General features: G+C 51.8%; 1 protein-coding gene across 2 annotated transcripts; it reads left to right on the forward strand.

The window, feature by feature from the left end:
* The first annotated feature begins 541 nt into the window (after positions 1-541).
* LOC116952044 (cadherin-7-like) lies at positions 542-105918 on the forward strand. 2 transcript variants are annotated; one of them, XM_032971049.2, is made up of 13 exons: positions 542-1769; positions 34562-34978; positions 35383-35541; positions 36766-36901; positions 39585-39704; positions 41400-41567; positions 63352-63539; positions 74381-74652; positions 82330-82466; positions 84259-84380; positions 86045-86159; positions 87960-88235; positions 99858-105918. In XM_032971049.2, the coding sequence occupies exons 2-13, from the start codon at positions 34730-34732 to the stop codon at positions 100925-100927; spliced, it is 3012 nt and encodes a 1003-aa protein (XP_032826940.2). In that variant the 5' UTR covers positions 542-1769; positions 34562-34729; the 3' UTR covers positions 100928-105918. The 2 variants fall into 2 exon arrangements, with proteins under 2 accessions (XP_032826940.2, XP_032826939.2); XM_032971048.2 differs by having other exon boundaries at positions 542-1761.
* The last annotated feature ends 38261 nt before the right edge of the window (positions 105919-144179 follow it).

Genomic DNA, 144179 nt, shown 5'->3' on the forward strand with positions numbered 1-144179 from the left:
TCCCTCGCTGTCTCCCTCCGTGCCTCGATCCCGTGTACTCTCTCCCTTCCTCCCCAACCCTTCTGATCTGGCTCACTCTCTCTCTCTCTCTGGCCATCCTTACCTCCCTCAATCCATTCCTTCCTCCATTTCTGCCTCCATCCCTTCTGCATCTCCCCCCCCCCTCTATCGCTACGACCTCATCCTCCTGCTCCCTTCCTCCCCATCCCTTCTGCTCTCGCTTCCTCTCTCTTTCCATCCCTCCCTCCCTCAATCCATCCACCCTTCCATCTTTCCAACTCTCCCATCCTCAATTTTTCTCTCCATCCCTTCTGCTCCCCCTTCCCTCCCCATCCCTTCTGCTCTCGCTCCCTTCCCATCCCTCCCTACATCCCCCCCCTCCCGTTTAACTCCCCCATTCTCCATCCATCTCTCCCTCCATCCCTTTCTGCACCCCCCTTACTCTCTACCCCCCCTCCCTCCCTCCCACCGCTACCCCCCACGATGGCGCATGCCGTCCCCCATTGGCCAGGTGCGTGCCGGGCGCGAGCTCCGATTGGCCGGCAGGGTCTGTGCGGCGCTAAGTTATCAGGGGCCGATGTGGAGCGAAGCGCAGAGTGACTGTGTTTGTGTGACCGCGCGCAACTCGGCCGCCTTTGTCTCTCCCTCCTCGGTCTTGTCCTCGTAGCAGCGGCTCCATCTGTCTCTCACTCTGTCTGTCTCGCTGGCTGGCTGGGCTGGGCTGTCTCCGTCTAAGCTCCGTCGAGGCTTCTAATCAGCGGGCTGTAAGTGGTGCGTGTGAGTCTCTGTGCGCGCGCGCGCGCGTGTGTGTGTGTGTGCGCGCGCAACGGTGCGAGGTGCGACTCAGCTTGACGCATCACACGTGCGCGCCGAGTTGGTGGACTCTCCCGAGTCTTTGGCGTGCGGTGTCCACCCGTGTGAGTGTCTGCCTCCGAGCGTGCCGCTCTTGTGTGCATGCGCGCGTACGCGTGTGTTCGACTGCCTTGGCGCGTGCGTAGTGTGTGCATGTGTGTGTGAGCCCGTCTGAGTGTGTGTGTGTGTGTGCGTGCGTGAGTGAGCGTTCCATCCGTGTGGCTCTGTAAATACATAGATGTGTGTCTGTCTGTCTGTCTGCATGTGCGTACAGCGATTTGTCTGCGTGTCCGTGTGTCTGTCTGTCATAATCGGGTTTGCGGATTAACTTCCAGGTATGAGTGTGTGTGCTAAAATTGTTTAAATCCTACTCCCAAAGCCCCATTCTCCTTACTCTCTCTCTCTCTCCCCTTCTCTCTCTATCCATACATCCATCCAGTCTCTCCCTTCGCTCTATCCTTCTCAGCTCTCTCTCTCTCTTCTCTCTCCGTCTCTCAGCCTCACGCTTCGTCCTTCCTTTCGCCTGGGCGCCTCTCTCCGTTGCAATTACGATATCGCTGGCGTGCATATTCTGTATATGTAACGTATAATTAAATATACATGTAGGATTGTTTTAATATATGCACACACCTGTGTGTTTTACACAAACGCAGATTATAATTACAGCAACGGATATACCTTTCGTAGTATTATTCATTGGTAGTACTACTTGTTTAACCAATAATCGTGAGCGGAGATGAGTCCGTCGATTAGTTAAGATTAGAATGGTTGAGATATTATTCTAGAGAGAGAGAGAGAGACACACACACACAAGACCTCACCACGGATTCGCCACGGCTGGTGGAGGGAGGTGAAGAAAACAGATTAGTGGGAAGATTCGAAGACACGGACGCATCAGGCTTGGAGGAGGTGAGCGTGTAAGTGGGGTTGTGAGCGTGTGTGAGTGTGTAGGTGAGAGGGTGGTTTGCTGATCGGGTGAGTGTGTGGGTGAGCGGGCGGGTTGGTGAGTGTGTGGGTGACCGTGTGGGTGAGGTTGTGAGCGTGTGTGAGTGTGTAGGTGAGCAGGCGGGTTGGTGAGCGTGTGGGTGAGCGGGTTGGTGAGGTTGTGAGCGTGTGAATGAGGTTGTGAGCGTGTGTAGGCGAGCAGGCGGGTTGGTGAGCGTGTGGGTGAGGTTGTGAGCGTGTGGGTGAGCGGGTTGGTGAGGTTGTGAGCGTGTGAATGAGGTTGTGAGCGTGTGTAGGCGAGCAGGCGGGTTGGTGAGCGTGTGGGTGACCGTGTGGGTGAGGTTGTGAGCGTGTGGGTGAGCGGATGGGTGAGGTTGTGAGCGTGTGATTGGGGTTGTGAGCGTGTGTGAGTGTGTAGGTGAGCGGGCGGGTTGGTGAGTGTGTGGGTGAGCGTGTGGGTGAGGTTGTGAGCGTGTGTGAGTGTGTAGGTGAGCGCGTGTTGAGGCTATACGGGGGTGATTTTGTCTTCGGATGAGCCGGTGGGTTGGTGAGCGGGTGAGTGAACGAGCGAGCGAGCTGGTCGGTGATTGAGTGGGGGTGCAGATATGTGAGTGAGATTGATCGGGTGAGTGAGTGAGTGAGAGGATGAGCGAGTGAGAGGGTGGATGAGTGAGTGAGAGGATGAGGGGGTGTGTTTGAGTGAGTGAGCGAGTGAGCGAGTAAGTGAGCGGGTGAGTGTGTAAGCAAACCGGCTGATGGATGGGTGAGTGAGCGAGCGAGTAGGAGGGCCGGGTAGGTGAGTGAGAGGGTGAGTGGAACAGCGCGAGGTACGTGAGTGAGGAATTGGGTGAGCAGGTAGGTGTGAGTGAGTGAGTGGGACCTCGCGACGCAATTGCGTATCGCTTAGCAGGTATGGAAATCGCTGATGTCTCGTCTCTGTGTGTGTATGTCGCGTGTGTGTCTGTGGGGAGCAGTAGCGTAACGGTTCCATTATTTCCACCAGTCCTGGGCATCCGCTAGGTCGACTCAGCCTTAAAAAAACTAGTAGCTGGTGCAGTGTGTAAACATCGCCACATGGGAGACAAAGGCGGCCGTGCGTTGTTCTGGCCAACCGCCCGCTCGTGCAGTGTGCGGGCTTCAATCGGTGCTCGCTAACGGCACTTGCCACAATAGGCTGCTGAAGGCTATAGGGCAATCTGCGTATTGTTGGATGTCTGTATACAGTATATGCATACGTGCGTGGGTGAGCGGTGGCGCAGTGGTTAGCGCACCGTGCAACGAACTCCCGCGAATCCCCCTCACTGCCAAGATCAGCGACAGCGAATATCCGAACCGGTACCTCGGCTTCTCCTAGGTCGGCTCAGCCTTAAATGAGATGTGTATCTGGTGCCGTTTGTATAAATCATCAGCACCGGGGAGACAAATGCGGCCTGGCGCGGTGCTAGCAGCACCGGCTCCATCGCATGTCATTTGCCAGCCTTAATAGGTGCTCGCTAACTGCACTTGCCCCAAGATGCCTCGTAAACGCTGCCACGCGGGCATCTCTGTCTTTGGCTGTGAACTATTTTTCTGGCGGGACCGCTCGCTCGTGAATCGCACCTCATCAAGGCGGTAATTCATCCTCACGTGCTCATCGTATGTATCTACAGTGTGTGTATGCATGTTGAACTTCTTTCGCACCGTGCGTAGCCAACCGCGATGACTTCAATGAGGGGGTGGGGGGAGGGGATACATGCTGCTGATGATGATGTTGATGCCACTAAGCGCGCGCAAGCTGCTGATGACGATGTTGATGGTACTGCCTTGTCCGATAATGATGCTACTGCTGTTACTACTGCTGATGCTGCTGCTGATGGAGATGCTGCAGCTGATGATGATGCTGCTGTTGATGATGCTTCTTCTGATGCTGCTGCTGATGATTCTATTGCATTATCCGATAATGATGCAACTACTGTTACTACTGCTGATGCTACCTCTGCTGCTGCTGCTGATGATGATGATGGAGATGCAGCAACTGATGATGATGCTGCTGTTGATTATGCTTCTTCTAATGCTGATGATGATGTACATGCTGCTATTGGAGGAACTGCTGATAATGGTCCCACTTTATCGGCGCTGCTGATGACGACGATTGATGATGCTACTGTTGATGCTGCTGATGATGATGATGCCACCAATGCATTTGCTGCTGCTGCTGATGATGATGCTGTTTTGTTCACGATAATGATAATTGCTGCTGCTGAAGATGATCTTTATTACCAATCGCTCTCACCTTTCTAGCGACCAAATTATTTACTTGAGTGACGAGAGAGCGCTGGGTTAGGGCCGAGTCGAGGGGTGGTTTCAATTGGCTCGTAACACGCTTCACGCGCCCGATGATGATTAACCACGTACGATACTCCCTTAAGGACAGCGCGGCTCCAACACGAGACCTTACCCAATTGAAACAGACTCAACACCTCCACCAATCACCACTTAGAAACATACATATTTAATCGGCGACGTTTCAGGCAATGCCCCTTCTTCACAACACATAAAGCGACCAGAGAGGAATAGTTATAGAGAGGAGAGCGAAAACATTAGTTTGCCAGGATGCGATGTTCACCTCGGTCAAACGTTGTGACCCTAGCTACAACCGGCGCGCAAATGGCACCGCTCTTGCGAATGACCCCACAGGATCTTTAACGGCCAAGGTGAGCAAAGCGGGCATTCGCGCGGTCGCGTTGTCTCGGTGATACAACACGCGCAGTAATGCACCAGGGCGACCGCTTCGGTCCCAACCGCGAATCTCTGCAATGGTGGCTATGAGATGTTAACTACCTCGCCTTTGCTATGCAGGAGGTCGTGGGTTAGATCCCGACCCCGACGATGCCTGCTGCTCTATATTTGGAGTCTGCATCTCTCTCCTCGTGGCGAGATGTGAACTACTTCGCCTGGCTATGCAGAAGGTCGTGGCTTTGATCCCGACCCCGACGCTGATGCCTGCTGCTGTATATTTGGAGTTTGCGTGTCTCTCTCTCTCGCACCTCGTGGTCGCGTAAATTTTTCTCCAGCCCCTCCGGTTTGTCTCAACCACATTTACAATGAGCATCGCAACGTTCAGAGCGTTCGGCCGCCGTACATTTCCGCCGCGGTGATGAAGCCCCACTTGGGTGAACGATCATTTGTGACGGCCAGGTGGCTTCCGAAAAAGAAAAGCAACAAGAAGAGCCACGTAGCTCGATGGGGAAATAAAAATACAAATTGTAAAATAAATAAATGATTCGAAGCAAGATGATAACGGTCGGCTCAATTTAGTCACTGGATGCCAGATCCATGTCACCACCCAAATAAGGGCCATTGACCCCAAAACGTCGGTCGCATTTTATTTGTATGGAAGCATGCGTTTGGTAGACGCGCGGCGAAGGGGGTTAGATCGTTGTGTCGTTGAACCCCTCCGCCACCACCCGACACAGCCAATTAGTAAGGGGTTTGTCAACGAAACAAAACGTGCCAGTTAGTCACGCAATCTAAGCCCCCCAAAATACAAACTTCATTGTGGATAACATTGGTCGCAAAAAAACTCCGTGATAAAACGCGGGGAAGTTTCCCGGGGTCATGGGGGGGGATGGAAGGTGACGGGTCGGGTGGGAGGGGGGGGGGGGCTGTCACGGGTCGGGGGGGGGTCATGGGTGGGGTCATGAGGACGACAGGATGAGAGCGCCCTCCCCTGGTTTGTCGCTTGCAATGGAACTCGATTCCGCGCGACAGTTCCCGCAGCTGGCGGTGGGTGGCGTCGTCACGGCGACGATCTGATCGCTGTTGTCTGTCACCGGTCGGGTGGGTGGGAGGGAGAAGCGGTAGCGTAGCGGTTAGCGCGCTGCGCTACCAACCCGGCCATCGATTCCCGCTCGCGGCCACCGCGTAGTGACGATTATCTGCACCGGCACCTGTGTGGGTGGGTGGGAGGGAGGGCGTGGGCGTCCCCTGAGCCTCTAACCCTGGCTATCGCCTGACGAGGTTGGTTGTAATCACCGGCGAAACGTCGTGTCGTGGATTTACCCTCCAGCGCGCCGGTGTTGCTGTGCCAGTAACGAGCTGGCGAAATTCGTTACGTGACAAACCTTACTAATTGAATGTTCCGGGTGGCGGAGGATTTTTACGACGAATCGAAATATTTATTTATTTATTTTAAAACCCTCTATTACGGATCAAATATAGGACGTACCCGGTGCATTGTGTAAAGATCGCCACTGGGGAGACAAAGGCGGCCGGGCGCGATGCCGACCATCCCACCCTCTTGTTGTGCCGTGCCGGCCTTAATAGCTGCTATTCGCTATCCGCACTTGACCTCAACGTCTGTTAAGGCCCTACTGGGGGATCCTTGATTTGTCTGCGTGGCTGTGTGTCTTCTTGTTTGCGTGTGTCTATATGCGCGTAGCTATGTTTGTCCGCGCGTGTAGCTGCCGGTCGGTTTTCGCTGTGGCTATGGTCAGCAGTGCCACTTGTGGTGGGATGAAGCGTGGGTACCCCAAACTCTCGCGAGACGCCTGCGCGACGTGGATGAGTAGAAGTAACCCCCTCGAGATTGTCTCTGTGGCGCAGCCTCGAGTGGAGGCCCTTTAACCAGCAGTGAGATGCAGCTGGGGGAGAGAGATGGGATGACAGTGATGACGTCACTTTTACTCGCCTCAATTTAAAGGCCGAAACAGGGAGACTTACTCACAATTGTGGCCATCGCCTGACGAAGCCGCTTGCGACCACCAGCGAAACGTCGTACTCGGATTTGTAAATGTTGGCGGTGTACTTTCCGACACAAACCGGTTTTGCCGAATCAGGAACTACATTTTTTTTGCACGGTCTGTTTACGCGACAAACCATCCTAATTGGCTGTGTCGGCTTGGTGGCGGGTTTAACGACACATTTAACAACCCTTTATTATGAGAGGTAGGAGAGATAGGAGACAGAGTGGATGAGGAATGAGCGCAGAGAGAGATAGACTTTTGACTTTTAAGCAACTTTTATTGCCGCCAGCAGCAACAGCACTGGAGGCGATTCCGATATGAAATACACAAAGTCACCAGTAACACAAATGAAAACAAACGCTATAAATCCACGCGCTGTGGCGCTAAAAGCACCGCGCACAACACGAAAGAAAAGTCACGTGGTGGTGGTTGTGGTGGTCATCGCGCGCGGCATGGTGACGAGCGAGCGCTTCAGAAGGTGAACACGAGGAGGGTGCCGTCCACGCTGGTACAGAAGGCTCGTCTGGCTCCCCAGCGTTGGAAGAAGACGCGCTGCACATCACCGACATGTGTGTGATATGCGTGGTCCAGCCGGAGCCGCGCCTTAAGCAGGCCCCTGAACACTGGAAGCACAGAGCAGCCGTCAGTGTCACCTTCCAGCATCTTTTTTCTCGTTCTGTACACCGCCATCTTCGCCTGAGCACAGGCGAAGTTGGCGAGGTCATGGCGCTTGTTAGCCAGGTAAGGCACCACCCCATATACGAAGCTGCTGTTGTAGAAGGGCACCCCCAGTTTCCTGAAGATCTCCCCCAAAAGGCGGAACATTGGTTTGAGCCGCTGGCAGCGTAAGTACTGGTGGGGCAGATCCTCCCTGGCACCACAGGAAATGCACGAGTCTGTTACCCCTGGCGAGATTCGGCTGAGCCACACGGCCGATGGCAACGTGCAGTGTGCCAATCTCCACTGGAGGTCACCGCAGCGTTTGGCTACGGGAGACTTTGTACATTTGTTTCCACTGAGGGGCGGCCGCAATGAGGGGAGAGAAATGGTCTCTCCATTTTGTGTCCGGTAGGTCGACCAGGTCCCGGGAGAGAGGGAGGAGAGAGCGAGAGAGAGAGAGAGGGAGGGAGAGGCGTTGTGTGAAGTCTTTCGCGTGCGCCGCGATGCTTCACACGAAATGTCCCCCGCCCCTACCACCCCCCTGGGTGCTTCCATCCCTCCGTGGCCCTCGCGACTTCACCAACTGGGCCGTGGTCGCCTCCCCCCCCCCCCGTCTCGGCCCGCGCCGTGTCTCGTCACACGGAGCCACGGGAGGAGCCACGGAGGAGCCACGGAGGAGCCACGGAGGAGCCACGGGGACTCTTCTCCCGCTCCGCCCACCTCCTCCTCGTTCATCAGCGGCCACGTTCGTTCAGTCACGTGGTGTCTCGCGAGCCACGCGAAGTCCCCCCTGTCACAGTCGCGGGGGTCACTCATTGGCAACTGAACCGATTTGTTTTTATTGTTGTTGTTGTTGTGTTGGGTGGGGGAACTTAGCGCGCCAGCTAATTGCATTTAATGTTTTATTCACGTAGCGCCTTTGTCCAAGGCACTATACGAGGGTTATGCGTGGTACAATGAGGTCAGCTAAAGGTGATACGGTAGATAGGGATGGGTATGGGGAGGGAGGTTTAGAGGGAACGGGAATTACGGTGGGTACCTTGGGATGAAGGGAAGGATGGGGCCAGGGAGAAAAAGGTGGTGGTGGGGGTGGGTCTTGAGGAAGGAGCGGAATCTCAACAGGGAGCGTGCTCGCTTCACGTGGAGGGGAAGTTCGTATGCCGAACTTCTTTCGCACCGTACGTAGCCAACCGTGCACATCGGATGGCGCGCGGGAGACGTGAAAACAAACTGAACGCAGCAACAAGAAGTCAAAAATAAATTCACGAGTTGTCGATCTTCATTTGAAAGTGCCATAGCTACCAGGGGCTTCCTAATAATCGATTGCAGGTAACGAGGGTAGCTAGATCTGTGGGACCTTCTTTTGTGTCGGTTACCGAATCAAAACAATTATGAAAAAAGAATAATAGGCGTTTACCCCTTTCTGGCAATGTAGCCTGCTCATCCTGGAGCTACTGATGCTTCGATACTTTGCATTAATTGCGTTTGTGACCGTTCGCCTTGTTTCTTTTTGTTGCGTCGTCCGCTGGTCTAAGAGCGGTGGCGAGACACAGTCGCAAAGAAGATGTCTGTCTCTGGGGGAGGTCAACCGATGCCAAAGACGACGGGTGTAGCGTCTCACCAGAGCACGTTTGTCTGCATGCGTTGCCTCGCACATAGGCGCGTGTGTCTTTGTGTGTCTGTGTGTGCGCGTGTCTATGTGGGGAGCGGTAGTGTAGCGGGTAGCACGCCGCTCTACGAACCCGGCAGTGACGATTATCTGAACCGGTCCTGGGCCTCCCTTACGTAGACTCAGCCTCAAATGAGTACCTGGTGCGGTGTGTAAACATCGTCACTGGGGAGACAAAGGCGGCCGGGCGTGGTGTTGGCCTTGCGTGCCGTGCCGGCTATGGTAGGTGCTCGCTAACAGCACTTGTCCCGACAGACTGTTAAGGCTATACGGGGGATCTTTGTCTTTGCCTATAGGGTGACAGTGTGGCTCGCTTCGCGTACCTTACAGTGTCGCGGTTCGAATCCCAGCGGCCGCCCTGGTCGAAATTGTTGCGTGGCGTTTGCCATACCCGGCGCTGCACCGCCCCCCCCTGCCCCCCCATAACGCGAAAGATTGATCACATTCGGAGACATCAAGTCAAGTTTAGATTTCTCTTGGGGGGGGGGGGGTGACACACGCAACGCGAGACTGAATATTTTTTATATATGAATGCTCGTATTGACGTGGGACGATGATTGGACCGGCAAAGAGGCCCCCGGGGGAAGAGAGCGAGTTGAGTTCCCCCCCCCCCCCGCCGCGAGTGATGAGAGCGACGGGGGATTGCGACTGCGAGGAGCTTCTGATGCCTAGTTGCTGAGTGGAGATCGTGGGGAGGGCTGAGCGGAGAACAGGCCACGTCTCTGATAACGGCACGGCTCAGAGAGAGAGAAATACACAAATATTGCCTTTATACTAACATTGTCCATAGACTAACATTGCCCATAGACTAACATTGCTCATAGACTCACATTGCCCATAGACTAACATTGCCTATAGACTAACACTGCCCATCGACTAACATTGCCCATAGACTAACATTGCCTATAGACTAACATTACCCATACACTAACACTGCCCATCCACTAACATTGCCTCTAGACTAACATTGCCCATAGACTAACACTGCCCATCGACTAACATTGCCCATAGACTAACATTGCCTATAGACTAACATTGCCTATAGACTAACACTGCCCATCGACTAACATTGCCTCTAGACTAACATTGCCCATACACTAACATTGCCCGTACACTAACATTGCCCAAAGACTAACATTGCCTATAGACTAACATTACCCATACACTAACACTGCCCATACACTAACATTGCCCAAAGATTAACATTACCTCTAGAGTTACAAGTTGTTGAGTAAGTATCGTGGAGAGAGCTCAGTGGAGGTAAGAGCACGATCGCCCCCGCGTCTTTGAGAAAGGATTTCACGGACTGTCGGGGCGAGTGGTGCACCTATGAAGGCCGGCACGGCACAAGAATTGGTTGGTAGCCAGCACCACGCCCGGCCACCTTTGTCTCCCCAGTGGCGATGTTTTACACACCGCGCGAGGTACTCAATCTGAGTCGACCTAGGGGAGGAGGCCCGAGACCAGTTCAGATAATCGTCACCCGGTGTCGGTCGTGGCCGTGAGCGGGAATCGAACTCGGGTGGCCGGTTTCGTAGCGCGGTGTGCTAACCACTGCACCACCGCTCCCGACAACACGCTCCGTCACGCGCACTCTTTCTTTCTCATACACACGCGCGCGCTCTCTCTGCCTCTCACACATCTTCTTCTTACACTCGTGGTTTGCGCTCTCTCTCTCTGTGTCTTCTGTGACCCTCTGGGCTCTAGCGAGAGGGCACGCGCGCGCCCCAGGCCTCGTGACGGACACGCGGCCCCACAGCTCACAGAGCGACGATTATATTCGTATGCGCACCGCAGTGTTCGTGTGTGTGTGTGAGATACAGAGTGTGTGTGTGTGTGACGGAGGGTGTGTGTGTGCGAGAGGGAGGGTGTGTGTGTGTCAGAGAAAGCGTGTGTGTGGGAGATAGAGAGAGATTGAGTGTGTGAGAGAGAGGGTGTGTATGGGAAGCCTTCATAGGTGCTCGCTAACAGCGATCACCTACTTGGTGCGGTGTGTAAGTAGGTGGCTTCGTGTCGTGTTGAGATAGTATCTGGGTGAGCAGATCATTAAGTCGCTGGATTAGTGAGAGATTGGGTGAGTGGACTGCTGAGTTTCTGGTATGTTACTTCGTGTATGACTGGGTGAGTGAGCGAACCGGTTAACTGGGTGAGTGAGTGGTTTTGGGTGGGTGGGTGGGTGAGTGAGTGAGTGACTGCGTGTACGGGTGGTTACGTGGTTGAGTGAGTGAGTGTCCTGATGAGTGAGTGACTGGGTTAAAATGCGGCCGAGTGGCTCTGCAGGGGTGAGAGTGAATGGGTGCGATCTGTGTTGGTGTGATTGAGTGATGGATTGAGTCACCGTGTAAGTGCGTTAGCGAGCGCGCGAGCCAACGAGTGAGCCAGCGAGCCAGCGAGCGAGTGAGCGAGCCAGCGAGTGAGCCGGCGAGCTAGTGACTCTACCGCTCGAGCGGTCGGTGAGGAATCGCGTATGGCTGATCTGGTGAGCATCGCAAGGTGAGTGCGAGCATAGGAGGAGCAGAGGGCATTCCAGGTGCTGGAGCTGATAAGAGTCTTCATCCCCCGCATCCCCCTCCGCCCCCTCCGCCGCCCCCCCCCCTCTTCGCCCCTACCCAAATCCGTCATTCCCATCACACTGAGTGGTTTGTGGTTCTATACATAGGCCAGTTAAGGCTGCTTACGAACCTTGTTACGTGGGGCTGAGCACGCTGCTGCACGCGGTGATTAGTGGCGTTGCGCAATCGCGCCGCTCACGTCCAATGGCGACTCGCAGCGAATTGGTGAACCGATTCCGCGGGGGGGGGGGGGGGGGGGGGATGCGGGGGGGGGGGGTGCTCACTTTACTACGTGCGGGGCCCACTCAAGATGGGATGAGTCTCATTCGCAAGAGTGACCTTGGCGTGTGCGTGCTTGTATGTGAGTATGTGGGGGAGCGGTAGTGTAGTGGTTAGCGCACTGCGCTATGGAAACCCAGGAGATCCGAGTTTGAATTCCCGCTCGCGGGCCGAGAACGGTGGCGAATATCCGGACCGGTCCTGGGACTCCTTTAGATTGCCTCGGCCTCAAACGAATACCCGGTGCGCTGTGTAAAACATCAGCACTTGGGAGGCTAGGTGCGGCCGGAGGTGTGGTGCTGGCCACAGTACCCGGTCTCGCGTGCGCCCGTGCCTTGCCTCCAATAGGCGCTCGCTAACCGCGCTTGTGCGTGGCAGGGAGGCTGCGGTCAGGTGGTCATCTTCCTGAGCGTGGAGTTGCGCTAACCGCTGCGCCACCGCTCCGGCCCATTAATTGTTTCATCGCTATAAATAACCGCACGGCGAGAGCCGGGACTACTGTTTGAACGCGGTTGAGGCTCCGTGGTTTCAAGCAGACAGGGGGGAGGGAGAGGAGGGAGTTGGGGGGGGGGTAAAGGGAGATGAGAGAGGGAAAAGAGTCCCAAGGTGGGGTGGGAGAGAGATGAATGGGGTAGTGTGTGGGGAGAGCGGTGAGAGATACGTAGAGATGCCCTATACACGTGCGCCCATAATACAATCATACATTTTCAGCGTGAATCGTCGCCAGAACCGGTCCTGGACCGCCTCCTAGGTCGACTCAGCCTCAAATGGAGTACCTGGCGTGGTGTGTATTGAACATCGCCTCTAGGGAGACACAAAGCGGACGGACGTGGTGCCGGCCAGCCACTCCCCCTAGTGTGCTGTCGCTGGCCGTCACAGGTGCTGTTCGTCTACATCACTTGCCCGAGTAAAAAGCCCGCTCAGGCTATACGGGGGATCTTTGCCTTACCTTTGTGTGTGCGTGTTTGTCCACGTGATGCACAGTGCACGGATTCAAATTAAGATAAATGCTTTCTTTGCGTAGTTCGTGTGTGTTGTGTGTGTGTATCCCACGTGGCGTAAGGAACGTTGATATTAAGATGGATCTTGTGTATGTGCGGGTGTGTACGTAGGTCGACTCATCCTAAAGCGAGTGCCTGGTGCGATGTGTAAACATCGCCACGAGGGAGACAAAGGCGGCCGGGTGTGGTGCTGGCCACCCACCCTGTCGTGTGCCGTGCCGGCCTTCATAGGTGCTACTCGCTAACGGCATTTGCCCCAAACAACTTGTTAAAGGCTATACGGGGGATCTTTGTCTCTTTTTTACTTTGTATATGCGTATCCGTGAGCGTTGGTGTGTATGTATGTGTATGTGTGGGGGAGTGGTAGTGTAGTGGTTTGCGCACATCACTACGAACCTGGTCTCATTGTGTGTAAGGATCTGCATGGGAATCTATGAGTCTTCACATCTGTCAATGTCGACTGGCCAGAGACCATCAACTCACCATGCGTGATAACCACTGTTTAATCACAACCAAGCCTATGCAAGCCTGTGGGTCTCTATGTGACTCCATAGGCGTTTATGTGAGTCTACGTTTCCCTCTGATCGGGCTGAGACCATGAAATCGCCACGCGTGAGAACCAACTGATTAATCACAGCTGGCTTGACTGACACCTGGATTCGAACCCAGGTTCGCAGCAGTGCCGGCTCAGCGCTGTGAGCCTCTGAGTGACCGGTGGAGTCTCCATATCTAAAGCCGCTCCGATTTGTTCAAAGGTGACCGGCTGTGTACATTGATATGTGTCTAATATACGATGCAATCGTGAGATTGATGCAATTTATTTTTGCATGTCAAGAGTCCCCCTAGACTCGTAGAGTCATTTGAGCCAAGTACTCCCTTTCTCTCACCTTCTCGCTGGGGTCTCACCCTCTCCAGCCAGCAACCCACCCACCCTCACTCCCCCTCTTCCCCAGGGTCACCACCAACCCCGCCCCTCGCCTCCACTCTTCCCACCCCTCACTGTACCCTGAGCTTAAATAGGTGTAGGGGGATATAGAGATACACATGCAAAGACAAATACCCCCCGTGTAGCCTTTTAAGAGGTTTGGGGAAAATTCTGTTCGTAGTTGCATATAAAGGCCGGCACGGCACGTGAGTGAGTGGGTGACCGGAACCACGCCCGGCCGCCTTTGTCTCCCCAGCGACGATATTTACGCATCGCACCAGGTACTCTACTCATTTGAGGCTGAATCGAACTAGGGGAGGCCCAGGACCTGGTTAAGATAATTGTCGCCGGTGTTGGTCGTGAGCGGGAATCGAACTCGGGTCGGTTGGGGCAAGTGCCGTTCGCGAGCAGCACCTATGAAGGCCGGAACGGTACACGAGGGGGTGGGTGGCCAGCACCACGCCCGACCGCCTTTGTCTCCCTAATGGCAATGTTTACACACCGCACCAGGTACTCATTTGAGGCTGAGTCGACCTAGGGGAGGCCCGGGACCGGTTCAGATAATCGTCACTGGTGTTGGCCGTGAGCGGGAATCGAACCCGGGTCGCCAGGTTCATAGCGCAGCGCGCTAACCGCTACACTATCGCTCCCCACTACACACACATTCTCACACACACACACACACACACTCTCTGTCAGCACACACACACCCACTCTCGCGCACTGTCACACACACACAAAAAGTAATCTCTTATCTCAGACCGACCTCGTCACCTACACGCGCGCACATCCCCCACGATATTGACCTCCGCCCATTGACTCGGCCATCCCCGCCGTGACTACTCCCCCCCGCGTCCGCCCGCGGATGCTGCCCGCAACACGCATCCAAAAATTAATACCGCCCGCGATAAACCGCGATCGATGACAATTGGAACACACACACGCACACGGACACGCGCGCGCGAAATAACCTGGCGATTTACCTCTTTCCCATATCCGTCTCTCCACGTAAAATATATATAGATAGTGTACGCAAAAATGTTTTACGCATTCCATCAGCCGCACCGCCTTCTGAGAGGGCGTTATTTCAGCAGCAGTGGCTTTACAACGCGATCGAAACTCTGCACCGGTTCCGACATTGAGTGTCTCAGGGGGGTGTGGGGGGGGGTGAGTGGTCAGCACCACGCGAAGTCGCCTTTGTCTCCCCAGTGGCGATGCAACCACATCGCTGGGTACAAAGACCCCCCGTATAGCTTGAACTACGAGCAAGCAGCGATGAAGGCCGACACGGCACACGAAGGGGTGGGTGGCCAGCACCACCCCCGGCCGCCTTTGTCTCCCTAGTGGTGATATTTACGCATCGCACCAAATACTCATTTGAAGCTGAGTCGATCTCGGGGATGCCCAGGACCGGTTAAGATAATCGTCACTGGTGTAGGCCGTGAGCTGGAATCGAACTCGACCGCCGGGATCTGTAGCGCAGTGTAGCGCTAACCGCTACGCTACCGCTCCTCACACGCACGTCCGGACACGCGCACGTGAGTGCATACGCAGGCCACTCTTACAAACGGTAGGTAGCGCTGTCCATGGTGCTGATCGCACGCGGCGTGAATACAGCAGACGCGGGACACACGCGCACAACACGTGCGCATTCGTAACACTTCGAGCACATGCATACGCGCCGCATGCGCATTAACAGCCTGCTGGGATGAGTGCTGTCAAAGCGAGTAGCACCCGAGTTAAGGCCGGCACCGCGCACGAGGGGGTGGGTTGCCAGCACCACGCCCGGCCGCCTCTGTCTCCCTAGTGGCGATGTTTACTACACATCGCACCAGGTACTCATTTGCTGCTGAGTCGACTTGGGGGAGGCCTAGGACCGGTTCAAATAATCCTCACTGATGTTGGCAGTGAGCGGGAATCGAACTCGGGTCGCCGGGTTCATAGCGCAGCACGCTAACCGCTACACTACCGTTCCCCACACACACACAGACATACACACACAGACACACACAGACACACACACAGACACGCACACAGACACACACACACAGACACACACAGACCATAACCCTCTCCTCTCGAAATCTCCACGAGCCGTGGTCACGTCGCCTGGTCACCATTGACTCGTCACGCGGCCACAAGATCACGCGGCAGAGAGGGGAGCGTGACCATCCCTCCCAACGACTACCCCTAGTCTCCACCACACCCCCTACGCCTCACCACTACCCCTCACCACTCATACTCCTCACCATACCCCCACCCCTATCACACCTCTACCCCTCACTACTAGGCATCCCAAGCCTTCACCACACCTCTACCCTTCACCACACCTCTACCCTTCACCACACCTCTACCCTTCACCACACCTCTACCCTTCACCACACCTCTACCCTTCACCACACCTCTACCCTTCACCACACCTCTACCCTTCACCACACCTCTACCCTTCACCACACCTCTACCCTTCACCACACCTCTACCCTTCACCACACCTCTACCCTTCACCACACCTCTACCCTCACCCCTCGCCCCACCACTCTTCAATCTCTCCCTCCATCTCTCCTGAACTCCCTCAATCCCCCTCTGCACCCCCCCTTCATCGCTCATTACACCCCCTCACCGTCCTCCCTCTCTACTCATCCCCTCACCTCCCTCCGTCATCCTCATCGTGCACTCTCTCAACACCCTCTCGCATACTCCCTCCACCTCCCCCCCCCCCATCATTCTCCCTTCAATCCCCCTTCACCCTCCCCCCTCCCCCTCTCTCCGTGAGGTCTCCCACCTCCCCTGCACGCATCTCCATGGACTTAATCAATCACCTGCTTCCAACGAGGGGATGGAGCGGGAGATGGGGGTGGGGGAGGTGAAGGGGGTGCGAGGGGCGGGGATGTGGGGGATAAAAGTCGGTTTTGAGGTCACCTGTCACTCGCTGAAGTAGCCCCGCCCTTCCTTACAGACACGTGTGCAAACAGACACACACAAAAATACAAAGGCAAAGATCCCCCCGTATAGCCTTAACAGACTGTTGGGGCAAGTGCTGTTAGCAAGCACCTATGAAGGCCGGCACGGCACGCGCAAAGGTGGGTGGCCAGCACCACGCCCGGCCGCCTTTGTCTCCCTTGGGGCGATGATTACACGTCGCACTAGGTACTCACTTGAGGCTGAGTCAACCTAGGGGAGGCCCAGGACCTGTACAGATAATCATCACTGGTGTTAATGGTTGGTGAGCGGGAATCGAATCTGGCACTATGCTACCACACCCACAACACCACCCATACATACACACACACCCGGGTAAGGTCACACACGCACACTCGCACAATTGCACACACACACACACAATGAGACATTCACAACAGCACACACACGCATATATCACCACACACACACACATCAAACGCGGGCACACACGGGCACCACCGCCCTTCAGTAATTCATCATTGTGTTTCTCTGCACCGATATCCAACACAACCGCGTGCCAGTGCGTGAGTGTGTGTGCGTGCGATATCGCGTCCCTAGTGGCCGGTAAAAAAGAAAAAAAGGATTAAGCGAGCTGCACTCACCCTCGTACAAATCGGTGAGCTACAGAGACCTCGACTCACCCTCACAGAGATCTGTGAGCTACAGAGACCTCCACTCACTCTCATAGAGACCTGTGAGCTACAGAGACCTCCACTCACTCTCATAGAGACCTGTGAGATACAGCAACCTCCACTCACTCTCATAGAGATCTGTGAGCTACAGAGACCTCCACTCACTCTCATAGAGACCTGTGAGCTACAGAGACCTCTACTCACCCTCATAGAGACCTGTGAGCTACAGAGATCTCCACTCACTCTCTAGAGACCTGTGAGCTACAGAGACCTCCACTCACTCTCATAGAGATCTGTGAGCTACAGAGACCGCCACTCACTCTCATAGAGACCTGTGAGCTACAGAGATCTCCACTCACTCTCATAGAGACCTGTGAGCTACAGAGACCTCCACTCACTCTCATAGAGATCTGTGAGCTACAGAGACTTCCACTCACTCTCATAGAAATCTGTGAGCTACAGAGACCTCCACTCACTCTCATAGAGATATGTGAGCTACAGAGACCTCCACTCACTCTCATAGAGACTTGTAAGCTACACAGACCTCCACTCACTCTCATAGAGATCTGTGATCTACAGAGACCTCCACTCACTCTCATAGAGACCTGTGAGCTACAGAGACCTCCACTCACTCTCATAGAGATCTGTGATCTACAGAGACCTCCACTCACTCTCATAGAGACCTGTGAGCTACAGAGACCTCCACTCACTCATAGAGATCTGTGAGCTACAGAGACCTCCACTCACTCTCATGGAGATCTGTGAGCTACAGAGACCTCCACTCACTCTCATAGAGACCTGTGAGCTACAGAGACCTCCACTCACCCTCAGAGACCTGTGAGCTACAGAGACCTCCACTCACTCTAATAGAGACATGTGAGCTAGAGACCTCCACTCACACTCATAGAGATCTGTGAGCTACAGAGACCTCCACTCACTCTCATAGAGATCTGTGATCTACAGAGACCTCCACTCACTCTCATAGAGACCTGTGAGCTACAGAGACCTCCACTCACTCTCATAGAGATCTGTGATCTACAGAAACCTCCACTCACTCTCATAGAGACCTTTGAGCTACAGAGACCTCCACTCACTCATAGAGATCTGTGAGCTACAGAGATCTCCACTCACTCTCATGGAGATCTGTGAGCTACAGAGACCTCCACTCACCCTCAGAGACCTGTGAGCTACAGAGACCTCCACTCACTCTAATAGAGACATGTGAGCTAGAGACCTCCACTCACACTCATAGAGATCTGTGAGCTACAGAGACCTCCACTCACTCTCATAGAGATCTGTGATCTACAGAGACCTCCACTCACTCTCATAGAGACCTGTGAGCTACAGAGACCTCCACTCACTCTCATAGAGATCTGTGATCTACAGAGACCTCCACTCACTCTCATAGAGACCTTTGAGCTACAGAGACCTCCACTCACTCATAGAGATCTGTGAGCTACAGAGATCTCCACTCACTCTCATGGAGATCTGTGAGCTACAGAGACCTCCACTCACTCTCATAGAGACATGTGAGCTAGAGACCTCCACTCACACTCATAGAGATCTGTGAGCTACAGAGACCTCCACTCACTCTCATAGAGATCTGTGATCTACAGAGACCTCCACTCACTCTCATAGAGACCTGTGAGCTACAGAGACCTCCACTCACTCATAGAGATCTGTGAGCTACAGAGACCTCCACTCACTCTCATGGAGATCTGTGAGCTACAGAGACCTCCACTCACTCTCATAGAGACCTGTGAGCTACAGAGACCTCCACTCACCCTCAGAGACCTGTGAGCTACAGAGACCTCCACTCACTCTCATAGAGACATGTGAGCTAGAGACCTCCACTCACACTCATAGAGATCTGTGAGCTACAGAGGCATCCACTCACTCTCATAGAGACATGTGAACTAGAGACCTCCACTCACTCTCATAGATACCTTGAGCTACAGAGACCTCCACTCACTCTCATAGAGACCTGTGAGCTACAGAGACCTCCACTCACTCTCATAGAGACCTGTGAGCTACAGAGACCTTCACTCACTCTCATAGAGATCTGTGAGCTAGAAACCTCCACTCACTCTCATAGAGACCTTGAGATACAGAGACCTTCACTCACTCTCATAGAGATCTGTGAGCTACAGAGACCTTCACTCACTCTCATAGAGATCTGTGAGCTAGAGACCTCGACTCACTCTCATAGAGACCTTGAGATACAGAGACCTTCACTCACTCTCATAGAGATCTGTGAGCTACAGAGACCTTCACTCACTCTCATAGAGACCTGTGAGCTAGAGGCCTCCACTCACTCTCATAGAGATCTGTGAGCTACAGCCACCTCCATTCGCCACTTATCGCAGACGTTCACGGTTCGAATTCACCGGCCGCCCTGGTTGTCACTGCAGTGGGCATTCACCATCAAACGTCAACAATTGAAAAATTCTACCGCAAAATACCCAGCGCACCCTCCTCAAAAAGAGCCGTGAGACTTGAGTGATGCTAAAAAAGTGCAATGATGATAACAAAAAAAGGTGATCACTTAACGCCACTTGCCCCCCAAAAAAGTCAGTCAATGAGGGGGTCTTTGTCTGGGGTGGCGCAGTGGGGATCTGCGGAGCAGTGGTTCGCCCACTGCGCTATGCAGCCGGCGACCAGAGTTCCAAGTCCCGCTCACGACTACGAACAGTGGCGCAATTCTGAACCTGTTGTTAGCCTCCTCCAGGTCGACTCAGCCTTAAATAATAGGCAGCTGGTGCGGTGCGTAAAAATCATGACTCGAGGTGTCAAAGGCGAACCGGGTGTGGTGCTGCTGGCCACCCACCCGCTATGTCGGCCTTAATAGGTGCTCGCTAACAGCACTTGCCCCGACAGTCAGTTAGAGGCTTCACAGGTGGGGGGGGGGGGGGGGGCGGGGGGGGGAGTGGTAGCGGGAGACCTGTGTCTTCGTACGTGTCCGCTATAATGAGTCAATGATTCATGCGGCTTAGTGAATCTCTCCCGGGTGCAACACGCGCACAGGAGTAGACACGTGTTTTGTGTTGTATGTGTACGCCCGTGTGGTTTTGTAGTTTGTAACTGTTGTGGCATTACTGCTGCTGTTGTTGTTCGGAGACAGATAGGAGAGCAAGGAGAGAGAGAGAGAGAGCTGATGCGCCAGTGTTCTCCCCGCAGCTTCTGTTGTTGTGATTTGCACTCATTTTCCTATCGCAGACAGACAATTGGAGTTGGCGTTTTTTTTCTCTCGTTTCGTTCGCAATGGCTTCTGTTTCGACTAATGTCATTGCGCATCTGTGTACCGCCCGACATCCTTATGTTCATACCGTTGTTGTTGTTGTTGATGTTGTTGTGGAATTGTGCCGTGTGTTGTGACAACGCCCCGAGACTTGCGGTAGTCCTGTGAGTGTTGCGTGATTTTGTTGGGTGGCTGAGTGAGTGCCTCGCATGGCCCACGGAGAGATGAGAGAGGCGAGACCTGTTGTGTCTGTGGGGTGGACTGATACGTGGGGTGGACTGATACGTGGGGTGGACTGATATCTGGGGTGGACTGATACGTGGGGTGGACTGATACGTGGGGTTGGCTGATACGTGGGGTGGACTGATACGTGGGGTGGACTGATACGTGGGGTTGGCTGATACGTGGGGTGGACTGATACGTGGGGTGGACTGATACGTGGGGTTGGCTGATGTGTGGAGTGGACTGATACGAGGGGTGGACTGATACGTGGGGTGGACTGATACGTGGGGTTGGCTGATGTGTGGGGTGGACTAATTTACGACGTGGACTAATAAATGAGCTGGCATAATGTATCGGGAGTCGAACTCGGGTAGCCAGGTTCGTAGTGCGTTGCGCGAACTACTGCACTACCACACACACACAGACTGTACACAAAGGGAAAACAAAATTTACGTTCGTTTTAATTTAAGTCTCTGACAACGCTCAGGGCTGGTGATGAACGTGTAATATTGTAGAAGGGTTGACGTGTGTGTGTGCGTGAGCGTGGGGAGCGGTGGCGCAGTGGTTAGCGCACCACGGCGCTCTCGGCCAATAACAACTCAGTCTCAAAATGAGTGCCTGGCGCGGTGTGAAGTTAACATCATCACTGGGGAGACAAAGGTGGTCGGCTGTGGTTCTAGCCACCCACTCCTTCGTGTGCCGTTCCCGCCTCCATAGGGGCTCAATGAGAGCACTTGCCCCCAACATTCTGTTATGCCTATTCAGTATTGCGGTGGGTTACGACGTCACTTAAGGCTGAGTCGACCTGGGGGAGGCCCAGAACGAGTATGAGACATCACTCGCACCGGGTATCCTCATCGGATCGCCGGAGTTCGTAGCGTTACACGCTAACCGCTGCGCCACCGCTCCCCTCACTCACACACGCGCTCGCACGTAGACACCACATCACAAGACGCAGCATGGCTAGAGAATGCCTGGTTGCTGCTTCATGACCTTTTAGTGAGGTTGTGGGGGTACGCAGGGAGAATGGGAGGAGGCGCAGATGCCGGGGGGGTGGGGGGGAGCGGGGGTGAAGAGGGAGTTCGTTCTAATGAACTCCATCTTCAGCGGCGTTATTGTTGTTATCGTTGTCGAGACAATGGGCCCGGTTAATGGGCAACAGATGAGGCGGTAAGAGGAGGAGGATGATGTTAAATGTGGTGGTCGTCTGGTGGTGGAGTGGTGGTGGTGGTGTAGCGGGCAGCGCCCTCCGCTACGAACCCGGCGATCCGAGTTCGATTCCCGCTCACGGCCAGCACCGGTGACGATTGTCTGAACCGGTCCTAGGCCTCCTCCCCTAGGTCGACTCGGCCTCAAATGAGTACCCGGTGCGACGTGTAATCATCGCCACTGGGGAAACAAAGGCGGCCGGGCGTGCTGCTGGCCACCCACCCCCTCGTGTGCTGTGCCGGCCTAAATAGGTGCTCGCTAACAGCACTTGCCCCAACAATCTGTTTAGGATACACGGGGGGTCGTTGTCTTTGTCTTTGGTTGTGGTGGTTGTGGTGGTGGTGGTGGTGTTGTTCGTGAGTGATGGTGGTGGCTGGAGCGGTGGCGCAATGGTTAGCGCAACGCGCGACGAACCCTGCGGCTTCCAGAGTTGTATTTCCAGTCATCGAGTGTGTTGATTTTCTGATGATGATGATGATGGATATCATGCTAATGATGATAATTGTATGATGATAACGCGTGGCGAGCAGGTCATCCATGTTTATCATCATCGGTGCGATGATGATGGTTGTGATTCTGACTATTCGGCGATGATGCTGCTGCTGACGATGGTGATGACGATGATGCTTGTGATGATTTTGGTGCTATTGCTGCTGCTGTTGATGATGCTGATGATGATGCTGGTGATGCTGCTGCTGATGCTGCTGATGATGCTGATGCTGCTGGTGATGTTGATGCTGATGCTGCTGATGATGCTGATGATGATGCTATTGCTGCTGCTGTTGATGATGCTGGTGATGCTAGTGATGCTGCTGCTGATGATGATGCTGATGATGATGCTACTGATGATGATGCTGCTGGTGATGTTGATGCTGATGCTGCTGCTGATGATGTTATTGCTGCTGCTGTTTATGATGCTGATGATGATAATAGTGTTGCTGCTGCTGATGATGCTGGTGATGCTGCTGCTGATGATGCTGATGATGATGCTGCTGATGGTGATGCTGCTGCTGCTGATGCTGATGATGATGCTGATGCTGCTGCTGCTGATTATGCTGGTGATGCTGCTGCTGATGCTGCTGCTGCTGCTGATGATGATGCTGCTAGTGATACTGCTGCTGATGCTGCTGATGATGCTGATGATGTTGCTGCTGATGATGATGCTGCTGCTGCTGATGATGCTGATGATGATGCTAGTGTTGCTGCTGCTGATGATGCTGGTGATGCTGCTGCTGATGATGGTGGTAATCCTGCTGCTGATGCTGCTGATGCTGCTGCTGCTGATGCTGCTGGTGACGACGATGATGCTGCTGGTGATGCTGCTGCTGATGATGATGCTAGTGTTGCTGCTGCTGATGATGCTGGTGATGCTGCTGCTGATGCTGCTGCTTATGATGCTGATGCTGCTAGTGATGCTGCTGCTGATGCTGCTGATGATGCTGGTGATGATGTTGCTGCTGATGATGATGATGCTGCAGCTGATGATGATGATGATGCTGATGATGATGCTGCTGGTGATGCTGCTGCTGATGCTGCTGATGCTGATGATGATGCTGATGATGTTGCTGTTGATGATGATGCTGCTGCTGATTATGATGATGCTAGTGATGCTGATGATAATGCTAGTGTTGCTGCTGCTGATGCTGCTGATGCTGCTGCTGCTGCTGATGCTGCTGGTGACGACGATGATGCTGCTGGTGATGTTGCTGCTGTTGATGATGCTAGTGTTGCTGCTGCTGCTGATGCTGGTGATGCTGCTGCTGATGATGCTGGTGATGCTGCTGCTGATGCTGCTGCTGATGATGCTGATGATGATGCTGCTAGTGATGCTGCTGCTGATGCTGCTGATGATGCTGGTGATGATGATGTTGCTGCTGCTGATGATGATGCTGCTGATGATGATGCTGATGATGATGATGCTGCTGCTGATGCTGATGCTGATGATGATGCTAATGATGTTGCTGCTGCTGATGGTGCTGCTGCTGCTGCTGATGATGCTGGTGATGCTGCTGCTGATGCTGCTGGTGATGACGATGATGCTGCTGGTGATGCTGCTGCTGCTGATGATGATGCTGATGATGATGCTGCTGCTGCTGATGATGATGCTAGTGATGCTGCTGATGATGCTAGTGTTGCTGCTGCTGATGATGCTGGTGATGCTGCTGATGATGCTGGTGATGCTGCTGCTGATGATGCTGGTGATGCTGCTGCTGATGATGCTGGTGATGCTGCTGCTGATACTGCTGCTGATGCTGCTGATGATGCTGCTGGTGATGACGATGATGATGCTGGTGATGCTGCTGATGATGCTGCTGATGATGCTGAGGATGATGCTGCTGCTGTTGATGATGATGATGCTGATGATGATGCTGCTGCTGATGATGATGATGCTAGTGATGCTGATGATGACGAGTAGTGGCAGCCACCGTTTATCTGTTCGCGTCTCGGTCGCCTCGAGGCGCAACAACAAATGCCGCGCGGAGGAAAGCGGCGCATGCGCTCGTCGCTCGTAACACGAGGCGCACAGACAAAGGTGGCCCGTGTAGCCTCGGACATGCTGTCGGGCGGGGGGGGAGTGCTGCTAACAAACGACGAATTAGATCGCGTTAGTGTGGCGTTGTTACGTACGCGGGGTCTGTTCTGCTGTGTGGACGCTGAAGGGTCTCTGTGCGAGTCTATGGATTTATGTGGGTCTCTCTAGCTGAGACTTTGTAAATACCCTGGGTCTTTGTGTCAGTCTCTGGGTCTCTCTATGCGAGTCTATGGGTTTATGTGGGTCTCTCTAGCTGAGTCTTTGTAAATACCCTGGGTCTTTGTGTCAGTATCTGGAACTCTATGGATATCTCTGGATCTCTCTATGCGAGTGTATGGGTCCTTGTGGAAGCTGGACAATTACAGAGGCCCTACAGAACAGACTAGAGGCAACGTAAATGTGGACTTTTAGAAGGAGGATGCTATACATTTCACGGACACGGGCACAAGATGAGTGACGTAATTATGTCATGGATAGCAGCAGTGCAACAAAGCCAGCAACACGAACGAGCAAATGATGAGACGAAATCAGTGTTGGATTCCTTCGACGTGCACAGTGATGAGAACACGAGAGACGGAATGTGGATGTTGTATTGACGTGCCACGATTATAGGAGCGGCAAAGAGGCCCCGGGGGAAGAGAGCGAGTTGAGTTCCCCCCCCCCCCTCCGCCGCGAGCGATGAGAGCGACGGGGGATTGCGACTGCGAGGAGCTTCTGATGCCGAGTTGCTGAGTGGAGATCGTGGGGAGGGCTGAGCGGAGAGAAGGCTACGTCTCTGATAACGGCACGGCTCAGAGAGAGAGAGAAATACACTAACATTGCCTATAGACTAACATTGCCTATAGACTAACATTGCCTATACACTAACATTGCCAATACACTAACATTGCCCATAGACTCACATTGCCCATAGACTAAAATTGCCTATACACTAACATTGCCCATAGACTAACATTGCCCATAGACTAAAATTGCCCATAGACTAACATTGCCCATAGACTAACATTGCCTATAGACTAGCATTGCCCATAGACTAACATTGCCCATAGACTAACATTGCCCATAGACTAACATTGCCCATAGACTAACATTGCCCATAGACTAACATTGCCCATAGACTAACATTGCCCATAGACTAACATTGTCCATAGACTAACATTGCCCATAGACTAACATTGCCCATAGACTAACATTGCCCATAGACTAACATTGCCCATAGACTAACATTGCCCATAGACTAACATTGCTCTTAGAGTAACATTGCCCATAGACTAACATTGCCCATAGACTTACATTGCCCATAGACTAGCATTGCTCATAGAGTAACATTGCCCATAGACTAACATTGTCCATAGACTAACATTGCCCATAGACTAACATTGCCCATAGACTTACATTGCCCATAGACTAACATTGCCCATAGACTAACATTGCCCATAGACTTACATTGCCCATAGACTAACATTGCCCATAGACTAACATTGCCCATAGACTTACATTGCCCATAGACTAACATTGCCTATACACTAACATTGCTAATAGACTAACATTGCCCATAGACTAACATTGCCCATAGACTAACATTGCCCATTGACTAACATTGCCCATAGACTAACATTGCCCATAGACTAACATTGTCCATAGACTTACATTGCCCATAGACTAACATTGCCCATAGACTAACATTGCCCATAGACTAACATTGCCCATAGACTAACATTGTCCATAGACTAACATTGCCCATAGACTAACATTGCCCATAGACTAACATTGCCCATAGACTAACATTGCCCATAGACTAACATTGCTCATAGAGTAACATTGCCCATAGACTAACATTGCCCATAGACTTACATTGCCCATAGACTAGCATTGCTCATAGAGTAACATTGCCCATAGACTAACATTGTCCATAGACTAACATTGCCCATAGACTAACATTGCCCATAGACTTACATTGCCCATAGACTAACATTGCCCATAGACTAACATTGCCCATAGACTTACATTGCCCATAGACTAACATTGCCCATAGACTAACATTGCCCATAGACTAACATTGTCCATAGACTAACATTGCCCATAGACTAACATTGCCCATAGACTAACATTGTCCATAGACTAACATTGCCCATAGACTAACATTGCCCATAGACTAACACTGCCCATAGACTAACATTGCTCATAGAGTAACATTGCCCATAGACTAACATTGCACATAGACTAACATTGTCCATAGACTAACATTGCCCATAGACTAACATTGCCCATAGACTAACATTGCCCATAGACTAACATTGCCCATAGACTAACATTGCCCATAGACTAACATTGCCCATAGACTTACATTGCCCATAGACTAACATTGCCCATAGACTAACATTGCCCATAGACTAACATTGTCCATAGACTAACATTGCCCATAGACTAACATTGCCCATAGACTAACATTGTCCATAGACTAACATTGCCCATAGACTAACATTGCCCATAGACTAACACTGCCCATAGACTAACATTGCTCATAGAGTAACATTGCCCATAGACTAACATTGCACATAGACTAACATTGTCCATAGACTAACATTGCCCATAGACTAACATTGCCCATAGACTAACATTGCCCATAGACTAACATTGCCCATAGACTAACATTGCCCATAGACTAACATTGTCCATAGACTAACATTGCCCATAGACTAACATTGCCCATAGACTTACATTGCCCATAGACTAACATTGCCCATAGACTAACATTGTCCATAGACTAACATTGCCCATAGACTAACATTGCCCATAGACTAACATTGCCCATAGACTAACATTGCCCATAGACTAACATTGCCCATAGACTGACATTGCCCATAGACTAACATTGCCCATAGACTAACATTGCCCATAGACTAACATTGCCCATAGACTGACATTGCCCATAGACTAAAATTGCCCATAGACTAACATTGCCCATAGACTAACACTGCCCATAGACTAACATTGCCCATAGACTAACATTGTCCATAGACTAACATTGCCCATAGACTAACATTGCCCATAGACTAACATTGCCCATAGACTAACATTGCCCATAGACTAGCATTGCCCATAGACTGACATTGCCCATAGACTAACATTGCCCATAGACTAACATTGCCCATAGACTAACATTGCCCATAGACTGACATTGCCCATAGACTAAAATTGCCCATAGACTAACATTGCCCATAGACTAACACTGCCCATAGACTAACATTGCCCATAGACTAACATTGCCCATAGACTAACATTGCCCATAGACTAACATTGCCCATAGACTAACATTGCCCATAGACTAACATTGCCCATAGACTAACATTGCCCATAGACTAACATTGCCCATAGACTGACATTGCCCATAGACTAACATTGCCCATAGACTAACATTGCCCATAGACTAACATTGCCCATAGACTGACATTGCCCATAGACTAAAATTGCCCATAGACTAACATTGCCCATAGACTAACACTGCCCATAGACTAACATTGCCCATAGACTAACATTGCCCATAGACTAACATTGCCCATAGACTAACATTGCCCATAGACTAACAATACCCATAGACTCACACAGGGTGCTCTCATTTCCACCGTGCACCCTCTCTGTGCTGTTATAATAGTAATGTTATAAGAGTAATATTATAATAATGTTCGTGTTATTTTCTCGGCGCAGAGGGAGGTTTTGGAAGCCGCGTCTGTGGGAACGATTGTTCGCCTCAGCTCGGCACGTCTGAGACCTCCACAGGCGCTCTGATCTACGATGGCAATCACGCGCATTCTGAGCGTCCTGGGTCGTGTCTGAGCGTGTCTCCGCCTGTCCCTCCGCGTGTGTCTCCGCGTGTGTGTGTCCGCATTTCTCCGTGTGTCTCCGCGTGTGTCTCCACGTGTGTCTCCGCGTGTGTGACCGCGTGTCTCCACGTGTGTGACCGCGTGTCTCCACGTGTGTCTCCACGTGTCTCCGCGTGTGTGACAGCGTGTTTCCGTGTGTCTACACGTGTGTCTTCACGCGTTTCTCCGACGCGTGTCTCCACGTGTGTCTCCGCGTGTGTGACCGCCTGTCCGCGTGTGTCTCCACGTGTGTCTCCGCGTGTGTCTCCGCGTGTGTGACCGCGTGTCTCCACGTGTCTCCGTGTGTCTCCACGTGTGTCTCCGCGTGTCTCCGTGTGTCTCCACGTGTGTCTCCGCGTGTGTGACCGCGTGTCTCCGCGTGTCTCCGTGTGTGTCTCCGTGTGTCCCCGCGCGTGTCTCCGTGTGTGTGTGACCGCGTGTCTCCGCGCGTGTCTCCACGTGTGTCTCCACGTGTGTCTCCACGTGTGTCTCCGTGTGTCTCCGTGTGTCTCCGCGTGTGTCTCCGCGTGTGTCTCCACGTGTGTCTCCGTGTGTCTCCACATGTGTCTCTACGTGTGTCTCCGCGTGTGTGTGACCGCGTGTCTCCGTGTGTCTCCACGTGTGTCTCTACGCGTGTCTCCGCGCGTGTCTCCATGTGTGTCTCCACATCTGTCTCTACGTGTGTCTCCGTGCGTCTCCACGCGTTTCTCCGACGCGTGTCTCCACGTGTGTCTCCACGTGTGTCTCCACGTGTGTCTCCGTGTGTCTCCGCGCGTGTCTCCGCGTGGCTACGTGGCCAGTGGCTTTACCGCCCAGTTGTGGTTGGGTGAGTGTACTCTGTGCCGCAGTCTCATAAGGGATAGGGAGCCGAGTTAGACTCCTGGCCAAGGTCAGGGCGCCACGGTGGCTAGGAGATGTTAACTCCCTCGCTTGGTATACAGGAGGTCGTGGGTTCGATCCCCGACCATGACGCCTGCTGCATATTTGGAATTTAAATGCATCTCTCTCTCTCTCCACGTGGTCGCGTGTATCTCTCAACATTTAAACTCAACATCACACGCGTTTAGAGTATGTTTTGCTGCTATAAATGGCCACATGGTTCAGCTAGCATTCGTGACAGTCTCAGGTCGCTACTGAAAATGAGACATGTGTAGCTCAATGGGCCGTATCTGCTAATTATGTTTTTTTAAGTTAAATAGTGAGATATTCATCACAGATGTCTATGGTTTATGACAGCGACTGCCGACCTAAATAAAAACAATGTTTGCTCATCACCGAATAAGGGAAAAGACTGGTAACGAAATGGGGGCCAACAGCCCAAGCGCCACGGCGTGCAGGCGGGCAGGCACGTCCCTGTGCGGAGATGGAGCGATGAAAATGAATTGATGGATTGATGATGGGTCGTTGGCAATCGGTGAGACTTTGCAAGATAAACCGGGCCTCGTGACCATCACATAGATAGACCATGCCTCACTGTGTTAATGATGATGATGATAACGACGCCGGTGATTAGGTAATTCACGGCTCCTCTATCTGGGGAATAAATGCAACCCACCAATTAAGAGACATGTTGGTCCATTCTTCATTCATATCTGTTAATAATACTACATAAAAATATATAATCCATTTATTACTACTACTACTATGACGGCGAGTCTTGTGTTATTTTCGGAACTCGAGGATGCGGCTGCATTATTAACGCGGCTGCATTATTGATGCGAACACAGTCGAGATCATTGCAAAGTTTAGACGTCAGCCTCGCGGCGCTGCTGACTCGCGGGTTGTCTGTCTGTCTGCCGGCCTCGCTCGCTCGCTCGTACACGGACCGCCACACACAAAGACAAAGATCCCCCAGGTAGCGTTTAACAGACCGTAGGAGGCACGCGCCGTTCGTGAGTAGCGCCTGTGAAGGTTGGCACGGTACACGAGACGGGTGGGTGGCCAGCACCACGCCCGGTCATCTTTCTCTCCCCAGTGGCGATAGGTTTACACATCGTGGCACGTGCCCCTTTTAAGGCTGAGTCGACCGAGGGGGGACTCCCAGGACTGATTCGGATAATAATAATAGTAATAATAATTATTACTGGTGGTGCTGGCCGTTTGTATTGATCGAACTCGGATCGTCGGGTTTCGTAGCGCAGAGCGCTAGGCACTGCACTACTACCACTCCGGCCACAAAAGACAACAATCCCCCATATAGCCTTAACAGACTGTTGGGGAAAGTGCTGTTAGCGAGCACCCGATTGCCTTTGTCTCCCTAGTGGCGATGTTTACACACCGCACCAGGTACTAATCTGAGGCTGAATCGAATTAGGGGAGGCCCAGGACCTGTTCGAATAATCATCACTGGTGGTGTCGGCAGTGGGCGCGAATCGAACTCGGGTGGCCGGGTTTGGTAGCGCGGCGCGCTAACCGCTACACTACTACCGCCCCCCAACCACACACACACACACCACGGACCCCACGCATTGCTTTGAGTGAGATCAGATCCATGGACAGCGCCTAGACGTGCGTGGCAGTACGGACGTTGCAATGCTGTATCCAACCAGCTTACACAATTCGCTGTCCACGGTGCTGAGTTCACTTCAATGAAATACGCCAAAGACAAAGATTCCCCGTGTAGAAATATCACGGGCTGTATGGACACGCGCTGTCATAGCGAGTAAGCACCCGAATAAGGCCGGCACAGCGCACGAGGGGTTGGGTGGCCAGCTCCACCTTTGTCTCCCGAGTGCTGATGTTTACATTCTGCTTCAGCTACTCATTTGAGGCTGAGCCGACCTACGAGAGGCCCAAAGAATGATCGTTATTGGTCGTGGAGAGGGAATAACTCTCGGGTCCCCCTGATCGCAGCGCATTGCACAAAACCACTGCGCCACAGCTCCCCACTTAATCCACACACCGGCACACACACACAGGCATACATGAACGAACAAACACACACACACACGCGCGCGCGCGCGGCGTTAATATTTAAATTCTGCGGCATTTCAAACTCGGGGCGGTGTGTTTATGGGGTGGGAGTAAGTTTGGAGACCCGGACCATGAATACGCCCCACCCCTAACCTCTCTACCCCGAGCCCCCCCCCCCTTTCCATGTCCCCCACCCTCGCCCTCCTCTCCCGCACCCCCAACACGTTCACCCCCTGCGGTGATTGCCCGAAGACTTGACGAGCCACGTAATCATTTTACCCTGGCCGCAGCAATCAGCTGCGCTCACGTGACCTCTCCTTGCAGCCACTAGAGGCGCTACGATTCACCGACGGGATTTATTTTCTTCTTCATAAAGCGAGCGTTCTGCACGCAATCGTGGCCGTGTCCCTCCCTCCCCTCCCTCCCCTCCCTCCCCTCCCTCCCCTCCCTCCCTCCAGCAATCCAGCCAGCCAGAAAGCCAAACTCGTTTTTTGTAATATAGTTATGAGACGTAATGTCGTGACAATGCTGCATTGGCAGTGGTTCACAATGCAACATCACCACGAAACTTACTCGAACAACGATCGTCGATCCCAACACCGTGTGGCGCGCGTGTGCGTGTGTGTGTGTCCTTAAACGTGCAATACAATAAAACAGATGACCTTTCGAACGATGGCACCTTTCTTCAGAGCACGCGTCGAAGAGTCCACAATCGGGTGCGGAATTTACGTTGGCGCCTATCAAATCGGTCCTCGAAATTTTATTTGAGACTCCGAATCGCGACGTTTTTTTATTTTGTTTTTACCATCGAGTCGAAATCGGTGGAGGAAACGGGGGGGTGAGAAGGGGGTTGCGTGCTGTTTGTCGTCCCGACCTTCATGCCTGTGTTCAGCAAAGTTGTATTCACCGTTTAAAAAAGAATAAAATTGTTAACAATCTTTACATTTTAATTTAAACCGGTTATTGGGTGAGACTGCAGTGGTGGCAGTGGTGACCAAGCAATGTGCTACGGAGAAGGCCCATTGCCCGAAACGTTGCCTATTATATGTTTTTATATATATATTATATAATCGTTATACGTATATATGAATATATATACATACATAATCACCTTTCAGGTAACATTTCATATTTTTTGTTGTTATGATTTGTTATCGATATATTTATTTACGTGATAAACACACGGCGCTTTGAGTATTTTGAAGGCGCTTTATAAATGCCGCGTATTATTATTATTATAGCAATAATTTTTATGAAATTACAAAAATATGTAAAGCCTCAACTTCGCCGTCTCTCTCGTTCGCACTGCTCCTCGCCCCGTTGTCCGTTGCCAGGAGCAGTTGAGATGTCGCATGCCGCGTAATAATTTGCATGCAATTTGCGTTCATTGTAAATAATTAATTCTTAAGCACATGCTTAAATGCGCGCATCAATTTAGTGCTCAATGAGGCGGCGGAGACTACATTTGGTGGCTGGTGATGGTGGTTGTGATTACCACCGCATGCCCAAGCGGCTTCTGTTCGGACGGATAGAGAGAGGGGGGGGGGCGTGGAGGGCTAATCGTGCGCGGCACTGGGCCGGAAAGGATAATTAGCTGATGCGGTACAGGAGAATGTGAAGCTGAGTGGATGAACCGATGGCTGGTACCGGTGGTGTCGAGATCTACCTCTGTGGAGACGGAGGCTCGCGAGGAACGCTACTGGGCAGTTGGAGGCAGTCGCCCTCCAGCAACAGCGGAGGGTGGAGGAGCTACGCTGCTCACAACAACGAGCGGTCGCGTCCGGGGGGGTTAAATCGCAGCGAGTTGGCACAGCGGGGAGCACAGGTGGTGCGTATGCCAGTGGTCATCTCAGTCAGTCAACCCACGGCACCTGGGTCTGACCCGTGACCAGCAGCGAGCACAGTGCCTGGCACAGACGCTGTGACGACGTCACCGCCACTTAGTGGCGAACGGCGGTCGTTGCTGTTGTGATTGTGGTGGTGGTGTGATGTTGATGTCCGTTATGGACAGCTCTGAGGTGGTCAGGAGATGGCAGTGCAAGAAGTAGGATCGTGAATCTGTCTGTGCGGAGTTGTCTCGGATTCATAAACCTCGCGCGCGTGTGTCTGCTGGGGATTTGCTCCGGGATTCTCCGATTTTTCCTTCACCACACGAAGCTAAACTCTCATCACTCAGGGAATTCATGGCCCACACTATCCCACCGTAGCAGCACCCTCTTGGGCAATGAATCATAATGTGCATTAATGCTGAAGGAATCAGATGAGCTATGAAGCTCTTTTTTCACAGATGTCCAGTAGGCGCGGGTAATAACGTTACAACACTAAACAATAAAATATATATACACGATAGTAGTGCAAAGTACAGGAAAGATAAACAAATCCCCCAAAACACATACGAATAAAACTAAACCATCCCCATCCTACCAGGCAAAGCCCACTGAGGTCTTCAATACATTTTCAGAAGCGACCTGGCCACAAATGATAGTTCCTGAGACTCCGTGAGGCTATGCTGGGGAAGTAAATAGACACATTCTTAGCTCTTTCAGGTGTGATGACGACCGTTTGTGTTATGGTCGAAACGTCGTGAGAATTTTTATTGTTTTATATATATATTATTATTTTATTGTTTCCCTTCAACGTGACTTTACCGAAAGAGCTAAGAATATGAATTACTGCAGTCACGAAAGCTTTAAATCAAAATTTAGTAAATAGACACGTTTATAATATAGTATTATGTTACACTCCGTCACGTGGGCATACGTATACCAATACAGCATTGGGGGTTAGTGGATCACACAGGGATGGGAGTACAGTATCTCAGGTTCTAGGTTCAAGGGTTCTTATGACAAAGGTGGTGATGATCCTGTTGCTGCTGCTGATGGTGATGATGTTGCTGATGGCGATGCTGCTGCTGCTACTGATGATGATGGCGAACAGCTGCTGTTGCTGTTGATTGTGGCCTCACTATATGTATGTTAAACTTCGTTCGCACCGCACGTAGCCAACTGCGTTAATCGGAGGTGCGTTAATGATATTGCTGCTGCTGCTGATGATGATATTGCTGCTGCTGATGATGATATTGCTGCTGTCGATGATGATATTGCTGCTGCTGATGATGATGATATTGCTGCTGATGATGATATTGCTGCTGTTGATGATGATATTGCTGCTGATGATGATATTGCTGCTGCTGCTGATGATGATGATGATATTGCTGCTGTTGATGATATTGCTGCTGCTGCTGATGATGATATTGAACCACTGCCATCCCTGTTGTTGCTGCCTGCTGCTTCTGCTGCTGCTAGTGCTACCGCTGTTGCTGCTGGTGATTCTGATGTTGACGCTGATCATTATCCCCGCTCTCGCTCCCCCCTAACCGCCAGTGATTTCCACAACCGTCAAATTCAAAGCTTCCCACAAGTCCGCCTGCTCGTCAGCAGCCCCGGGTCCTCGTTCTCCTCTACCACCACTAGGATCATCATCATCATCACCACCGCCACCTTCTCACCAGTCGCCCGTATTTGAGGACGTTATATCTGGCTACAAGAGAGATGCGTTCGGCCGGCTTCGACCTCCCGCTTCTCGGGGGAGCTGTCCTTCTCCTCCTGCTCCTCGTCGTCGCCCTAGCCCCTCTCCAGCCAGCGACCGCAGCCTGGCAGGCGATCCAGCCAGGTCAAGGCCAGGCTCAGGGTCAAGGTCAAGACTTGGGGCTGGCTCGGAGGAGCAAGCGGAGCTGGGTGTGGAATCAGTTCTTCGTGGTGGAAGAATTTAAAATGCCCGAGCCTTTCAAGATCGGCAAGGTGAGTCGTTGTGAGTGCGAGATGTTCACTACCTCGCCCGGTATGCAGGAGAGCGTGGGGTCTATTCCGACCCTGACGCCTGCTGTATATTTGCAGTTTGCATGTCAATCTCTCTCCCCATGGCCGTGTGGATTTTTCTCCGGGCCCTCTGTTTTTTTTCCCTTCCTTTCCTCCACATTTAGAATCAAAGTGTTTTTGACTCTGGGTGGGGTTGGTAACTGGCTGGGCGTGTCTAGTGGGCAGGGCTGAACGCACGTGTCCTGGTTGAGCCTCCAATAAAATAAAGTCCTAAGCTTTGCCCCTTCACGACTCCTACTTGTCGAATGTCAAGACACGTGATTGACACAAGCTGTCTCTCGCTCTCTCGCTCCACCCCCTCACCCCACACCGGCCCCTCCCCTCAGCTCCACTCTGACCAGGATCCTGGGGACGGATCAGTTCTCTACCTGCTCACGGGGGAGGGAGCAGGATCTCTCTTCACCATCGACGAGCACACGGGGGACATCCGAGTGTCCCAGGCTCTGGACAGGGAACAACAGTCGCTCTACACCTTGCTCGCGCAGGTAGAGGAGGGGGAGGGGTGGGTGGGTGGGGGGGAGGTGGGGGGAAGGTGGGGAGGGAGGTGCGAGGCAAAGGGGTGGAGGGTTAAGAAAGAGAGGGAATGAACAGGGAGAGTGAGGGAGGGAGGAAGCAATGGGTGAAGTGAAGGAGGGAGGGGAGGGAGGGAATCAGTGGAGGGAGGGAGTCAAGGTGAGGGAAGGAGGAGGGGGGAGAGGGGTGTGGGGGAGTAGGAAACGGGGGATGGAGGGGAGGGTTGGTGGGTGGTAGTCCCGGGTGACAATCCCTAACCAATCATTCCCTTCCTTAGCAGCCCCAAGGGCAGCACTTCCCCGCGTACCCTGCTGCTACAGAGAGGAGCGTTCGTCGCATGACAGCCAAAACCGATATTTTTAAATCCTCACGTCTGGAATTTAGCCAAAAACGAAGTGCAGTGCCTTCATTTAATATGACAGGGGTTGTTTTCGCATGCCTGTGTGCAGTGATTGTGATACGATTCTAAATCGTCCTCTCTGTGTGAGTCTATTTGTATCTACTTAAATGTGTGTGAGTCTGCAGGTTTCTGTTTGGGTCTACGGTTCTCTATGTTGTCTATGGGTCTCGATGTAATCTATGGATCTCTATGTGAGTCTATGGTTATCTAAGTGCGTCTATGGGTCTCTGAGTCTCTGCTTGAATCTATGGGTATATTTGTGAGTTTACGGGTCTCTGTGTCAGTCTATGGGTCTCTCTGTGAGTCTATGGGTCGTTGTATGAGTCTAAGAGTCTCTGTGTGAGTCTATGGATCTCTCTGTGAGTCTATGGGTCTCTGTGTGAGTCTGCGACTCTCTGTTTGAGTCTATGGGTCTCTATGTGAGTCTATGGGCCTATGTGTGAGTCTATGGGTCCCTATGATAGTCACTGGTGACCGGGCTTAGGCCATCAACTCGCTACACTAAGAGACCCCTGCGCAAACGCTGCGATTGTGGCTGAGACCTGGATTGGAACCAAGGCTTTGCAGCGGTGCCGGATTCTTGTCCCTTACCTCCGGGCTGCCACGCTCCCCCCCCCCCCACCTCCTCCTGTGACAGACGGATATCCTCCGATATATTTATGCCGTCCCTGTGGTGGTTGGCGTGGTTGTCTCTGATTTGCGATGTGGCAGGCTCATAAGTGATGCGGTTGACACACGAGCGATGCGGTTGACTCTAGAGTGACGTGGCTGTGACGTGGCTGTGACGTGGTGCAAGGTGGTGGACGCGGTGACCAGACAGCCCCTGGAGCCGCCCACGCAGTTCGTGGTCAAAGTTCAGGACATCAACGACAACGAACCGCGCTTCCCCGACGAGCCATACCACGCCAGCGTGCCAGAGATGTCTCCCATCGGTGAGCCGCCGCTCACATCCGCTCACCATCCACCACCATTCGTTGTCCTTCCCCGCCCCCCCCCCACCTCCGATTAGCGCGGTTGGCTACGTGTGGTGTGAAAGAAGTTCAACATGCAATCATGCACACCACGCACCACACTCTCGCTTGCGCTACATCATCCCATGAACGTTGGCCCAACGTTGGTCCAAGGTCGGACCAACATTCGTTTGAATTTCGTCCAACGTTGGACGAACGTCGGGCCAACGTTGCGCCCACCACATACCCAACGTTGCCCCCGCGTCGGCCTTTTCACCCGGTTTATCCGCGCGCAGGATATTGAAGCAGCGTCTCTGCGGCTCTGTGGCGCAGTTCAGATCAGGGTGGAATAAACGGAGTGAGAAACGTCCGCGCGGCCTCGCGTTTTTTTTTTTTAGGGAGGTAAATAAAGAAAGAAAGGGACATTTTTTTTTTGTTTTTAATTCGGCAGAGTGAAATATTTGGGCGGAATAAATTTTGGCCGAGAGCTGTTGGGTGATGAATGCCCGGGACCGTCCTGGTGGCTGCATTGCTGGATTCAGAGCGAGCGGGAATATCGGAGAGATTATGCGTGATTGAGATGAGCTCAAGTGGGGAGTGTCAGTGGAGGTGATAGAGTGAGTGAGGGTTGAGACACTTGGCGGAGGATGCGGCGGTGGTGGCGGTGGTGGTGGTGGTGGTGGTGTCGGGGAGTGGTGGCGGCAGCGGTTTGCACGCTGCGCTACGAACCCGGCGAGCCGAGTTCGACTCCCGCTCGCGGCCAACGCCGGTGGCGATTATCTGAACCGGTCCTGGGCTTCTCCCCCTAGGTCGACTCAGCCTCGAATGAGTACCTGGTGAGGTGTGTGAACATCGCCACTAGGGAGACAAAGGTGGCCGGCGGTGGTGTTGGCCACCCACCCCCATTGTGTGCCGTGCCGGCCTTCATAGGTGCTCAGTCTGTTAAAAGCTATACGGGGGGATCTTTGTCTTGAACAGGCTGTTGGGACAAGTTCTGTTAGCAAGCACCTATGAAGGCACAGGAGGGGAAGGGTGGACAGCGACACGCCCGGCCGCCTTTGTCTCCCTAGTGGGTAATGTTTACTACACATCGGACCAACTGTTCATTTTTGATGCCGAGTCGACTTAGGGGAGGCTCGGGATGGTTCAGATAATCGCCACGAATGTTGACCCTTAGCTGGAATCGAACTCCAGTCGCCGGGTTCGTAGCGGAGCATGCTAACCGCTCCCCTCTTTTGCAAACACCACCACCACCACATTTAAGGCTGATTCGACCAGTGGGAGCCTGAGGACTGTTTCAGACATCCTCCACTCGACGTCGGAGACCGTGAGCGGGAATCAAACTCAGGTGGCCAGGTTTCGTAGCGCGGTGCGCCACTGCCCCCCCCCCCCTCTCTCCACCGCCCCCCTCCCCCAGCCTCACCCATCCCCCAGACAATTCACAAATCCATACCCTGCTCTGTTTATTTATTTACCGTTGCGTCAATTAATAAAATTTGTGTCGTTACGGGCCCGGAGATGATTGAGCAGAGACACTCGCAGGTCCCCACTCTGGGTGTGGGCGGCGATGCTAAATTGTATAACTAAACATTGGTACAACGTTCGTCAAACGTTGGAACAACATTCGTCCAACGTTGGTCCAACGTTCGGCCAACGTTTGCCCAACGTTGGTACAACGTTCACCCAACGTTGTTACAACGTTCGCCCAACGTTGGTACACTGGAAAGACAAAGGCGGCCGGGTGTGGTTCTGGCCACCCACCCGCCAATGTCGGGTGCCGAGCCGGCCTTCGTAGGTGCTCGCTAACAGCGCTTGCCCCAACGGTCTGTTGAAGGCTACACGAGGGATCTTTGTCTTTGTAACAATAGCAATGATGGTAGCGACTGATTGTACTTATTCGGGAAACCCTCGCTGAGTCTCAAGACGATCGTTTCAGGAGGGTCCCGCCACATCGTCAATTCTACCAATCAGTGTTTGGCTCCACGATCGTCTCTCTAAAGCAGCTCAAGCCTCCTGTAAATCACGTGGTTTGTGTGCCCCCCCCTCTCCCCGCCCACAGTGAGAACAGACGCCGCTCCACGCAGCAGACTCTTACTCCTCCCTCTCCTCATCCCTCCCGACCCCTTTCGCTCTCCCGTGTCTCCGTTCACTTTCCACCCTCTCCGTCTGATTCATCATCTTTCTCCCGTCTCCTCGATGTATGTTGAACTTCTTTCGCACATTCACCTTGGCCAACCGTGCCAATCCTTCTTCCCTTCCCCCGGTCCTCTCTATCTCCCCATGAACGACCGCATCCTTGACTCGACTCCCCTTCACGTCGTGTAGTCAAAGGGTGCAACAGTGTTCATCATCGCTAATGTGCGGTCATCAATTCTTGAGCACCATTATTGATTCTGGCCAGCGCCACAGCCTGCTGATTTTGTCTCTCCACTGCTGATGTTTACACTTCACACCAGGTACTCATTTGAGGCTGAGCCGACAGAAGGGGAGGCCCAGGACAGAATATGTCTTTGTGTGTGTCTCTGTATCCCCGTGTCTCCTCGTCCCGATGTCCCGGTGTCCCCATTTATCCGTATCCCCGCGTACCCGTGTCTCACACTTCCCCGTGTCCCCATATCTCTGTGTCCCCGTGTCCCCGTGTCTCACACGTCTCTGTGTACCCCAGGAACGTCCGTCACTCGAGTCACGGCTACGGACGCGGACGACTCTTCGTATGGGAACAGTGCGAGGGTCGTCTATCGACTGCTAGAAGGACAGCCATACTTCTCCATCGATGCCAACACCGGTTAGACAAGCCTCCTGCTCCCCCCTCCCACCCCACGTGTCTCCCCACGTGTCCCCACATCTCCATTGTCTCCCATGTCCCTCGCCCTGTCTACATAATTTGGATAATTTTGCTGCTGTGAATGTCCACGCGATAAGCCACTTTGTTGAGCAATCATTTGTGACCAGGTCGCTTCTGAAAAATAAGTTCATAATAGCTCAGTGGGCCTTACCTGGTAAAAAAATAAAAGTGTTTTTTTATTTGTATATTTTTTTAAGTGATGTGTTTGCCTTTCCTATACTTTGCACTCGGATTTTTTTTATTGTTTGTTGTTGTAACGTTCTGACCTGCCCTCGACTGGATAACTGTGATAAAGAGCTGTACAGCTCATCGGACTCCTCCAGTATAAATATTATTATTACGAATCTCTGCCTGCTGCATCCCAATGTCCCACGTTACATTCCTCCCCCTGTCTCTCCCCGTCTCTCTCCCTATCTCTCTGTGCGTCTTCCTGTCTCCATACGTCTCTCAATGTCGCTCCAATCTCCTCGTGTGTCTCACTCGATCTCACTCTCTGTCTCTCTTCTTTCTCCCGATGTCTCTTCATCTCAGCACGTCTCCATATCTCTACCCATTCCCTCCCTCCACTCCGTCCCCTCTCTCCTTTCTGTCCCACCCTTACATCCCTCCCTCTCTCCTGCACCATTTCCTCTCGTAACCCTCCTCCTCCTTAACTCCCTCCCGACTCTCCCTCCCTCTCCCCCTCTCCTTCCGCCTCATTAATCAATTACAGCTCCTCACTTAATTAACGCGTGTTTCGTCACCTCCATGGGTGGCTGATGCTAAATTATCAAACGCATCCGCACGGTATGGATCCTGGATAGGAAACGGGCTGTTACCGATCCCGCTGCTGCTTGATTGATAGCAATCATAAACACGAGGACTCCTCGCGAACGGTGGCAGACAAAGGGCGGAGCCTCGGCCGGACTCGCGCGATCAGAACTCACAATGGGGGCAGTCGCTGAGACACTCACTGAGTCGGCTCCCCAGAGAATGGTGGAGGGAGGTGGGGTGGGGTGGGGTATGCCCCCCCCCCACCCCACGTCCCCCCACCGTCTCGCTCATGCCCCCCTAGCCAATACCTCACCCCCCACTATCCCCCCACCTCCCTCTCCCGGTTCACCTTTCCCTCCTCCCGTACTCCCACATACACCACTTGCCCGCCCCCACTTCCACCCCCCTCCCACCATGCTCACCTCCATGCTGATGATGATGATGCTGAAGATAATGATGACAATGAGAGTGTAACGCTGGTGACGATGACACTGCGGCTGCTGATGATGATGATGACACTGCTGATCACGATGCTGACGATAATGCTGATGATGCTGATCATGATGCCGAGGATGATAATGATGATGCCGATGATGAAAATGATGATGCAGGTGATGTTGATGATGACAATGAGAGTGTAACAATGGTGACGATGACACTGCGGCTGCTGATGATGATGATGACATTGCTGCTGATGATGACATTGCTGCTGATGATGATGATGACACTGCTGTTCATGATGCCGCCGATAATGCTGATGATGATGATGCCGAGGATGATGATGACGCAGGCGATGCTGATGCTGACAATGAGAGAGTAACGGTGGTGACGATGGCACTGCTGCTCACGATGCTGACGATGGTTCCGCCGCCGCTGCCGCAGGAGAGATCCGCACGGCGCACTCCAACCTGGACCGGGAGGCACGGAGCTTATTCCGCGTGGTGATCGAGGGCAAGGACATGGCGGGTCAGAAGGGTGGCCTCACGGGGACCGCCACCGTCACCATCACCCTGGAGGACGTCAACGACAACGCGCCTCTCTTCCCGCAGGGTGAGGAGAGGCAGGGGGGGGGGCTGGGGGGGGGGATGCGGGGGGGATGCGAGGGAAAAACGGATGGGGGGTATGGGGGGGGGATATTGGGGGGATATGGGGGAGATATGGGGGAGATACGGAGGAGATATGGGCAACCGGGTGGGGGGGGGGAGACGCGGGAGAGGCATGGGGGAGATACGGCGGAGGCACGGGGGGGGGGGGAGGGATACGTGGTGGGAAATATGATTGGCTGAACACCCCAGACGATTCCTAATAAATAAATATACAATTGTAATATTTGTTTCCTCCCTTGATCGCCATTCCCACGTGTGCTCTCTTATTTGCCGGTATCAAAGGGCAGACTTTTAAAATACAAGAATCATTGACCACAGCCACTGTGCGGCGATGATGGGCGTTTCTGCCAATATTTGGAATCTGAATTCTCGCGCTATTGACCCGAATCCTGGGCTGGCAGTGACACAGGCAGCAGCTCAAATAACGCACCAGAGGAGTGGGTGGGGGGCCGAGGTGGGGTGGTGGAGGGAGGAGGGGGGAGAGAGGTTGGGTACGTGTGTCTGTGGAGGAAGAGCACTTCATAGGTGCTCGCTGACAGCACTAGCCCCGACAATCCGTGAAGGCTGTGCGTGGGATCTTTGTCTTTGTGGAGGGAGTGAAGGATGCATGACGGGACGGATGCAAAGAGGGAGGGTGGTGGATGGAGAGAGCGGTGCAGAGAGGGGAGATATGGATGTAAGGATGGAGGGCAGGGAGAGTGTGTGTTCGTGTGTCTGTGGAGCAAGATAGGGAGGGAGGAATGGATGCAGGGAGGGAGATGTGTATGCAATGTAGAAGGGCAGAGATTGTGTTTGTGAATGAAGGGAGGGAGGGAGGGCGGAATCATTTAAAAGAGGGAGGAATGGAGTGAGGGTTTAAAGGGCAGGCAGGGATGGATGACGACGGGGAGAGGAGGGAGGGAGGGAGTAGGGAGGGGGGAGGGATTGGTGAAGTGTGCGATGGGAGACCGGGAGCAAGGAAGGCGGGGAGTGAGGGAGGCAGGGAGACGGAGGAGAGAAGTGAGTGAGAGGCGAGGGAGATCGGAGAGAGAGAGGCGAAGGAAAGAGAGAGAGAGAGAGGAGATGGAGGAGTCAGAGACGAGGGAGTTGGAGGAGAACGAGAGAGCGAGAGGGGGAGGTGGCGGGGAGACGAGGGAGCTCGAGATAGACGGAGCAGGGAGAGGGGGTAGGGAGTTGGAGGGGAGGGGTCGATGCTGGAGGGAGATTTCGTAGTGGTGGGGAGTGGAGGGACACGCGTTCCCGTTTCGCGAGCGGCATCCTTGATATTTTACTCGCAGCGTTTACCAATTACTCTTCGGAGGAGGGAGAGGTGACGTGTGGCGAGGCGGCGGGGGGGGAGGAGGATGGGATGGAGAGGAGGAGGAGGACGAGCGAGGTTATGGTGGCAGTGACGTTGATGATGATGGTGCTGTCGGTAGCGTGAGACGTACGTTCGCAGAGCCCTCCCCTTAAGGGTGCGGTGAGTCGGGGCGACCGCCCGGGGCCCCGCGCTTTGATGGGCGGGGGTGGGGGGGGGGTGTTGCAGGGGGGTAAACACTTCACCGTCACGGTGTCATCAGATGTAATACTTTCCCTGTTTAGTCTGAAGGCGCTGGAGGGAGGTGGGGGGGTGGGGGTGGGGGTGGTGGCCACACTGTGGGAGTTCCCCCAAGGCACCCCCCACACCGCCCACTCGTCTATGGATGCCTCTGGCTATGGGATGATCAACGTTGATGATGCGAGGGGACTCCACGTGGGCGGGAGCCGTTTGAGCTCTCGAGCGGCAGATCCACACGGAACCCCCCCCCCCTCCACCCACCACGCAGCTTCCTTAGGCGGCGTCACTCCACTGCTGGATGAAGTCGCCCCGCTGGTGTTGGGGGGGGGGGCGAGGGGAGGGGTTTTCGTTCATGTCCATACTTCACCGCGATGGTCGGCATGGAAGGGGGGGGGGGTGTGGGTGGGTGGGTTTTGCGTACCGGCTTTGGAGCGCCGCGCTAACGGTCAAGGACGGGCGCTGTTTAATTTCTCCGTGGTGTGCGGACATTTACCACGAGCCCGCAACCCACACGGTTTACCCCGGATTCTAGTACAAGGGACATTTAGTTTTCAGGTCCATACGGCGTGCAGCCGTTTCAATACCAGCAAACGCATTTGATGTCTATTCGTTTGTGTTTCCCCCTTTGTGATGGGACTTTGTAGGATGAACGTTGAGATGTATAATGGGCACGGGGTGACCAATACGGTTTGGTTTGGTCTGTAATAAGGTAGGGCACTAATAATAGCTTGACAGGTGTGCTTTTACTCAGCCTCATCGCTGTTTTCAAGAGGGTCCTGTATCGGGATATTGGGTCAAAATGATTCGTTTCAAACTGTACCTCTTACAGCGATGCCAAAACCCGAACCCATAGCCGTAACCCAAGACTCATCACTCACTGTGCTCACATTCTCTTGTCCGTGTGGCCTGTCTGTGTGTGAGTTGGTGTATATGGGTTGTGTGTGTGTGAGTTGTGTGTGGGTTGGTGTGTGGGTTGGCGTGTGGGTTGGTGTGTGGGTTGTGTGTGTGGGTTGTGTGTGGGTGGGTTGTGTGTGTGGGTTGTGTGTGGGTTGTGTGTGTGTGGGTTCTGTGTGTGTGGGTTGTGTGTGTGCGTTGCTACATTTATTCAATCTCAGAGCCGCTCCGCACTCCGTGGGCTAACACTCATGCGCTAGGCCTGATATCTCGCTCACCACCATCACCACCTTCACAATCACCACCATCACCGCCTCAACCATCACCTCACCCATCACCACCTCTGCCATCGCCGCCACAATCACTATCACAACTGCCACCAATCACCATAGCCATCGGCATCATTATCGAATATCACCCACCACCTCCCCTATCCCGCACACCACCATCACCACTGCCATTACCACCACCACCACTCTTTCTACCATCATCGTCTCCACTACTCATCACCTCCGCCATATCCCCCACACCACCACCACCGCCACCGCCATCTCCGCTATTCAACATAACCACCACCACATACACCAGGATCGCAACCCCCTCTCATCCACGCACCACCACCATCACCTCCCCTATCATCCCCACCACCACCACCACCGAATTCCAAAAAAAAACACGCGGACGGGTGATTCAATGCGCCGGTCCGGTCTCTAGGCAACACGAGCGAAGAGGAGGAGGAGGAGACGGCAGCGAGTGAGCGGGAGGGAGGGAGGTGATGAAAAAAAGAGATTTATTTGTGCGACTTGTGATGAGGTGTGCGCGTGTGTGCGGCATCAGTAATGGGGGGGGGGGAGGGAATTTCTATCGGGAGGGAGGCTCCTGACTATTGTGATGAAGATGGTGGTGGTGGTAATGATGATGACGTTGCTCCGACATCGAATCGGCTTGTTGGGTGCGTGTGCGTGCGTGACGCAGTGGGGAGCGGTAAACGGTTAGCGCGTCGCACGACAGAACCCGCGTCCCGAGTTCGATTCCCGCTCAAGGACAAACGTCGGTGGCGGATATCTGATACCGGTCCTGGGCCTCCCCTAGGACGACTCAGCCTCCGATGAGTACCTGGTGCGGTGTGTACTGTAAACATCGCCACTTGGGGGTAAACAAAGGCGGTCGGGCGTGGTGCTGGCCCAACAACCCCCTCGTGTGCCATAGGTGCTACTCGCTAACAGCACTTGCCCCAACAGTCTGTCAAGGCTAGACGGGGGGGGGGGGGGGGGGGGTGGATCTTTTCCTTGTGTGTGCGTGTGAGTTTGTGTTGCGTGCGTGAGCGTGCGATGGAGTGCGAGCGGTGATGCGAGCCGACTCGAGATGCCGGCGATGAGTCTCATTCGCAAGAGTGGCCTGGGTCTGTGTTGTGTGCGTGCTTGTGTGTGAGTATGTGGGAAGCGGGAGTGTAGTGGTTAGCGCACTGCTTACCGCGAACCCGGCCAAAAGAGTTCGATGGCCCGCACACGGCCACCAACACACGTGACGCATTGCTGAACCGGTGTTGGGCATCCCCCTTGATCGGCTCGGCCTTAGGCAAGTACCCGGTGCAACAATATGAACATCGTCACTTACGGCGAAAGACAAAGGCGGCCCGGCGCGTTTCTGGCCACCGACCTCCCCCCCCCTCCCCACCTCGCGCACCGTTCGGGCCTTCATCAGCGCTGCTCGCTGCCAGCACTTGCCCCCTGACAGTCTGTTCAAAGGCTACTCGGGGGATCTTTGTCTTTGCACGTCGGTGTTTTCGCCGCGTGCGTCCGGGTGCACGCATGCATCACCGGGGTCGGCCATTACCACCCACCCTGCCCTAATTGCTCGCTAATTACCGGGTAATTAGAAGCAGGGAGGGGACAGGGGGTGGGGGGAGGGGACAGGGGGTAGAGGGGGGGGTGTGTAACACATTTTGCGGGTCGCAGAGATGCTCATGTGCTTTAAGGGGTGGGGGTCATCTAGAATAGTGAAGCTTCTCACGGATGTAGATGACTCCCACCGCCCTCCAATCCCCTCTAGCGTTCTCCTCACCAGAGACAGCCACATCAGTCGTAGCATCAGCAGCAGCCCACGCCGTTGTACGCTGTGGATAGACCCACGGGGTGGAAATGCTTGTAGGCGACTATTGGTTGAATCACAGACGCAGCACGGTGGCAAAGTATTTGCCATTGGTAACGAGTGCTCACAGATCTCTATGAGAGTGAGTGGAGGTCTCTGTAGCTCACAGGTCTTTATGAGAGTGAGTGGAGATCTCTGTAGCTCACAGGTCTCTATGAGAGTGAGTGGAGGTCTCTGTAGCTCACAGGTCTCTATGAGAGTGAGTGGAGGTCTCTGTAGCTCACAGGTCTCTATGAGAGTGAGTGGGGGACTCTGTAGCTCACAGGTCTCTATGAGAGTGAGTGGAGGTCTCTGTGGCTCACATATCTCAATGAGAGTGAGTGGAGGCCTCTGTAGCTCACAGGTCTCCAGGAGAGTGAGTGGAGGTCTCTGTAGCTTACAGGTCTATATGAGAGTGAGTGGAGGTCTCTAGCTCACAGGTCTCTATGAGAGTGAGTGGAGGTCTCTAGCTCACAGATCTCCATGAGAGTGAGTGGTGGTCTCTAGCTCACAGATCTCCATGAGAGTGAGTGGTGGTCTCTGTAGCTCACAGATCTCTAGGAGAGTGAGTGGTGGTCTCTAGCTTACAGGTCTCTGTGAGAGTGAGTGGAGGTTTCTGTAGCTCACATGTCTCTATGAGAGTGAGTGGAGGTCTCTAGCTCACAGGTCTCTATGAGAGTGAGTGGAGGTTTCTGCAGCTCACAGGTCTCTATGAGAGTGAGTGGAGGTCTCTGTAGCTCACAGGTCTCTATGAGAGTGAGTGGAGGCCTCTGTAGCTCACAGATCTCTATGAGAGTGAGTGGAGGTCTCTGTAGCTTACAGATCTCTATGAGAGTGAGTGGAGGTCTCTGTAACTCACAGATCTCTATGAGGGTGAGTGGAGGTCTCTGTAGCTCACAGGTCTCTATGAGAGTGAGTGGAGTTCTCTGTAGCTCACAGATCTCTATGAGAGTGAGCGTAGGTCTCTGTAGCTCACAGGTCTTTATGAGAGTGAGTGGAGGTCTCTAGCTCACAGGTCTCTATGAGAGTGAGTGGAGGCCTCTGTAGCTCACAGATCTCTATGAGAGTGAATGGAGGTCTCTGTAGCTCACAGATCTCTTTTAGAGTGAGTGGAAGTCTCTGCAGCTCACAAATCTCTATGAGGGTGAGTGGAGGTCTCTGTAGCTTACAGATCTCTATGAGAGTGAGTGGAGGTCTCTGTAGATCACAGGTCTCTGTGAGGATGAGTGGAGGTCTCTGTGGCTCACAGGTCTCTATGAGAGTGAGTGGAGGTCTCTGTAGCTCACAGATCTCTATGAGGGTGAGTGGAGGTCTCTGTAGCTCACAGGTCTCTATGAGAGTGAGTGGAGTTCTCTGTAGCTCACAGATCTCTATGAGAATGAGTGGAGGTCTCTGTAGCTCACAGGTCTCTATGATAGTGAGTGGAGGTCTCTGTATCTCACAGGTCTCTATGAGAGTGAGTGTTGGTCTCTAGCTCACAGGTCACTATAAGAATGAGTGGAGGCCTCTGTAGCTCACATCTCTCTGAGAGTGAGTGGAGGTCTCTGTAGCTCACAGATCTCTATGAGGATGAGTGGAGGTCTCTGTAGCTCACAGATCTCTATGAGAGTGAGTGGAGGTCTCTGCAGCTCACAGGTCTCTGTGAGGGTGAGTGGAGGTCTCTGTAGCTCACAGGTCTCTATGAGAGTGAGTGGAAGTCTCTGTAGCTAACAGATCTCTAAGAGAGTGAGTGGAGGTCTCTGTAGCTCACAGATCTCTATGAGAGTGAGTGGAGGTCTCTGTAGCTCACAGGTCTCTATGAGAGTGAGTGGAGGTCGCTGTAGCTTACAGATCTCTATGAGAGTGAGTGGAGGTCTCTATAGCTTACAGATCTCTATGAGATTGAGTGGAGGTCTCTGTAGCGCACAGATCTCTATGAGGGTGAGTGGAGGTCTCTGTAGCTCACAGGTCTCTATGAGAGTGAGTGGAGGTCTCTCTAGCTCACAGATCTCTTTGAGAGTGAGTGGAGGTCTCTGTAGCTCATAGGTCTCTATGAGAGTGAGTGGAGGTCTCTGTAGCTCACAGGTCTCTATGAGAGTGAGTGGAGGACTCTGTAGCTCACAGGTCTCTATGAGAGTGAGTGCAGGTCTCTGTAGTTCACAGGTCTCAATGTGAGTGAGTGGAGGTCTCTGTAGCTCACAGATCTCTATGACAGTGAGTGGAGGTCTCTGTAGCTCACAGATCTATATGAGAGTGAGTGGAGGTCTCTGTAGCTCACAGGTCTCTATGAGAGTGAGTGGAGGTCTCTAGCTCACAGGTCTCTATGAGAGTGAGTGGAGGTTTCTAGTTCACAGGTCTCTATGAGAGTGAGTGGAGGTCTCTGTAGCTCACAGGTCTCTATGAGAGTGAGTGGAGGTCTCTGTACCTCACAGGTCTCTATGAGAGTGAGTGGAGGTCTCTTTAGCTCACAGATCTCTATGAGAGTGAGTGGAGGTCTCTGTAGCTCAAAGGTATCTATGAGAGTGATTGGAGGTCTATGTAGCTCACAGGTCTCTATGAGGGTGAGTGGAGGTCTCTGTAGCTCACAGGTCTCTATGAGAGTGAGTGGAGTTCTCTGTAGCTCACAGATCTATATGAGAATGAGTGGAGGTCTCTGTAGCTCACAGTTCTCTATGATAGTGAGTGGATGTCTCTGTATCTCGCAGGTCTCTATGAGAGTGAGTGTTGGTCTCTAGCTCACAGGTCACTATGAGAATGAGTGGAGGCCTCTGTAGCTCACATCTCTCTGAGAGTGAGTGGAGGTCTCTGTAGCTCACATATCTCTATGAGGATGAGTGGAGGTCTCTGTAGCTCACAGATCTCTATGAGCGTGTGTGGAGGTCTCTGTAGCTCACAGGTCTCTGTGAGGGTGAGTGGAGGTCTCTGTAGCTCACAGGTCCCTATGAGAGTGAGTGGAGGTCTCTGTAGCTAACAGATCTCTAAGAGAGTGAGTGGAGATCTCTGTAGCTCACAGATCTCTATGAGAGTGAGTGGAGGTCTCTGTAGCTCCCAGGTCTCTATGAGAGTGAGTGGAGGTCGCTGTAGCTTACAGATTTCTATGAGAGTGAGTGGAGGTCTCTATAGCTTACAGATCTCTATGAGATTGAGTGGAGGTCTCTGTAGCTCACAGATCTCTATGAGGGTGAGTGGAGGTCTCTCTAGCTCACAGATCTCTTTGAGAGTGAGTGGAGGTCTCTGTAGCTCATAGGTCTCTATGAGAGTGAGTGGAGGTCTCTGTAGCTCACAGGTCTCTATGAGAGTGAGTGGAGGTCTCTGTAGCTCACAGGTCTCTATGAGAGTGAGTGCAGGTCTCTGTAGTTCACAGGTCTCAATGTGAGTGAGTGGAGGTCTCTGTAGCTCACAGATCTCTATGAGAGTGAGTGGAGGTCTCTGTAGCTCACAGATCTATATGAGAGTGAGTGGAGGTCTCTGTAGCTCACAGGTCTCTATGAGAGTGAGTGGAGGTCTCTAGCTCACAGGTCTCTATGAGAGTGAGTGGAGGTTTCTAGTTCACAGGTCTCTATGAGAGTGAGTGGAGGTCTCTGTAGCTCACAGGTCTCTATGAGAGTGAGTGGAGGTATCTGTACCTCACAGGTCTCTATGAGAGTGAGTGGAGGTCCCTTTAGCTCACATATCTCTATGAGAGTGAGTGGAGGTCTCTGTAGCTCAAAGGTATCTATGAGAGTGATTGGAGGTCTCTGTATCTCACAGGTCTTTATGAGGGTGAGTGGAGGTCTCTGTAGCTCACAGATCTCTATGAGAGTGAGTGGAGGATTCTGTAGCTTACAGGTCTCTATGAGAGTGAGTGGAGGTCTCTAGCTCACAGGTCTCTATGAGAGTGAGTGGAGGTCTCTAGCTCACAGGTCTCTATGAGAGTGAGTGGAGGTCTCTGTAGCTCACAGGTCTCTATGAGAGTGAGTGGACGTCGCTGTAGCTTCCAGATCTCTATGAGAGTTAGTGGAGGTCTCTGTAGCTCACAGGTCTCTATGAGAGTGAGTGGAGGTCGCTGTAGCTTACAGATCTCTATGAGAGTGAGTGGAGGTCTCTATAGCTTACACATCTCTATGATAGTGAGTGGAGGTCTCTGTAGCTCACTGATCTCTATGAGGGTGAGTGGAGGTCTCTACAGCTCACAGGTCTCTATGAGAGTGCGTGGTGGTCTCTCTATCTCACAGATCTCTATGAGAGTGAGTGGAGGTCTCTGTAGCTCACAGGTCTCTATGAGAGTGAGTGGAGGTCTCTGTATCTCACAGGTCTTTATGAGAGTGAGCGGAGGTCTCTGTAGCTCACAGGTCTCTATGAGAGTGAGTGGAGGTCTCTGTAGTTCACAGGTCTCAACGTGAGTGAGTGGAGGTCTCTGTAGCTCACAGATCTCGATGAGAGTGAGTGGAGGTTTCTGTAGCTCACAGGTCTCTATGAGAGTGAGTGGAGATCTCTGTACCTCACAGGTCTCTATAAGAGTGAGTGGAGGTCTCTAGCTCACAGGTCTCTATGAGAGTGAGTGGTGGTCTCTAGCTCACAGGTCTCTATGAGAGTGAGTGGAGGTCTCTGTAGCTCACAGGTCTCTATGAGAGTGAGTGGAGGTCTCTAGCTCACAGGTCTCTATGAGAGTGAGTGGAGGTCTCTGTAGCTCACAGGTCTCTATGAGAGTGAGTGGACGTCGCTGTAGCTTCCAGATCTCTATGAGAGTTAGTGGAGGTCTCTGTAGCTCACAGGTCTCTATGAGAGTGAGTGGAGGTCGCTGTATCTTACAGATCTCTATGAGAGTGAGTGGAGGTCTCTGTAGCTCACTGATCTCTATGAGGGTGAGTGGAGGTCTCTACAGCTCACAGGTCTCTATGAGAGTGCGTGGAGGTCTCTCTATCTCACAGATCTCTATGAGAGTGAGTTGAGGTCTCTGTAGCTCACAGGTCTCTATGAGAGTGAGTGGAGGTCTCTGTATCTCACAGGTCTTTATGAGAGTGAGCGGAGGTCTCTGTAGCTCACAGGTCTCTATGAGAGTGAGTGGAGGTCTGTGTAGTTCACAGGTCTCAACGTGAGTGAGTGGAGGTCTCTGTAGCTCACAGATCTCGATGAGAGTGAGTGGAGGTCTCTGTAGCTCACAGATCTATATGAGAGTGAGTGGAGGTCTCTGTAGCTCAAAGGTCTCTATGAGAGTGAGTGGAGTTCTCTGTAGCTCACAGATCTCTATGAGAGTGAGTGGAGGGCTCTGTAGCTCACAGGTCTCTATGATAGTGAGTGGAGGTCTCTATAGCTCACAGGTCTCTATGAGAGTGAGTGGAGGTCTCTAGCTCACAGGTCACTATGAGAATGTGTGGAGGCCTCTTGTAGCTCACAGATCTCTATGAGAGTGAGTGGAGGTCTCTTAGCTCACAGGTCTCATTTGAGGGTGAGTGGAGGTCTCTGTAGCTCACAGGTCTCTATGAGAGTGAGTGGAGGTCTCTGTAGCTAACAGATCTCTAAGAGAGTGAGTGGAGGTCTATGTAGCTCACAGATCTCTATGAGAGTGAGTGGAGGTCTCTGTAGCTCACAGGTCTCTATGAGAGTGAGTGGAGGTGGCTGTAGCTTACAGATCTCTATGAGAGTGAGTGGAGGTCTCTATAGCTTACAGATCTCTATGAGAGTGAGTGGAAGTCTCTGTAGCTCACAGCTCTCTATGAGGGTGAGTGGAGGTCTCTGTAGCTCACAGGTCTCTATGAGAGTGAGTGGAGGTCTCTCTAGCTCACCGATCTCTATGAGAGTGAGTGGAGGTCTCTGTAGCTCACAGGTCTCTATGAGAGTGAGTGGACGTCTCTGTAGCTCACAGGTCTCTATGAGAGTGAGTGGAGGTCTCTGTAGCTCACAGGTCTCTATGAGAGTGAGTGGAGGTCTCTGTATTTCACAGGTCTCAACGTGAGTGAGTGTAGGTCTCTGTAGCTCACAGATCTCGATGAGAGTGAGTGGAGGTATCTGTAGCTCACAGGTCTCTATGAGAGTGAGTGGAGGTCTCTGTATTTCACAGGTCTCAACGTGAGTGAGTGTAGGTCTCTGTAGCTCACAGATCTCGATGAGAGTGAGTGGAGGTTTCTGTAGCTCACAGGTCTCTATGAGAGTGAGTGGAGATCTCTGTACCTCACAGGTCTCTATAAGAGTGAGTGGAGGTCTCTAGCTCACAGGTCTCTATGAGAGTGAGTGGTGGTCTCTAGCTCACAGGTCTCTATGAGAGTGAGTGGAGGTCTCTGTAGCTCACAGGTCTCTATGAGAGTGAGTGGAGGTCTCTAGCTCACAGGTCTCTATGAGAGTGAGTGGAGGTCTCTGTAGCTCACAGGTCTCTATGAGAGTGAGTGGACGTCGCTGTAGCTTCCAGATCTCTATGAGAGTTAGTGGAGGTCTCTGTAGCTCACAGGTCTCTATGAGAGTGAGTGGAGGTCGCTGTATCTTACAGATCTCTATGAGAGTGAGTGGAGGTCTCTGTAGCTCACTGATCTCTATGAGGGTGAGTGGAGGTCTCTACAGCTCACAGGTCTCTATGAGAGTGCGTGGAGGTCTCTCTATCTCACAGATCTCTATGAGAGTGAGTTGAGGTCTCTGTAGCTCACAGGTCTCTATGAGAGTGAGTGGAGGTCTCTGTATCTCACAGGTCTTTATGAGAGTGAGCGGAGGTCTCTGTAGCTCACAGGTCTCTATGAGAGTGAGTGGAGGTCTGTGTAGTTCACAGGTCTCAACGTGAGTGAGTGGAGGTCTCTGTAGCTCACAGATCTCGATGAGAGTGAGTGGAGGTCTCTGTAGCTCACAGATCTATATGAGAGTGAGTGGAGGTCTCTGTAGCTCAAAGGTCTCTATGAGAGTGAGTGGAGTTCTCTGTAGCTCACAGATCTCTATGAGAGTGAGTGGAGGGCTCTGTAGCTCACAGGTCTCTATGATAGTGAGTGGAGGTCTCTATAGCTCACAGGTCTCTATGAGAGTGAGTGGAGGTCTCTAGCTCACAGGTCACTATGAGAATGTGTGGAGGCCTCTTGTAGCTCACAGATCTCTATGAGAGTGAGTGGAGGTCTCTTAGCTCACAGGTCTCATTTGAGGGTGAGTGGAGGTCTCTGTAGCTCACAGGTCTCTATGAGAGTGAGTGGAGGTCTCTGTAGCTAACAGATCTCTAAGAGAGTGAGTGGAGGTCTATGTAGCTCACAGATCTCTATGAGAGTGAGTGGAGGTCTCTGTAGCTCACAGGTCTCTATGAGAGTGAGTGGAGGTGGCTGTAGCTTACAGATCTCTATGAGAGTGAGTGGAGGTCTCTATAGCTTACAGATCTCTATGAGAGTGAGTGGAAGTCTCTGTAGCTCACAGCTCTCTATGAGGGTGAGTGGAGGTCTCTGTAGCTCACAGGTCTCTATGAGAGTGAGTGGAGGTCTCTCTAGCTCACCGATCTCTATGAGAGTGAGTGGAGGTCTCTGTAGCTCACAGGTCTCTATGAGAGTGAGTGGACGTCTCTGTAGCTCACAGGTCTCTATGAGAGTGAGTGGAGGTCTCTGTAGCTCACAGGTCTCTATGAGAGTGAGTGGAGGTCTCTGTATTTCACAGGTCTCAACGTGAGTGAGTGTAGGTCTCTGTAGCTCACAGATCTCGATGAGAGTGAGTGGAGGTATCTGTAGCTCAAAGGTCTCTATGAGAGTGAGTGGAGGTCTCTGTAGCTCACATATCTCTATGAGAGTGAGTGGAGGTCTCTGTAGCTCACAGATCTATATGAGAGTGAGTGGAGGTCTCTGTAGCTCACAGGTCTCTATGAGAGTGAGTGGAGGTCTCTAGTTCACAGGTCTCTATGAGAGTGCGTGGAGATTTCTAGCTCACAGGTCTCTATGAGAGTGAGTGGAGGTCTCTGTAGCTCACAGGTCTCTATGAGAGTGAGTGGAGGTCTCTGTACCTCACAGGTCTCTATGAGAGTGAGTGGAGGTCTCTTTAGTTCACATATCTCTATGCGAGTGAGTGGAGGTCTCTGTAGCTCAAATGTATCTATGAGAGTGAGTGGAGGTCTCTGTAGCTCACAGGTCTCTATGAGAGTGAGTGCAGGTTTCTGTAGCTCACAGATCTCTATGAGGGTGAGTGGAGGTCTCTGTAGCTCACAGGTCTCTATGAGAGTGAGTGGAGGTCTGTAGCTCACAGGTCTCTATGAGAGGGAGTGGAGGTCTCTAGCTCACAGGTCTCTATGATAGTGAGTGGAGGTCTCTGTAGCTCACAGGTCTCTATGAGAGTGAGTGGAGGTCTCTGTAGCTCACAGATCTCTATGAGGGTGAGTGGAGGTCTCTGTACCTCACAGGTCTCTATAAGTGTGAGTGGAGGTCTCTAGCTCACAGGTCTCTATGAGAGTGAGTGGAGGTCTCTCTAGCTCACAGATCTCTATAGGAGTGAGTGGAGGTCTCTGTAGCTCACAGGTCTCTTTGAGAGTGAGTGGTCGTCGCTGTAGCTTCCAGATCTCTATGAGAGTTAGTGGAGGTCTCTATAGCTCACATGTCTCTATGAGAGTGAGTGGAGGTCGCTGTAGCTTACAGATCTCTATGAGAGTGAGTGGAGGTCTCTATCGCTTACATATCTCTATGAGAGTGAGTGGAGGTCTCTGTAGTTCACAGATCTCTATGAGAGTGAGTGGAGGTCTCTGTAGCTCAAAGGTCTCTATGAGAGTGATTGGAGGTCTCTGTAGCTCACAGGTCTCTATGAGAGTTAGTGGAGGCTTCTGTTGCTCACAATGTCTCTATGAGAGTGAGTCGAGGTTTCTGTATCTCACAGATCTCTATGAGAGTGAGTGGAGATGGCTGTATATCACAGATCTCTATGAGAGTGAGTGAAGGTCTCTGTAACTCACAGGTATCTATGAGAGTGTGTGAGGTCTCTAGCTCACAGGTTTCTATGAGAGTGAGTGGAGGTCTCTGTAGCTCACAGGTCTCTATGAGAGTGAGTGGAGGTCTCTGTAGCTCAAAGGTCTCAATGTGAGTGAATGCAGGTCTCTGTAGCTTACAGATCTCTATGGGCGTGATTGGAGGTCTCTGTAGCTCACAGATCTCTATGAGAGTGAGTGGAGGTCTCTGTAGCTCACAGGTCTCAATGAGAGTGAGTGGAGGTCTCTGTAGCTCACAGGTCTCTATGAGAGTGAGTGGAGGACTCTGTAGTTCACAGATCTCTATGAAAGTGCGTGGAGGTCTCTGTAGCTCACAGGTGTCTATGAGAGTGAGTGGAGGTCTCTGTAGCTCACAGGTCTCTATGAGAGTGAGTGGAGGTCTCTGTAGCTAACAGATCTCTATTAGAGTGAGTGGAGGTCTCTGTAGCTCACAGGTCTCTATGAGAGTGAGTGGAGGTTGCTGTAGCTCACATGTCTCTATGAGAGTGAATGGAAGTCTCTGTAGCTCACAGATCTCTATGAGAGTGAGTGGACGTCTCTGTAGCTCACAGGTCTCTATGAGAGTGAGTGCCGGTCTCTGTAGCTCACAGGTCTCTATGAGAGTGAGTGGAGGTCTCTATAGTTCACATGTCTCAATGTGAGTGAGTGGAGGTCCCTGTACCTCACAGGTCTCTATGAGAGTGAGTGGAAGTCTCTGTAGCTTACAGAACTCCATGAGAGTGAGTGGAGGTCTCTGTAGCTCACAGATCTCTATGAGGGTGAGTGGAGGTATCTTTAGCTCACAGATCTCTATGAGAGTGAGTGGAGGGGTCTGTAGCTCACAGGTCTCTTTGAGAGTGAGCGAAGGTCTATGTAGCTCACATCTCTCTATGAGAGTAAGTGGAGGTCTCTGTAGCTCACAGGTCTCTATGAGAGTGAGTGGAGGTCTGTAGCTCACAGGTCTCTATGAGAGGGAGTGGAGGTCTCTAGCTCACAGGTCTCTATGATAGTGAGTGGAGGTCTCTGTAGCTCACAGGTCTCTATGAGAGTGAGTGGAGGTCTCTGTAGCTCACAGATCTCTATGAGGGTGAGTGGAGGTCTCTGTACCTCACAGGTCTCTATAAGTGTGAGTGGAGGTCTCTAGCTCACAGGTCTCTATGAGAGTGAGTGGAGGTCTCTCTAGCTCACAGATCTCTATAGGAGTGAGTGGAGGTCTCTGTAGCTCACAGGTCTCTTTGAGAGTGAGTGGTCGTCGCTGTAGCTTCCAGATCTCTATGAGAGTTAGTGGAGGTCTCTATAGCTCACATGTCTCTATGAGAGTGAGTGGAGGTCGCTGTAGCTTACAGATCTCTATGAGAGTGAGTGGAGGTCTCTATCGCTTACATATCTCTATGAGAGTGAGTGGAGGTCTCTGTAGTTCACAGATCTCTATGAGAGTGAGTGGAGGTCTCTGTTGCTCAAAGGTCTCTATGAGAGTGATTGGAGGTCTCTGTAGCTCACAGGTCTCTATGAGAGTTAGTGGAGGCTTCTGTTGCTCACAATGTCTCTATGAGAGTGAGTCGAGGTTTCTGTATCTCACAGATCTCTATGAGAATGAGTGGAGATGGCTGTATATCACAGATCTCTATGAGAGTGAGTGAAGGTCTCTGTAACTCACAGGTATCTATGAGAGTGTGTGAGGTCTCTAGCTCACAGGTTTCTATGAGAGTGAGTGGAGGTCTCTGTAGCTCACAGGTCTCTATGAGAGTGAGTGGAGGTCTCTGTAGCTCAAAGGTCTCAATGTGAGTGAATGCAGGTCTCTGTAGCTTACAGATCTCTATGGGCGTGATTGGAGGTCTCTGTAGCTCACAGATCTCTATGAGAGTGAGTGGAGGTCTCTGTAGCTCACAGGTCTCAATGAGAGTGAGTGGAGGTCTCTGTAGCTCACAGGTCTCTATGAGAGTGAGTGGAGGACTCTGTAGTTCACAGATCTCTATGAAAGTGCGTGGAGGTCTCTGTAGCTCACAGGTGTCTATGAGAGTGAGTGGAGGTCTCTGTAGCTCACAGGTCTCTATGAGAGTGAGTGGAGGTCTCTGTAGCTAACAGATCTCTATTAGAGTGAGTGGAGGTCTCTGTAGCTCACAGGTCTCTATGAGAGTGAGTGGAGGTTGCTGTAGCTCACATGTCTCTATGAGAGTGAATGGAAGTCTCTGTAGCTCACAGATCTCTATGAGAGTGAGTGGACGTCTCTGTAGCTCACAGGTCTCTATGAGAGTGAGTGCCGGTCTCTGTAGCTCACAGGTCTCTATGAGAGTGAGTGGAGGTCTCTATAGTTCACATGTCTCAATGTGAGTGAGTGGAGGTCCCTGTACCTCACAGGTCTCTATGAGAGTGAGTGGAAGTCTCTGTAGCTTACAGAACTCCATGAGAGTGAGTGGAGGTCTCTGTAGCTCACAGATCTCTATGAGGGTGAGTGGAGGTATCTTTAGCTCACAGATCTCTATGAGAGTGAGTGGAGGTCTCTGTAGCTCACAGGTCTCTTTGAGAGTGAGCGAAGGTCTATGTAGCTCACATCTCTCTATGAGAGTAAGTGGAGGTCTCTGTAGCTCACAGATCTCTATGAGAGTGAGTGGAGGTCTCTGTAGCTCACAGATCTATATGAGAGTGAGTGGAGGTCTCTGTAGCTCACAGATCTCTATGAGAGTGAGTGGAGGTCTCTGTAGCTCACAGGTCTCTATGAGAGTTAGTGGAGGTCTCTGTGGCTCATACGTCTCTATGAGAATGAGTGGAGGTCTCTGTAGCTCACAGATCTCTATGAGAGTGAGTGGAGCTCGCTTGTAACTATCACCTGAAGTCATTGTGGGACTGCCCTTTACCTATCACGGAAAAAAACCCACAGCTCGGGTGCAGGTGAACGAGTGAGCAATGCCTCTCTCTCTTTTTCTCTTGCACTCTCTCTTTTTCTCTTTCTTTCTTGCTCTCTCTCGCTCTGCGCTCCCCCCAAAACCCCCATCCTTTGTTAACCGGTGCCGGGGCCTTGCCGTCAGATTTATGAGTTGGCGCGGAGTCGTATGATGAATAGGAAATCAAATAATTATAAGCTCTCTCTCCCTGTGCGTGTCTCTCACCGATGATGGATCGGACTAATCTTTCTGCGTCCACGCTGCTCGATATATCGGCGCACGGATCGCAAAGGGCACGCGCAGCCTCGGCAGCTGGAGAACAGGGGGAGAGGAGAGGGGAGAGAATGCGGGAGATGGGAGAGAGGAGGGCAGAGGTGGGAGAGGTGGGAGAGATGGGAGAGAGGGAGCAGAGAAGGAGAGGGGAGATATGGGATAGGGGGGAGGGACGTATGGGGAGAGGTGGGATGAATTGGCGATAGCAGCAGCGGATATATTTAGGAGACGGGGGGGGGGGTGATAAGAGGAGAGAGGAGATATGGATGAGGTGGAAAGGACAATCGGAGAGAGCAGGGGATACATGGGAGAGAGGAGAGGAGAGGGGATGTATGGGGGATGGGAGAGAGTTGGCATCGGGGACATGTGGTATAGAGTGCAGAAATGGGAGAGAGGAGGAGTGATGGGAGAGAGGATGAGAGCGGAGAGATGCGAGCGGATATACACTGTAAGTGGAGGATTTGATAGAGAGGAAAAAGGAGGTGTTGGAAAGATGGAAGATCTTAGAGAGAGGAGAGGAGGAGAAGAGTTATGGGAGGGGGTAGGGTGGAGGAGGCGGGGGGGGGGGGGGACTCTTGGAGAGGAGGATGATGATGGATGTGGAGCCGTCGTACTGAGCGCTGAAATCGGTTCGGTACGAGGAGCGGACGACTCCTCGCGGGAGTGGAGGGTGATGGGTGACCCCTCGCGGGGGCCTCGTGTATGATCCAGCACCCAGCATTCACCACCGCCCATTGCGCGGCAAACTCGCAACCTCGGGGAGACAAAGGTGGCCGGCACACCGTGCTCGCCACACTATCGCCTTCTTCGCACCACTCTGGTGACGATGGCGGTGACGAAAGTGGCGACGGTGACGGTGAGTCTTCACGGCACGCAGCGAGGCCATGCATTACCCAACCGCTGTGACCTCTCCATGTATTGTGAAGTAGGCCCCCTTGCCCGAAACGTCGCCTTAATTTATTATTAATTTGAGTCTAATTCATTATTGACGTTAAGGTTACACACAAACGGAGTTATTTTTTGTTAATTGTGCTCATTCACCGCTGCCAACGTAGTCGCATTATCTAGTCATGCATTTAACATTTTACCCTTTAATGGGGCAAGTGCTGTTAGCGAGGACCTCTTAAGGACGGCACGGGCCGCCTTTGTCTCCCCAGTGCTGGTGCTTAATACACACCGCAACAGGTTACCGTTTTAGGCTGAGTTGACCCAGGGGAGGCTCGGAACGGGTTCAAATATTTACCACTGTTCGTTGGTCGTGAGTGGGAATCGAACTTGGGCCACCGGGTTCATGCTAGCCACTACATGAACAAATACACCAACAAACTTGCGGTTTCGTCACCACGATAGCTTGTGTCAGGCTAGGTGCACCTTGAGGACGTCACGTGAAGTGTCGAAGCCTGGCAGGGGGTCACGGGACAGACCCAACAGATGCCGTGGGTTGACTGACCGAGATGACTGACAGATGCACCACCTGTGCTCCCTACTGTATCAGGCTAGGTGCAGGAGGTTTCGGAACAGATGCCGTGGGTTGACTGACCGAGATGACTGACAGATGCACCACCTGTGCCCCCCCCCCCCCCCCCCCCCGCTGTGCCACCTCGTTGCGTCTTATCCGCCCGGCTCTCCGCTCGTTGTTGTGAGCGTCGCTCCCCCCGCCCGCTCCGCCGCCGTTTCCGGAGGGCAGCTGCCTACGATTGCATCCCATTTCCCAGCCGCCTCTACGCGTGCACCAAGCCTGGCACTGCCCACTAGCACCTTTGAACGAGGGCGAGGCTCGTGAAGGGCACGCGCATAACCGCTCTTGCATCGCGAGCTGTAAAGTCTGAAGGCAGCTGGCGACAGAGCAATGCGAGTGTCTTAACGCGCACAGTATTCTCACACCCCCCACCCCCAAACCCCACTCCATTAGCCCCCCACCTCGCCCAGCACGGCCTCCTGCACAACGGAGCAATTAAAAATCTTCGCACGATCCTCACATCTCAGTAAAGTGAACGCGGGACGCTGGACGCTGGACGCTGGGAGCCAGACGTCTTGGGGCACCCAACGTCCCAACGCTCCGAGGAGCCGTCGTGACGAGTTTGGATTTTGATGCCGGGTTTTGATCCTGGGTTTTTTTTAACTCCAGGTTACGATTCCGGAATATTTTTTTTTTTATTACCTATTTTAATCCCGAGTTTTGATTGCGGGTTTTTTTTCACGAGGTTTTGCTTCCGTGTTTTGATCCTCGGTTTTGACTCCAGGTAACGATTCCGGAATATTTTATTTATTTTCTAATTTAATCCCGGGTTTTGATTCCGGAATTCTTTCCCCCCCCCCCTCCCCGGGGGTTTCGATTCCGTGTTTTGATCCTGATTTTTGACTCCAGGTTACCATCCCGGAATGTGTTATTCCCTATTTTAATCCCGAGTTTAGATTCCGGTTTTTTTGCGGGGTTTTTGATCCCGGGTTACGATTCCGCGTTTTTGATTCCGGATTTTGATCCCGGGTTTGTTTTATTCATTCTGGATTTTGATTCTACCGCAAGCAGAAGGGCCGCCACGCAGCGCTGAGCACGGGAGAGCAACCCTCTCTGCAAGGAATGTTGGCCGAACGTCTTGGGAGACGTGGGAGTTACCCACACGTTTTTCCCAGCACACACGAACTTCCGACTAACTGTGATATATATATATATACACGGGGTGCTTCAACATTTTTCATGGAAAAATAACGGATAATAAATGTATGTTGATAGCTTCAAAAATTCCAGGGGTCTCCCCACTTGTTCGCCATCGTTGTCAACGCGTGCCTGGAATCGTCTCCAGGTGGTCTCCAGAGCCTGGAGGGCACGTTTCTTGTGGTGGTGTTGTTGCAAATTCTCAGAAGTGTTGAACACACTTTTTTTTCAAGCATAACCCATTTACGCCGATGGGCGAGCCAGAGGCGGTGGTGGGTTTGAGAAGGACATACAAAACAAAAATCCGTAGCCTCACATTTTTTTTTGAACGGGAATCCGACATCAGGTCCAGTTCCACTGACCATCACAGCTCACGCGGATGCCCCTCAGGGGATTGTCACACGCCTCGCAAGATCGTAAGAGACGGTGCTGATTTGCCGGGGACCTCATCCAGCAGTGAAATCGACTGCAGCTGCTGCCGACGATGATGCTGATGATGATTGTGGTGGGGACATGCAATTGTAGCCATTGATGCAATTGAGAGCTCCAGTATCTATCCACTGCTGGATAAAACTACGGGGTAAGTTTATTCAATGTCACCAGCCTCCCCCTCGCAAGCCTGGCAGCCTCTGTCCACTCAGTGGTGGAAATGGGTCCATCAGCGACAGTTCAGCGATGGGCCAGATCGCGTCCCGTGGGGGTAAGTGTGGGTACTCCGAAATCTTCCACGACGGCTATCGTCGCAGTGGTATGAAATACCAGTTGCATCGCACGCGTGCGTGTGTAGTTTGTGGATTTTGGCAATGGGAACAAAGATGATAGCCCTGAGAAAAGCGATGCAAGAACTGGGGGAGAGGATACAACACTTCACACTGAGACAAAGACCCCCCCCCCCGTTGGGTCCAAGTGCTGTTAGCGAGCACCACGCACTCACACGCCCACTTGCAGAACAGGGGGAGAAAATACAAACTCCGAAGACAAAGATCCCCCGTATAGACATGACAGACTGTTGGGGCAAGTGCTGTTAGGGAGCACCTATGAAGGCCGAAACAGCAAACGAGGGGTGGGTGGCCAAAACCACGCCCGGCCGCCTTTGTCTTCCCAGCGGCAATGTTAACACACCGCACCAGGTATTCATTTAAGTCTCAGCTGATCTAGGGGAGGCCCAAGACCGGTTCAGATGATCATCACCGGTGTTGGTGGCCGTGAGCGGGAATCAAACCCGGGTCTCCAGGTTCGTAGCGTAGCGTGCTAACCGCCCGCGCCACCACTCAAAAGAAGCAGCAACCTCCGATCGCAATTTTTATTTTTTTTCTTTACAACAAAGCACTCCGCTACCGCGAAGCTATTCGCTCCGCTCACAATTCATTCCTTTCGACGCCGATTCCCCATTCAACAAAAGCGCCCGGTGGTGAAACGAATAACTTACCGGTGATGGTGCTGCTGCATCTGGACGGGAAGCGGGGCACAGAGTTCCGTCCGCGATACGTGCCGAGCGATTTGGTTTATGCCGCCAAAGTGGCGGTCGGTCACTCGTTGAAAAGTCTCCTCTCTTTGTTCGCCGTTACTTTTGTCATGCGATCGACTTTTCGATCCCATCTCCCCAGTTGGAACTATGGGGGTTACGTTTATTTCCGGGGGTTGGGTGGCGGGGGGCGCCACGGTGGCTAGGAGATGTTAACCGCCTCGCCTGGTGTGCAGGAGGTCGAAGGGTTCGATCTCGACCTTGACGCCCGCATTGTATTTGGAGTTTGCGGTGTCTCTCTGTCTCTCATCATCATCACGGTGGCTAGGAGATGTTAACGACCTCGCCTAGTGTGCAGGAGGGCGTGGGTTCGATCTCGACCCTGACGCCTGCTGCTGTATATTTGGAGTTTGCGGTGTCTCTCTCCCTCTCTCTCTCTCTCATCATCATCACGGTGGCTAGGAGATGTTAACTACCTCGCCCGTTATACAGGAGGTTCGATCTCGACCCTGACGCCTGCTGCTGTGTATTTGGAGTTTGCGTGTCTGTCTCTCTCTCTCTCCATGGTCCCGTGGATTTTTCCCGGGGTCCTCCGTTTTTTTCCCGTCCACATTTAGAATCAACATCACACGTTTAGAGTTAATTGGCTGCTTTACATCTCCACGTGATGCTGCTAAGCCACTTTGTCAAACTGTCATTGCGATAGCAAGCTGGTAAAAATAAGCAAATAAAAAAAAACTATCAATAGTATTTTCGAGACGTCCCCCCAGCGTGGAAAAGTAACCTCGCGAGATGCCTCCTTGGCTGGAGGGCCTTCCACCAGCGGCGAGCAATTGCAGGGCTGCACCTGTGTCCTCTGCCGGAGGGGTAGACGTTTAATATTTGACGGGTTAAAAGGGTTGGCGTTAAGGGTTAGTGGTAAGGAGAGACATGGAGAAAGGGGCTATATCGAGACTCGCGTTGTGCTCCCCAAAAATTACAATCGTATTTATTTACAATTTGTTCACCGCCCTACCCCCCACCCCACGCAGGCACGTACCGCGCGTCGGTGAGCGAGGCGGCGGTGCCGGGCACGACGGTGGGGCGCGTGCGGGCGCAGGACGCGGACGAGGGCGACAACGCGAGGGTGGACTACCGCATCGTGGCCGGGGACAGGGCCGGGGCCTTCTCCATCGCCACCGACCCCTCCACGCAGGACGGGGTCGTGACCCTCGCTCAGGTGAGGGGGGGGGGTGTGTGATGATGACGCGGGGTGGTGACGGTGACGCGGGGTAATTACGCAAGCGTGATGACGACGTGGGGTAATGATGCGGGGTAGTGGTGCTGGTGGTGATGGTGAAGGGGCGTGAGAGTGAATGGAGGTGGCGTCGGTAAACGGATCCAATCGTGCTGTCAGAGGTCTGTTGGCAACATCGCGTCGTAGGTCGACGCTGAGGTCTACCGTCGGTGAAAGTTGCAGGGAACCCAGTGTACGGGTCCTCCGTAACGGTCCGCACGACATCGGCGTTACACCTCCGATTAGCACCGTTGGCTACATACGGTGCGAAAGTAGTTTGTGTACATACATGTTGTGTGTATGTTGAGCTTCTTACGCACCGTACATAGCCAACCGTGTTAATCCGTGCTAATCAGAGGCGCGGCTTCAATCCCCCTACCCACGTGACCGGGAGCAACCCCCTCCCCAATGCAATTTCATATTACGTTGTAGTAGACCAATGCTGATTATACTGCTGCTGATGAAGTTGCTGCTGCATCATCGGCTGCCACAGATGATGGTGTTGATGATAATAATGATGACGGTGTTGAGACTTGGCTTGTGACGGTGCCCTGGCGATCCGAGATTCCCGCTTTGATACAACAAAAGAAAATCCAACTCCTCCCCACTATCGCTCGCCTCTCCGAGACATCATTCCTGCCGCTAATTAACTCGCGAGCCAGAGATGCCGACCTCGCTAATTGCCAATTAAGACTTCCGAGCACCACACAGACGTGCACACACACGCAGACACACACACACGCGCGCACACACACACATGCACGCAGACACACACACATGCGTACGAACACGTGTGCGCACACGGATACACACAAAGACAAAAAAACAAAGCTCACCTTATAGCCTTAACAGACTGTGGGGGGCAAGTGCTGTTAGCGAGCACCAATGAGGGCCGGTGTGGCACACGATGGAGTGGGAAGCTAGCACCACGCCCGACCGCCTTTGTATCCCGAGTGGCGATGTCTACACACCGCACCAGCTACTAATTCGAGGCTGATTCGACTTAGGCGAGGCCCAGAACCGATTCAGATAATCGTCACCGCTACTGACCGTGAGCGGGAATCGAAGTCAGGTCTCCGGGATCTTTTGTAGCGCAGCGCTCTAACCGCTACACCACCGCTCCACGCATACGCACACACACACACACAAAACGCACGCACACACACACGCACGCAGGCTCTTCAAAGGCGACGCAGAGTACATTACACGCACTGAAGGGGCGTCTCAGTAGCAACAATGGGGTTGAGTTTCTTCCGGTGGGGCACGGTGGCTCGGAGATGTTAACTGCCTCGCCTGGTTCGCAGGAGATCGTGGGTTCAATCTCGACGCCTGACGCCTGCTGCTGTTTATTTAAAGTCTCTTTCTTTCCCCATCGTCGCGTGGATTTTTCTCCGGCTCCTCGGGTTTTCCCCTCCACATTTAAAATGAACATTCGTTCAGAGTATTTGGCTGCTGTAAATGTCCACGTGATGATGATGATGATACGCCACTTTGTTGAGTCATCATTTGTAATGGCGAGATCGCTTCTGGAAGAAAGCTATATAGCTCAGTGGGACTTAACTCGTAAAATGAAAAAAAAAAGATTAGTTTTTAATGGTAAATGTGGTGATGTCTCCGACGTGCCCGCTACGAACATTCATCTCGTTCCTGTGCTCCTCCGTGCTGTCGCCAAGTACCATTCCCAGCTTGCGCATCTCTCTGCTCCGGCGGGAATTTTGATATCGGCACGTGTCCGTGAATAAAAGGGCATCAATGTTATCTTCATGATGCCCCGGCACACAGCATTCAGCATACCTCTCCAAAATACCCGTGGTCACTATAGCCACGTGTCACCCACGCTCGTAAACCAGAGACACCCCAGAAATGGTTCTATTCCCCGGCACACACCATACAGTATACCTATCCCCTTATGCCCGCGGCGATTCGTCTACTCCGGTACATATTCCTCGTATGCCAGTGTAGAGCGAGTGGCTCGCATTCGGAAGGTTGTGAGTTCAACTCCAGGTTCTGTTGGGGGAGGGGGGGGGCGGGGATGGGAGATGGAGGAGGAGGGGAGTGGTGGTGGTTGATTCAGCGCCATCAACGATAGAATTTGGCACCGTTTTTGGGGGGCCGGGGTTGAGGGGGGAAGTCAACAACAGCAACAGCAACTGTCTTGCGGATGTACTCGGCCCCCTGCCATGGGAACGTGACATTTCCCACCACTCTCCCGACACGGCTCGATGTGCACCAACGCCTCTCTCTCTTTCTCCACCATCGCGTCGTGAGCCGGAATCACTCCGAGAGATGAACTCGGCTTAGTCACGCGGCGAAGCAGGCGGTACTGGGAACGGGTTAATCTTGTTCGGGGTGGCAGGGTTAATACTGATTAGGGGGGTGGGGGGCACGGACGCCACTATGGCTATTGACGTGACCAAGGTTAACCGACTTGTGCTCATTTTACGGTTCTACATGCTCATGGAGGTTAAACGGCCGTCGGATGGTTACAGCGGCTGTGGACTGCGTTCAGGGTTAATGGGATGAGTGCTCCCATTGTTATTGTGCTTGTGCAGTAGATTTAGAGCCACTGGGATGACCTGAATATTATTGGGGTTGGGGGCCGAGGGGGGGGGGGGGCATGGGAGAAGGTTGATGGGCGGGTGGGTGCGGAATGTTCCAGAGATGATCTCAGTGGTACCTGCACTGGCGGTGTTCGTATGTTATTGGTGCGGCGAGCGGTTAAGCAGCTGCTGGGGTTGATGGATCGGGCGGGGATTGACGAATGTGTGTGGTGATGATGCTGTTCATGATATTACAATCCTATGATTATGGTGGCTTTAGTATGAGATGATATCGCTGCTGCTGATGATTATGGTCACGGGCTTGTTGATTCTGCTGTTGATGGTGATGATGCTGCTGCTACTTTTGATGATGATACTAATGATGATGATCATCAGCTGGGTATACACCGACCAATTAAAGTCAGGCTACTGTGCTTCGAATACATTTGCATTCGAAGGATGGTAGTATTTTCATGGCAAGATATAGGGTAAGAAACTTGACGGTTGGGAGTAGCAATTGAAGGTGACGATTAGTGGGTCACGTGGTGTAGGATGGAGGAGGAGGATAGGGTAAGCAACTTGGAGGAGGAGGTTGTGATGGGTGAGACACGTGATGCAGGGTGGAGGAGGACGATAGGGTAAGCAACTTGGAGGAGGAGGAGGACGTGATGGGTGAGACGCGTGGTGCAGGGTGAAGGAGGAGGATAGGGTAAGCAACTTGGAGGAGGATGTGATGGGTGGGACACGTGGTGCAGGGTGAATATGGATGATAGGGTAAGCAACTTGGAGGAGGAGGAGGATGTGATGGGTGGGACACGTGGTGCAGGGTGAAGGAGGAGGAAGAGGAGGACGACGAGGAGGATGAGTGTGGGTGGTATTGGAGGGGCACCCTCAGCATTGCCCTAACGAGCAGCCAGGGAACGTAGTCGCCGAGCCTCTGTTACGAGCAATCGGAGCACTCGCTCCGCTCGGTTTTTCCCCGACACCTCGTTACTGTTATTATTATTATTATTGTTATCATTATTATTGTTATTATTGTTGTGTTTTTTTACTCGTTCCTCCCGCGCGCGCGCCCACGCGCCCGCGCGCCCGCGCGCGAGCCGGGACAATAAAATTGAGCGAGGTTAATTCGAAAGAAGCGAACAAATTGCCGGGCAAAAGTCGATAATCGCTTGGAATTCAGCACCCCCGCCACCCCTCCCCTCCCCAAAACGCACCCCCCCTTCCCCCCCACCCCGCCCCCCTTCCCCCCACCCCGCCCCCCTTCCCCCCCATCTCCCCCGCCTCCCACCCCCATCTCTCTCCCTGCCTCTCACTCGCTGTGTGTAAACTCGTGTGGGGTGTGTGTGTGTGTGTCGCAATTCGTTTAACCTTTACGGAGGAGGGATACTTAGGCGGCGCTTTGGACGCGGAGTTTTGATGTTTCTTTCATGTTTATTAGATACGTTATACGGCGAACGGGGAAATAACTATATTATTAATTTCGATTGCAACTCAGAAAAAAAATATAAAAATTATCGTTTGCGTGCGGCCGTGTGCTCTACTTGCAGGATCACATACTTTAAAAGACACAGATCCCCCGTATAGCCTCAACAAACTGTTGGGGCGAGTGCTGTTAGCGAGCTCCTATGAAGGCTGGCACTGTATGAGAGGAGGTGGTTGGCTAGAACCACACCCGGCCGCCTTTGTCTCCCCGGTGGTGATGCTTACACATCGCACCAGGTTATCATTTGGGGCTGAGTCGACCCGGTTCAGATAATCATCACTGGTGTTGGCCGTTAACGGGAATCGAACTCGGCTCTCTGCCCGGTGCGTAGCGCTAACCACTGCACTACCGCTCCCCACTTACAACAACAGCCGCCACTCGTCACTAAGTGACGGTGACGTCACCACGGCGCCTGTGCCAGGCGAGGTGCGCTTTAAGGCCACGTGATGTGTCGAACGCTCGCTGGCAGGAGGTCACGGGGCAGACGCAGGTACCATGGGTCGAGTGACTGAGATGACTGGCTGATGCACCACCTGTGCCCCCCCCCCCCTACTGTGCGAACTTGCCGCACTTTAACCACCGGGCGTTCCGCGCGCTGTTGTGAGCGTCGCTCTTCTACCCGCCGCAGTCGTTGGAGGGCGACCGCCTCCAACGGCCCAGTAGAGAGTCCTTCACGAGCCTCCTCCTTCACGAGCCTCCTCCTTCACGAGCCTCCTCCTTCACGAGCCTCCTCCTTCACGAGCCTCCTCCTTCACGAGCCTCCTCCTTCACGAGCCTCCTCCATCACGTGCCTCCTCCTTCACGAGCCTCCTCCTTCACGAGCCTCCTCCTTCACGAGCCTCATCCTTCACGAGCCTCCTCCTTCACGAGCCTCATCCTTCACGAGCCTCCTCCTTCACGAGCCTCCTCCTTCACGAGCCTCCTCCTTCACGAGCCTCCTCCTTCAAGAGCCTCCTCCTTCACGAGCCTCCTCCTTCACGAGCCTCCTCCTTCACGAGCCTCCTCCTTCACGAGCCTCCTCCTTCGCGAGCCTCCTCCTTCAGAAGCCTTATCCTTCACGAGCCTCCTCCTTCACGAGCCTCATCCTTCACGAGCCTCCTCCTTCGCGAGCCTCCTCCTTCGCGAGCCTCCTCCTTCACGAGCCTCATCCTTCACGAGCCTCCTCCTTCACGAGCCTCCTCCTTCACGTGCCTCCTCCTTCACGAGCCTCATCCTTCACGAGCCTCATCCTTCACGAGCCTCCTCCTTCACGAGCCTCCTCCTTCACGAGCCTCCTCCTTCACGAGCCTCCTCCTTCAAGAGCCTCCTCCTTCACGAGCCTCCTCCTTCACGAGCCTCCTCCTTCACGAGCCTCCTCCTTCACGAGCCTCCTCCTTCGCGAGCCTCCTCCTTCAGAAGCCTTATCCTTCACGAGCCTCCTCCTTCACGAGCCTCATCCTTCACGAGCCTCCTCCTTCGCGAGCCTCCTCCTTCGCGAGCCTCCTCCTTCACGAGCCTCCTCCTTCACGAGCCTCCTCCTTCACGAGCCTCCTCCTTCACGAGCCTACCCGCTTAAACAAAGACAAAGAACTCCCGCATTGCCTCGACAGACTGTTGGGGCAAGTGCTGTTAGCGAGTAGCACCCGTGAAGGCCGGCACGGGCACACGACGGGAGTGACGTGGCCAGCACACCACGCCCGGCCGCCCATTGTCTCCCCAGCAGCGATGTTTCGGCTGAGGCAACCTAGGGGAGGGCCCGAGGATCGGTTCAAATAATCGTCGCTGGCATTGGGTTTCAGCCGTGAGCGGGAATCGACCTCGGGTCGCTGCCGGGTTCAGGTTTTTGCGCAGCGTAGCGCTAACCACTGCACCCCCGCTCCATACACACAACGCGCTAACCACTGCACACCACTCCATACACACACACAACGCGCTAACCACTGCACCCCCCACTCCACGCAGACACAACGCGCTAACCACTGCACACCACTCCATACACACACACAACGCGCTAACCACTGCACCCCCGCTCCACGCACACACAACGCGCTAACCACTGCACACCACTCCATACACACAACGCGCTAACCACTGCACACCACTCCATACACACACAACGCGCTAACCACTGCACACCACTCCATACACACAACGCGCTAACCACTGCACACCACTCCATACACACACACAACGCGCTAACCACTGCACACCACTCCATACACACAACGCGCTAACCACTGCACCCCACTCCATACACACAACGCGCTAACCACTGCACACCACTCCATACACACACACAACGCGCTAACCAATGCACCCCCACAACACGCACCCACAACGCGCTAACCACTGCACCCCCGCTCCACGCAGACACAACGCGCTAACCACTGCACCCCCGCTCCACACACACACAACGCGCTAACCACTGCACCCCCACTCCATACACACAACACGCTAACCACTGCACCCCCGCTCCACGCAGACACAACGCGCTAACCACTGCACACCACTCCATACACACAACACGCTAACCACTGCACCCCCACTCCATACACACAACACGCTAACCACTGCACCCCCACTCCACGCAGACACAACGCGCTAACCACTGCACCCCCACTCCACGCAGACACAACGCGCTAACCACTGCACCCCCGCTCCACGCACACACAGAGAAACACGCGCGCGCACAACGCTCATTACAACCTATGTCAATTCAAGAGACATTTTCCAAACTGGAATTATCACTGCGGGGGGGGGGGGGGGGGTGGAAGGTAAGTAGAGAAATGAGCGACCGCTTTGTGGATCTTTGAGGAGTCCCACCCCCCGAATCGATGATAATTTAATTACGAGACTAAATTGAGGGTGATTGAGGCTTTTGTGGAGTTGACCTTTGGATAATGTTGTTTGTGTGTGTGCGCATGTTGGGGTTAGGCTATCGGGTGCGGTGTCCCCCCCACCCCTGTCCCCTCGCCCCCACCCCCGCCCCCCCCTCGTGTGCCATTTCGTTCTTCATCGGTGCTCGCGAACGGCGATTGCCTCACTCAGTCTACTGAGGCTCGAGGGAGTTCTTTGTCTTTTGGAGCGGTGGTGCAGCGGTTAGCGCGCTGCTCCTACGATCCCGGCTACCCGAGTTCGATTCCCGCTCACAGCCACCAACATTGCTGACGATTATCTGAACCGTTCCGGGGCATCCCCTAGGTCCATTCAGCCTTGAATGAGTACATGGTGATCGATACGTCTGTGCACGTGTTTATGTAAATCTATGAATCTCTATGCGAGTCTCTGGTTCTCTCTGCGAGTCTGCGGGTCTCTTTGTGAGCCTGTTGATCTTTATGCGCGATTATGGTGCTCTGTTTGAGTCGATGAATGTCTATGCGAGTCTGTTGATCTCTATGTGAGTCTGTGGATCTCTAAGTGAGTCTATGGGTCTCCTCTATGGCAGTTATTGATGACCGGGCTGTGGTCATCAATTCACTACACTTTTAAATCGCTGTGGTTGAGCGGATGACACCCGAATTAGAACCTAGGCCTCGCGAGTGCCGGCTCTCCGCCTCTGACCTCTGGACCAGCCGACCCACTCCCACTTCAGAAACTTGATTTGTGAATGAAGATTTGTGTGTCCATGACGCTTTGTGTGCAACGAGAGGAAAGATCAGAGTTAGATGTTAATCCACCACTAAATCAATTATCAAATAAGCATCCCCCCTCCTCCATCCTCCCTCCAACTCCTCCTCGTCTCCCACCCCCTCCTCCATCCTCCCTCCACCTACCCCTGCTCTCTCCTTCCTCCACCACCATCTCTTCGTCTCCCACCCCTCATCCATCCTCGCACCCCCTGCTCTCTCCTCCCTCCACCACCCCTCCTCCTCATCTCCCCCCTCCTACTCTATCCCCTGTATGTCCCTTGCATCGAAATAAAATACGTTTCTTGATTCCGTTGGCTCTCACTGTGTTATAAATAATGGTTTAATTATATTTAACAAATTACGACTTGGGAAAGACGCCAGGGTCTTAAACTATATTATATTTTTTAATTAGCACTATAAATCGAGAGTGAAACGTAATGTATTAGGTGGTGGTGGTGGTGGTGTAGTTAATGGAGGTGGTGATGATTGTCCTTGCGATGGTGGTGATGGCGGTGATGCTGACGTAAATAATGAGGATGTAGCTGATGATGTTGGAAATGTGTGTGCGTGATGTGTGAATGAATGCATGCAGACTGCATAAATGTGTATACGTGTTCGTCGCTTACATTGGTGCTGCTCGCTAACAACACTTGTCCCAACAGTCTGTTCAGCTCTGCGGGGGATGTTTGTTTTTGTTTGTCGCGTACATATACATGCCAGTGAGTGAGTGAGTGCTGTGTGTGTGTTCTCGTGTGCTGCACCAGCATTTCATCGGAGCCCGCCAACAGTAGAATCTGTATTTTTACTCGAGGAATTCGACGAGCTATGAAGCGATTTTTCACAGATGTCCAGTAAGGACTCTAGGGTCAGAAAGTTAGAACAACAAACAATACGAAAACACGATAGGAGTGTAAAGTATAGGAAAGGTAGACAAATCACCTACATACATATCTGCTTATTTCACCAGGTAGGGCCCACTGAGCTACAGAGATCTTTTTCAAAAGCGACCTGGCCACAAATTGATAGCTCAACGAAGTGGCCTTACCACGTGGAATATATACGTAGCAGCCGAACAATCTCAAAGCGCTTGCCCCAACAGCCTGGGAAAGGCTACGCGTCGTATCTTTGCAGTTTGTGCGTGAACGCACGTGGTCAAACGGTTACAAGAAATATCGATGCATTCCTGCATGCATATAGACAAACGTGATTTAATGCGCGCCTAATTCATAAATCAGGTGGCCGGGAGCGGCGAGGAACACACCGGGGCCCGCGTTTGCCCTATCAGTGACAAATTATTACACAGCACACCTGGTACTCATTTAAGGCTGAGTAGACCTAGGGGATGACCTAGGACCGGTTCAGATGCTCGTCACTGGTGTTGGTGGCCGTGACCGGGTAATCGAACTGTGAGTCATGCCAGCCGCTACGACGCTACCGCTCTCCACTTCTAAAAAATGTGCTAACAGCACTTGCCTCCAACAGTATGTCAAGGCTATGTGGGTGATCTTTGCCTTTGTATGTGAACAAAGACAACGATTTGCCCGTACAGAGTTAACAGACTGTCGTGGCAAGTGCTGGTAGCGAGCACCTACGAAGGCCGACACGGCACACGAGGGGGTGGGTGGCCAACACCATGCCCGTCCGCCTTTGTATCCCCAGTGGTAATGTTTGCACACCACACCAGGTAATAATTTGAGGCTGAGACGACCTAAGGCGGTGGCCTAGGACCGGTTCAATTCATTTGCCACCGGCGTGTCGGTGGCCGTGAGTGAGGACTCAAACTCGGGTCGCCGAGTTCAGAGCGCTAACCAATGTGACACCGCTCCACACGTACACACGCACACAACCGCGTGCATCTCCTCTCCACAGCTGTAACCACACATGACCCTTGATGACCTCTATTCTCGAACCACTCCACCACCGCAAGCTCCCTCTCTCCCTCTCTCTCCCGAGTGAGCCCCGTGTATCGAAGACGCTCACTAAAGCCTTTGATGTTAATTACCCTGCTCCTCCCCCCCCCCCCTTCGTTAACTAGACGCACAACAACTGGGCTCTCCTTCAGGCATCATCATGGCCCGATAACCCCCACCTCACTCCCCACGCCCCAACAAAAAAAAAAAATCCCCACGCACTCCCAAGTCGCGTTTCTCACGCCAATATGGAAATGCCACGCGCTAATATTTAATGACGGGTGTAGAGGATTCAAAGTGTTGCAGCGTTGCTGTGCCGCAGGATATGGGAGGGATAGGCGGGGGGAGGAAGAGGGGAGGGGAGAGGGGAGGAGGAGAGAAGGCAAGAGGGAGAAGAGGGAGGGAAGGTGTTTGTAGGGCAAGGAGGCAGCAAGGGATGTTGGCTGCTAGGACAAGGTGACATGATTAGACAAGGGCGATAGGTCGATGATGATGAGGGTGGTAAAAGACAGTGGTGCTGATGATGATGACGGTAATGCTGATAATTACGGTGATGGTAAAGTATGGTGGTGCTGATAATCATTGCGATCATGATGGTGACAGTGATGATGATGATGTTGTTTATGAATATTTTGTGTTGCTATTTTCTGTCCCCACTTACCACCAACTCATGTCCATCACCAACCACTGCCAACCACCAACAACATCAACCACCCCGAAACATCAACAACCACCGTTAAACCATCAAAACCACCATCGTCCACACCACCACATGTTCCCACCACCACCTCCACACCACTACCACCACCCCGCTCCACCTCCTCTCCATCATCACCACCACCTCCTATCCACCACCACTTCCACTACCACCACCGTCTCTCACCACAACCATCTCCTTCCCACCATCACCACCACAACCCACCCGCTCCACCTGCTCCTCCCCACCACCACCTACTCCTCCCCACCACCACCACCTTCTCTCACCACAACCATCTCCTTCCCACCATCACCACCACAACCCACACGCTCCACCTGCTCCTCCCCACCACCACCACCACCTTCTCTCACCACAACCATCTCCTTCCCACCATCACCACCACAACCCACCCGCTCCACCTACTCCTCCCCACCACCACCTACTCCTCCCCACCACCACCTACTCCTCCCCACCACCACCTACTCCTCCCCACCACCACCACCTACTCCTGCCCACCGTCACCACCCACCGACCCACCCACAGCCGCTCGACTACGAGCGCAAGCACGCCTACACGCTCACCGTGGAAGCGTGGAACCCGGTGGCGGGAGGCGGCAGCTCGGGCAGCGGTGGCTCCACGGCGGCGGTGCCTCTGGCGGGCTCCGCGCGCATCCTCGTGAGCGTGGAGGACGCGGACGAGGGCCCCGTCTTCTCCCCGGCCGCCTACGAGTTCGAGGTGGCCGAGAGCCAGGGGCCACGGCACCCCCTCGGCACGGTCACGGCCCTGGACCCCGACGCAGCGGCCCGACCCGTGCGGTGAGCGGAGAGAGAGAAAGGAGAGAGTGCGGAGAGAGAGCGGAGAGAGAAAGGAGAGAGAGCGGAGAGAGAGCGGAGAGAGAGCGGGGACTTTTGACTTTTAAACAACTTTTATTGCCGCCAGCAGCAACAGCACTGGAGGCGATTCCGATATGAAATACACAAAGTCACCAGCAACACAAATACACGCTGTAAATCCACGCGCTGTGGCTCTAAATGCACCGCGCACTACACAAAAGAAAAGTCACGTGGTGGTGGTCGTGGTAATCTCGCACGCCACGTTGACGAGCGAGCGCTTCAGAAGGTGAACATGAGGAGGGTGCCGTCCACGCTGGTACAGAGAGGGGCTTGTCCGGCTCCCCAGCGTTCGAAAATGACTCGCTCCACATCACCGACATGAGGAGATGAGAGGAGAGATGGGTCTCGCCTCCACTTCAAAAGGGGATGACTCCGCCAAGCAATATTATGGCGGCGGTGCGCAAACACAATTAACAACAACAATAACAACAAGATCATTAGACCTCCTTTGCCAGTACCAAAATGTAATAATAGGGTTTTTCCCCTTTTTTTCTGACAACAAAACTGAAACCTTTTTACGAGGATTCATGTCTGCATTAACCACAATACCTGCAGTCAAAATGCAAACAAAAAACATACTATGATAACATATGCATTGTCCTTGAAACTGATTGGTCCACACCAAGGGACGGCTTTCTTTTGAGCCTCGACCCAATTGGTGCTCGACCAGATGACGCCAAAAGGCGTACGCCTTATTCTGTGGCTCTAAAATGTATAATACACGCCGTTTCGTGGAATGACCCTCCTTCCCAGCGCACAGACAGGTCACTGCCGCTATGGGTCTCTGTGTGAAATCTATGGGTGTCTTTGCGAGTATATGGGTCTCTATACGACTCTATGGGTCTCTATGCAAGTCTCTGGGTCTCTATGTGAGTCTATTGGCGTCTTTGTGAGTCTATGGGTCTTGACAAGTTTGTGGGTCTCTATTCGAGTATATGGGTCTATATTCAAGTCTATGGATTTATACACAAGTATCTGTGTCTCTATGCGAGTCTATGGGTGTCTTTGTGAGTCTATGGGTCTCAAGAAGTTTGTGGGGCCCTTTATGAGTCTATGGGTCTCTATGTGAGTCTATGGGTGTCTTTGTGAGTCTATGGGTCTCAAGAAGTTTGTGGGGCCCTAAATGAGTCTATGGGTCTCTATGCGAGTCTATGGGTGTCTTTGTGAGTCTGTGGGTCTCAAGAAGTTTGTGGGTCTCTATGTGAGTCTATGGGTGTCTTTGTGTGTCTATGGGTCTCTATGCGAGTCGTTGGTGTCCGTGCTTCACCTGGACACCCGTGTCAACTCTATAGTGCTTCGGCTGAGACGTGGCTCGGCGTCTCTGATCTCTCCGCCACCAAGGCCACCTCTGCACTAATACCCATCACTGCAGCAATGGAATCCAACTGGAACATCATTGACATGATAGATCATTCGTTTCCGAACGATATCAATGCCACCCACCCACCCACCCAATCATTCTCATGTCGCTACTACCATGACGACTGTTCCCGTGAACTTATCTCACCGATTCACTCCACTCACCCACCAACCCACCAACCCACTCTCCCACCAACCCACTCTCCCACCAGCCCACTCACCAACCAACCCACTCACCCACCAACCCACTCTCCCACCAACCTATGTGAGTCTATGGGTGTCTTTGTGTGTCTATGGGTCTCTATGCGAGTCGTTGGTGTCCGTGCTTCACCTGGACACCCGTGTCAACTCTATAGTGCTTCGGCTGAGACGTGGCTCGGCGTCTCTGATCTCTCCGCCACCAAGGCCACCTCTGCACTAATACCCATCACTGCAGCAATGGAATCCAACTGGAACATCATTGACATGATAGATCATTCGTTTCCGAACGATATCAATGCCACCCACCCACCCACCCAATCATTCTCATGTCGCTACTACCATGACGACTGTTCCCGTGAACTTATCTCACCGATTCACTCCACTCACCCACCAACCCACCAACCCACTCTCCCACCAACCCACTCTCCCACCAGCCCACTCACCAACCAACCCACTCACCCACCAACCCACTCTCCCACCAACCCACTCTCCCACCAGCCCACTCACCCACCAGCCCACTCACCCACCAACCCACTCACCCACCAATCCAGTGTATATGTTATAACACGTAGCGTGTAGTGTCCAGGTTATAACACGTATCGTGTAGTGTCCAGGTTATAACACGTATTGTGTAGTGTCCAGGTTATAACACGTAGCGTGTAGTGTCCAGGTTATAACACGTAGCGAGTAGTGTATATGTTAAAACACGTAGCGTGTAGTGTACAGATTGTAACACGTAGCGTGTAGTGTATAGGTTATAACACGTAGCGTGTAGTGTCCAGGTTATAACACGTAGCGTGTAGTGTCCAGGTTATAACACGTAGCGTGTAGTGTATATGTTATAACACGTAGCGTGTGTTGTGTACAGGTTATAACACGTAGCGTGTAGTGTCCAGGTTATAACACGTAGCGTGTAGTGTATATGTTATAACACGTAGCGGGTGTTGTGTACAGGTTATAACACGTAGCGTGTAGTGTCCAGGTTATAACACGTAGCGTGTAGTGTCCAGGTTATAACACGTAGCGTGTAGTGTCCAGGTTATAACACGTAGCGTGTAGTGTCCAGGTTATAACACGTAGCGTGTAGTGTCCAGGTTATAACACGTAACGTGTAGTGTACAGATTATAACACGTAGCGTGTGTTGTGTACAGGTTATAACACGTAGCGTGTAGTGTCCAGGTTATAACACGTAGCGTGTAGTGTATATGTTATAACACGTAGCGTGTGTAGTGTACAGGTTATAACACGTAGCGTGTGTAGTGTACAGGTTATAACACGTAGCGTGTAGTGTCCAGGTTATAATACGTAGCGTGTAGTGTCCAGGTTATAACACGTAGCGTGTGTTGTGTACAGGTTATAACACGTAGCGTGTAGTGTCCAGGTTATAACACGTAGCGTGTAGTGTCCAGGTTATAACACGTAGCGTGTAGTGTATATGTTATAACACGTAGCGTGTGTTGTGTACAGGTTATAACACGTAGCGTGTAGTGTCCAGGTTATAACACGTAGCGTGTAGTGTATATGTTATAACACGTAGCGGGTGTTGTGTACAGGTTATAACACGTAGCGTGTAGTGTCCAGGTTATAACACGTAGCGTGTAGTGTCCAGATTATAACACGTAGCGTGTAGTGTCCAGGTTATAACACGTAGCGTGTAGTGTTCAGGTTATAACACGTAGCGTGTAGTGTCCAGGTTATAACACGTAGCGTGTAGTGTCCAGGTTATAACACGTAACGTGTAGTGTACAGATTATAACACGTAGCGTGTGTTGTGTACAGGTTATAACACGTAGCGTGTAGTGTCCAGGTTATAACACGTAGCGTGTAGTGTATATGTTATAACACGTAGCGTGTGTAGTGTACAGGTTATAACACGTAGCGTGTGTAGTGTACAGGTTATAACACGTACCGTGTAGTGTCCAGGTTATAATACGTAGCGTGTAGTGTCCAGGTTATAACACGTAGCGTGTGTTGTGTACAGGTTATAACACTTAGCGTGTGTTGTGTGCAGGTTATAACACGTAGCGTGTGTAGTGTACAGGTTATAACACGTAGCGTGTAGTGTACAGGTTATAACACGTAGCGTGTGTTGTGTACAGATTATAACACGTAGTGTGTGTTGTGTACAGGTTATAACACGTAGCGTGTGTTGTGTACAGGTTATAACACGTAGCGTGTGTTGTGTACAGGTTATAACACGTAGCGTGTGTTGTGTACAGGTTATAACACGTAGCGTGTGTTGTGTACAGGTTATAACACGTAGCGTGTGTTGTGTACAGGTTATAACACGTAGCGTGTGTTGTGTACAGGTTATAACACGTAGCGTGTGTTGTGTACAGGTTATAACACGTAGCGTGTTGTGTACAGGTTATAAAACGTAGCGTGTGTTGTGTACAGGTTATAACACGTAGCGTGTGTTGTGTACAGGTTATAACACGTAGCGTGTAGTGTATATGTTATAACACGTAGCGTGTGTAGTGTACAGGTTATAACACGTAGCGTGTAGTGTACAGGTTATAACACGTAGCGTGTAGTGTATATGTTATAACACGTAGCGTGTGTTGTGTACAGGTTATAACACGTAGTGTGTTGTGTACAGGTTATAACACGTAGCGTGTGTTGTGTACAGGTTATAACACGTAGCGTGTGTTGTGTACAGGTTATAACACGTAGAGTGTGTTGTGTACAGGTTATAACACGTAGCGTGTGTTGTGTACAGGTTATAACACGTAGCGTGTGTTGTGTGTATGTTATAACACGTAGCGTGTGTTGTGTACAGGTTATAACACGTAGCGTGTGTTGTGTATATGTTATAACACGTAGCGTGTAGTGTATATGTTATAACATGTAGCGTGTGTTTTGTACAGGTTATAACACTTAGCGTGTGTAGTGTATATGTTATAACACGTAGCGTGTGTTGTGTACAGGTTATAACACGTAGCGTGTGTTGTGTACAGGTTATAACACGTAGCGTGTGTAGTGTACAGGTTATAACACGTAGCGTGTGTTGTGTACAGGTTATAACACGTAGCGTGTGTTGTGTACAGGTTATAACACTTAGCGTGTGTTGTGTACAGGTTATAACACGTAGCGTGTGTTGTGTACAGGTTATAACACGTAGCGTGTGTAGTGTACATGTTATAACACGTAGCGTGTGTTGTGTACAGGTTATAACACGTAGCGTGTGTTGTGTACAGGTTATAACAAGTAGCGTGTGTTGTGTACAGGTTATAACACGTAGCGTGTGTAGTGTACAGGTTATAACACGTAGCGTGTGTTGTGTACAGGTTATAACACGTAGCGTGTGTTGTGTACAGGTTATAACACTTAGCGTGTGTTGTGTCCAGGTTATAACACGTAGCGTGTCTAGTGTACAGGTTATAACACGTAGCGTGTAGTGTATATGTTATAACACGTAGTGTGTAGTGTATATGTTATAACACGTAGTGTGTAGTGTATATGTTATAACACGTAGCGTGTAGTGTATATGGTATAACACGTAGCGTGTAGTGTATATGTTATAACACGTATCGTGTGTAGTGTACAGGTTATAACACGTAGCGTGTGTTGTGTACAGGTTATAACACGTAGCGTGTAGTGTACAGGTTATAACACGTAGCGTCTAGTGTAGCGTGTAGTGTCCAGGTTATAACACGTAGCGTGTAGTGTACAGGTTATAACACGTAGCGTGTAGTGTATATGTTATAACACGTAGCGTGTGTTGTGTAATTGCTGAACACGTAGCACACGAACCCCCACGGTTACCGCAGCTTGATTCCCTCTCTCTCCCTCTACCATTTATCTCTCCCCAGCCACGCTCCCTCGTCCCCCCCACCGCTCTCCCGCTGGTGCTCCCGTGGCCATTTCTCAAGCCCGCAGCGACAAATTGCTCCAGCAAGTGTAGCCGCATTCCGATTAATTAGGCAGATACTGGGAGGCTGTCCCACAACAGCATCTCGGCGAACCTCGCTTTGATGGCAGTTCCACACCGCCCTCCCCCACCGCACCTCTTCGATGTGCGTCTGTGCGCGCGCGTGCGTCCGTGGTGGTACGCGCGCGCGTGCGTACACGTCTAAGGCGCCACGGTGGCTATGAGATGTTAACCACGTCGGCTGGTATGCAGGACGTCGTGGGTTCGATCACGACCCTATATTTGGAGTTTGCGTGTCTCTCTCTCATCATCATCAGGGTGGCTAGGAGATGTTAACTACCTCGCCTGGTATACAGGAGGTCGTGGGTTCAATCCCGACCCTGACACCTGCTGCTGCTGCTGTATATTTGGAGTTTGCGTGTCTTTCTCTCTCATCATCATCAGGGTGGGCTAGGAGATGTTATCTACCTCGCCCGGTATGCAGGAGGACGTGGGTTCGATCGCGACCCTGACGCCTGCTGCTGTATATTTGGAGTTTGTGTGTGTGTGTCTCTCTCTCTCTCTCTCACTCTGCCCGTGGTCGCGTGGATTTTTCTCCGGGTCCTCCGGGTTTTCCTTCCACATCGAGAAACATGCGTTTTAGAGTATTTATATAATTCCACCTGATAAGCTACTTTGTTGAGCTGTCATTTGTGGCCAGGTCGCTTCTGAAAAATAGCGATATAGATCAGTGGGCCTTACCCTGTAAAATAAAAAATATATATATTTGGTAGTTTCTATGTGTGGGGAGCGGTGGCGTAGTGGTTAGCGCACCGCGCTACGAACTTGGCCACCCGTGTTCGATCGCCGCTCACGACCACCAGCACCGGTGACGATTATCCGAACCGGTCCTGGGCTTCCCCTAGTTCGACTCAGCCTCAAATGAGTACCGAGTGCAGTGTGCGAACATCGCCACTGGGGAGACAAAGGCGGCCGGGCGTGGTGTTGACCACCAACTGTCTCGCTAACAGTGCTTAGACTCCTATAACATAAAAAAAATGTTTTTACCTGGTAACGGCCCCTCTGAGCTATGTAGCTCTTGTTCAGAAGGGACCTGCTCGCGAATGATAGCCCAATTAAGTAGCGTATCATCACGTGAACATTTGTAGCAGCCAAATACTCTGAACGCGTGATGTTCATTCCAGATGTGGCGGGGAAAATCCCCAGAGGACCCGGAGTAAAATCCACGCGACTACGTCGGAGAGAGATTGAACACGCAAAACTCCAAATATATACAGCAGGCGTCAGGTTTGGGATCGAACCCACGACCTCGTGCGTACCGGGCGAGGTGGTTACATATCGCCACGGTGAGGCCGAGATGGTGGCAGCGATTAGACTATCTTAAGTCTGTCGAGTTGATGCTGTAGTTGCTCTCGTAACCAGGTGAGCGCTCACGATAGACCGCAAGAATGACCCCTCCCTCCCTCCTCCTCCTCCTCCTCCTCCACGGGGTTGGCATTAGCCTGCCGTCGGTAGGGTAACGATGATTGCTGTGTTTGTACTCCCGGTTGTGATGAAGTGTTTGCTATTCATATTTAATAACACCCGCTGTCACGCATCTGCTGGGTGCGTCGACGTGGATATGACGCAGCACTTAGCCGCCCGTCAGCAACCGATGATCGTTTGACATTTCGATGTGCCATGAAGAAGGGGCATTATCCGAAACGTCGCCAACTATATCCGGGTTTTTTTCTATCTTTTAAAAGCCACGTGCAAAGTTATTGGCGATTATGTTGTTGTTGTTACATTTTAAATGCAGTTCTGGAAGGGTTAGAGAGCTGATATACTGATTTATGTCTCCCCCTTGTGTGTGTGTTTGTGTCGGTATGTGTGTGTGTGTCGGTGTGTGTGTGTGTGTTCGTGTCGGTGTGTGTGTGTGTTCGTGTCGGTGTGTGTGTGTTCGTGTCGGTGTGTGTGTTCGTGTCGGTGTGTGTGTTCGTGTCGGTGTGTGTGTGTATTTGTGTCGGTGTGTGTGTGTATGTGTCGGTGTGTGTGTTTGTGTTGGTGTGTGTGTGTTCGTGTCGGTGTGTGTGTGTATTTGTGTCGGTGTGTGTGTTTGTGTCGGTGTGTGTGTGTGTGTGTTTGTGTCGGTGTGTTTGTGTTGGTGTGTGTGTGTTCGTGTGTGCAGCTACTCGATCGATCGCAACACGGACGTCGACCGTCACTTCGACGTGGACCCCCTGACGGGCGTCCTCACTGTCGCTCGGCCTCTCGATCGCGAGTCCACCGAGGTCTTCAACATCACGGTGATCGCCACGCAGGCTGGTGAGCGTCACACCGTCTGGCAGGGTCACACCTCGTCACCGAGTCACACCGCGTCACAGAGTCACAATGCGTCACAGAGTCACACCGTGTCGCAGAGTAACAATGCGTCACAGAGTCACAATGCGTCACAGAGTCACAATGCGTCACAGAGTCACAATGCGTCACAGAGTCACACCTTGTCGCGCGGTCACCCATGGATCTTCACACTCTCTCTCTCTCTCACACTCTCTCACTCTCTCTTACTCACACGCTCTCTCTCACACTCTCTCTCTCACTCTCTCTTACTCACACGCTCTCTCTCACACTCTCTCTCACACTCTCTCTCTCACACTCTCTCTCACACTCTCTCACACTCTCTCACACTCTCTCTCACACTCTCCCTCTCACTCTCCCTCTCACACTCTCTCTCACACTCTTTCTCACACTCTCTCACACTCTCTCTCTCACACTCTCTCTCTCACACACTCACTCTCTCAAACAACAACAACAACCACCAGTTGCTGCTAAACGGTGCATCATGTGCACTTTAAGGCCACGCGAATTGTAGAATGCTCTCCGGTAGGAAGACACGAGACAGACCCAGGTGGCATGGGTTGACTGACGGAGACGAATGGCACGAGCACCACCTGTGCCCCCTACTGTGCCTACCTGCTGTGTTTTATCCGCACAGCGCTCCGTGCGTTGTTGTGAGCGTCGCTCCTCCGCCCTCCGATGTTGTTGAATGGAGACTGCCTCCAACTGCCCAGTAGCGTCCTTCACGAGCCTTCTCCACAGAGGCCGATGATCTTGTCTGACTCACAAAGACAAAGATTCCAAATATAGCCTGAACGGACTGTTGGGGCAAGTGCTGTTAGCAAGCACCTATGAAGGCTGGCACCGCAATCGATGATGTGGGTGGCCAATACAATACTCACACACACTCACTCTCTCCCACCCACTCTCCCACCCACTCTTCTACTCACTCTCCGACTCACTCTTCCACTCACTCACTCTCCCACCCACTCGCTCTTCCACCCACTCTCCCAACCACTCTCCTCCCACTTTCCTCCCACCCCCTCTCCACCCACTCTCCCGCTCACTTTCCCGCCCACTCTCCCACCCACTCTCCCAACCACTCTCCCACCCACTCTCCTATGCACTCTCCACCCACTCTTCCTCCCACCCACTCTTCCTCCCACCCACTCTTCCTCCCACCCACTCTTCCTCCCACCCACTCTTCCTCCCACCCACTCTTCCTCCCACCCACTCTTCCTCCCACCCACTCTTCCTCCCACCCACTCTTCCTCCCACCCACTCTTCCTCCCACCCACTCTTCCTCCCACCCACTCTTCCTCCCACCCACTCTTCCTCCCACCCACTCTTCCTCCCACCCACTCTTCCTCCCACCCACTCTTCCTCCCACCCACTCTTCCTCCCACCCACTCTTCCTCCCACCCACTCTTCCTCCCACCCACTCTCCCACCCACTCTCCCACCCACTCTGCCACTTTCCCTCCCACTTTCCCTCCCACCCACTCTCCCACCCACTCTCCCACCCACTCTCCCAACCACTCTCCTCCCACTTTCCCTCCCACCCACTCTCCCACCCACTCTCCCACCCACTCTCCCACCCACTCTCCCACCCACTCTCCCAACCACTCTCCTCCTATTTTCCCTCCCATCCACTCTCCCAACCACTCTCCCACTTTCCCTCCCACCCACTCTCCCAACCACTCTCCCACTTTCCCTCCCACCCACTCTCCCGCTCACTCTCCCGCTCACTTTCCCGCCCGCTCTTCCGCTCCCTCCCCCAGACGACCAGGCGCTGGTGGGCCGCGCCCCCGTCACGGTGCGAGTCCTCGACGTCAACGACAACGCCCCGGAGCTGCTGGGGCCCGACGAGCTCGTGCTGTGTGAGAACACGCCCCCTGGTCAGGTGCGGACCACGGGGAGGTGGGGCATGATAGGGGGCGGGGCAGGGAGGGAGCTGTGTGAGAACACGCCCCCTGGTCAGGTGCGGACCACGGGGGAGGCGGGGCATGATAGGGGGCGGGGCAGGGAGGGTGCTGTGTGAGAACACGCCCCCTGGTCAGGTGCGGACCACGGGGGAGGCGGGGCATGATAGGGGGCGGGGCAGGGAGGGTGCTGTGTGAGAACACGCCCCCTGATCAGGTGCGGACCACGGGGGAGGCGGGGCATGATAGGGGGCGTGGCAAGGGGGGGGTGCTGTGTGAGAACACGCCCCCTGGTCAGGTGCGGACTACGGGGGAGGCGGGGCATGATAGGGGGCGGGGCAGGGAGGGTGGTGTGTGAGAACACGCCCCCTGCTCAGGTGCGGACCACGAGGGAGCGGGGCATGATAGGGGGCGTGGCAGGGAGGGTGCTGTGTGAGAACACGCCCCCTGGTCAGGTGCGGACCACGGGGGAGGCGGGGCATGATAGGGGCGTGGCAGGGGGTGTGTGGAGTACGGCGGGGGGGCGGGGCGCGGGGTTGGGCGGGGAGTCGAAGGCGTGGGGCGGCGCGGCTGTAGAAGGGATGGAGGGAGAGGCGAAGGTGATGGACAGTGGGAGCAATGAAGAGGAGAGGGAGGGGTAATGTGATGAGGTTTTTATTATCTCTGTGGTGCACTTAGACATATGAGAAACAGCGTAATAGCTAATCGGATTCCTCCAGTATTAATACAAATTAGGATGCCATATTTATTCAACTAAACTTTTTATTTTACCAGGTCAGGCCCACTGAGCCTCTGTAGCTCGTTTTCAGAAGCGACCTGGCCACAAATGATGGCTCAACGCGATGGTTTATCATCACGTGGAAATCTACAGCAGACACATACTCTAAGCGTGTCACGTTGATTTGAAATGTGGAAGGGAAAACGGGAGGACCCGGAGAAAAATCCACGCGACCAGGGGGAGAGAGAGCGAGAGAGAGACGCCACAAACTCCGAACTCATTTCGCATCGTACGTAGCCAACTGTGCTTATCGGAGGTGCGTGGAGTGGACAACAAACTAAACTAAAAACGCAGTCATTATTATTATTAGAGGGTCTCTCCAGAGACGCAGGCCTTCATCCAACAGTGGATTTACCATGGCCGATGATGGCGATGCTGATGCTGCTGCTGCTGGGAGCATGCGGAGAGAAGTGGCGGAGGGATGGAAAATGGGAGCGATAGAGGGAGGGATTGAGGGATGGAGGGTGAAGCAGGGCGATGGGGAGGGCAGGTAGCAGGTGGTCTCTAACATCACTCGGCTCGACAGCCTGCGTAGGCTACACAAGGGGATCGTTGTCTTCGTGTGTGCGCGTGCACGCGCGTGCGTGTGTGGTAGTCTAAGTGGTCAGCGCTCTGCGCTACGAACCCGATGACGAATTTGATTCCCGCTCACAGCCACCAACACCCGGTGACGATTATTTGAACCGATCGTGGTTCTCCCCTTGGTCGACTCGGCCTCAAATGACAAAGGCGGCCGGGCGTGGTGATGCTGGTCACCCACCCGCTCATGTACCGTGCCGGCATCCATTGGTGCTCACTAAAAGCACTTGCCCCCGACAGTCTGATGAAGGTTATACGGGGGATCTTTGTCTTTTTGTCCATGCACAGGCGGTGCACACTTTCAGTGCCGTGGATCGAGATGAGAATCATGTATCATCTCCGGTCAAAATCTCGCTCTCCTCTCCGTCCTCCAACTCCAACTTCACGCTGACAGACCATCACAGTGAGTGCTGCAGCCACACGGACCATTTTCGAATTTTGACCATCGCACCATTATGACACCATCACTATCATCACACGATCTCACCATCCCACCATCATGACACCATCACTATCATCACACGATCTCACCATCTGACCATCACACCATCTTACCATCATCACACCATCTCACCATCACACCACCATCGCACCATCATTATTATCACACGATCTCACAATCTCACCATCTCACCATCCCACCATCATCACACCATCACTATCATCACACTATCTCACCATCTGACCATCACATCGTCTTACCATCATCACACCATTCCACCACTACGCCATCTCACAATCATCACACTATCTCACCATCACACCATCATCTTACCATCACGCCATCTCACCATCATCACGCTATCTCACCATATCTCCATCTTACCAAGAGAGGGCGCTCATTAGAGCCCCTCTGGAGAGGTAATCGGCCTACTCTTCCGCTCTGCGACAGGCGTCGTGGAAGAGTTCGTAGTACCCACACTTTGCCCCACCACACGCGACCTGCCCGGTCCCCAAACTGTTGCTGCTGGACCCATTTCTACCGCTGGGAGGACAGAGGCGGACGGGCAGGAGGGGGGTCGGGGGGTGAATACACTTACCCTATCTTTTCATCCAGCAGTGGATAGATACAGGAGCTCTCAATTACATCAATGGCAAGTACAATTGCATGTTCCCGCAATCATCATCATCATTGGCCATGGTAAATCCACTTCTGGATGAAGGCCCTCGTCTCTGGAGAGCCCCTCTGGATGATAATGATGACCTCTTCACTCTCCTCGTCTCTCCTCTTTCCCCATTGCTGCCATTGTCCATCTCTCCACCTCTCCCTCCATCCCATTCCCCTCCCTCCACCACCCCCTACCCTCTGCCCTCTCCCCCACTAGCCCCACTCTCTCCCCCACTAGCCCCCACCCTCTCCCCCACACTCCCCCCTCCCTCCATTCCTCGATCACTCTCCCTTCCCCTCCCACTCACACCCTCATCTCCATACCTCTCCGGGGCCACAATGTTCTCACTTTCTCCCCGTACCCCCCTTGCGTGCCCCTCCCCCACCTTCCCCCTCCCCCCTTCGCCCTCCCTTCGCCCCGCCTCCGCCTTGCCCAAAGATAAAGAACCCCCATATAGCCTTCGCAGACTGTCGGGGCAAGTCCTGTTAGCGAGTAGCACCTACGAAGGCTTCACGGCACACGAGGGTGTGGGTGGCCAGCACCACGCCCGGCCGCCTTTGTTTCGCTGGTGACGATGTTAATTCTCACCCCACCAGGTAATCGTGTTTATCTGTATATGTATGTATGTTGAACTTCTTTAGCACCGTACATAGCCACCCGTGCTAATCGGAGGTGCGGGGAAAGGACCACAAACCAAACACAAAAAGCATTTCTAAAAAAAAAACGAGTTTTCAATCGAGATTTTAAAGTGGCATAGCTCCAGCGACTTTCTAATCTCGGAAGGAAGAGCGTTCCAGACGGCCGCAGAAGCGCGTCTGAAAGCGCGCGAAACAGCGACCGTCTTCGTTAGATGGCCAGCCAAAAGGGCTATGGAAGGTGCATTTTCCCTTGAGATGATAATAAAAATGTTGATTAAATAAAATCTATCAACGGCGGTGAGTGGGGGGGGGGGGGGCAGCACACCGGTTCAGATTATCGTGACCGGCGTCGGCTTTCACGTGGGCCCGAATCGATCTCGGCTCGCAGGGGCTCGCAGCGCCTCGCCCCCCCACTTCCCTCCCCACCTTAACCAACCCCCCCTCCCCCCTGCACAGACGGCACGGCCTCCCTATCCCTGCGTCGGCGCCTGTCCCGCGGTGGTGCCGAGGAGCTGTCCACCCTGGGCCTGGTGCTGCCGCTGTCCGTGGTGCTGGAGGACTCCGGCTCGCCGGGGGCCCTGAGCAGCACGGCGACCGTGCGCGTTCGCGTCTGCGCCTGCAGCCGCCGCGGCGCCGTCACCGCCTGCACCCTGCAGGCACTCGCCGTGCTGCCCGCGGGGCTCAGCGTGCACGCGCTCATCGCCATCCTCGCCTGTCTGCTCATCTTGCTCAGTGAGTGAGGGGGAGATTGAGAGAGGAGGGGGGGGGGGGGTGGGTGGGGGAAGCGACAGAGAGAGAGAGATTTAGATAGCAAGCGAGCGAGATAGAGGAGGAGCGAGAGAAAGCGCGTGTGAGAAAGAAGAGAGACAGCGAGCGAGAGAATAGTGAGAGAGAGAGAGAGCGAGAGAGAGATCGAGAGAGAGAGATGCAGCCTGCACACCACACGTACACGTGCCACATGCACACGAACGTGTTCACGTACACGAAGATAAAAACAAGAAAGCCTTGAATCGTCTTTAATAGACTGTTAGGGCAAGTGCTATTTTTTGTACGCACATAGCTCTTACACTCATACATACAATGGCAAAGATCCTCCTTATAGCGTCAACAGACCTGTGGTCAATTGGTGTTAGCTTGTATGTATGTATATATGTTGAACTTCTGTCGTACCCGTCCGTAGCCAACCGCGCTAATTGGAGGTGCGCCTATGAAGGCCAGCAGGGTACGCGAGTGGGTGGGTGGACAGCACCAGGTACTCATTTGAGGCTGAGTCGACCTAGGAGAGGCCCGGAACCTGATAAAATAATCGTCACTGGTGTTGACCGCGAGCGGGAATCGTCCTCGGGTGGTTGGTTTCCTAAGCGCAATGTGCTAACTACTACACTAACTACTGCACTAACTACTGCACTGACTACTAGACTAACTACTACACTAACTACTACACTAACCACTACACTAACCACTGCACTGACTACTACACTAACTACTACACTAACTACTACACTAATCACTACACTAACCACTACACTAACTAATGCACTGGCTACTACACTAACTACTACACTAACTACTACACTAATCACTACACTAACCACTACACTAACTACTACACTAACTACTACACTAACTACTACACTAATCACTACACTAACCACTACACTAACTAATGCACTGACTACTACACTAACTACTACACTAACTACTACACTAACTACTACGCTAACCACTACGCTAACCACTAGACTAACCACTACACTAACTATTTCACTAATTACTACACTAACTACTGCACTAAATACTACACCAACTACTACACTAACTACGACACTAATCACTACGCGACCGCATAAGCGCGTCTCTCCCACGTCCTAAATCTCTCTCCATCTCTCTCTCTCTCCAGATCTCTCTCTCCAGATCTCTCTCCAGCTCGCTCTCTCTCCATCTCTCTCTCTCCAACTCTCTTACCTCTCCTCTCTTCCGACTCCCCGCTGCTTTCTGCTTTGCCTGACAATCGACACGAAATCTATTCGACCTCCGACACAGCTTTCGCAAGTCCTGCCAACACCGGCCCGGTTTTCTTCTGCGCGTGTGTGTGTATATATATTCATCATTTTGTCGTTACAGCAACATATATTGACCCTTTACGGCCCGTCACATCGTTTACTAGATGTGATGGCCCTGGTGTCGGTTAAGCAAAGACAAAGATCCCCCGTGTAGCCCTTCACAGTCTGCTGGGACAAGTGCAGCAAAGTACTAATTTGAGGCTGAGTGGAACTAGGGGAGGCCTAGGGACTGGTTTAAATATTCGCCGCTTTTATTTGGTCGTGAGCGGGAATCGAAACTCGGATCGCCGCGCTAACCACTGCGCCACCACTCCCCACAGACCCGGACACAACAGTCGCCATTCGCTAATAACTGGCGGGGACAACACCAGGGTTCTTAAGCCAGGTTCGGTGCACAAATACAAAGATCCCCCATATAGCCTTTAGCAGACTATTAAGTGCTCTTTGCGAAGACCCATGAATGCCGGCACTGCACAACGAGGGGGTGGGTGGCCAACACCATGCCCGGCCGCCTTTGTCTTCCTAGTGGTGATGTTTACACAACGCACCAGGTACTCATTTGAGGCTGAGTGGACGTAGGGGAGGCCCATGAGCGGTTCAGATCACCGTCACCGGTGTTGGACGTGACAGAGAATCGCATCCCAGGTCGTCCGGTTCGTGGTGCTCCCCGCGCGTGGACACACACGCACACACGCACGTACACACACACACGTACACACACGCGTACACACACACACAAACGTACACAACAACCGCCATTCGCCACTAAGTGGCGGTGACGTCACCACGACGCTTGTGCCAGGCTATGTGCACCCTGAGGCCACGTGAAGTGTCGAACGCCCGCTGGCAGGAGGTCAAGGGGCAGACCCAGCAGGTGCCACGGGTCGACTGACTGAGATGACTGGCTGATGCACCACCTGTGCCCCCTACTGTGCCAACCTGCTGTGCTTTAGCCACCCGGCGCTCCGCTCGTTGTTCTGGGCGTCGCTCCTCCGCCCTCCGTTGTTGTTGGAGGGCGACTACCTCTAACTGCCCAGTAGCATCCTTCACGAGCCTCCTCCACAGAGGCCGATCTTGACACTGCTGGTACCAGTCATCGGCAAGTCGACTCAGCTCCACGTCCTCCTGTACCACATCACTCCATCTCTTCTCTAGCCCGTGCCGCGCCCGCTTAGCCCCCTCAATCCGGCCAAACAAAAGCTGTTTCGGCATGCGGTGGCTGGGCATGCGGGCTACATGACCCAGCCATCGCAGCCTTGCCTGCCGGAGGAGCTCACCGATGGGACCCTGCCCAGATCTTTCAAGGATTTGTAAGCTCCTCACACAATCCAGTCTGGTTAAACCCAGGATGGATCGTAGGCAGGCCAGCCTAAATGTTTCTAACCGGCGAAGATGTTCCATTAGGGGGGTCCACGTTTTGCAAGCGTAGAGAAGGGAGGGAATGACCGTGGCCGAGAAGACCTGAAGCTTAGTGCGGAGCGACAGACCAGGTAGCTTCCACACAGCGTTACGCAACCGATGAAAAGATATTGCCGCTCGACTGATTCGGAGTGAAACCTCTGCTGTTAAACTGGAGCCAGTCATAAGCACACTGCCCAGGTATGGGAAACTCTCCACTCTCTCCACAACTGCCCCATCACCGATTGGGAGTTGTGGGGGTGGAGTGTCCGATGGTACAAAATACCCAGGCAGATGCTTAGTTTTGGTGGGGCTGATGGTAAGGCCCCACCTCTTAGTGGCACGCTCCAGTCTCAGCAGCAGCGTCTCCAACTCCTCCTCTGACTGAGCAGCTATTACCAAATCATCAGCATACATAACGTGGTTGAGCAATAGGGAGCCATCCCTTGACCGCACCCGGGCATCGATTAGCCTCCCATTACATCTGTACCATATGGAGATTCCCCCGGTACAGCTATTGAAGGCTTCACAAACTACGTGGTCAAAATAGATGTTAAATAATGTGGGAGCCAGAGGACATCCCTGTCGCACCCCAAGGTGTACAGGGAATGGCTCTGACTCCCGGCCACGTAGTTTTATCCGGGCCCGCTCACCATCATGAAGGTCCTTAATGATCGTGAGCAGAGGGTCAGGTACTCCAAAAGCACGAAGAACGACCCAGAGCCCAGGCCTACTGATGGTATCATAGGCCTTGACCAGGTCAATAAAGCAGAGATGTAGGTCTTGTTGGAATTCCCTACACCTCTGCTGTAGCAGACGGACAGAAAATATGGCATCTGTGCAGGACCGCCCTTTCCTGAAACCGCATTGGGGCTCCGCAAGCCTCTCCTCAGCGTGCCTGGCAAGGCGATGCTGAATAATCCTTGCCACGACCTTTCCCGGCACACTGAGGAGTGAGATGCCCCTGTAGTTGTTACAGTCTGTGCGGTCCCCCTTCTTAAAAAGGGGGACCACCAGGGCATCCTTCCAATCCTGCGGAACCCGTCCAGTGGTCCAGACTATTGTTATGATGTCATATAGGGCAGTCTGTGCACAAACGCCACCCTCCCTCAGCATTTCGCTTGGGAGATCATCTCTGCCCGCTGCCTTTCCTGGTCTCAGACTCCGGATCGCCTTCAATACTTCCTCAGCAGATGGCACCTCAGCCAGCCACTCACAGGGGGTGACTTCTTCCAATATTTGAGGCACCGCAGCCTCAGCAGGGTCATCCTCACTTTGTGCCACGATGTTTTCCTGGCTGAGGGATTTTCCCTCCCCCCCTCACACGTGACAGAGAATCGCATCCCAGGTCGTCCGGTTCGTGGTGCTCCCCGCGCGTGGACACACACGCACACACGCACGTACACACACGCACGTACACACACACGCACACACACACACGTACACACACACGTACACACACGCACGTACACACACACGCACACACGTACACACACACTAACACATACACGTACACACACACGTACACACACGCCATTTCGACATCAGTCACGCGCTCTACCAATTCACCTTGCACGGGGCGTGCGTTGAACACGCGCACGCACGCGCACACGAGCGCACACACACGCACGCGCGCGCGGATAGTCCACCTCTCAGCGAGTAATTACTCGACATTGGAGGATGCCGTTCATCCTTCTCAACGTGGGAGCTTCATCCATCCGTCAAAGCGCGTCGCAGTCTCAAATCACATCTCACGTCCGTTCGTCTTGCAATCAATCGTGTTCCCAACGCTTGATCGCTCTCTCTGCTCTCTCTGCTGTCTCTCCGCTCTCTCCTCTCTCTCGCTCTCGCTTGCTCGCATCGACTCGATCTCTGCGCGGACGTTCCCATTTCAGCCCGTCCGTCCGTTTCTTCCGGAGGCGGCGAGATCTTCATTCTTTGACGAGTCTTCCGATTTGGTTATTTTGACACCGAGAACAAGTTTGCAGTAGGTTTCCCAGTGCACATCATCCGCACGTGGTCTGCTAAGCTCGCAAGGACAAAGCTCCGACCGGGGCCAAGTGCCGTTCGCGAGGAGCATCTACGCAGGCCCACATGGAGGTGGTTTAGTGGCAAAGCACAAAGACGGAAATCTGTTGGGGGCTATATCCGAGTGGGGGGGGGGGCATCTTCTCGTCTTCGGAGGAGATTAAACAGCACCGGAGCAGAGTGAGACACGGGGCGGTGTCGAAGGGCGAGGGGCGAGAGCGAGCGTTTTGCCGCTGGGTGAAAGGGACTCAGTGATCCGAGGTCGTGCAGAGGAAGCTGCCGTCGGGGGATGGGGGGGCGGGGGCAAGGGGAGGGGGGTGAACAAGGGGACGTGATCACTCGGATCTCTCGAGATGGGTTCAACAAAATGTCCCAGAGGAGGGGGGCTGCCCCGTGCGACGGAGGGAGATGATTGATGGATTGATGGATAGATGGGTGGGTGGGATGCTCGTTCACCAGAGGTCTCAATCATCGGCGGCATTCGAAGATTGTTTCGGATGCTGTGTAAATACCTTCCCGCTTACCCACCGCTCGTGATGAGACGGCTGGCTAAACGATTACTCTTTGGTTTTTTCGGTAAAGTCACGTGATTTTACCGAAAAAAAACAAAGAGTAATTCCTGCAGTCACGAAAGCTTCGAATCATGGCTAAATGATTGTTTCGGAGGTTTAGTGGGTGGTTGAGTGGGTGGATGGGTGGTTGAGTGGGTGGGTGCGTGGTTGGTTGAGTAGTTAGATGGGGTGGGTGCGTGAATAAGTGGGTTGTTGGTGGGTGAGTTTATCGGTGAGTGGATTGTTGCAATGTTGTGTGAGTAGTTGGTTGGGTGGTTAAGGACATTGGTAGGTGGCTGAGTCGGTAGCTGCATGGTTGGACGAGTATATCGTTGGGTGGTTCAGTGGGTGGTTAGACAAATTGGTAAGTGGGTGCGTGAATGGGTGGGTAGGTGAATGGTTGAGTGGTGGGTAGGTGGGTGGTTGGGTTGGTGAGCAGAATCAGAATATCCGAATATTTTTTTCAGACTCAGAAATTTTTTTATTCGTACTGGTGGAATCCGATGAGCTAGAACGCTCTTTATCACAGATGTCCAGTAGACATCTGTGAGAAAGGGCTTGATAGCCTGGTTGGGTGAGTGGCTGGCTGGCTGGCTGAACGAACACGTGGGGGTGGGGTAGACGTAAGGCTCGGGCGAGGTGGGGTGGGGCGGTGGAAGTCGAGGGTGGCGAAGGCAGCGATGAATTGTGGCGTGTCCAACGCTGACCCGCGCCACCTCGGCTGCCCTGTCACGGTCGACCGGGTCACCGTGAAGGGGGGGGGGGGGGGTGGGAGCTTGCTGGCAGGGGGGGGGGGTGTGGGTGAGTGTTTTACCGACCGCAGATGAGAGGTGGGAGGTGGCGAGTGGGGAGAGGGGGACTGGTGGTGAGTCGGCGGGGGGTGGGAGGTGGGTGGAGGGAGGTGTTCGTGATGCACGCAATGACCTTGACGGATGGAGCGCTCGACCGCTGCCTCGCCCAGCCACCGCGTGCACCGGAGCCTGGCGCCCTAGGCCACCTCAACCTCGATCAGCAGCAAATAAATACATAAGTGCGGCTGGGTTCTTGTATTAGTTATAGTTATTCATTATTATTATTATTATTCACGAATTCATAAAGCCTGTCTTCGTCAGGCAAACGTTTTCAATGAATATAATAATTAACCGGATGTGATGTTTTTTATTTTTTACATTTTTAAAAAATCTACGATCAGATACTAACAACTAATACCAAAATGTGTGTTTTTCAGCAAAAAAAAACACACGAAAATTGCTGACGACTTTATTTAACTTCCTATATTTAAAGACGTACCCTTCTGACACCGCTCAATTTTAATATTCCGTTATTTTTTTTTAAACAAACATTAATTAACTTCATAGTCTGTGTGGGGAAGCTTCTACCTTTGAACGTTTTAGAATTTTTCAAATTTGCTCATCATAAAATGATGATGTTTTCGTTCAAAACTGCTTGAATCCGAAATATCTTAAAAACAATAAAATATAGAACAATGGTACTCGCTTTATTTTGATTTGCGGTGGAACACTCTATCAAATTTAAAAAAATCGCAATCTTATATTTTTAACTGTTTCTGAATGACACACACACATATTTATGGGTCACTTAAACGTCGAAATTTGGGGGCCTTCAAACGAAAAATCTGGCATTTTCAGATTTGTCCTGTTGTTTTTGTCCTTAAAGCTACCTATGTACCACATTTCAGCTTTATACCTTGTCGGGAAGTACCCCAGAGGGTTTTGAGATGCAGATTAGAGTCTTTATTTTAACTGGAAGGAAACGTAGTGGACTGGAAGCCCAACCGGGATTAATTCACAAGAGGCAGGGGATTAATTGTGTATGTCTGTGGGTGTCTGTCCACGTCGGAGGGGTGGGGCTGGGTGGAGAGGGGTGGGTAGGGAGGGGCTGGGTGGGGCTGGGTGGGGGGTGGGAGGGGTGGGGCTGGGTGGGGTGGGGCTGCGTGGGGAGGGGCTGGTCACCCCGTGGTGCCCTTACATGGACTGGAAGCCCAACCGGGGTTAATTCACAGGAGGCAGGGGATTATACACTGCACTTTCTGGTGCGACCTCTTTTACACTGCACTTTCTGGCGTCGTTTTAAAATTCTGCTCACTATTCATTTCGCTTTCTTTTGTGCACGACCCTAACAAGTTTGGCTTAAATATCCGTACATAATTACTTCATAATTACTTCAAAATTTCCTACCAGCCCCCTCCGCAGGAATGTGTTAGAGATCGGCGCTGTCGTGTCGCGCGTGGGCGAGTGAGGCTCTGCAGGAAGTGGTTGGCCGGGGGAGCGGCGATCTTCTTTCGCACCGTACATAGCCAACCGTGGCAATCGGAGGTGCGGTGTTGAGTCTATGGTGCAGTGTTCGGTCGATGAGCAGTGCTGAGTCTATGGGCAGTGTTCAGTCTATGGGCAGCGTTGAGTCTATGGGCAGGTGTTGAGTCTATGGGCAGTGTTGAGTCTATGGGCAGCGTTGAGTCTATGGGCAGTGTTGAGTCTATGGGCAGTGTTGAGTTTATGGGCAGTGCTGAGTCTATGGGCAGCGTTGAGTCTATGGGCAGTGTTAGTCTATGGGCAGTGTTAGTCTATGGGCAGTGTTGAGTCTATGGGCAGTGTTGAGTCTATGGGCAGCGTTGAGTCTATGGGCAGCGTTGAGTATATGGGTAGTGTTGTGTCTATGGGCAGCGTTGAGTCTATGGGCAGTGTTTAGTCTATGGGCAGTGTTGAGTCTACGGGCAGCGTTGAGTCTATGGGTAGTGTTGAGTCTGTGGGCAGTGTTGAGTCTATGGGTAGTGTTGAATCTATGGGTAGTGTTGAGTCTATGGGCAGTGTTGAGTCTATGGGTAGTGTTGAGTCTATTGGCAGTGTGTACAGTAAGGGGAAAAAGTATTTGATCTCCTGCTGATTTTGTACGTTTGCCCACTGACAAAGAAATAATCAGTCTATAATTTTAATGGTAGGTTTATTAACAGTGAGAGACGAATAACAACAACAAAATCCAGAAAAACGCATGTCAAAAATGTTATAAATTGATTTGCATTTTAATGAGGGAAATAAGTATTTGACCCCTCTGCAAAACATGACTTAGTACTTGGTGGCAAAACCCTTGTTGGCAATCACAGAGGTCAGACGTTTCTTGTAGTTGGCCACCAGGTTTGCACACATCTCAGGAGGGATTTTGTCCCACTCCTCTTTGCAGATCTTCTCCAAGTCATTAAGGTGTCGAGGCTGACGTTTGGCAACTCGAACCTTCAGCTCCCTCTACAGATTTTCTATGGGATTAAGGTCTGGAGACTGGCTAGGCCACCCCAGGACCTTAATGTGCTTCTTGAGCCACTCCTTTGTTGATTTGGCCGTGTGTTTTGGGTCATTGTCATGCTGGAATACCCATCCACAACCCATTTTCAATGCCCTGGCTGAGGGAAGGAGGTTCTCATCCAAGATTTGACGGTACATGGCCCCGTCCATCGTCCCTTTGATGCGGTGAAGTTGTCCTGTCCCCTTAGCAGAAAAACACCCCCAAAGCATAATGTTTCCACCTCCATGTTTGACGATAGAGATGGTGTTGTTGGGGCCATAGGCAGCATTCCTCCTCCTCCAAACACGGCGAGTTGAGTTGATGCCAAAGAGCTCCATATTGGTCTCATCTGACCACAACACTTTCACCCAGTTGTCCTCTGAATCATTCAGATGTTCATTGGCAAACTTCAGATGGGCATATATATGTGCTTTCTTGAGCAGGGGGACCTTGCGGGCACTGCAGGATTTCAGTCCTTCACGGCGTAGTGTGTTACCAATTGTTTTTTTGGTGACTATGGTCCCAGCTGTCTTGAGATCATTGACAAGATCCTCCCGTGTAGTTCTGAGCTGATTCCTCACCGTTCTCATGATCTTAGCAACTCCACGAGGTGAGATCTTGCATGGAGCCCCAGGCCGAGGGAGATTGACAGTTCTTTTGTGTTTCTTCCATTTGCGAATAATCGCACCAACTGTTGTCACCTTTTCACAAAGCTGCTTGGCAATGGTCTTGTAGCCCATTCCAGCCTTGTGTAGGTCTACAATCTTGTCCCTGACATCCTTGGATAGCTCTTTGGTCTTGGCCTTTGTGAAGAGTTTGGAATCTTATTGATTGATTGTTTCTGTGGACAGGTGTCTTTTATACAGGTAACAAGCTGAGATTAGGAGCACTCCCTTTAAGAGTGTGCTCCTAATCTCAGCTCATTACCTGTATAAAAGACACCTGGGAGCCAGAAATCTTTCTGATTGAGAGGGGGTCAAATACTCATTTCCCTCATTAAAATGCAAATTAATTTATAACATTTTTGACATGCGTTTTTCTGGATTTTTTTGTTGTTTTTCTGTCTCTCACTGTTCAAATAAACCTACCATTAAAATGATAGACTGATCATTTCTTTGTCAGTGGGCAAACGTACAAAATCAGCAGGGGATCAAATACTTTTTTTTCCCTCACTGTATGTGTCTTGAGCTTCTTTCGCACCGTACGTGGCCAACCGTGGCAATCGGAGTTGTGGGGGGGGGGGGGGGGGGAAGGCAACAAACTTAAACACACAAAGCGGGTCGTGGTGACGCTGAGATTATCTCGAGGGTATTTTGTGACCCACTCTTCCACGCCGGTCGTGACGTCTATGGAAGAGGTGGGAGTCACCCACACTTTACCCCACCGCGCCACGACCTGACTGCCTTTGCCAATTGCCCGGCGTCAACGAACGCCGGTTTAATGTAAAAAAAAAAAAAAATAACTAACAACAAAAAATCGTGAGCGATGTGAATCCAACGACCGCGTGTCCGGGACGTTCTGGCTGAGATCAGCGTGGGGCCCTCTTAACGATTGTGTTAATTAATTAATCGCTGGCGTGCAATGGGGGCGGGGGGGGGGATGGAGGAGGTCGCCGAGTTAATTGCGTAATTAAAACGTCTCGAGCTGCTCAGCGATGGACTCCGTTGCCACCCGCCGAGAGGGCGGCTCCTCGCGCCGGAGTCGACGCGCGCCGATTTCACCGTGGCAGATGCCGGTGACGGAAGCGTCCCGCGTCTCTTGAATACCGCGCCAGGTCCTACCACCATGCTCTGCGGCGTGTCTCTCTCTCTCTCTGTCTCTCTCTCTCTCTCTGTTTCTCTCTGTCTCTCTCTGTCTCTTTCTCTGTCTTTCTCTGCGTCTCCACGTGTGTCTCTGTGTCTCCATCAGTTGACTCTTAAACACCACGCCAAGTCCTTCCACCATGCTCTGCGGCTTTTCTTTCTCTGTCACTCTCTCTCTCTCTCTCTGTCTCTCTCTGTCTCTCTCTCTCTCTCTGTCTCTCTCTATCGTCTTTCTCTGCTTCTCCACGTGTGTCTCTGTGTCTCCATCAGTTGACTCTTAAACACCACGCCAGGTCCTTCCACCATGCTCTGCGGCTTTTCTTTCTCTGTCACTCTCTCTCTCTCTCTGTCTCTCTCTGTCTCTCTCTGTCTTTCTCTGCGTCTCCACGTGTGTCTCTGTGTCTCCATCAGTTGTCTCTTAAATACAGCACCAGGTCCTTCCACCATGCTCTGCGGCGTGTCTCTCTCTGTCTCTCTCTCTCTCTGTCTCTCTCTGTCTCTCTCTCTGTCTCTCTCTCTCTGTCTTTCTCTGCGTCTCCACGTGTGTCTCTGTGTCTCCATCAGTTGTCTCTTAAACACAGCACCAGGTCCGACCACCATGCTCTATGGTGTCTCTCTCTCTCTCTCTGTCTCTCCACGTGTGTTCCTGTGTCTCAATGTGGTGTCTCTCTCTGTGTGTGTCTCTCACTGCATCTGTCTGTCTCCCTCTGTGCGTCTGCCTCTCTTTCTGCCTCCTTTAATCTCTCCCTGTCTCTTATGCAATTTGAAATTATATATTTTACTTTTTGCGATTCGCTTACCTTTGCCATACAATAATTTAGGTATTTGTGGCCAGGTCGCTTCTGAAAAAAGAACTTAAACCTCAGTATGGCTTTACCTTGTAAGATTAAAACAATAGTTTAGTTTTATTTGCATATTTTCAGTGATCTGTTTACGTTCCCTTTACGATACTTTGCACTCCGATCGTGTTTTTGTATTGGTTGTATTAATTTTTACTTTCTGACTTCCCCCCCCCCCCCCCCACTGGACATCGGTGACAAAGAGCTTCACAGCTCATCGGATTTCCCAGGCTAAAATACAGATCCCCTCCTTGCATCTCTGTTTCTCCACGTAACTCCCCCCAAATCTCCCTCTCTCTCTCTCCATCTCTCACCACGTTAACCTCTCAAACTCTCTCCTCCTCCTCCTCCCTCCACCTCCTCCCGCCACCTCCAGTCCTCATCCTCCTCTTCGTCTCGGTGCGCCGCCGCAAGAAGAAGGCTCCGTCCCTGCCGGAGGACGACGACATCTGCGAGAACATCGTCCGCTACGACGAGGAGGGGGGCGGCGAAGAGGACACCGCGACCTTCGACCTCGTCACGCTCACCTACCCGCACGCCCGCCCGCTCACCTCCTCCGCGTGCAGCGGCGGCGGCGGCGGCGCTCACCACAACAACAACAACCACCACCACCACGGCAACAACAACAACAGCCACCACCACAACAACCACCACCACCACCACCACAACATCAACAACCACGACGGCGTTCGCCAGCCCAACCGCGCCCCGCTCGCCACGGCGGCGGTGGCGGCGACAACAACCGCAGCATCGACGGCGTCGAACAACCGCTACCACCACAGCCACCACAACCAGCAGCAGCACCGCCACCAGCACCACCACCTACCGCCCACAACCACCAGCTGCAGCGGCGGCGGCACAACCGCCGCCACGGCCGCCGCCGCCAATCACAGCGGCAGCAGCAACAACAACGGCGGCGGGGCCGCCGCGCCGTCCGGCGTTCGCTCGCGCGCGGGCACGTGCATGGACGAATTCATCCAGGTGCGCCTGCGGGAGGTGGACGCCGACCCGGCGGCACCACCCTACGACTCGGTGCAGGTGTACGGCTACGAGGGCAGCGGCTCGTCGGTGGCCGGCTCGCTCGGCTCGCTCAGCTCGCTCGGCTCGCTCGGCTCCGAGGCGTCGTCGCGGTCGCAGGGAGCGCCGTCGACGTCGACCGACGGCGACCAGAGCTACGACTACCTGCACGAGTGGGGGCCGCGCTTCCGCACGCTGGCGCACCTGTACGGCCACGCGGCTTCTGCTACCGCCGCCGCTGCTGCTGCCGCCACGGCGCCTGCGACGGCGACTGCGGGAGCGGCGGCGGCAGTTGGAGCGGCAGCGGCAGCGGCATCAGCGGCGGCAGGATCGGGATCGGCCGTTGCGGCCGTTGGTGCTGCCGGTGCGGCGGCGGCGGCGGCGGTGGTGGGAATGGCGGGGAAGAATGTGGACCGCGGAGGCGGTTAGAGGAACGAAGGGAAATGAACGAACGAGTGGAACTCTTGGAACTTTGCGGGGGACCGATCGTCGGTTGCGATCGATCGCCGCTTTTGATCGATGGGGGGGGGGGGGGGGGTCAGAATCATTGGGACGATTGAGGGAGTCCAGGGGGGAGATGGATGGGGAGGGGGGCGGTAAATTGCGGATTTAGCCCCCGTACGCGACGCGATCCGGTGAGCTGTCACGATGAGGATGAGGAGGAGGAGGGCGATGATGAGTTGATGAGTTGCGATGATTCGGGAGCCTCTGCCGCTGGCGGTGATTGCAGCGTCCCGAGTGGCTGCACGATTTCACGAGAGCCAATCGCCCTCGCGCTGTAGAGCAACGTCCGCATTGGTATGATTGTTATTTGTATTATTTATCATAATGAGCCGTGGTCTATCCACCGCTGGATGAAGGCCCCCCCCCCCCCCGTACTTTTCCACGAGCGGTGCCACGGTCCAAATCGGCTCTCGGACGCCGCCTTTGCATTGTTACCGTCCAGCGTCCATCGCCCATCGTCTTCCCAACAGTCGATACGGCGATGTCTCTGAACGTGAGTTTGTTACCTAGTCCATTTAACGTACGGCACTGCAACCGAAAGGTCGCGAGCTTATGGAATCGGATTTGACTCGGCGAATCATTGCAATCCACCCCACACATCCCGATTGATCATTTTGATTATTAGCGGTGATCTTCATGATAACATCATGAAGTAATTATTCAGTTGGTCTAATAAAAGGGGCAAATGGGATGGAACAAAAACACACAGAAATTATAAACGCATCTATTTCTGAATCGTATTGCAACTCCGAATCGTGACAACTCATCGAATCGTTGGGGAGAGGTGGGGGATGGAGTAGGGTGTGGGGGAATGGTGGTTGCGAGGTCGGAGGCGTGTACATTATTCTTACAACCCTCGCTCGGGGTTGCCACCTTTGAAGTACAAAAAAAAACCCGGGACATATCATGGCAAGAAGATTAATGATTTCACAGTACCAGAAGAGGTGGAGACTCACAGTGAACCCAACGTCTTGATTGGCGCACTATTATCATTATTATTAGGCCATTGACAATGGGCAGAACCTACTTTTTTCATTTACGTTTCCTGGGAAGGACAAATAGATGTGTGTTTTTTTCCCCCAGTACTGCTGTCGCGAAGAAGGGACTGTCCTGGGGAAAACCTGAACAGGTTGGCAGCCATGGTCTCGCCCTCCACGTCTCTGTCAAAGTTGGCCCAATGGTTCCAAGCAGACGCACCAATGTCTGGGCAATGTTGGCCAAACGGTCGACCAACGTTGCCCTTACGTTGGTGCAGACGTTGTGTCAACTTTGGCCCAACGTTGGTGCGACGTTGCCCCAACGTTGGCATGTCTTTACTGGGGGCAGTATTTCCGACCATCCTCAACCGTTATTATTTGCGCTGCCATTTTTTTCCCTGGACAGATGACGGTGGTGATGATGATGATGCCGATGATGATGACGGTGATGATGAAATTTGTATTTACGAGAGAGAGAAAGATAATGATTCTACACATAATGGAAAAAAAAAACAATTTAACAACACAACCCCGAAGCTTGTACATAGATATTTTTGGCGACATGCCATTATTTTATTAAGAGAGTTGTTATAATGATACATTCTATACATTATATATAGCAAAACAATTTTAATCGGAGTGCATTCCCATATAGGGACTTGCCCGCGCGACTATAGTATTAGACCATTGCTGGGTTCGCGAACTCACGAACCGTGAATCAATTCAGATGTTCACTCAAACTGGACATTGGGTTCCGAATAACCCCCTCTCGGTCCAGCCACGACTGCAAAACATCCACAATGCTTTTCTTCCTGCGACAAGGGCAGCGGAAAATTCCCACAACGTTTGGTTGACGAAACCCGTCGCACTTAGAAACAGAACACCCAGGTTGATTGTTCCCCCAACGAGCTCCGCGAAAGTCATCGGCCTTGCCTCGACCCCCTATCATCAACCCTGTTTCCGTGGCAACGGGCGGCGAGTCGGCGTGGCGTGTACCTGTAGGACAGGAAGTGGGCGTGGTATGTGTCTGTAGGATATAAAGTGGGCGTGGTATTGCCTGTAGGATAGGAAGTGGGCGTGGTGTGTTTCTGTAGATAAGGAAGTTGCAAGTTGATGAGAACTCCAGACACCAGGATGAGCCTGAAATGCAAGAGTGAATGGGTGACTGAATGAGCACATGGTTGAGTGGATCAGTGGGTGAGTGAATGATTGAACGAGTTGGTGAGATGGTTGGTGAGTGAACGTATGAGTGAGTGGGTGATTGTGATGGTGGGTTTAGATGGTTGGTGAGTGAATTAAAGTAAGGCTCAAGTTTGTTGAACTCATTTAGAATTGAATATACCAGTACGAGTCTCATCCTGCAAGAGTGAGCGGGTGAGTGAATGAGTGAGTGGGTGGGCGGGCAAAAGATTTGAGCGAGATGAGTGAGTTCAAGTTGAATTTGTTTTCCTCGGTGGGAACTCAAAAAAACAAAAGACCAGGATGAGTCTCATTTGCAAGAGCGACTTCGCTCACTGGCTTTCCAGGGGGCACACTTACTGTGGTGAAGTGATCTTCGTCCACGTTTCGTGGGGAGAGATTTAACTTCAAATAGCCCTCACTCAGGGCATGTCCACAACGCGAACCATCTGAGGCCGGCCTCTCTGCTACAGCTCAAGCAAGCTCTGAGAGTTTACAGAACAATATTGGGCACTGTGGCCAAGCCTGTGGAATGAAATCAAACGGTAACCAGCGATGAAGAGAATGACCAGGTGAACATCCATCGTTGGGCCAACGCACGATAACGTTGGACTCAATGTTTAGTTAATGTCAACCAACGTTGGCCCAACTTTGAGCCTACGTGAAGCCAAACGTCAACCTGCGTTGACCGTACAACGTTGCAATGTTAGTTTTGAGTCTAAATCAGAGCAAACAACAACACAAACAGCGACCCCAGAAGTCGAAATTTTTGCACAGACATCGAAAATGAGTTGGGGCCATGGCCTTGTTCTTCTGGCCGTGTCAAGATGCTGGTGAAAAGAAGTCAGAACTTTTTCGAATTAAACGCAGGGGAATGTAACGGCGAAGGCGATGCAGCGGATCACGTCCCGTGGACAACAACTACCAAGCAACATTCGGAGGGACATTGACGGCACGATGATCGGCCGTGCTTCTGTGGATTAAAAGGGCCCATTTACAAACCCAACGCACGCCTCTTGTCGCCATAGGGCCTAGGCTGTGTCCCGTGATTGTCCCACGTGAATTTGAAAGTTGATGGTGTGTTCATCGTCGTTACCACCATAACCTTCATCATCAGAAATAACATCATCTAAATCAGCAGCAGTATCAGCAACGGAAGAAGCTATATCAAAGGTATTATCATTATCAGCAGCAGTAACACTGCTAACATTGCCATGATCATCTTGCCACGCATCATTGTCATCATTATCATCAACAGACGCAGCAGTGTCATCATCATCATGACAACTGCCCTCATTACAACTGCCATAATCACAACTATCATCATCATAATCACAACTGCCATCACAACAATCGTCATCATCATCACAACTGCCATCAACGCAAACTACCATTATCACAAATGCCATCGCAAATATCGTTATCATCACCACGACTGCCATCACAACTATCATTACAACTACCATCACAATTATAATCATCACAACTGCCATCAACGCAAACTACCATTATTACAATTTCCATCACAATTATCATCATCACCAAAACTGCCATTATCACAACTGTCATCACAAACTGCCATTATCACAACTAGCATCATCACAAACTTCCATTATCACAACTAGCATCGTCATAACTGCCATTATCTCCATCATCACCATCATCGTCATCGTTACTGCAAGGAAACATACGTTTTGATTTGAAGCTTTCGTGACTACAGGAATCCATACTCTTTGGTTCTTTCGGTAAAGTCACGTAGGTAGAAATGAAACAAAATGAATCGTGACCTTTACACTATAATACCCCCCCATTAACACTACTTCGGCTACCTTTGTTCTCAAAAACGTATATAAACTCTTGCTGGTAACAGCTTCTCTTCACAAGGCAGCAAACATCGTTTCTGCTCGCAGCAGACATCGCGGCTATCGCGATTTCCACCTGACGACGATGCCTTGTGTTGCTATCGAAACGTCGTGATTTATTTTGCTTTATTTCTACCTACGTGACTTTACCAAAATGACCAAAGAGTAAACGTACGTTTTGTTTATTTATTTATTAAATCCGAACTCGAGTCGATCAGCGCCGGGACACAGCCTCGGCGCGCGTAGCTCCCAGACGGGCATAGGCGCAGCCCTGCAAGTGCCCGTGCCGGATAGGGGGAGGGGGACTCACCCAACTCGATGGAGCTTTAAGGTGCCCTTCGTTCTTCCGAGGGTGTTTTTGGCCTACTTTTCCACCCTGGCCGGCCGTCTTGGAAGAGGAGGTGGGAGTACAGACCTCTCGCCATGTGTTGCGAGCGGGCGCGTTGTTTATGCACACAAAGACAAAGATCCCCCCCACTCCGAATAGCCTTCAATGGACTGTTGGGGCAAGTGCTGTTAGCGAGTAGCAGCAGCACCTACGAAGGCCATACACAGGCGCACAATTCTTCCAAGAATCTCAAATTCGCTAAGGGTTCGAATGAGAATGGCGATGTTATGATTTCGATTATAACCACAGTATATATGTATCATTATGATTGTTGTTATACTACTACTACTTATCTTTATAATTAAATAGACAGCTCCGGTGCTTGTCGCACGCACACAAACGGTTCTTTGAAGAAGAAAAAATGAAAAATAATACAATTATTATCGGGATATTTATGTAACGGCTAAATAAATATTTTTCGTTGTTTCCGGGAGTTTTAGTTCCGTTGTTATTCTTCGGGTTTGTTTTTTGTTTGGAGTCAAGAGTGAAATAAAAAGGCTGTTGTTTTTATGTGTTTGGTTTTCATACGCCCCTTGCTCGAATCGTACACACATAATAATTATTATATGAGAATAGGTTTTCCCCTTTTTTCTGGCAACAAAACAGGTGTTAAGGTGTTAAAACACCAAACTGAAACCTCTTACAAGGAATCATGTCTGCATTAACCACAATACTTGTGGTCAGAATGCACAAAAAACCACACTTATAATATAAGCTATGAATAAAAATATATGCATTGTCTTTGAAACTGATTGGTCCACACCAAAGATAGCTTTCTTTTGAGCCTCGTCTCAAACGGCGTTAGAGGCAAACAAAAAACATACTCTGATAATATGTGTGGCATTGTCTTTGAAACTGATTGGTCCACACCAGAGACAGCTTTCTTTCGAGCCTCGTCTCAAACGGTGTAAGACCGCAGAGGACGCTAAAGGGCCCAGCCCTGAATAAGGGCGCCCCATGTTCAGCCTGCCCAGCCCTGAATGGGGGCCACGGGAAGATGAATATTTCTAGATGTGCGGTTCAGGGCCCCCAACCTTTGTGAGCCTGTCGCATCATCGCCTGTTGCTGGACCCGGAATCATCAGAATCTGAATATTTATTTATCTCTGAAAAATCCGATGAGCTGTGAAGCTCTTTATTCACAGACGTCCAGTCGGGGCACGGGGTCAGAACGCCACAACAACAAATTAATCGCGATTTCGGCGCAACGTGCGACCATCGGCCCCGCCAATTGCTTCGTTGACCGAAACGAGTACCGGAATCGGTTCAGATATTCGCACGCACTCACACACTGACACACTCAATTATTAACGATATAGGTGGTAACTACCACGGTTAACTAGGCCACAACGGGGTAACTACATAACCGAGTCAGGTCAGTAACACACTGCCTGATCCACGATGCCGAATGGGACGACAGAAGCCCGAAGATCGAAGAGACGTAGCACCGACGGGTTCCATTCCAACAGACAGCCCGGATCGGCTCTCGGGACCTCCCTTTCATGCCCCATGAGCGTGGCCTGGCTCCGCCCTCGGCCACGCCCCCTCCTGGATCCTACCAGAAGGTTCTGGGCCAAACACCGCGTGTCCCTCTCGCCCCCTCTTGGCCCCTCTCATTATCCTGTCCTGGTGACGTGCCCTCACTGCACAAAGACAACGACCCCCCGTGTAGCCTCGAACGAGTTTAGGGGCAAGTGCTGCTCATACAAAGACCCCCCGTGCAGCCTGTAACAGACTATCGGGGCAAGTGCTGTTAGAGAGTAGCACCTATGAATTCCGGCAAGGTACACGAGGGGACAGGTGGCTAGCACCACGCCCGACCGTCTTTGTCTCCCCAATAGCGACGCTTAAACACCGCACCAGGTACTCATTGGAAGCTGAGTCGACCTAGGGGAGCCCCAGGACATGTTCATATTATCGTCACGGGTATTAGTGGCCGTGAGCGGGAAGCGAACCCATGTCGCCTGGTTCGTAGTGCAACGTGCTAACCACTACACCACCGCTCCCTACAATGACCAACAACGACAGAAACACTCGCCATTCGCCACGAAGTAGCTGTAACGTCACAAAGGCGCTTGGGCCAGGCTAGGTGCATTTTGAGGCCACGAAAAGTGTCGAAGGCTCGCTGACGGGAGGTCACGGGACAGACCCAGGTAGTGCCGTAGGTTGACTGACTGAGATGACTGGCAGCTGCACACCACCTGTGCCCCCGACTGTGCGGTAAGTTGCTGCATTTTAGCTGCACGGTGGAAAACAAAGGCAAAGATAAAGATCCCCCGTACAGCCGTAACAGACTGTTGGAGCAAGTGCTGGTAGCGAGCACCTATGAAGGCCGGAACGGCACACAGGCTGTGGATGACCAGCACCACGCCCGGTCGCCTTTGTCTCCCAAGTTGCGATGTTTTTCACACCGCACCAGGTACTCATTTGAGGCTGAGTCGACCCAGGGGAGGCCCAGGACCGGTTCATTAGAATCGTCGCTGGTGTTGGCCGTGAGCGAGAATCGAACGCGGTTCTCCAGGCACGCAGCGCAGGGCGCTGACCGCTACACCACCGCTCGCCGCAGTGACAGACACACACGCGCACGCACGGTGACACACTCTGTGACGACACCACGGCGACACTGGCACGCGCACGCACAGCGCACGTGGTGGTGTCTTGGGGGGCAGGCGGGGGGGGGGGGGGTGCTTCTTGTGTGACGTGCCTACGTCGCTGGCGAAGGTGCGCGCGCGTGCTGGGGAGGTGGGGGGCTAAGAGGGGGTGGGGTGGGGGGAGGGAGGGAGGGAGGGAGGGGGGAGGGACTGTGCCAAAATCAAATCGATGGCGGCTGACCGTTCCGGCCTAACAAACAATTTGTGCAGCGTAATTCCTAGAGCCATCCGGTGTGTGTGTGTGTGGTGGGTGGGTCAGGACGTTTAACGAGCGACTCGGTATTAATTTGAAAGGTTCACGCGGGTGAATTTGACAGTGTCATTTTAAGCCTCTTTTGTGTGCGTGTGTGTGTCCCTGGGAAATAATTAAATGAAGGCAACGTCACACGCTTGAACGAGTAGATAATGCGAGACGATAATTATTCAACAAAAGACTACGAACCCCCCCCCCCCCCCCCATACATGAGTCCTTATTTTTAACAACGGGCGTTTTTGTTTGGGGGGAGTAGGAGGAGGAGGAGGGGGTGAAATTGTTTTATTTTGTAATGTTTTATTTGTCTTATTTCATTATTTCCCTACTACGTGACTTTACCGAAAGAAACATCTTTAGCCCTTGTTAAACACAAAGACAAAGGCCCCCCGTATAGCCTTAACGGGCTTTTTGGTGCAAGTGCTGTTCGCCATTGAACACCTACGAAGGCCGGCACGGCGCACGAGGGAGTGGGTGGCCAGCACCACGCCCGGCCGTCTTTGTCTCCCCAGCGGCGATGTTTACACACAGTAACCCTACACTAATTTGTAAGGCTGAGTCGATCTAGGGGAGGCCCAGGACCTGTTCAAATGATCGTCACCGGTGTTGGTCGTGAGCGGGAATCGAACCCCGGTCGCCAGGTTCGTAGCGCAGCTCGCTAACCGCTGCATTACCACTCTTCAGCATACAAAAAAACAAAATAGACAAAGATCCCCCGTATAGCCTTCACAGACTCATGAACAGGTGCTGTTAGCGAGCACTTATGAAGGCCGTCTGTACGGTTAACGACGGGGTGGGTGGCCAGCACAACGCCCGTCCGCCTTTGTCTTCCTGGTGCCAATGTTAACACACCGCATCAGGTGCTCAATTGAGGCTGAGTCGATCTAGGGGAGACCCAGGACCGGTTCAGATAATCGTCACTGGTGTTGGCTCTCATCGGGAATCGAAACCGGGTGGCCAGGTTCGCGGCGTAGCGTAGCGCTAACCGCTGCACCACCGCTCCCCACAGCACACGCACGCTGTCACACAAACACCTACAAATGAATTTTCGCTTCGAGTGGGAAACTTTGTGAAGGAGTGGTGGTGGTGTTGGTGGTGTCGGCGGCGAGAGGGAGAGAGAGAGCGATCCAGGAGCGGGAAAGACGCGCGAGTGTGGGCGGGTGTGAACCCACCGCCTGATGCTCTAAACGCGGACCACACAGACAATTATCGGATCATTACAGTTTCTGAAACTGTATTTTTTTTAATGTCTCCCTTTAAAAAAAAAAAAATGTTTATCTCACGTGTGCTTTGACACAACATTCCCTACACACCGTCCCCCCACGGCGCTCCCCGCCGACAAAAAAAAGTATAAATCCGATTGAACTCAAAGCATCCAACGTGGGTGTAAAGTACGAATGTATAATTTGTCTACTTTTAGAATACACCGCATGTATTTGGCATTGAGTTGTGGCGGATGATGCCGCGTGAGATATATAGAGATGGGGTTATTTTTTTTATTTCATCAAAATAATCAACCGTAGCATTATGCACCAGCAGCAGCGTTATCGTCATCATCATCATCGTCATTATGATCCCCACTCTGAATCATTATAATCAGCATCATCATAAATGCCACAACTATGAAAAACGTCATCATCATCAGAAGCATCGTCTTAATAATCATCTTTATGACCACCACAATCTTGGCTACCGCTATTATCGCCCATCATCATCATCATCCTAACTCCATCACAACTATCGTTAGCAGGAGAGACAGCAACATTATCGCTACCATCACGACTCGCACATTCACACGAATCACACTCCTATGTCTAACTAGACCACACATATATCTAATTAAAACACACTCCTATGAAAAAATATAATTAAAGCACACTCCTATATATAATTAAACCACACTTACCACACTCCCTTCCCCAATGTAGCATACCTACTTAAATCACAATCCTATAACTAATTTAACCACAATAACCATACTACCTTTACCCAATTAAAACCACACTCCCTGTGCCCCCACCCCCCGCTATCCGCCCACCCCACCGCCTCCCCGTCCCACGTGGCTCAGCTCGGCCCGTGTACCCCCCCCTTCCCCCCGCGATGCGACAATTTGACAACCTCGGGTAATTCCACCCGGCTCCGATGGAGGGAGCGTAGCGCTGATGGAGGAAGCGTGGAGCTGATGGAGGGAGCGAGGCTCTGGTGGAGGGAGCGAGGCTCTGATGGAGGGAGCGAGGCTCTGATGGAGGGAGCGAGGCTCTGATGGAGGGAGCGAGGCTCTGGTGGAGGGAGCGTGGCTCTGATGGAGGGAGCGAGGCTCTGATGGAGGGAGCGAGGCTCTGGTGGAGGGAGCGTGGCTCTGATGGAGGGAGCGAGGCTCTGGTGGAGGGAGCGAGGCTCTGGTGGAAGGAGCGTGGCTCTGATGGAGGGAGCGTGGCTCTGATGGAGGGAGCGAGGCTCTGGTGGAGGGAGCGTGGCTCTGATGGAGGGAGCGTGGCTCTGATGGAGCGTGGCTCTGGTGGAGGGAGCGAGGCTCTGGTGGAGGGAGCGTGGCTCTGATGGAGGGAGCGAGGCTCTGGTGGAGGGAGCGAGGCTCTGGTGGAGGGAGCGTGGCTCTGATGGAGGGAGCGTGGCTCTGATGGAGCGTGGCTCTGATGGAGCGTGGCTCTGATGGAGGGAGCGAGGCTCTGGTGGAGGGAGCGAGGCTCTGATGGAGGGAGCGTGGCTCTGATGGAGGGAGCGTGGCTCTGGTGGAGGGAGCGTGGCTCTGATGGAGCGTGGCTCTGATGGAGTGTGGCGCTGATGGAGGGAGTGTGGTGATGATGGAGTGGTATCAGCCGAACCCTTGACCTTCACCCGTGGTGAGAGAGATGTGGAAGAGTGTGGAGAGATGGAAGGGAAACAGCGAGAGAGAGAGATGAGTGAGATTTGGGGAGATAGAGGAGAGGATGTAGACGGAGCAGAGATTGTGAACTGAGAATGGGGAGAGAGAAGAGAGATATACCGTGGAGAGAGAAAGAGAGATCGGGGATATTCGAGAGGCAAGGAGAGTGGACATGGAACGGAAGCAGCGCGAGAGAACGTTGCGACAGGACGTGAGGGGAGAGTGGCGGGAGGGGAGAGAGGTGGTGGGGGGGAGGGGAGGCACAAATCAACCCATTGGTGTGGAACACGTCAATCATTGAACGCTTGGAGCACTAGAAAATAAAACCTCATCTCTCGCCACTGCCGGCACCCTCTAACGATGTTTGGGAGTATACCTTGCACGGTTGTTCATGCACGTTTGAAAACGATATCATCATCATCACCACCGCAATGGGGGACACGTCAGACTCTAGCAGCAGCAGCATCATCATCATCACCATTGTCCACTCATCAGCATGGTGATGATAACGATTTGTTATTGATAGAGCATTGCTCATGTTCATTATCCATCTTTCAATAATCATCATCCTCATAATCGTAACCCCCACTAACTACCACCAGCTCAAACATTATCATAATCATAACCACCACCAGCTCAAACAGCGTCATCAGCAGCAGCATCATCAGCAGTAATCTAAACATCATCATCATAACCACCACCAGCTCAAACATCATAATCATAACCACCACCAGCTCAAACATCATCATCATCAGCAGCAGCATCATCAGCAGCAGCATCACCAGCAGCAGCCCAAACATCATCATAACCACGACTGTCATCACCGCAACAAGCAAGCATCATCTTGCTATGAACCCTGAAAATTGTGTGATTGGTTACTTATTGCACTGCAGTCACGGAGAACTGGGTTCGATTCCCTGTTCACGGCGACACGTCATCATAAATATCACCACGTGCGCGAAGTGGCGTGTAAACCTCCGCCTATCATGAGGTGGCCGAAGTGGCTCAGAGTTAAGAGACACTGAGCCGGCAACCACTGAGAACCTGAGTTCGAATCCCGGTGGTTTAGTCGCCCAACCAAAGCGATTTATAAAATGTGGTGAGTTGATGGTCTCAGCCCGGTCACCAACGACTGACACAGAGCCCAGAAGAATCACAGAGAGACCCGTAGACTCACGCAGAGATGTATACTCTCACGTTGACGTCAGTTGTGATTTAACCGAAATGTCAAGTGCAGTGAGTTGATGATCTCAGCTGAGTCATCAATGATTGTCCACACGAAGACATCCGATCGCATTCAATTTGGTTCTGCACTCCAATGTCTCTAAATAATAGCTCTGAGAAGAGAATGTTCAATTATACTGTCACGCCACGAGCTTGACTCTCGTACAGAGAACGATCGTGAGGAACTGAAGAAGAAGAAGAAGACGACGAAGAAGACGACGAAGAAGAAGAAGAAGGAAGACGAAGGAGGAGGAGGAGAAGAAGAAGAAATCTCAGAAGTAGCTCCGTGATGTCTACTTCCGTGGGCCGTTCAGTTTGAACAAGAGGTCGTTTTTGAAAAGAAGGGATCTCAAAGGTTGCTCCGTGATTTCGTCTCCCGTGGGCTGATCTGTTTGAAACGGAGGTCGATTTAATTTTTGACTTAAAACTTTCGTGACTGCAGGAATTAATATTCTTTGGTTGTTTCGGTAAAGTCACGTAGATATAAAAAAATAAATATAGTGAATACAATTTTTTATAAAAAATGAGATTTGTTATTTAATTATAATTTTATTTTTTAAAAAAATTTGTAAACTTTATTATGTTAATTCTATTTACGTGACTTTTCCGAAAGAACCAAAGAATAAGAGGTCGATTTAAGAAGAAGGGATCTCAGAGGACGCTCTGTGATATCTGCTTCCGCGGGCCACCGCTTCCCAACACTGAGGGGTTGCTCTTTGCTCCGTGAGATTTCCGAATGGATTCATCGGCTCGTGATGACGTGAAGCGCCGATAGCACAATCGGGAAAAATGTGGAGGTGGGGGAGGCATTAGACCCCCCCCACTCTCCCTTCCCCTGTCCACCCCCCACCCCACATAACCCCCGGCCCCATCCTCTCCCACTCTCCACCCCCCCTCTCCACCCCCCCACCCCACATAACCCTCGGCCCCATCCTCTTCCATTCTCCTCCCCCCCGACGCCTGCCTGCTATGTCCAATAACCATCAACGCTACACAGAGTAGGTTAAACTAAAACAATGAAAAACTAAAAAGATTCACTTAATTGATGTTAATTGCCACCCCCCTTCTGCCCCCCTCCCCGTTAATTGGCACATGAATGCAGCGTTACGATAATTGAACACGGTATTGGGAGCCGTACCATCGCTCAAGCGCTTTCGCCGTGAAAGTTTAAGGGGGCTTTCAATTTCGAACAAATTAGTTTAACAAATACTTGTATAACCTTCCATTGGCATTAATTGCCGATAATTGGGTTTGCGAAGCAGACTGCGTTCTGCGAATTGTGCTAAGTTAATTATTATGCAAATCATGGCATAAGAGCGGGTGGGGCTGTTTGTAAGTTTACGATGATATGAGGGGGGGGGGGGGGCTTCTGATTATGGGGTGGGAGTCGTGGACAGATTTAACGCGCCAGATATTGGTAGCCCGGACTCGTAAAGCAAAACTATATTTAATCTTTGAGGGGTGATTAATTACTGGTGGGGGGCGGTGGGGGGGGGGTGAGCAATGGATAGGGGATTGTTTATGTGGTTGTTGGGGCCAGTGAAGGAGGAGATGAATATAGGGGAGCGTTTGTGATGATGGAGTGAGGGAGCAATGTTTATTAGTCTTGAATCGGAATTCGTATTTATCCTGGAGGAATCCGATGAGCTATGCGGCGCTTTCTTTTTTTACACGTGTCCAGAAGGGACACGGGGTCAGCAAGTTACAACAACAAACAATACAGTACAACAAAAATGATCAGAGTGCAAAAGTAGAGAATATATAAGCAAATCACGAAACGTGAAAAAAGTACAGTTACGAGCACAAATTGCAGGAGGACATACATTCATGCTGATATCTCAACACTAAATTCTAGCTTGGGTAAGGCAACACAACAAAAGCAACAGTCCCAGACCACACCAAGACACCAACAACAACAAAAGTCCCAGACCACACCAAGACAACAACAGTCCAAGACCACACCAAGACACCAACAACAACAACAACAAAAGTCCCAGACCACACCAAGACACCAACAGTCCCAGACCACACCAAGACACCAACAGTCCCAGACCACACCAAGACACCAACAACAACAACAACAACAAAAGTCCCAGACCACACCAAGACAACAACAGTCCAAGACCACACCAAGACAACAACAGTCCAAGACCACACCAAGACACCAACAACAACAACAACAACAAAAGTCCCAGACCACACCAAGACACCAACAGTCCCAGACCACACCAAGACACCAACAACAACAACAACAAAAGTCCCAGACCACACCAAGACACCAACAGTCCCAGACCACACCAAGACACCAACAACAACAACAACAACAAAAGTCCCAGACCACACCAAGACAACAACATTCCCAGAAGACAACAAGACAACAATAACAGTCTCAGACCACACCAAAACAACAACAACAGTCACGACCACAGCAAGACAACAACAACAACAACACATTCCACATTAACATTGATTTGGCGGCGCTACAGCTGCTGCTGTGTTGGCAGTGCGCGCACAAAGCACATTTAACAATCAAACAACTCAGCACGTTCGTTCATAAAACAAACAACGCATCTGCGTTTGTGTGGCCTCAAATTAAATAAATATATAGGGGACGTTTCGGGCGATAGCCCTTCCTCATAGGCCAGAGAGTTATGTAAAACGAATGATGGTGATAATATTGATGATATTGATGGTGGTGGTGGTGGTGTTAATAAGGTTGACTCAGTCTCAAATGAGTACCAGGTGCGATGTGTGAACATCGCCACTTGGCGAGACAAAGGCGGCCGGGCGTGATGCTGGCCACGCACCCCATCGTGTGCCGTGCCGGCCTTCATAGGTACTCGCTAACAGCACTTGCCCCAACAGCCTGTTACGGCTATACGGGGGATCTTTGTCTTTGGTGGTGGCGATGATGACGATGGTGGTTGGTGGTTGATGGTGATGGTGATGGTGGAGATATTTGTGATATGTAGGTAGGTGGGTCACGCGGGGTAGTTGATGAGCGACCGTCAATTAGTGAGACGGCTGAACGGGGAGCCGTGGTGGTGGTGGTGGTGGTGTAGGTGGGGGGGGGTTAAGAGGGAGGAGAGGATTCTAGTGAGGTCACTCAGGGCCCCTGACAGCACGAGGTCCCAATTGAGAGAGGGGTTAAAGGGGGCTCTATTCCAACCCACGAGCAATCATCACAATGGAAGAGATGTCACGATTTACAACATACGCACACCCACACACACCCACACACGCGCGCGCGCGCACACCCAACAACCACACAAAAAACACACACACAAACACTCAAAATGCTGAGTCGACCTAGGGGAGGCCCAGGACCGGTTTGAATCATTTTCAGCGGGGTTGGCCGCGATCGGGAATCGACCTCAGGTCGCCGAGTCCAAAGCGCAGCGCGCTAACCGCTACACCACCGCTCCCCACAGACAGACACAAGACAAAGATCCCCGTATAGCCTCAGCAGACTATTGGGGCAAGTGCTGTTAGCGAGCACCTATGAAGGCCGGCACGGCACACAAGGGAGTGGATGGCCAGCACCACACCCGCCTCTCGCCTTTGTCTTCCTAGTGGCGATGTTTACACACTGCATCAGGTACTAATTTGAGGCTGAGTCGACCTTGGGGAGGCCCACAACCGGTTCAGATAATCGTCACTGGCAAAGATCCCCCGTATAGCCTTAACAGACTGTTGGGGCAAGTGCTGTTAGCGAGCACCTATGAAGGCCGGAACGAACCCACACACGCACACGACGACATCGACACGCACGCACATTTACACATTCGGAAATAGCGCGGACCCATTATGTCAGCCGACTACGCTTACTCATTCACGGATCAATGAACGAAATACTCCCGGCTACCCAGAGCGCCCCGTATCGGATCATAACTTAGACGGTGGAGAAAAGACCCCCAGGGTATCCAATTACGGCTCGCTTATTCAACACACGCCGGACCACTCACTCTTGCACGCCGTTTTCGTGACGTGAGACCCAATAAGGACACGTTAATTTATAAAGTCCACAGAGCGGCAGAAACAAAAATAAATAAAGATATTATCGTCGAACGTGTTGAGAATTTTTCCTGAACTTTTTTTTGTTTTTGGATAAACAAATAGAAGGGAAACAATGAAATAATTTAAAAAATATATTTTATTGTTTCCCTTCTACGTGACTTTACCGAAAGAACCAAGAATATGAATCCCTGCAGTCGCGAAAGCTTTAAATCAAAAATAGAGCAGAGTTCATGATAAAGGTTGTTGCGTTAGATCGCGTAAGCATAAATGTATCGTAACCCTGTATGTAATTACCAGCGAACCATCGTACTGCTGAAATAGTAACTAATTGGCGTTTTATTTTACGTGACAACACCCTTACTAATTGTCTTTGTCGGGTTTTGGGGGGTTATGCGACAACATTTATACATACGCGACCTAACCAAAAAACCTTCATTAGGAATAATATTGGTCGCGAAAGCCTGCTACGCGTTTTCCAGATAGAGCAGTGATTGGTCGTTTATGATGCTGCTGCTGATGATGATGACGACGTGTTAAACAATATATTGAGATCAAAGGTCGTCGTTATCGGCAGGAAGCGGTAGTAGTAGTATCACCATCATCATCAGCAGCAGCAGAAAAAGCAACAGTATTATTGTAAGAGACATCGATACCATCATCATCATCATCCGCAGCAGCTGTTATAGCATGAGCATCATTATCAGCAGCAGCAGCATCAATCATCATCGTCAGCAGCGAAATCATCATCATCATCAGGTCCATCACGATAATTTGGGGGGCATAATACTGGCTTGGGGTGGGGGGGAGGTAGTGGGTGGCGGGGGATGATTTATAAATAAATAAACAAATATTATTGTCATTTTTGGGGAGCCCAACGCGAGTCTCGATGTCACCCCCTTTCCCAATGTCTCCCCTAACCCCTGACCTTGAGCCCTCACTTAACCCTAACCCGTTAAATATTAAACTCCTACAGTCGGGGCCCAGAGAGAGGACACAGGTGCAGCACTGCAATTGCTCACTGCTGGCGGAAGGCCCTCAGCCAAGGAGATATCTCTCGAGACTACTATTCCACGCAGGCGAGACGTCTCGGACTATTATTTAAACAGGTTTTTTTTTATTTAACCAAATAAGGCCCCACTGAGCTATATATATCTTTTTTTCGAAACGACATGGCCACAAACGATAGCTCAACGAAGTGGCTTATCACGTGCGGAAATGTACTGCGGCCAAACACTCTGAATGCTTGATGTTGATTCTCAATGTGGAGGGATTCTAAACGTGTAGAGAAAATTCCACACGACCACGGCGAGGACACGCGAACTCCAAATAGGCAGTAGGTGTCAGGGTCGGGTTCGAACCTTCTGTATACCAGGCGAGGCAGTTAACATCTCGCCATCGAATAGGAATGGAGTTACCCCACGTGCTACATCACCGCACGCGCGACCCTGTGAATCGACTGACTGCGTTTGTGACCCATGAATACCGCTGTGTGGACGCCGGCGTTGTGTGGGTTTGTGGGTAGTGGATTTAAGAAGCATCGTCACAACTGCCGCGCCTGGAGATGGAAATGAACCGGTGAGCCGTCGACTGAGAGTCCAGCGACCGGCTACTGACACGTGACACCCACGTGGCACCGTCTGTAACAATTGGATAAGAGGGCACTTAAATGTTGGTCGGTGGGAACAAATTGTTGTTTTCCCAGAGAGTGGGGGGGGGGTAGCCCATATTTGAGAGAGAGAGAGAGAGAAGCGATATTAGTTTCATAACAGCGGTCGAGGCAGAGATCTTAGAGCCAGATTGGGAAAAGCAGAGAACTCAGTAGGTTATGCGACAAACACACACACAGGCACACATACAGAGAGATTTCGTAGCAGTGACCTCATTTGCCGGCAGGCGAGATGAGAAATGATCAAGCGTACACCACACTCGCCGAGTGTCGATGGGTGTCGTGTTTGTTGTTGTTGTGCGCGTGGACGAGAGCAAGCGGTGGGACGCAGTGGTTAGCGCGGTGCGCCGCCATACCCCGCAGAGAAGCTGAGGTCGAGGCCGGTACTCACGGCCACCAACGCCGGTGACGATTATCTGAACTACTGGCGCTAGGACTCCCCTAGGTCGACTCAGTCTCACGTGAGTAACCTGGTGCGGTTTGTCTAAACACCGCCGCTAGGGAAACAAAGGCTTACCGGGCGCGCTGTTTGGCACCCACTACCTTTGTATGTCATGCCGGCCTTCATAGGTGCTCCTCGCTAACATCACTTGCCCTATAGGCATGGCCGGATTATTATTGTGTAGGACCCCTGGGCTACAGGTTCTGTGAGGCCCCCAGTAATATTTTCACAAGGGAAACAATGTTAAAGAAAAATAAAATTGTATTTTTACAAGGCTAACAAGAACAAAAATGCAGCATTCAAAAATGAAATAACTTTTCACGTAATCGCTGGAGGCCCTCCAGCTGGCTGAGGCCCCGGGGTTGCAGCCCCTAAAGCCCCGTGCCTTAATCCGGACCTGCCTATAGGGGTGATCTTTGTCTTTGTAGCGAGTGCGCGTGCGCATGACAAGAGAGAGTGTGAGTGAGAGAGTGTGTGAGTGAGAGAGTGTATGGGTGAGTGTGTGTGTGGGTGAGAGTGTGTGAGTGAGAGAGTGCGCATGACAAGAGAGAGTGTGAGTGAGAGAGTGTGCATGACAAGAGAGAGTTGAGTGAGAAAGAGAGAAAGTGTGTGGGTGAGAGAGTGTGTGAGTGAGAGTGTGTGGGTGATAGAGTGTTTGAGTGAGAGAGTGTGTGATTGAGAGAGTGTGTGGGTGAGAGTGTGTGGGTGAGAGAGATGTGTGGGTGAGAGAGATGTGTGGGTGAGAGAGATGTGTGGGTGAGAGAGATGTGTGAGTGACAGAGTGTGTGAGTGAGAGAGTGTGTGGGTTAGAGTGTGTGTGGGTGAGAGGGTTCGTGGGTGAGAGGTGTGTGGGTGAGAGAGATGTGTGGGTGAGAGAGATGTGTGGGTGAGAGAGATGTGTGGGTGAGAGAGATGTGTGGGTGAGAGAGATGTGTGAGTGAGATAGTGTGTGGGTTAGAGAGTGTGTGAGTGAGAGAATGTGTGGGTGAGAGAGTGTGTGGGTGAGAGAGTGTGTGAGTGAGAGATATGTGTGGGTGAGAGAGATGTATGGGTGAGAGAGATGTGTGGGTGAGAGAGATGTGTGGGTGAGAGAGATGTGTGGGTGAGATAGTGTGTGGGTTAGAGAGTGTGTGAGTGAGAGAGTGTGTGAGTGAGAGAGTGTGTGGGTGTGAGAGTGTGTGAGTGAGAGAGTGTGTGGGTGAGAGAGTGTGTGGGTGAGAGAGTGTGTGAGTGAGAGAGATGTGTGGGTGAGAGAGATGTGTGGGTGAGAGGGTGCGTAGGTGAGAGAGATGTGTGGGTGAGAGGGTGTGTGGGTGAGAGGGTGTGTGGGTGAGAGAGTGTGTGAGTGAGAGAGTTTGTAGGTGAGAGTGCGTGGGTGAGAGAGATGTGTGGGTGAGAGAGTGGGTGAGAGAGTGTTTGGGTGATAGAGATGTGTGAGTGAGAGAGTGTGTGGGTGAGAGAGTGTGTGAGTGAGAACCTGTGTGGGTGAGAGAGTGTGTGTGTGAGAGAGTGTGTGGGTGAGAGAGTGTGTGAGTGAGAGAGTGTTTCAGAGAGAGTGTGTGGGTGAGAGATGTGTGAGTGAGAGATGTGTGGGTGAGAGAGTGTGTGGGTGAGAGAGTGTTTGGGAGAGAGAGTGTGTGGATGAGAGAGTGTGTGGGTGAGAGTGTGTGTGGGTGAGAGAGTCCGGCAAAACAACCCCCTACCTCCTCGCGGTGCCGGACGGGAAACTCTGTCGTGGACAGTGCTGTGGGGGGAGGGCAAATTCCGATTGGCTCCTCCCCTCATGGCGTCTGTGACCACCACAGGGGCTAAACGGGGGCTCTGGATGGGTGCGAGGGGCTGGTAACCCCTCCACCTTCAAAAAAATTACCACGAAACTACGACTTAAATATGTAACTAATAAGCTTGTGCCGGAGGCCACGGGGGGGGGGGGGGGGGGGGCAGGCGTCTATGACGTCTCCTGGCCAAACTCCAATTGGCGAAGCCAGGAGATTGAATCTCTACCCTCGGGGATCCTCCAGAAACAACGAAAAGCCACTTCGTTTGGCCACGTGGAATGTTCGAACGCTCACTGCGGAGGAAAGTTTGCCACTCCTCTGTCGGGAGCTGGACCGGTACCGCCTGGATCTCTGTGGACTTCAGGAGGTAAGGTGGACCGGTTCTGGCTCCTGCCACCATGAGGGGTGGACAGTCCTCTAATCGGGGCAGCAGACTGTCAAACAACAGGGAATGGCTCTTCTTTTGAGCAAAAGAATGAAAGGAGCGTGGGAGCGTGGCAATGAGGTGTGGGAAGCTGTAAGCCCCAGGCTACTTTGGGCTCGCCTTCCCATCAATCGGAGGCGAGGATTGGTGGTCGTGGTTACTTATGCCCTCACCGAAGACGAACATCCATGGAAGGATGCAGGCAAAGGCGATGAGTCAGATGCCTTTTATGACCTCCTGTCACAGGTGCTGGCTAAAGTGGCCCCTCGGGATGGAGTCATCTTGTTGGGTGACTTCAATGCCCGAGTTGGTCATGATGCTGGCACCTGGTCTGGAATGATTGGAGGGCATGAGCCGGATCAGCTCAATAACAACGGTAGGAGGCTGCTAGATTTTTGTGCAGCCCATGGGCTTGTGATTACCAACACACTGTTCCGGCATCGGCGCATCCACACAACATCATGGATGCATGCCGGGTCCAAGCAAGAACATCTGCTGGACTACATAGTGACGGACCAGCGGATACGAGCCCATGTCCTTGACACCAGGACCTACCGTGGAGCTGATCTGCCCTCTGACCATCGACTTGTCATCTGTAAGATGTGCCTGCCATTCTTCCGCTCCGGTGGTGGGTGTACACCCAGGACCCCATTCCAACCTAAAGTGGCCTGGTCTCAGTTATCTGATGAAAGTTGCAAGCGAGAATTTCATCATTGCCTGCGGCTGGGGTTGGCATCGTCCTCCACTCCTCCTGATGTCGAGGGTAAATGGGCGAGGTTTAGGACTGTGACTCATGCAGCTTCAATGGCTGCTTTGGGTACGTGGTCCAGACCTCCCCAGAGAACCTGGCTGACAGAGGAGGTGTTCAGGATGGTTGAGAAAAAGCGACAGGCCCACTGTCATCGGCTACAGAATCCCACGTCAGAGAATGAGGAGGCTTACCGCAGCCTTCGCTCGGAGGTTCGGAGAGCCGTGAGGCGCTGGAAGGATGGGTGGTGGTCGCGGGTTGCTGAGGAGATGGAGTCTGACTCAGTGGCCCACGATCACAAATCGCTATTTAACTCCATCAAAAAAGTAACCTGCAGCACCACACCTATTACCATCATTAGGGGAAAAAACAGTGATCCAATCTCCGACCCCCAGGAACAGGTTTGCAGATTTGCTGAGCATTTCTGTGAGGTCCTGGGGGGGGGGGGGTAAAATCCCTCAGCCAGGAAAACATCGTGGCACAAAGTGAGGATAACCCTGCTGAGGCTGCGGTGCCTCAAATATTGGAAGAAGTCACCGCCTGTGAGTGGCTGGCTGAAGTGCCATCTGTTGAAGAAGTACTGAAGGTGATCCGGAGTCTGAGACCAAGAAAGGCAGCGGGCAGAGATGATCTCCCAAGTGAAATGCTGAGGGAGGGTGGCGTTTGTGCACAGACTGCCCTATATGACATCATAACAACAGTTTGGACCACTGGACGGGTTCCGCAGGATTGGAAGGATGCCCTGATGGTCCCCCTCTTTACGAAGAGGGACAGCACAGACTGTAACAACTACAGGGGCATCTCACTCCTCAGTGTGCCGGGAAGGGTCCTGGCAAGGATTATTCAGCATCGCCTTGCCAGGCACGCTGAGGAGAGGTTTGCGGAGCCCCAATGCGGTGTCAGGGAAGGGCGGTCCTGCACAGATGCCATATTTTCTGTCCGTCTGCTACAGCAGAGGTGTAGGGAATTCCAGCAAGACCTACATCTCTGCTTTATTGACCTGGTCAAGGCCTATGATACCATCTGTAGGCCTGGGCTATGGGTTGTTCTTCATGCTTTTGGAGTACCTGACCCTCTGCTCACGATCATTAAGGACCTTCATGATGGTGAGCGGGCCCGGGTAAAACTACGTGGCCGGGAGTCCGAGCAATTCCCTGTACACCTTGGGGTGCCACAGGGATGTCCTCTGGCTCCCACATTATTTAACATCTATTTTGACCACGTAGTTCGTGAAGCCTTCAATAGCTGTACCAGGGCAATCTCCATATGGTGCAGATATAATGGCAGGCTGATCGATGCCCGAGTGCAGTCAAGGGATGGCTCCCTATTGCTCAACCACGTTATGTATGCCGATGATTGGTAATAGCTGCTCATTCAGAGGAGGAGTTGGAGACGCTGCTGCTAAGACTGGAGCGTGCCACTAAGAGATGGGGCCTTACCATCAGCCCCACCAAAACTAAGCACCTGCCTGGGTATTTTCTACCATCGGACACTCCACCCCCACAACTCCCAATCGGTGATGGGGCAGTTGTGGAGAGAGTGGAGAGTTTCCCATACCTGGACAGTGTGCTTATGACCGGCTCCAGTTTAACAGCAGAGGTCTCACTCCGAATCAGTCGAGCGGCAATATATTTTCATCGGTTGCGTAATGCTGTGTGGAAGCTACCTGGTCTGTCGCTCCGCACTAAGCTTCAGGTCTTCTCGGCCACGGTCATTCCCTCCCTTCTCTACACTTGCGAAACGTGGACCCCCCTAATGGAACATCTTCGCCGGTTAGAAACATTTAGGCTGGCCTGCCTACGATCCATCATGGGTTTAACCAGGCTGGATTGTGTGAGGAGCTCACAAATCCTTGAAAGATCTGGGCAAGGTCCCATCGGTGAGCTCCTCCGGCGGGCAAGGCTGCGATGGCTGGGTCATGCAGCCCGCATGCCCAGCCACCGCATGCCGAAACAGCTTTTGTTCGGCCGGATCGAGGGGGCTAAACGAGCGCGGCACGGGCTAGAGAAGAGATGGAGTGATGTGGTACAGGAGGACGTGGAGCTGAGTGGACTTGCCGATGACTGGTACCAGCGGTGTCAAGATCGGCCTCTGTGGAGGAGGCTCGTGAAGGACGCTACTGGGCAGTTGGAGGTAGTCGCCCTCCAACAACAACAGAGGGTGGAGGAGCGACGCTCACAACAACGAGCGGAGCGCCGGGTGGCTAGGGCACAGCAGGTTGGCACAGTAGGGGGCACAGGTGGTGCATCAGCCAGTCATCTCAGTCATCTCAGTCAGTCGACCCGTGGCACCTGGGTCTGCCCCGTGACCTCCTGCCAGCGGGCGTTCGACACTTCACGTGGCCTCAAGGTGCAGATGGCCTGGCACAAGCGTCGTGGTGACGTCACCGCCACTTAGTGGCGAATGGCGGTTGTTGTGTGGGTGAGAGTGTGTGGGTGAGAGTGTGTGGGTGAGAGAGTGTGTGGGTGAGAGAGTGTATCGGAGAGAGTGAGTGTGGGTCAGAGTGTGTGGGTGAGAGAGTGTGTTGGTGAGAGTGTGTGTGGGTGAGAGAGTGTGTGGGTGAGAGAGTGTGTGAGTGAGAGGGTGTGTGGGTGAGAGAGTGTTTGGGTGAGATCGAGTGTGAGAGAGAGTGTTTTGGTGAGAGAGTGTGAGTGAGAGAGAGAGAGAAAGTGTGTGGGTGAGAGAGTGTGTGAGTGAGAGAGTGTGTGGGTCAGAGTGTGGGTGGGAGAGTGTTTGGGTGAGATCGAGTGTGAGAGAGAGTGTGTGGGTGAGAGAGTGTTTGTGTGAGATCGAGTGTGAGAGAGAGTGTGTGGGTGAGAGAGTGTTTGAGTGAGAGAGTGTGTGGATGAGAGAGTGTGTGGGTGAGAGAGTGTGTGGGTGAGAGAGTGTTTGAGTGAGAGAGTGTGTGGGTGCGAGAGTGTTTGTGTGAGAGTGTGTGGGTGAGATCGAGTGTGAGAGAGAGTGTGTGGGTGAGAGTGTGTGGGTGAGAGTGTGTGGGTGATAGAGTGTTTGGGTGAGAGAGAGAGAGAGTGTGTGTGGTTAAAAGAGAGTGTGATTGAGAGAGAGCTTGTAGACGATAGGAAGTGTGAGAGAGTGTGTTTGTGAGAGTTGATGGTGACTGAAGACAAGCAGGCCACAATGCAGTTCTTCAGGAGCTCGTGGTTTTGCATCACGCTTATTCAGGCTGGCAATTTTTGCATATGTAGTAAATTTGTTTTTGTTGGTTTTCCTTCCGTTTAAACTTTTATCTTCCTTATTTTTTGTTCAGTTTTCTCCTGTCCCGCAACTAATATATTAATGCCGTGCTGAGTCATCTTATCGCAATTTACATATCTCAACTCTCTGCCTTTGAACCCTCGTCACCACTCAGCACCACTCTCCATCCCCCCGGCAGCTACAACACGCCTTGAAGATGCATATGCAGAGAGAGAGAGCGAGACGGGCGATGAGGAAGGGGTGGGGGTGTTGGGTTCTTAACCCCCCCCCCTCTTCCTCCCCAGCCACAAACCCTCCTCCTGGGAAAAGGATCGAGTGAAGAGTGGAATTGCCAGATTGATTTGTGAATTATCCACGATGAAAATAAGGCCTCGTGTCGAGCTCTGCCCTGACTCGGTATTACCACTCCCCCTCGCCCCCTCCCCCCGGCGCCCTTCCTCCAGACACGTGGGTTACAACCCCGGGTCTCAAATACAACACGGGGCATGAATAAGCAATGAGAATTCTGGGTCTCTCAGCCACGAGTGGTAAAGTGCCGAGTGGCGGTGACGATGCTCGCGATGCCGACGACGGATCGGCTTTGGCACTTGCGGCTGCGGTGTCCATGTGCACCTGGCCTGGCACAGGCGCCATTGTGACGTCACCGTCACTCGGTGGCCATTGTTGGTGGTTGTGGTTCGAGTGACTGTGAAAATTGTGGTGATTATTAAGCTTCAGGTGTCGCTTGTAATTTTAATTTGTTACATGTTCAGTGTTTGGCTTTTAAACATGTTTTTCTATTATCGCTGTTGACACGTACTTATTGCCTATATATCATCACCGCGGCTAATAATTACACCCACAATTTGTGCCGTGTAAATTGGAACGGAATCTTATGAACCTCCAGTCGGCGTCACAATATCGGTGGTGGGTGGAGTGGTGGCGCCGTGTTTAGCGCACTACCCTGTGAACCCGGGGCACCACGTTCGACTCCAGCTCACTGCCAACATCGGTGGTGACAATCTGAACCGGTCCTGTGCCTCTCCTGGGACGACTCAGTCTTAAAATAGTACCCGATCGGATGAGCGAGCGAGTGAATGAATGAATGAGTGGTTGAGTGAAGAAATGAACGAGTGGGTAATTGAGTGAGTGTGTGATGTGGTGGTTGGGTGAGTGAGTGAGCGAGATGATGCGTGATTTAATTATTTAATTGGTGAATGAGTGGGCGAGTGCGATGGTGGGTGGATGTGCAAATGATTGAGCGAGAAAAATTAGCAAGTTTCACGTTTTTTTTTGCTCAAAGCAGGTGAGACAACTCGAGAGGATCAGCATTATGATTCTCATTTGCGAAAATTGACGAATTCGAAATTTAATAATTGAATACAGCACAACCATGATGCAAAACACAAATTTAAAAAAAAACACAAAGCAACTGTCGGTGTCACGTGAAGAGCGACTCGCAAAACGTTGCACAACACACGAATCAACGTTGAATCAAAGCTGGACGGTAAATTCCCCGCAGTCCAAATCGGTTCGGGAAAATTACCTCCAGATTGAACACAGCGCACATTACAAAAGGTAAACTGGGGACACATTTAACCATGACACAGATAGAGTACAGGGTCGGGCGATTATCGTACGGGGCACGTGTAAACTTATGGACAAAGGCGCAGCCCTGCAAATTCGCTGCTCATTGTAACTGCTTGCGGCGCGGCCTCCGCTATAGAGGGAGCTCTTGGGAGTTCACCTTGGCCGCCTCCTTCCACGCCGGGCCAGCCGCCTTAGAGCAGGCGGGAGCACCCACACTTTACCCCACCGCACGTGGCTTGCCGAGCGGAAGCGAGCATTTGGTGTAACTCAATTTCACTTTCCACTGCTGGATTGGACGGAAGCGGTGGGGGAAGGGGGGGGGGGGAGCAATGGGACAATGGGAGGGGGCGTGCGATTTAAGAATCTTGGCACCATTGGTTTAATTTCCGCGCCAACAGATAGAATCGGAATCGAAGCGGTGAACCTCGTGGATTGTAGGTCCAATGTTCAGCACTGCCGTTACACAACTGTGATAGCTTCCTTTTAAAACCATGATTAATACATATATTTTTAAACTATAATTGTTATTTTGGTGTCATCCCTCATGTATCTTACTGTTTACAATTTTTGAATTGCCGCTGACAGCAACCGTTAAACGATTCTGGCAAACAACAAAAAAAATAACCATCATTAAACCAATTTTTTTTATACACAACAGCTAATTTGCGCCAAATATTATAATATAAATAAATGGGGGTGAGGGAGGGTTCCAATTCCCTAATATCGAGTTCCGTTCACACATCGTGCGCATCGTGTAAACATGCAAGGCAGTTCATTAGATTATTTTGCTCCTATGAATTTACACGTGATGACAAAGCCACTTTGTTGAGCTCTCATTTGTGGCCAAGGTCGTTTCTGGAAAATAAGTTCACACCTCTGTGAGCTTCACACGGTAAGATAAAACAAATGTATAGTTTCGATTTAAAGCTTCCGTGACTGCAAGGATTCATCTTCTTTGGTTCTTTCGGTAAAGTCACGTAGAATGAGAATAAAATAATAAAATAAAACAATAACATTCTCACGACGTTTCGGCCACAACACAAGTGGCCTTCTTCAGGTGACAGGAACAAACCTGTCGGAATGACAGAGCTTCAATGAACGCTGCTAAGGTTCGCAGCGTCTTTTAAGCTGGTTGAGAGAAGTGAGGCACCTTTACAAAGGGGTTTACATATCAAACAGGAGAATTTAGCATTGAAACAGTTGAGGGATTAGCTTGTGACTGGTCACAGAAATAGCTATGTTAAAGTCAAAGCCTACACATCCACAGAGGCACCTCGTACATGGACGCCAAAGGGGCTGCAACAACTCAACTATCATAAAGTAAACCGATGTGAAAAAAAACTTAAGTCTAAATTACATCAATATAATAAATGTGCTCAATATATTCTTCAATAAGCAGAGCTATTAACAGCAACTGGGTATACACTACACTATATAGATTAAAAAAAAACTAGTTTATATTTTAGTTTTTTAATCTGGTTACTATATGGTATTCATTATATAGTGTAGTGTATACCCAGTTGCTGTTAATAGCTAATCCTTCAACTGTTTCAATGCTAAATTCTCCTGTTTGATATGTAAACCCCTTTGTCAAGGTGCCTCACTTCTCTCAACCAGCTTAAAAGACGCTGCGAATCTTAGCAGAGTTCATTGTGGCTCTGTCGTCCCGACAGGTTTGTTCCTTTCACCTGAAGAAGGCCACTTGTGTTGTGGCCGAAACGTCGTGAGAATTTAATTGTTTTATTTTAATACTTTATTCTCATTCTGCGTGACTTTACCGAAAGAACCAAAGAAGATGAAATGTATAGTTTTATTGGTATATTTTAAAAGATTTGTTTACCTTTCTTACACTTTGCACTCTTATCGTTTTTTTTTGTATCATTTACTGTTGTACCGTTCTGACCCGCCGACTGGACATCTGATATGAAGAGCTTCATAGCTCATCGGATTCCTCCAATATAAATACATATCCTGACGATTCTGATTACCTGTATGCTGTGACCACGTGTTCCATGGCATCGTGTCAACTGTTTCGATGTCTTCCCGCATCTGCACAGATGCTTATTCATTCTATTTCTGTAAAGGCACCACTCCGCAGCAATTTCAATTAACGAGTCGATATTAATTATTGTCGTTTACATTTTCCATCACTCTCCGCGTATTGTTATTATTGCTTCGTTAGTGTGTGTGTGTGTTTCGCACTCAGAATGAGAGTAAAGAGAGAGAGAGATGGAGATAATCATTCAGATGCGTGGGGAATCTTCGACGACCGGTCAAGGGCAACCACAAATCGGTGCTACCAACAATTGCCCGTGCTTGGGGGGGGGGGGGGGGGGGGTCCTATATTGGGATGTTTTTTCCTGCTCCGTGAATTAGTTGTTGTTGTCAAGTTGGGAGGCGCACCGGAGAGCCCGATGTGAACTCACGCGTCCAAGGGGGACGCGCTGGCTTGATAATTTACAACAATTTCCCAAGCTTTGGGATCCTACATTGGGATGTTATTCCTGCTCCATGAATTCATTGTTTATGCAACTTGGGAAGGAAACCGGAGCACCCGGAGGAATCCCACTCGTACGGGGGGTGGAGGTAAACACGCAACCATCCCTCACGTATAGATGGATACCAACCTACTTCCTGTACCGCCATCGTATCCTGAGCCCATAAACCGAGGAGGTGACGACCTCCACGTCCACGGCAAAGGGAGGGGATTTCACCAATCTCCTTGCGTGATCCACCAATACTCGCTGTTGTCTCCTTTGCCTGGATATTTGGAGTTCGCGAGTTCTCTCTCTCCATTGACGATGATCTTTAAACGGGTCCTGGGCTTCTCCTCGGTGGACTGAACCTCAAATAATTAGCTGGTGCAATGTTGTAAACATGGCCACTAGGGAGACAAAGGCGGCCGGGCGTGGTGCTAGCCACCCACCCCCCTGCACAGGTGCTACTCGCTAACAGCCCCAACATTCTGTTCAAGGCTATACAGGGGAGGGGTGGGTGGGGGAGGGTCTTTGTCTTTGCACAATCATCACGTGACTCAGGCGAATACAATAGCGCGTGTGATCAGCCCGTAAGATCATCTACAGACCTCGGAACGTTGTGCAATTTCTACTTTTTAATCCCTGGGGGGGGGGGGGAATGAACTTTTTTTATTGTAAATGAAATTAGAACTTTGCGTGGGTACAATTTGCCCTGGTTTGTGCGTGCACGTAGAAGCATCCGAGTTAATTCGTGGAAACAAGCAAGGACAGACCGCTGAACATGCGCTCATAAACACGACGAGCATAAAGAGCAAAGAAAATACAAACTCACAGAGCACGACGTACTTGGCGGGCCTTTAATCTAAACAGAACTACTAAACTATTTTGTATTGTACCAGGTGAGGTCCACTGAGATCTATCTTCGTTAGCTAGGTAACTGCGCCCACTACGTAGGTAGCCCCGCCCACCACACAGGTAGGCCCGCCCACTACGTAGGTAGTCCCGCCCACCACCCAGGTAGCCCCGCCCGTTACGTAGGTAGCCCGCTACGTAGGTAGCCCGCTACGTAATTAGCCCGCTACGTAGGTAGCCCGCTATGTAGGTAGCCCCGCCCACCATTCAGGTAGCCCCGCCCACTACGTAGGTAGCCCCGCCTACTATCCATAGAGCCCCACTCTTTGCCCGCATCATAGGCAAAGCAAAAGACCAAAATGTTTAAACCCCGAAATAAAATCCGCAATTTGTCCACTGTGACTTGTTTTAATGTATATCTATCTATCTATCTCGAAGGTTCTCCTGTACCACGGTGGCGAGATGTTAACTACCTCGCCTGTTATACAGGATGGTCGTGGGTTCGATCCCAACCCTGACGCCTGCTGTATATATTGAGTTCGCGTGTCTCTCTCTCTCTCTTTCTCCCGCTGGTCGCGTTGACTTTTTTTCCAAGTCCTTCGGGTTTTCCCTCTACATTCAGAATCAACATACGTTTAGAATATGTCGTTACTATGAATGTCCACGTGATAAGCCACTTCCTTGAGCAATTATTTGTGGCCACAACAAGAGCTATATCGCTCAGTGGCCCTTGCCTGGTAAAAAAAATAAACAAGTTAAGTAACTGAGCATCTCTGTGTCTTCGTGGGTTCATTGAACGGTGCATAGTTTAGGTTTGAATAGTCACAATAGCAGCTCCGTGGCTCGTGTCCTTGATTCTCCTCTTGTGAAGGGGATGTGTGCATGGGCCTGAGAATGTGTGTGAGTCACCTTTGTCCCGTCTGCCAGTAACGAAGAGGGACCTCCAACTTCTCCATCACTTCGATGTGAACCGAAGCTGAGTAGATATTATTATTTTTTTATTTTAACCTGGTAAAATAAATACACTTGTTTTTAAAGTAAAGTTGTGGTCTTAGCTCTTTCGGTAAAGTCACGTTGAAGGGAAACAATAAAATAATAAAATATATATAAAACAATAAAAATTCTCACGACGTTTCGACCATAACACAAACGGTCGTCATCAGGTGTGTCGGTTTGCATTAATGACGACCGTTTGTGTTATGGTCGAAACGTCGTGAGAATTTTTTATGGTTTTATATATATATTATTATTTTATTGTTTCCCTTCAACGTGACTTTTCCGAAAGAGCTAAGAATATGAATTACTGCAGTCACGAAAGCTTTAAATCAAAATTTAAGTAAAGCTGTGTTGCTATTTGGGACTTCCCACCGGAAAACTGGCTCCGTTGACCAGAAGGTTGGAGACAAAAAAATAAAACATAGCTAAAGGGGACATTTCGATTTAAAGCTTTCGTGACTGCAAGGAGCTTAACAACGTTCACTGAAGCTCTGTCGTCCCGACAGGTCTGTTCCTTTCACCTGAAGAAGGCCACTTGTGTTGTGGCCGAAACGTCGTGATAATTTTATTGTGTTATTTTATTTTATTAATTTATTTTTTGATTCTCATTCTACGTGACTTTACCGAAAGAACCAAAGAAGATAAAGGGGACATGTGTGTGACTGCTCGTCCGTTTCCCTGCTACCAATTAAACACCTCCGATGACTAACGGTGTTGAGAGCGGTGGACAATCCCTCACTCACGTCCTAGACCATTGTAAATTCCATAGATTGGCAACCGGTGTGCAGGGTCTATCGATTGACACCGCTATAGATTCTCCATGCAGAGCGTGATCAATTCGCGAATCGAATCGTGACCCAGGACTGATCGCTGTGGCAGCGATGATGCGAGAGCTGTGTCCCTGTAAACCACACGGCTGTGATAAAATGCCACTCACCCAGCCACCCATTTACCCACACAGCCAGACACACAAATACAAAATCTCCACCTAGAGCATTAACAAACTGTGATGTTATCGAGCTCATATTAAGGCGGGCACGCGGCACACGAGGGGAGTGGTGGACAGAAACACGCCCGGCCGCCTTTGTCTCCCCAGTGGCGATGTTTACACACCTCATTTGAGGATCGCTTCAGATATTCGCTGGCACTGATGTTGGCCGTGAGCGGTAATTGAACTCGGGACGCCAAGATCGTAGCGCAGCGTGCTGACCGCTACACTACCGCTCCCCACACGCAGACACGAACTGCAACACACACACATAGACTCTATCACACCCACACTCTATCACACCCACACACCCACACACCCACACACCCACACACCCACACACATCGACTCTATCACACACAAACATAGACTCTAGGGGAGGCCAAGGACCGGGTCAGATAATCGTCACCAGTGTTGGCCGTGAGCGGGAATCGAACCCGGGTCGCCGCGTTCGTAGCGCAGCGCGCTAACCGCTGCGCCACCGCTCCGCACAACACATCCACCCATTGACCCGCACAAGCTCAGCCACTCACGCGCACATTCACCCCCAGACTGAACCGTCGAACAACTCGCCTATAGCCACCTACTCACCCACCCGACTCACCACCCAATCACCGACTCCTCCAGCAACCGAACAGGCACTCACCGACCTCACTCCTGCACCAACGACATCACAGCACTCTCCCCATCTCTCCATCCCTCGTTCATTCCGCTACCTCCCTCCCTCTCTCCCTCCCTCCCTCCCTCTCACTCCTCTCCCGCGCTCTCCGCCGACCTTCCACACTCAATTTCACTTATTTCTCCCTCCCCCTCCCCATACACACCCCCCCCCCCCCACAGATCCCTCCGTCCCTCCCCTCCCTCACCCCGAACACCCCCCGCAACCCAATTCTCACTCACCGACCGGCCCATGCGCAGTGCTAATCATTAGTGAGAAATGGTCTTACGCTGTACCAGGCGGTTCCAAAACCCTTTCAATTACCCGCCAGGCATCGCTCACCATCCACCGCACCCCCACTGCATCGTTCCGAATCCCTCCAAACCCTCCATCCCCCCCCCCCCCCCCAACACTCCACAGTTTCCCCCTACACAACGCGCATCATCAAAACACCCCCCACCCCCCCCCCCCACCCCACATGAACAACCTTCACTCCCTGCACTGCACGTCCCTTCAATACTCCACGCTTTGAATTCGCCAATGCCCAGGTGCGCGCGCCGGAGGAAGCGTTTATACGGCGTTCATTAATGCGTTCATTAATGATCGGCGCATTAATGGATGCGTTCACCTGGTGGATTATTCATGCGCGCGCGCGTGCGCGCGTGCGTGCGTGCGCTGTGAATTAAATATGCCACCTGCTGCCCGCGCGCGCAATAAAAAAAAGACCAAGAGAGGCGATTGCACCGCACGCGTGTTTGGCATAACGCACGTGGTTTGCTGTGGGCTAGGGAGCGAGGTGTACGCGCTGGGGAGCGCTCGTGTAGCGGTGAGCGCGACGAGCTACGGACCCGGCCCACCCGAGTTCGATTCCCGCTCAGGGCTAGCAACACAAGTGACGATTTATCTGAAGCCGGTCCCGGGCCTCTCCTCGGTCGACTCAGCCTCAAATGAAAATCTGATGCGGGCGTGGCGCTGGCCACCTCCGTCCCGTCGAGTGGCGTGCCGGCCTTCATAGGTGCTGCTCGCTAATAACACTTGCCCCAAAAGTCTGCAATTAAACATATATACGGGGGATCTTTGTCTTTGGCTTGGGGGGGGGGGGGCTGTAGCGTAAAGGTTATTGCGCTGCGCTACGAAACCCGGCGACCCGAGTTCGATTCCTGCTACTCACGACCAATAACAGAGGGCGAAGATCTGACCAGGTCTTGGGTCGCCCCTAGGTCGACTCAGCCTCAAACGAGTACCTGATTCGATGTGTGTAACACGTGCAAGTAAACGCGTGCCCCAGATAACGCACCGGAGCCATAACACTTACATACTTAAGTACACACGCATGTATATTTTACGCGCATTTCGATCAAATATTTAGGGATGGGGCCTTATTTATTTATTTACACGTCGATCCGCGGCTGCTCATTATCTGCAACAGCAGCAGCGGACACACCGAGACGCCCCCGCTTTAGTCCAGGCGGCGAGAGCTCGCTGATGGTCGCCGTGCGGCGCGATCCGATCTTACTTTGTATATCTATCGGGCAGCTCAGCTCAAGGCGCTCGAGTGAATTCGATGGCAGGGGCAGGGCAAGGGCCGGCGAATGAGTGGCCGCGGCAGAGGGGGACACGTGGGGCTCACGAAAGGGCTACAGGGTAGCGAAGGGAAGGGTTGGAGGGGCGGGGGAGGTGAAGGAAGAGGAAGGGAATGGGCGAGGGAAAAGAGGTGAGGGGGTGAGAAATCGGCGGAAGCATGTTAAGGAAGGGGGAACTACAGAGTCTATGGGCAGTGCTGAGTCTATGGGCAGTGTTGAGTCTATGGGCAGTGTTGAGTCTATGGGCATTGTTGAGTATATGGGCAGTGTTGAGTCTACGGGCAGTGTTGAGTCCATGGGCAGTGTTGAGTCTATGGGCAGTGTTGAGTCTATGGGCAGTGTTGAGTTCATGGGCAGTGTTGAGTCTATGGGCAGTGCTGAGTCTATGGGCAGTGTTGAGTCTATGGGCAGTGTTGAGTCTATGGGCAGTGTTGAGTCCATGGGCAGTGTTGAGTCTATGGGCAGTGCTGAGTCTATGGGCAGTGCTGAGTCTATGGGCAGTGTTGAGTCTATGGGCAGTGTTGAGTCTATGGGCAGTGCTGAGTCTATGGGCAGTGTTGAGTCTATGGGCAGTGTTGAGTCTATGGGCAGTGTTGAGTCTATGGGCAGTGTTGAGTCTATGGGCAGTGTTGAGTTCATGGGCTGTGTTGAGTCTATGGGCAGTGCTGAGTCTATGGGCAGTGTTGAGTCTATGGGCAGTGTTGAGTCTATGGGCAGTGTTGAGTCCATGGGCAGTGTTGAGTCTATGGGCAGTGCTGAGTCTATGGGCAGTGTTGAGTCTATGGGCAGTGTTGAGTCTATGGGCAGTGTTGAGTCTATGGGCAGTGTTGAGTCTATGGGCAGTGTTGAGTCTATGGGCAGTGCTGAGTCTATGGGCAGTGTTGAGTCTATGGGCAGTGTTGAGTCTATGGGCAGTGCTGAGTCTATGGGCAGTGTTGAGTCTATGGGCAGTGTTGAGTCTATGGGCAGTGCTGAGTCTATGGGCAGTGTTGAGTCTATGGGCAGTGTTGAGTCTATGGGCAGTGTTGAGTCTATGGGCAGTGTTGAGTTCATGGGCAGTGTTGAGTCAATGGGCAGTGCTGAGTCTATGGGCAGTGTTGAGTCTATGGGCAGTGTTGAGTCTATGGGCAGTGTTGAGTCCATGGGCAGTGTTGAGTCTATGGGCAGTGCTGAGTCTATGGGCAGTGTTGAGTCTATGGGCAGTGTTGAGTCTATGGGCAGTGTTGAGTCTATGGGCAGTGTTGAGTCTATGGGCAGTGTTGAGTCTATGGGCAGTGTTGAGTCTATGGGCAGTGTTGAGTCTATGGGCAGTGTTGAGTCTATGGGCAGTGTTGAGTCTATGGGCAGTGTTGAGTCTATGGGCAGTGTTGAGTCTATGGGCAGTGCTGAGTCTATGGGCAGTGTTGAGTCTATGGGCAGTGTTGAGTCTATGGGCAGTGTTCAGTCTATGGGCAGTGTTGAGTTCATGGGCAGTGTTGAGTCTATGGGCAGTGCTGAGTCTATGGGCAGTGTTGAGTCTATGGGCAGTGTTGAGTCTATGGGCAGTGTTGAGTCCATGGGCAGTGTTGAGTCTATGGTCAGTGCTGAGTCTATGGGCAGTGTTGAGTCTATGGGCGGTGTTGAGTCTATGGGCAGTGTTGAGTCTATGGGCAGTGTTGAGTCTATGGGCAGTGTTGAGTCCATGGGCAGTGTTGAGTCTATGGGCAGTGTTGAGTCTATGGGCAGTGTTGAGTCTATGGGCAGTGTTGAGTCTATGGGCAGTGTTGAGTCTATGGGCAGTGTTGAGTCTATGGGCAGTGTTGAGTCTATGGGCAGTGTTGAGTCTATGGGCAGTGTTGAGTCTATGGGCAGTGTTGAGTCTATGGGCAGTGTTGAGTCTATGGGCAGTGTTGAGTCCATGGGCAGTGTTGAGTCTATGGGCAGTGCTGAGTCTATGGGCAGTGTTGAGTCTATGGGCAGTGTTGAGTCTATGGGCAGTGTTGAGTCTATGGGCAGTGCTGAGTCTATGGGCAGTGTTGAGTCTATGGGCAGTGTTGAGTCTATGGGCAGTGTTCAGTCTATGGGCAGTGTTGAGTTCATGGGCAGTGTTGAGTCTATGGGCAGTGCTGAGTCTATGGGCAGTGTTGAGTCTATGGGCAGTGTTGAGTCTATGGGCAGTGTTGAGTCCATGGGCAGTGTTGAGTCTATGGTCAGTGCTGAGTCTATGGGCAGTGTTGAGTCTATGGGCGGTGTTGAGTCTATGGGCAGTGTTGAGTCTATGGGCAGTGTTGAGTCTATGGGCAGTGTTGAGTCTATGGGCAGTGTTGAGTCTATGGGCAGTGTTGAGTCTATGGGCAGTGTTGAGTCTATGGGCAGTGTTGAGTCTATGGGCAGTGTTGAGTCTATGGGCAGTGTTGAGTCTATGGGCAGTGTTGAGTCTATGGGCAGTGTTGAGTCTATGGGCAGTGTTGAGTCTATGGGCAGTGTTGAGTCTATGGGCAGTGTTGAGTCTATGGGCAGTGTTGAGTCCATGGGCAGTGTTGAGTCTATGGGCAGTGCTGAGTCTATGGGCAGTGTTGAGTCTATGGGCAGTGTTGAGTCTATGGGCAGTGTTGAGTCTATGGGCAGTGTTGAGTCTATGGGCAGTGTTGAGTCTATGGGCAGTGTTGAGTCTATGGGCAGTGTTGAGTCTATGGGCAGTGTTGAGTCTATGGGCAGTGTTGAGTCTATGGGCAGTGTTGAGTCTATGGGCAGTGTTGAGTCTATGGGCAGTGTTGAGTCTATGGGCAGTGTTGAGTCTATGGGCAGTGCTGAGTCTATGGGCAGTGTTGAGTCTATGGGCAGTGTTGAGTCTATGGGCAGTGCTGAGTCTATGGGCAGTGTTGAGTCTATGGGCAGGCAGTGTTGAGTCTATGGGCAGTGTTGAGTCTATGGGCAGTGTTGAGTCTATGGGCAGTGTTGAGTCTATGGGCAGTGTTGAGTCTATGGGCAGTGTTGAGTCTATGGGCAGTGCTGAGTCTATGGGCAGTGTTGAGTCTATGGGCAGTGTTGAGTCTATGGGCAGTGCTGAGTCTATGGGCAGTGTTGAGTCTATGGGCAGTGTTGAGTCTATGGGCAGTGTTGAGTCTATAGGCAGTGTTGAGTCCATGGGCAGTGTTGAGTCTATGGGCAGTGCTGAGTCTATGGGCAGTGTTGAGTCTATGGGCAGTGTTGAGTCTATGGACAGTGTTGAGTCTATGGTGCAGTGTTGAGTCTATGGGCAGTGTTGAGTCTATGGGCAGTGTTGAGTCTATGGGCAGTGCTGAGTCTATGGACAGTGTTGAGTCTATGGTGCAGTGTTGAGTCTATGGGCAGTGTTGAGTCTATGGGCAGTGTTGAGTCTATGGGCAGTGCTGAGTCTATGGGCAGTGTTGAGTCTATGGGCAGGCAGTGTTGAGTCTATGGGCAGTGTTGAGTCTATGGGCAGTGTTGAGTCTATGGGCAGTGCTGAGTCTATGGCCAGTGTTGAGTCTATGGGCAGTGTTGAGTCTATGGGCAGTGCTGAGTCTATGGGCAGTGTTGAGTCTATGGGCAGGCAGTGTTGAGTCTATGGGCAGTGTTGAGTCTATGGGCAGTGTTGAGTCTATGGGCAGTGTTGAGTCTATGGGCAGTGTTGAGTCCATGGGCAGTGTTGAGTCTATGGGCAGTGCTGAGTCTATGGGCAGTTTTGAGTCTATGGGCAGTGTTGAGTCTATGGGCAGGGTTGAGTCTATGGTGCAGTGTTGAGTCTATGGGCAGTGTTGAGTCTATGGGCAGGCAGTGTTGAGTCTATGGGCAGTGTTGAGTCTATGGGCAGTGTTGAGTCTATGGGCAGTGCTGAGTCTATGGGCAGTGTTGAGTCTATGGGCAGTGTTGAGTCTATGGGCAGTGCTGAGTCTATGGGCAGTGTTGAGTCTATGGGCAGTGTTGAGTCTATGGGCAGTGCTGAGTCTATGGGCAGTGTTGAGTCTATGGGCAGTGTTGAGTCTATGGGCAGTGCTGAGTCTATGGGCAGTGTTGAGTCTATGGGCAGTGTTGAGTCTATGGGCAGTGTTGAGTCTATGGGCAGTGTTGAGTTCATGGGCAGTGTTGAGTCAATGGGCAGTGCTGAGTCTATGGGCAGTGTTGAGTCTATGGGCAGTGTTGAGTCTATGGGCAGTGTTGAGTCCATGGGCAGTGTTGAGTCTATGGGCAGTGCTGAGTCTATGGGCAGTGTTGAGTCTATGGGCAGTGTTGAGTCTATGGGCAGTGTTGAGTCTATGGGCAGTGTTGAGTCTATGGGCAGTGTTGAGTCTATGGGCAGTGTTGAGTCTATGGGCAGTGTTGAGTCTATGGGCAGTGTTGAGTCTATGGGCAGTGTTGAGTCTATGGGCAGTGTTGAGTCTATGGGCAGTGTTGAGTCTATGGGCAGTGCTGAGTCTATGGGCAGTGTTGAGTCTATGGGCAGTGTTGAGTCTATGGGCAGTGTTCAGTCTATGGGCTGTGTTGAGTTCATGGGCAGTGTTGAGTCTATGGGCAGTGCTGAGTATATGGGCAGTGTTGAGTCTATGGGCAGTGTTGAGTCTATGGGCAGTGTTGAGTCCATGGGCAGTGTTGAGTCTATGGTCAGTGCTGAGTCTATGGGCAGTGTTGAGTCTATGGGCGGTGTTGAGTCTATGGGCAGTGTTGAGTCTATGGGCAGTGTTGAGTCTATGGGCAGTGTTGAGTCCATGGGCAGTGTTGAGTCTATGGGCAGTGTTGAGTCTATGGGCAGTGTTGAGTCTATGGGCAGTGTTGAGTCTATGGGCAGTGTTGAGTCTATGGGCAGTGTTGAGTCTATGGGCAGTGTTGAGTCTATGGGCAGTGTTGAGTCTATGGGCAGTGTTGAGTCTATGGGCAGTGTTGAGTCTATGGGCAGTGTTGAGTCTATGGGCAGTGTTGAGTCCATGGGCAGTGTTGAGTCTATGGGCAGTGCTGAGTCTATGGGCAGTGTTGAGTCTATGGGCAGTGTTGAGTCTATGGGCAGTGTTGAGTCTATGGGCAGTGTTGAGTCTATGGGCAGTGTTGAGTCTATGGGCAGTGTTGAGTCTATGGGCAGTGTTGAGTCTATGGGCAGTGTTGAGTCTATGGGCAGTGTTGAGTCTATGGGCAGTGTTGAGTCTATGGGCAGTGTTGAGTCTATGGGCAGTGTTGAGTCTATGGGCAGTGTTGAGTCTATGGGCAGTGCTGAGTCTATGGGCAGTGTTGAGTCTATGGGCAGTGTTGAGTCTATGGGCAGTGCTGAGTCTATGGGCAGTGTTGAGTCTATGGGCAGGCAGTGTTGAGTCTATGGGCAGTGTTGAGTCTATGGGCAGTGTTGAGTCTATGGGCAGTGTTGAGTCTATGGGCAGTGTTGAGTCTATGGGCAGTGTTGAGTCTATGGGCAGTGCTGAGTCTATGGGCAGTGTTGAGTCTATGGGCAGTGTTGAGTCTATGGGCAGTGTTGAGTCTATGGGCAGTGTTGAGTCTATGGGCAGTGTTGAGTCTATGGGCAGTGCTGAGTCTATGGGCAGTGTTGAGTCTATGGGCAGTGCTGAGTCTATGGGCAGTGTTGAGTCTATGGGCAGTGTTGAGTCTATGGACAGTGTTGAGTCTATGGTGCAGTGTTGAGTCTATGGGCAGTGTTGAGTCTATGGGCAGTGTTGAGTCTATGGGCAGTGCTGAGTCTATGGACAGTGTTGAGTCTATGGTGCAGTGTTGAGTCTATGGGCAGTGTTGAGTCTATGGGCAGTGTTGAGTCTATGGGCAGTGCTGAGTCTATGGGCAGTGTTGAGTCTATGGGCAGGCAGTGTTGAGTCTATGGGCAGTGTTGAGTCTATGGGCAGTGTTGAGTCTATGGGCAGTGCTGAGTCTATGGCCAGTGTTGAGTCTATGGGCAGTGTTGAGTCTATGGGCAGTGCTGAGTCTATGGGCAGTGTTGAGTCTATGGGCAGGCAGTGTTGAGTCTATGGGCAGTGTTGAGTCTATGGGCAGTGTTGAGTCTATGGGCAGTGTTGAGTCTATGGGCAGTGTTGAGTCCATGGGCAGTGTTGAGTCTATGGGCAGTGCTGAGTCTATGGGCAGTTTTGAGTCTATGGGCAGTGTTGAGTCTATGGGCAGGGTTGAGTCTATGGTGCAGTGTTGAGTCTATGGGCAGTGTTGAGTCTATGGGCAGGCAGTGTTGAGTCTATGGGCAGTGTTGAGTCTATGGGCAGTGTTGAGTCTATGGGCAGTGCTGAGTCTATGGGCAGTGTTGAGTCTATGGGCAGTGTTGAGTCTATGGGCAGTGCTGAGTCTATGGGCAGTGTTGAGTCTATGGGCAGGCAGTGTTGAGTCTATGGGCAGTGTTGAGTCTATGGGCAGTGTTGAGTCTATGGGCAGTGTTGAGTCTATGGGCAGTGTTGAGCCTATGGGCAGTGTTGAGTCCATGGGCAGTGTTGAGTCTATGGGCAGTGCTGAGTCTTTGGGCAGTGTTGAGTCTACGGGCAGTCTTGAGTTAATGGGCGATGTTGAGTCTTTGGGCAGTGTTGAGTCTATGGGCAGTGTTGAGTCTATGGGCGATGTTGAGTCTACGGGCAGTCTTGAGTTAATGGGCGATGTTGAGTCTATGGGCTGTGTTGAGTCAATGGGCAGTATTGAGTCTACGGGAAGTATTGAGTCAATAGGTAGTGTTGGGTCTATGTGCAATGCAGAGGATGTGAGGCTTTTAGAGAGGAAGGAAAGGTGGTTAAGGAGGGCGACTGTTCATTGTACAAGGGAAGTTGATTCTAGTGGTAGTGTTTGGGGGGGGCGCATGGGAGGAGGGCGGGGTAGGGGGGGAATTCGTGTGACCTTGATAGTGGAAGCCGTGGGTGAATGTTTGTCGCTGGTCCATTTTTTTTCTTCAAATTGTAGAATTCCATTAGTCTACCTTCATACCGGTGATGTGTGTGTGTGTATACATCACACGACACATATTGGCGCGTGTGTGAATGATTTTGTGTGTCCACGTGTACACGGGGTAATGCGTTCGAGCACGTCACTCACGTGGTGCCGCATTAGCGCGCCCTTTGCACTTTTTGGAGTTTGGAGAGATTTGCACATTCCTCCGTTGGAGACTCAACGTTCAAATGTTTGTACTACACGTATGCTCTAGAGGAGTCGTACAACAATGGCTGCCACTTTAATCCGGTGGCCTGAAATCTAAAATATAGCTATAGTTGACCGATGTATGAAGTTATTATGTATTTTGATTATAGTGCGCTGCTACTGCTATTGTTAATCCGGCTGTTACGGATTGACTTACGCAGCTCGCGAAGGATGCTAGGTTTAGTGATGTGTGTGTCGCTATTGTTAACTTGTAATCACATTTGTTGGGAAAGCTGTTACGTTGTTTACATAGCGTTGTTTTAGTAAGTTTTAGAGGGGCTTGGTTTGGCCCGATTTTTTTTTATTTAGTATAGATTTATACTTAACATTTTGATCTTTATTGTGTTATGATTGTTATTGGGATCAAACATTGAAATTGCATTTTTGCACTTTTTGTACGCAGCATATACGAGGTGTGCTTTTTCTGTAGGATTTCATTGTTTACGTACGTGACGTTTAGATGTGTGTACAATGAATTTTAGGTGTATCTTGTCATTTATTTGTTTGTTGCGGTTGAACCCAAATCAAGAGCCGAATGGCTCACAGGGTAAATCCTAATAAATGAAACTGAAACTGAAGGTTCATGTTTTAACGTCGAAATCATTATCAAGGAGTCAGTGAGTGACTGAGATACTATAACAATAATCACAATCTTCATCATCATTACCATCATCGCCATCATCACCACCACCACCATTGATGTAATTTATATTACCATCAGCATTATTAGTACCATCATTGCCAATATCATGGATGTATGTAGAACTTCTTTCGTACCGTACGTAGCCAACCATACTAACCCATCATCATCATCACCAGCACCATTGCTGTCAAAACCATCACTGTCAACATCATCATAATTTCCATTCTAGTAGTCATCATCACCATAGGTGCGCGTTAGCAGCACTTGTTCCTAAAGCCTTCTAAAAACTAGACATAGGTTCTTTGTACTTTTGATGTTAGTGAGGATCGTGATAGTAGTGTGGCGATGGTGGTAGTGGAGAGCGGTGATGTTGCGGTTCGCGCGACGCTGCGCTACGAACACGGCGACCGGTGACGATTATCTGAACCGGCCTTGGGCCTCAACTAGATCGACTCAGCCTCAAATGAGTACCTGGTTCGATGCGTAAAATATCGCCACTGGGGAGACAAAGTTGGCCGAGCGTGCTGTTGACCACAACCCCCACTCCCTCCTCTCACGTGCCGTGCCGGCCTTCATAGCTGCTCGCTAACAGCACTTGCCCCAACAGTCCGTTAAGGCTACACGGGGGATCTTTGTATTTATCTTTGATGGTGGTGGTAGTGGTGGTAGTGATGATGATGAAGACACAGAAGCTATCTGACTCAGAGTTGGAGAATGAACTTCACACTGTGGTGATGATTGGAGTGGCGGTGGTGATAGCAGTGATGATGATGATGATAATATAACTGACGGTAGTCGTGATCATGATGATGGTGGTGATGTCGGTGGGAGCAGACAAATTGGCTGGCATATCGTAGAATAGTACAGTTGTCATTGTGGTTATGGTGGCATTGGTGATGTTGATGACGGTTCGTGATGATGATAATGAATGCGGTGATGGTGATAATGTGGGTGATGTTGGTAAAGGGAGTGAGATGATTTAGCATCAATATCTCACTCTACACTATGGTGGTGGTGGTGGTGATGATGATGATGGTGGTGGTGGTGGTGATGGTTGTAATGATTATGATGGCAGTGGTGACCGTGGCGGCAGTGATGTTGCAGTGATGTGGTTGATGTTGATGAGTGTAGTGATGGTGACGATGTGGGTAATGTGGGTGATGTTGGTAAATGGAGGGAGATGCTTTGACATCGTTAGATATCTCACTCCACATTGTGATGGCGGTGTGTTGGTGATGATGGTGTTGAAGACATTGACTGATAATAGGTTTTTCCCCTTTTTTCTGCCATAAAAACCTATTATCATATTTTGGCACTGGTAAAGGAGATCTCATTATGTAGACATTGACTGGTTCACGGTGGGAAATTGATATATGTAAAAATATATATCTCGCAAAGTGCATACCAGAGAATAGACAACGCGATTTGTGGAGTAGGGGATAGACAGACGTTTCCGACATGGCTCCGGAGCTATTGTTCTCGTTATTGTTCTCGTCATTGTTCACGTTATTGTTCACGTCATTGTTCTCGTCATTGTTCTCGTTATTGTTCTCGTCATTGTTCTCGTCATTGTTCACGTCATTGTTCTCGTCATTGTTCACGTCATTGTTCTCGTCATTGTTCTCGTCATTGTTCTCGTCATTGTTCGCGTCATTGTTCTCGTCATTGTTCACGTCATTGTTCCCGTCATTGTTCCCGTCATTGTTCTCGTCATTGTTCACGTAATTGTTCACGTCATTGTTCACGTCATTGTTCTCGTCATTGTTCTCGTAATTGTTCTCGTCATTGTTCACGTCATTGTTCTCGTCATTGTTCTCGTAATTGTTCTCGTCATTGTTCACGTCATTGTCCTCGTCATTGTTCTCGTCATTGTTCGCGTCATTGTTCGCGTCATTGTTCACGTCATTGTTCACGTCATTGTTCTCGTCATTGTTCTCGTCATTGTTCTCGTCATTGTTCTCGTCATTGTTAACGTCATTGTTCTCGTCATTGTTCACGTCATTGTTCACGTCATTGTTCACGTCATTGTTCACGTCATTGTTCACGTCATTGTTCTCGTCATTGTTCTCGTCATATAAATTGACAACCAGCGATGTGTCACGGCTGGCCGAACATTTCCGAATTGTTTTTATGATAATATATGGGGGGGCTTATTTGCAAAGACGGTGCAATTAACCAGGATAATCCCTCGTCAATAACTCTCAACCACACTGCATTCGTATGGCCATCACATCATCCCTGCCACCAACACAAAGACAATACACAACCCCTCCCCCCAACCTCATCCACAGCACCCCCGTGTAGAGCCTTAACAGACTGTAGGGGCAAGTGCTGTTAGCGAGCACCTATTGAGGCCCGCACGGCACAAGAGGGGGATGGGTGGCCAGCACCACGCCCCGACCGCCTTTGTCTCGCCAGTGACGATGTTTACACACTCATTGGAGGCCGAGTCGACCTAGGAGAGTCACAGTGTCCATTCAGATAATCGCCACTGGTGTTGAATGGCCTTGAACGGGAATCGAACTCGTGTCGGCGGGGTCCGTGGCGCAGCGTGCTAACCACTACCCTACCGCTACCCCACTGC

Source organism: Petromyzon marinus, chromosome 45 (assembly GCF_048934315.1).
Source record: "Petromyzon marinus isolate PM22_M1 ecotype Great Lakes invasive population chromosome 45, UKy_Petmar_22M1.pri1.0, whole genome shotgun sequence".
In the NCBI taxonomy this organism is placed as follows: domain Eukaryota; kingdom Metazoa; phylum Chordata; class Hyperoartia; order Petromyzontiformes; family Petromyzontidae; genus Petromyzon; species Petromyzon marinus.

Excerpts from the sequence above, each read along its gene's own strand:
- LOC116952044 (XM_032971049.2), top strand. The coding sequence starts at position 34,730 with ATGCGTTCGGCCGGCTTCGACCTCCCGCTTCTCGGGGGAGCTGTCCTT. Across the intron at positions 39,705-41,399 it reads CTCCATCGATGCCAACACCG|GAGAGATCCGCACGGCGCAC; the intron begins GTTAGACAAGCC and ends CCGCTGCCGCAG. Across the intron at positions 86,160-87,959 it reads CACGCTGACAGACCATCACA|ACGGCACGGCCTCCCTATCC; the intron begins GTGAGTGCTGCA and ends CCCCCTGCACAG.